This window comes from Tachypleus tridentatus, chromosome 6 (genome assembly GCF_004210375.1).
Source record: "Tachypleus tridentatus isolate NWPU-2018 chromosome 6, ASM421037v1, whole genome shotgun sequence".
NCBI lineage: Eukaryota > Metazoa > Arthropoda > Merostomata > Xiphosura > Limulidae > Tachypleus > Tachypleus tridentatus.
The window spans coordinates 150626670-150770848 of NC_134830.1; the positions used below are offsets into that span (position 1 = coordinate 150626670).

Consider the following 144179-nt stretch of genomic DNA (forward strand, 5'->3'; position numbering starts at 1 on the left):
AATGTTGTTGACATATTATCTTTTTGTTTCCGCTCAGAATTTTCGTATTTGTTCTCAGATGCCTCTGCACATAGCGACTCACCTCAGTAAATAAATTATGTTTCGAGTAAAACCGTGATAACCAACCATAATAATAACAATACCAACCAAGGAGAGGAGTCTATTTTAGTATGTGATGACTCGAACCTGGGGGGAATGGTATAGTGACTGGTACACAACAGTGCATTCTATGTTTGTTCTTCCTACTAATACACCAAATCTCATATTCAAACTGATACAGACTGGTCTAACAGTAGAGAGACTATGACACGTTATAAATGTAATGTTTTTGGTATATTCTTTTTTCATTCGATACAGAAGAACTAGCAATAATAACATGATTTCATTGAACTGGCTGTTCTGTTCCCAAATGGAACTGAGATAATTTGACAGACTTCTAACACTGACGTCCGGGATTCGATGCCTTGCGGTGGACACACAACAGAACCTATACCATTATTCTTTAAGTTTATTGTGTTATTTGGATAGAGCCTGCAGTTTGTTGTTAAGTACAAAACTACACAATGGGCTATCTGTGCTGTGCCCACTATGATTATCAAAACCCAGATTTTATCGTTAAAACCTTTAGACTTACCGTTGAGTCACAGGAAGACAGAGTTTGTTGTCAGCTAATATATTTCTTGTAAACGTGTTTTAGAGCCAGTTATATTTTTATTGAATAGCTAGAAGGTGCCAAATGAATGTTAACTACCTAATGTGACTCGTCTATTCGCGAAGTAAAAAAAACAACAACAAAGAAACGAAACAACATCTTCGCTTTTCAACTCCGAAACGTTCAGTCACCTTAAGTTGGATTGGCTACATTCAAGGACGATTTCGTCATGTTGTCACGTGTCTCTTTCTCCAAGTCTGGTGTACCTGCTTCAGTTAACTTTTCCAGTTATGGATCGTGAAGAAGAGGTTCCTACGGTCTTACCTTTGTCTTAATCTAGTTTTCAAATTTCTGTTTAACACAAGTAAATGGTATAGTATAAACCAACTTTTAGGTTACTTCAGTCTGTCTACACCTGGTAAACGTTTGTTATTTTACTTCTTGGATAATATACATTCTTTGGTACCTTTCTTTTGACTTCCCACTCAGGGGAAGAACATAGTCTGATTTTCATTACGTCCGATTGATAAACACGTTCCTTTGTATTTATTAATTTCACATTTAGTATGTTATAAATTATTCACGTTTTCCTGTGTTATGATTGTATATTCTCAATTTCTTACGTTATGTATAGAGTATTCTAACAATTAAACCGTGATGTACCTATTTCACGTCATAATAAGCCGTGATACGTCATGTTATATTTACAGCAGTCGAACAAATAGACAGTGTTGTTTGTAACTACTCCACGTTGTAACAAATCGTGGCGCCTTACGTTGATGTCCACTGACACATGTTAAGAAGAGAAAACATTGACTTTCATTAGAGTAAAATTCACATCACTGAATGTGAAGATCATCACGTATTACTTCAAGCCATTAAGAACTGTAACAGTTGTATGTGGAATGAAAATAAGAATAATCAGTGTTTATTGCTCTAAAAATATACTTTATTTGCTCTTATTAACCAATCAATGTATTCGTACAAACCTACTTTATTCACCTATATTATTTATTAGCCAATCATCACGTAATGAAATTAAAGTTTAAATTAACATCTTTATTTCTTTCTTAGTGTTACACATACTGTATTTTATGGTCAGCTGCTTCGTAAAGATACAAGATGATTGGTACCACGTCTACAATTCTGTACTTTATATTCCATCTGGAGTTGATAACAGCTGTAAATCTCGAACCAGATTTATCGGAATCTTCTGTTGTCCACACAACTCTTGGCATGGTTCGTGGATTAACCACACACACCGCAACAGGAAAGAATGTCGATGTGTTCTGGGGAATTCCTTATGCAGAGCCACCTACTGGTTACTTGAGGTTTCAACGCCCACAACCCAAAAAACCTTGGAAGGGAGTTCTAAATGCTACGACTAAACCAAACTCTTGTTTCCAGATCGTCCAATCCTCTTTAACAAATTTCTCTGAAGCTACTACTTGGATTGTAAAAACTCCCCTAAGTGAGGACTGTTTGTACCTCAATATCTGGGTTCCACATCCCCAGCCACAGAAGGCACCTGTCATGGTCTGGATTCACGGAGGAGGTTTCTACATTGGTTCGTCCACTCTGGATGTTTATGATGGTGGAATATTATCTTCTGAGGAGAATGTCATTGTTGTTACCATGAATTATCGTCTAGCAAGCTTGGGCTTCCTTTATTTCAACCGATCAGACGCGCCTGGTAATGTTGGACTTCTTGACCAAGTCATGGCTTTGGAATGGATAAATAAGAACATTGCACATTTTGGCGGTGACTCTGAGAAAGTGACAATTGTCGGAGAAAGTGCTGGAGCCAGTAGCGTGAGCTTACACCTTTTATCACCTTTAAGTAAAGGACTATTTAACAACGCAATAATGGAAAGTGGCTCAGTATTTAATTCTTGGAGTATTCACGATCACGAAACTGCCATCAGTCAAGGACTGATATTAGCAGAAGTTTTAAACTGTTCTCACGATTTTGGAGAATTGGATTCCACAATGGAATGTCTTAGAAACAAAGATCCATCTGATCTAGTAAACAATGACTGGATGGCAATAAAATTCCTTGATTTTCCTTTCACTCCTGTTGTTGATGGAATATTCCTCACGGACAGCCCTGAAACACTCCTGAAGGAAAACATTACATATAGACGAAATCTCTTAATTGGAAACAATCAATATGAAGGATATTTCTTATTGTTTTTTAATTTTCCCGAAATATATAATAAAGAAAAAGTTGGTGTCACTCGTGGTGAGTTTCGCAGATTAGTGGAAACAGTAGTGCCTAACGCAAATACTTTCCAAAGAAAGGCTGTTATTCATCAATACACGGACTGGTTAGAAGAGGAAAACAACCTTAGTAACAGAGACATGCTCATTGACTTAGTGGGAGACAAGTATATCACATGTGATTCTATTAAATTTGCCCATACTTACTCAGAACTAGGTAACGATGTCTTTATGTACTTATTTACTCACACACCTTCTGTTAGACCTTGGCCTCACTGGATGGGAGCAACACATGGTGACGAAGTATTCTTTGTGTTTGGAGCACTGTTGAACTCTCTTTTTGGCTATAGCAGCGAGGAAAAAGAATTTTCTAGAAGAATAATGAAACATTGGACAAACTTTGCTAGAACAGGGTGAGAACCGATTTTTGTTTATTTAGTATATATATCTAAGTAGAATTTGAACTCATTGGACCTTCCATTGGATGAGAAAATTAATTATAACTTCAATTAATCTAGTTTCCAAGTGGCTAAGTGCTAAACTTGAGAACTAGTAACGATAAAATAAAGGTTCGATCCTTGTGCAGTTTTGCTCTTAATGAAAATAAATAAGCAATTTATAATCCAATAAATGAAACAAAAAGAGGACTTTCAAATCAGATAAAAACTATTTTATAATTCTATGTATCCTTTAACCAAAACTTAATGTAATACTATTATTTAATAACAAAGATAGCATAGAATTAATATTTGACCAAAATAGACTTAATAAAATACTACCTTCATAATAAATTTATGTATGTAGTTACTTCTTGGTTTGTTATCTTCAGCGACCCTTCTATTGTGTCCGAAGATTTGAACAAGACAATTCTGTGGCCAAGATACACTACCAGAGGGCGTCACTACCTTACATTAGATATTAACATCACAACTGTCGGAAGAGGTCCTAGGGTCCAACAGTGCGCTTTTTGGACGTTATATTATCATTCACTTCTTGAAACGACTTGTGTGTAATGTTTGTTTCTTTTCTCATTTTAAATAGCAAAGATCTTTCCTAAAAAGTGTATTGATTTTTATAAAACGATAAATAAAAAGTGAGAATATCAGACCAAGTGTGTAAGTGATGTTGTTTTGTTTTTTAGTGTTTTATTAAGGAAGATTCAATTTACATTAAACATACCACAGTTGGTGGTTAGTTACAATGATGATTACTAGAAATTAATATTAATCAATATATCAGGGGTTTTGTTTTTTTGTTCACCCCTTCATCTTTCTTGCAAGAATCTCTGCTTACAAGATTAGATGAATTATTATTAGTAGACCAACGGTATCTAAATCACAAGTATAGCCTAGTGGTAAAAATGCTAGACTCTGAACACTAAAAACAAGGTACTGTTCGTTGTACACATGCAAGAGTTGGACAAAAATTAGAAACAAACACCCAGAGAAGAGGCTTCAGAAGGTGTGTTTCCATCTTTGGCTGTTAAAATTTCATCGGTTCCTGAAAAGTAAACTGAGTTGTAAGGTTTTATTCCTCTACGACAAAATTTGACGAAGAAGTCCAAGGTCTCGTTCACTCCTCGCAATCTTCCAACCAACGATAACAAGACACATGAGATTATCGCCAAGCTGTAATAACCTTTGACACTGTTCCTCTTATAAAGCCAAGTTGCGTAATGTGAGGTCCTACAGTAGATCAACTTTGGAATTCAGTTAAGTTATATTTCTTAAGTGTATGTAAATAATACCGATAATCTGTGTAAGGAATACTTGGAATAACATATTCGTAACAATAAAATTGAGATCACTAGGTAGCGATTACGTAATTATTACACAAGAAACATTTAAACATTGGTTTAATGTGTTTTTCTAGCTTTTAAATTAAATTGTAGTCGAAGTTGTAGAGCATAGTTAAAGAAAGAAATAAACGGCACATTAATTTCAGCCCGTTGGCACCAATTCCATGGGTGTTCGAACCCTCCAAAAATATTTTTGATTCAAATGCTTCTGAGTATCCTGAAGCCGCGCAAAAATTGCACCCTTCATCCCAAACTAATTGTTAAAGGTGGCGCTAGTGTTTACGACTGGTGATGGATCATTGTGCTTATTAGGTGATTTGTACCGGATCAGAAATTTGGGGGTTACGATTTTGTAGATCAAGGTAGATTTAGATTAGAGAGTATCATAAACTATAATTCTCATAACTTAACATAAACATTATTTCATCTAGAATTTGACTAAGTATACAAATAATTATAGTAATAATAGGTGGACAGATTTAAAGTAATACTAGTTCGACTGATTTAAGAAACAACTTTCCACTTCAAAATCGCTTTAAAATCATCCAATTAGTATCGCTTTAATTTTTTCTGTACTTTTTATTGCCGCATTTGTTTTCGATATTTATTATAACGAGTTCGAATACACGTCACACCAAACATGTTCACCCTTTCAGTCGTAAGGGCGTTATAATGTTGTGGTCAATCCCACTATTCGTTGGTAAAAGTGTAGCCAAAGATTTGGCGATGGGTGGTGATTACTGGCTGCCTTCTTTCTTGTCTTACATCGCTAAATTAGGAACGACTAGTGCAGATAGCTCTCGTGTGGCTTTATGCAAAATTCAAAACAAACCAAAAACAAACTTATAACAATTCTACAAATAACCAACTATCCCAACTTTCCGTCACAATATTATTTATTTGTTCAGTTTTTATACGTCCATGCAATGGACACAACACTCATAAACATTTGTTGTAACACACTTCAGCCGTTTACAGTGGAGAACCATAGACTTAGAACAACCCACACTTTCAACAACTTTGTGAACATATCCAAATAAACCCTTTCTAGCACCACACACATTTTGACCACCATTTGTTGTAACACACATCAGCCGTTTACAGTGGAGAACCATAGACTTAGAACAACCCACACTTTCAACAACTTTGTGAACATATCCAAATAAACCCTTTCTAGCACCACACACATTTTGATCACCATTTGTTGTAACACACATCAGCCGTTTACAGTGGAGAACCATAGACTTAGAACAACCCACACTTTCAACAACTTTGTGAACATATCCAAATAAACCCTTTCTAGCACCACACACATTTTGACCACCATTTGTTGTAACACACATCAGCCGTTTACAGTGGAGAACCATAGACTTAGAACAACCCACACTCTCAACAACTTTGTGAATATATCCAAATAAACCCTTTCTTGCACAACACAAATTTTTACTACCATCTGTTGTAACAGACTTAGAACAACCCACACTTTCAACAACTTTGTGAACATATCCAAATAAACCCTTTCTAGCACCACACACATTTTGACCACCATCTGTTGTAACACACTATAGCCGTTTCTATTCCAAGTTGTACTGACTTAGTGATTTTTCGACATATTTGAAAATGTCCCTACTTGTGGTTGTTCCATGCATATTGTGTACAGAAGCTAATTCTTCAGTCACTTCAAAATTAATATTGACTCCACGAAAAAACAACAGCATATGTGAAGTGTCGGACACATCTGTTGACTCGTGACGCGCGACGGAAAAGCACTCAAACTCTTTGACCTTGCATTTCAGCTGAGACAGAATATTGCTTCCAATATCCTCAACTCAATGTGCTAATGTATTCGTCGAAAAGCTGATAGTCATAAATAAGTCTTATTTTTTCTGGGGGCATTTCTTCGGTTGCTTCAATGGTACATAATTTAATTAGCTCACCATCGGTAAATGGTTTTCCTCGCTTGGCCATCAGATGTGACACTTGGAAACTTGTTCTTGTTGTAGCTTCATTCTTGGCTTTCTTCTTAAATACAAACTGAGGTACACCGGGCATGCGTGGAAAGAAACACGTTGCTTCAGGAACACTGGGATCGATAAGTTTGTTTTGAATTTCACGCAAAGCTACTCGAGGGCTATCTGCGCTAGCCGCCCCTAATTTAGAGGTGTAAGATTAGAGGGAAAGCAGCTAGTCATCACCACCCACCGCCAACTCTTGGGCTACTCTTTTGCCAATGAATAGTGGGATTTTTCGTGACCTTATAACGCCCCCACGGCTGAAAGGGCGAGCATGTTTGGTGTGACGAGGATTCGAACCTGCGATTCTCAGATTACATACAAGTCAAGTACTTTATCTACTTGACCACGCTGGGCGTACAACGTTAAGCAACTGAATAGTTTATATATATTGGTGTTTTCTTTCACATTTTTTATTAAATTAACGGATATATTTTTCATTACAGTTTTCTTGTATGTTGGTTTTATTCTTCTAAACTGGGCTTAATGACTAGCTACTTGTCGATGACCACACAAGTTCCTCTTCTGAGGTTGTATAAAGATTAATTAGTCACTTATATTCGTGACCTATTCAGACTGGTTTCCACTACTTCAGGACTATGTTTTTCGTTTTCTCGGTTATTTATCAGTTGTGAGACTGTACAGATAGTTATCTATTCATACTAGGGGGAAGGGACATTGTGCAAGTCTGAGTAAAACCACTTCTATTAAAGAATGTGGCAAAGTGCTTTATGTCATGTTTTGATGTAACATAAACCTGCGACGAATGAGTATTTAATATATGTCTGCTTGAAGACCATTTCTTTCCCGTCAATATTTAATGACCCTCACTTTTCAGGATGTTTATGAAGTTAAGTTAATTTACTCAATAACAACAACAAAAAACATTTCGTCTTTGAATGTTGACCTTAAAACAGTCGCCAAGGTCCTCAGTTTGCAGCTATGCAGTTTCTGGTACAAAGTATACAAACGTGTAGAGTCTGTTGCTTTTTATTTTCCATACTTTGGTTTTGATGAGAAACACAGTGTACTCTATATACTAGTAAAATATACCAACAATTTTCGCCACCCTTGACAAAAGTAGAACAGTAAAGCCTTTATTTATACTTATCATAACTTTAGTGACAGTTTATTTAACTTTTCTTCTAAGTTCGTTTCTGCTTACAATACAGGTAGAAACGTTAGGCTTAACAGGTATCATATAAATATTTATTACTTTTCAAGGTTTGAGGCAGAACTGTTCTTAGTCTCCTATTTTGTATATCTCGACTAACGAGTTGCTACTATTCTTTCTGGTAAACAAGTCTAATAAAGATCCCAGATGTTATGAGTTTTGTTCTTTTTTTGTTTTCGGTCTTACCTTTTTGGAAAAACATTTGAAGGTAGATACATTGTACATTACTGCGACGAGGCTTGTTTAAACGTACACTAATCTTTAATATGTGATTTTTGGGAGTTGGTGTGGGGTCATTTTGTTTCATTTTGATCTGTATAGGTCTGATGCTCTAGTTAAGAGTTTGGAAAAGAATTATTTTTTAAAACTTTTGAATTGGGAAATATTTATAGGGGAGGCGGAAGATGTTCTGTAGTCCTGTCATAATCATCCTAAATATTTTTTTATAGGTCAACCAAACTATTCTTGCAACGTACAAAGTATTTTCATATTACTTGTTACCCTGGAAGCAATATAGTCTCTCTAATACCGCAGTCAATTCTTTCTGTTATATCTATTTTAGAATAACTATTATTCATTACTTTTATATCTATATTTACTTATGTGCTAGATTATTTTTACACGCATTTTTATTTGTTTTGTGTATTTGAATGTTTAGACTAGTATCACCGTATTTTTTTTCTTATCTCATGCTTTAATATACATTTAATTTTCACCTTATAAGTAAACGTTTCATAAAAGATGTCACGTTTCTGTGACGAGGTTTCCTTCCTATTAACCTATATGGGCCCGACATGGCCAAGTGTGTTAAGGCGTGCGACTCGTAATCTGAGGGTCGCGGGTTCGCATCCCCGTCGCGCCAAACATGCTCGCCCTTTCAGCCGTGGGGGCGTTATAATTGTACGATCAATCCCACTATTCGTTGGTAAAAGAGTAGCGCAAGAGTTGGTGGTGGGTGGTGATGACTAGCTGCCTTCCCTCTAGTTTTACACTGCCAAATTAGGGACGGCTAGCACAGATAGCCCTCGAGTAGCTTTGTGCGAAATTCCATAAAACAAACATACACACAAACAATTAACCTATATTCGTTTTATGTAGATATTTTTCTTTATGGTTATTTTTAGATTCCAAACAGATAAGACGCGTCAAAATTTATTCCAGCTTGAAACTATAGTCCTTTTCTTTAAATAAATTAATATATACACATACAAATGTTGTATAAAATTATTACACTTAATTTTTAATTTCTCTAAGTAGCGTCTAAATTTTGCACACATAAAGTTTAGTATTTATTTCACCGACAATAACAAACTTAAGTTGGTTTGTTCGAATTTAAAACCTTATACAAATCTACAAACAGTTAAGAAATAATCAAACTGTTCTATGTTTTAGCTATTACAAGAAACAACTATTCCTCTTGGATAATATTAATAGTTTCCCTCAATCAACGTTAAGAAAAATGTCAGGAGACGAACCATGAAAACTAAATATTTTAATGTTAAATAAAACTAAAGTGTTTTGTCAGTTAGTTGGTTGATTAGTGGCATTCTGTAGAAAGATATTCTTATGATGATAAAACATGCCAGTACTTCAGTGAAGACATCTGGACATTTCTGTGATGTGGATACCAACAGAATAAACAGAACTGGTAACACACACACACACACACACTTCTTCAGATTGGTTTACTATCTGTGGTTTTTGTCACAGGAAGTCTAAATTGTAAACTGTGGTAACTTTTTTGTTTCAGTGTTTTATATCAGTTTCAGGTTTATTCGTAAAGGAGTGAGTTGAATATTTTACGTTCTCAACAAAAACACACTTAATGTTTTTAATATTCCGAACAACTGTTTATCAGAGTCAATTAAATGTTACGAGTCGAAACATTACATTAATAATATAACTTATGACGGTTTTGGTTAATAATACTCAATACATGGTAAATAATGAAGAGAAACCTTGTTGAAAAACATCTTTGTAAGACATATATAGGTTTGAACACATTTTTATGTATAACATTTGAAATTTTAACCAGAATATTACTTTTTGTTCACTCTTTCTCTTTATTTGAGCATGTGTTTCATGTTTATCTTTTTCACACTGAAAACAAATTGTAACTCTACACATTTAGCTTCACTGTTATAACATTTAATGTACCACACTTTTAACAGAACAGAAACAAATTGTTTTCACAATATACCATAAATCTTGACACATTTTTAAAACAAGATGATAATTCTACAACATTCTTGATAATGAAAAACATACTTGAAATAAAAATGTATCTCAGAACGACAGCTATGGGTATTAACACTTATTGATAAGCAGAGAACAACGTTTCGACCTTCCTAGGTCATCTTGAGGTTAACAAAAATAATTTTCAGATACAATTCTAAAAAATGTTCTCCCATAACGAAACTATACCTGGACATTTTTTTATTTTCTCTCTCATTCTCTTGTCCAGTCGCTTTTTCTGTTCCGAAGTCATGTGATCACGCCAATCACCAATTTTCCCTTTTCTAAAAAAATCGATTTTCTTGAAATTTTCCATATCGTTCTCCGACGTTGGTGCTGGAAATTTTCCTGGACCAGCTTTCTCTTGAACTTCTTGGGACAAAGGGTCGAAAAATGGAATTCTATTCTTCATGTAGTCAAAACTAGTGTGATTTAGTATTTTACTCAGAAGATCTTCGTCAGCCAGGATTTTCTTACCTATTCTTCTCCAAGAAAGTGTGCAATTTGAATCACTGCTTCTCTGTGATTATTTATCATATTCTCGTAAGTTAAAAAGAGGACATTGGGATCGTCTTTATGAATGAACCACGAGATCAAATGGTCAAAGTAGTCATTCCATGCCACTTGACCTCTGATGAAACATTCGAAGAAATCATCAAATGTTCCTTCTTCAAACTGGTTCGAAAACATCCTCTGTTTTGTGTGAAAGAAATACGACACACAGCAGTCCCAGGGGTTCCTGACAACAACAATATACTTACATTTCGAGCTATAAGGGGTGTAAGCGAATGGAAAATGAACTTTGAAGGCTCTAGGGGGTGGAATATGTTCTACAGCCTCAGTTCCTGTGAGCTCAAGGAAAGGAATTTCATTATCAAACATTTCATGAATTTGTGGAGGTGTCGCCCCTTCGTTAAGAATCTCCCATACTATATATTGAGTCCAGGTTGTACCACACTTTGGGTAAGTGACAATTATTACATCTCCTGGTTTGGGTTGGAATCTCATAGCAGCTCGGACTCTGTTCTCTTTGAACAAACCCTTGGGGATTAACAACCCGTCGATAAGTTGCGTTTGAGGTTTCATAAAATCTGTCATTTCGTCCTCCAAACGACCAGCTATATCTGTGATGTAAACACCATAAATTATATATCTATAGTATAATACAAGAGGAAGGTAAGAAAAATATGGTAGGTTCACGATAAACTTTTTATAAATATATATCTCAATTATCCAACTACATAATATTTAAGTTAATAAACATAGTAATATCTTTTGTAGTCGCCACGTGTAAAAAGTCATTTACATTAAAGAAAGAGACAACATTCTATATCCTTTTATCTAACATAAAAAATAAAACTTATTAAATTATGTTTACCAATTTCTACTTACAAGCTATTATAAACTGGAAATGAAGAAACTACAGTACGATCAAGTTATGGAACTATACAGCAACCGTTTTACGTACCAATCAGACAGATTGTACTTGAGTAAATAACCATTTATTACCAGCTGGACTTTCATCGCTGTTTCAGCTCAATGACGTCAATATAAACAAACCCAACAACGGTACAGGTAGTGTCTTTCATCTACGTTACAGGGGCCGCTGTATATGTGTTTACGAAAAGTAGGCTTAATATTACATAACTTCGTGCAGTATTAATAAAAACTTTGTATAATTTTTCTTGAAATGACAGCACATATTACATAATACACCAAAAAGTGTATTATATTATTTAACCATTTTATGAGATAATAACTTTCTTAGAAATAAATTTATTGAAGCTTCGCTAAATCAAATGAACAAAGAAAAAAAGGAAACCAGATTTGGTTAAAAAATTACCGTTAACAGTATTCTTTGATAGATTGTTTAGGCAGAGTATTCATGATGAAACTTTGTAGAATGGATGACAATTGCCTGTTGTGGAGACACACATGTAGAGGACGGTGTTTCAAGAGTCTTCCGCCTTTCGTCTTCAAGTCAATGTGTGTGCCAAATGTCATATTAACATGGTAGTAGTTTTGGTTTTTAAACCTCCAGCGAAAAAACCCAAAAGACAAACCAATGGCGCTCGGAAACTGTTGTTTCTCTTTAGTCCCACTCGCATTCCTAGGTTATTCATTTCACAGAAATGAAGGAGTCGATTTAATATGATTTTCTCCATCAGTTTGCCAAGACAACTTAACAAACTGATGGGTCGGAAGTTGTCAGGATTTGTCCTGTTTGTTTCTTTCTTTGGTATCGTAGTGATAATGGGTTTTTCCATGTGTTTGGGTAACAACCAGTTGTTAGTGAGATGTTCATGATATTTATGAGATGTTGTAAGAAGAGACTAGAACTGTTTTTGAGAATAATATTTGGTATTTGGTCATGTCCGGGTGAAGTATTTTTCAAGTTTCTAATGTTAATTATGAGTTCAGTGATGGTAATTTTTCAAAAGATTGAACTTGAATAACTTTCTAGTGTCTTACCAGGGAATTGGGGTGTGAAAGATTGATTTGTATGGATGTAGTTATTAACATGTTATTGGTGTTGTGTGTCAATGTTGGCAGAGTTTAGGTCACTGAAGGAGGATTCGTGATAGTCGACTGGTAGGTCGGCTTTCTCCGAGTCCGTCCTTCCGATTATGTTGTTGTGTGTGATATGTTGTAATAAGTAATTTGTGTTTTTGTCGGAAGAAATGTTCTTAAATTTACCAAATTGTGTTGGTCTGTTCTTGGTTTTTTCTAAGTTTTTCAAAAATTGTGCCAACTTATTTCTTTTGGTATTTTAAGTTGTTGTTTAATTTTTACATTTGTTCTGTTGATCTGTGTTTTGATGGTCGGGTTGCATGTTATAAAATGTGTTCGCCTTAACTGTCTACGTTTGATTATTAGTGCGTGAATTTCCTGTGTTAAGGTCCATTGATTATATGAGTGTTTTTTCTTTGTTTTAGGAATTGTGTTTTTAATGGCTTTGTGTATGGCTTAAGTAACTTGCTTGACATAGTTGTATTGTTAGCATGTTCAATTGAGTGTGGCAGATAGGAATCTAGTGAAGCGCTGAAAATGAGCCAATCTGTTTTAGTGTATGTGTACTCTGAGGGAGTCAGGTACCTCGCAACGGCGTAGGGCGAGTGGTGCAGGAAGTGGGGAAGTGGTCACTTGTGGCTTCATTATGTACACTAAAGTTATAGATCCTGTTTACAACAGAAAAGTGTGTAGGTGTATGGTTGATTATTAGGTGCATGCTGTTATAGAAAGAAATGTTTTTTAATAATTCACCCTCTATGCGTGTTTCTGTTTCCTCTTAGCTCTGTGTGTGGGGAATTAAAGTCCCCATGATAATTGGTCTTGGATTATGATTAACACATTTTTGTTAGAAGTTGGTGTTGATATCTTTTGAAGGAGAACAATATATGGCTAAGATAGGGATTGTTAGACGTTTGTTAAGGAGTATGTTGCAAAAAATCGTTTATATTTCATTTAAAAGAATCTTCTATCGAGATGAGGTGTGATATTTCTATATTAAAATAATCTATAATGTATCTACTATTTCCAAAGTAAGGTACACTGTATGTAATAAATCCAGGGATTGTGGTGTTTTGTTTCTCTGTGTTTCCGAAATTATGATGATGTTGGTGTTTATATGTTTGTTTATGTTGTAATTTTTATTATTTTATCTTTGAGGTTTCCTTGTCAGTTGATGTGTAGAATTTTAATGTGTTGGATCATTGTGTTGTGCTCCTTCTCTTGTATAAATTTTAAGTGATAAATGATGTGGTTTGAGATTGGGAAGATGAAAGTAATGTCTGGTAAGGCTACAGAGAGTCTTGAGTGACTCGTGTCTTGATTCAAAAATGGGGAATTCACTTAATTCATTTAACATAGCTGATAAGTTTGTAGTGAATTCCGTGGGGTTGAAGGTGTATGTTGTCTTAGTGCGTGTGGCTTCGGCGTATGTATGTGTTGTTTGTGGTTGTGTTAGTGATAAGTGAAGCTGTTGGAGTTTCTAGTAGTGTTTGTATCGTGGTGGGAGTTGTTGAGAGGCTGTGTGTTAGTGTTTATGGTTTTGAATATGATTCTGTTACGTATCTGTGTGTACTTAGGGCAGCCTTTGTAACTGGCTGCACGTGGACCTTGACAGTTTGCTCATGTAACTTGGTTTCATTCGTTAGGGCAATGAGCAACCTCGTGAGGTCCACTACATCTCACACATCTGTCTTTAGCCATGCAATTAATTTTAGTGTGTCCGAACCTTTGGCATTTATAGCATTGTAAAATAGGTTTCTGATGTGGTTTCTCCGGTTCGGTCGTGTGTTTCTTGAAAAATAAGAAGAAACCGTCTTTGAGTAGTTTATTTTGATCGTTTTTAGTGTTCACGGTTAACTTGGCAAGTGGAATTTTTTGTTTCGTTCTAAATGATTATGTAAGTTCTGTTTTTATTATGTCATGACCTTTTGTTTTGAGTTCCTCAGTGATTTTATTATCTTTGATGTCAGAATCGACACCTTTGATAACTACTGTTGATTGAGTATTGTTATTTTGGAGTGTGTGAATCGTGGCTTTGACTCCAAAGGCATCCTTGGGCCAGTGGGCCAAAATGTGTGCAAAGTCGTGAGGTTCTGTACAATTAAACATGATTCTTTCGTAGAATGTGTGTTCAGGTAGGAGCTGACGGTTTTTATAGTGTCAGGGTGGAATATGGAGAGCGTGTTGTAATTGGTTTGATATCACTGTTTCTAATTGAAGGAGAGATTTTACCGTTAACAGTTTTTATACCAAGTCTATACTATTTGAAGGCATGATTACTGTTTATTGTTTAGTTGATTCTGTTAGGATCAATATTTTCCCATCGATGAAACTAAAAACTGATAAACGGTTATTCTTGAAAGCCATCTAGGCCTAGCATATCCTTTGCAGTTGAACGATTTTTCGACAACAGGCCGTTGTATTGTCTTCACGCCACCAAATCAGTTTTTCAGTTTCTGTTGTCGGAAAGGGTACTTAGGTTACGGTTTCAACCCTAGAAACTGTTAATCCATCGTCTCAGTCTCGAAGATAAGAAAACGTAGACATTTTGTGCTCATCCTTCTGATTAGATGGATCCATTGGATTGAACCAAAGGGTAGGAAAATGGCCAGACAAGTTACCAATTGTTTTATCTTGGAAGTTAACTTATGAAATTCTCAGTCAGTATTGAAGTGGCAGATAAGTTGGTTAAAAGTCTTTGAAAGTGTATATGAACCGTCAATAAAAAGACCAGAACAAAAGATATTGAATTAGTTTCATCATTTTAAAATACACTTTATTAGCAATGAAAAACAATGGCGCGAGGTAACTTTAAGTCTTTTGAAAGTGGCCATCATCCAGTTTTTTTAACGGTAGTATGTGGCAGGACCACATCAAGACAAATCTAGTTTAACTTTGAACTATATTAACACTGTCATTCACATCAAGAGACTTGGTTCATTATCAAGAAAGGATGAGGAACTTCCTTTACTTTGTTGTGTGCTTTTTATTCATCATGCTTGAATTAGGAAAATAATAATAAAAATATTTATTAAATCTACTGTCCACATACCGAAGATGACCATCTGAACTAATACCGATTATGTTCAACTAATCAAAGACTTGAATAAGTGTGGGTTCACATCATGGTACCTATCAATTAGCATTCAATGTCTGACAACACACAGGAAAACCACTCAAGTTTTAAAATTCACCTGGAGAAACCAAGTTTTTCGTTGAACAGACTCAGGAAAGTCTAGTGCTTTCTAATTGTTATTATTTTTCAAAAGTATAAGGGGTAAAAATATAAAAGTTCAAACGAAAAACTTCTTATAACAATAAAATAAAAAAACGTTAGTTAACATTTACACCAGGTAGCGCCGGATTAAATATTTACGAGATCCTGGGCTAAAATTTAAACACATTCACAAAAGTATTCTCACCCTATAAATAATAAAAAATATTGTTTCATAAAACTTTTGTTTTCTAGCACAGTTAAATACTTGATTGAAAAAAAAAATCGAACATAATTAAATAAACGAAACAAAAAATATATTGATTTTTTTATCTTTAAACACAATCATATAAACAAATGAAACAGTACAGATCTTGATTAATAAATAAACCAAACACGACAAGTAAAATATTTACTATTCTATCTCTTATCAGAGAAAATAATTCAGGAACAATTGAAAATTCAATTGTTTACATTTCATTTTCAATTGACATCAGCGATTAATGATTCAATCTATCACGTTCAGTTGATATAAGCGACATATTTCTTGCGTTATTCTTGGTCGCCTTTTATTTTTAATAATCTTCTGTGTTAAAAACGATCTTTCGCCTGAGGAATTTCTTTCCCTGAAGATTAAATGAATTCTCAGTACAATTTCATAATTTTTAAAAATTGAGATTATAGCATACTTTAAAATAAAGGTGTAAAAAGAAGGTTAATTATTTCTAGCATGGTGGACATCCACTGGATCTTGGTGATATAAGTGTGTTGCAGGACAAAAGAAAAGATTAAACCACCTGCTGTTCCTAAAGCGATACCTTTAATGTAATTTATCTTATTTTAGCTCTGTCATAATGTAAAACACTGTTTAGTGTAGGTATTATTAATTAGCTTACTTTGTGAATGAATATTTTAAAATTGTTTTATTTGTATTACTAAAAGAGAGATAAAAGCAAGTAATTACTGGAAGTTGTGTTTGTAATTCATTGTTGTAGAGAATATAGCGAACAGACGATTAAGTAATAAACATATAAATAAAGTAAGATGAGCGGGAAAAAGTAAAAATCTGTCGACGTGCTGACTTTGCATCTCTCTGCTTTTTCCACTGCAGACGCCAAGTTATTTTCAAGAAAGTGTAAGGAAAAGTACTCGTCTTTCGCTTCATACGCATCCTGGCTCGCCAATGCTCCTCAAAAGAGATAATAAATCTGTCAAGTTCACAAGGTCATTTGAGACCACACCCGAGCTTAGTGAATAAGGGTTACTCTAATTCAGTTAACAAGTTTCAAAATTATGTGTTAAAGTTACTCTAGCCGTGTGTGGGGTGAAGAGAAACAATAGTTTCTGATCGCCCCGGGTTTCGCCTCCCTTAGGAGAACGAAATAATATTTTAACCCAAATACCTACCAAGAAATACACGAACAAGTAAAAATATTAAGTCACAGCAAAAGATTTTGTTTTTTTGGAATTTCGCACAAAGCTACTCGAGGGCTATCTGTGCTAGCCGTCCCTAATTTAGTAGTGTAAGACTAGAGGGAAGGCAGCTAGTCATCACCACCCACCGCCAACTCTTGGGCTACTCTTTTACCAACGAATAGTGGGATTGACCGTAACTATATAACGTCCCCACGGCTGGGAGGGCGAGCATGTTTGGCGCGAACCCGCGACCATCAGATTACGAAGCGCAAGCCATAACATGCCAGGCCCCACAGCAAAAGAAAAGTTTTATGTGAAGATAACTCTGGAAGAAGTGATAGGCCTAACGTTTAATATGTTAGAGAAAGACTAACATTAGGAAAGGAGATAAGAATAATTTATTCTGTCAAAGCGTGGTTCTAAAGTAATTAAACCAACTGAATGTACTTTGACAAAAGGAACAGAGGATATGTTGAAGGAAGAAGACCAAACAATTACAAGCAAGTAGACTGGGTGTTGTTCTACTTCAGACGAATTGTAAGCCTATCAACAACACGGTCTATATTTATATTATTTAGAAGTGTAAGTGAAAGCCTTAAATTCAAAACAAACGAATCTAATATAACATTTTATTGATCGTAAACTTACATAACTTCTGATGAAGGGGCGGGTACTCCAGCTAGTTGTTAATATATTGACATATGCGTAAAATAAGTAACCGGACAATTTGACATCTGATAATTTTAGAGAAGTGTTAAAAACTTCACAACATACGTAAAGTACATATACTGGAGTAAATAAAACTGATAAGTTTGGAGGCTTAAATATACACAGTCCTTTCATACGCTTACATAGTGTTGTACCTGGGACATGTCTGTTGTCATTATTGGTTTATATATAAAAAATAATGTGTAAATGGTAATATGTTTTGGTATGTCTACTTATGATGTCTCAGAAAGGAACACCATCAATTATTAATAACTTCTAATCAAAGAATTCCAAATATATTCATCACACACCTCTATCTATATATAAGTTTAGAACTAATAATTAACACTAAATACACTAAAATTTTTTTACAAACATTTGAAACTACCTGAGTGATTTCTTGCAATAATATTATATCAGAAACTGCTAAAATATATTAAAACAATACATACACAACAACAGAGAAATGTGAAAGATGGAACACAACTGGTGTTCTTTTCATTGCTTAAGGACATATTATTGAAAATAGTTTCTCTAAATGTTATAAACAATTTGAATGTTCATAGTTTTTATAGTTAAGGTTAGTTTGAAATTACCATCACCTGAATTTCGTGATCTACTCAACAGACAAGATGTCTGGGGTCTCTAATGTCCCGAGTTGTTTTAGGGAAAAAACCTGATCCTTTGTAAGAATATTTTTAAATAATGTTTATTACATATAAATTTAAAATTTATTAATATATGAACTAAACATTAATCTTATCAAATCCTTCTATTAATCATGATTTTTCTCTAAGTGTAGGTTAAATCATGTGTTATAAAAGTGTGTCACTTCTATTCCACCAGCACACAGCTGAACAGATGTAAGAGGTTGATATATTGCATTTAAAAAGAAGTGAAAATGTTGGAGCCAAGGACAAAGTTGGTTGGGTCCAAGGATAGGAATAAAAATCAATAACATAAAACTAACAAGGCAGGCTATTGGTGGAGAATTGTTACATGTTTATTAATACCTTACAGGACAGCTACATCACATGAAGTTAGGTGAGAACCTCAGGGGAAATGGTGAGAGAAAATATAACATGCAGAAAGCAGCACAAATCAAGAAAAGCCACCATGTGACAGGAAGTAAGGCATATCACAATAAAGCACTGTAACAGTCACATTTAATATCACTGATAGCACTTTGTAACAGGAAGTAAGACATATCACAATAAAGCACTGTAACAGTCACATTTAATATCACTGATAGCACTTTGTAACAGGAAGTAAGACATATCACAATAAAGCACTGTAACAGTCACATTTAATATCACTGATAGCACTTTGTAACAGGAAGTAAGACATATCACAATAAAGCACTGTAACAGTCACATTTAATATCACTGATAGCACTTTGTAACAGGAAGTAAGACATATCACAATAAAGCACTGTAACAGTCACATTTAATATCACTGATAGCACTTTGTAACAGGAAGTAAGACATATCACAATAAAGCACTGTAACAGTCACATTTAATATCACTGATAGCACTTTGTAACAGGAAGTAAGACATATCACAATAAAGCACTGTAACAGTCACATTTAATATCACTGATAGCACTTTGTAACAGGAAGTAAGACATATCACAATAAAGCACTGTAACAGTCACATTTAATATCACTGATAGCACTTTGTAACAGGAAGTAAGACATATCACAATAAAGCACTGTAACAGTCACATTTAATATCACTGATAGCACTTTGTAACAGGAAGTAAGACATATCACAATAAAGCACTGTAACAGTCACATTTAATATCACTGATAGCACTTTGTAACAGGAAGTAAGACATATCACAATAAAGCACTGTAACAGTCACATTTAATATCACTGATAGCACTTTGTAACAGGAAGTAAGACATATCACAATAAAGCACTGTAACAGTCACATTTAATATCACTGATAGCACTTTGTAACAGGAAGTAAGACATATCACAATAAAGCACTGTAACAGTCACATTTAATATCACTGATAGCACTTTGTCAAATTTTTACATTTTCTTTACTCTATACATTATTTAACTTATTTTCTACCAGAAATCACTCAAAGTTATTTCATTATAAACATTTAGATTACTTGACACAGAACTATCATTAAATATCACAATATTATTGAAATAAATTTACACTAAGTATCCTAACACAAACATTTTAAGTAAGTTATAATACAAGTTATTTGTTTCTTTGTTTCTGAATTTTGCTCAAAGCTACACAAGGGCTATCTAAGCTAGCCATCCCTAATATAGTAATGTAAGACTAGAGTGAAAGCAACCAGTCATCACTACCCACCACCAACTCTTGGGCTGTTCTTTTAACAATGAATAGTGGGATTGACTATCACATTATAAAGCCCCATGTCTGAAAGGGCTAGCACGTTTGGTGTGATGGGAATTCGAACCTGCAAATCTCAGATTATGAATCAAGTGCTCTAACCACATGGCCATGCCAGGTCCAAGTTATTCATAATATATGTTTATCATTTCAATATTTTGTACTCTGAACTCATAAATCTTACATTCAACTTATGGTTTCTCATGCTGTATTTTGAACACCAAGTTCACATAAATTTGGGATAAACTAAACATTAATTTTGTTATTGTTTATGGTTTAGAGCTTTCATAGACTCATACAACCTAAACAAAAAATTATGACTGCACTAAATCTATAATCAATTATTTTTATTTTTTAATTTAACATGTAATGCAAACCTCAGGGGGGCAAAATTTTCCTGATATACTGCTGATTTCTGTGGAACATTAACTGTGGAATTTGAACACTAAGACAGAACAGTGAAAATATTTTCAAGTGTTTTTTAAACAGAAACACTTTAAATCTTATTGTTTTAAAATTGCAATTTCAGCTATGCCCTCCCAGAAAAGTTCACTGTTTTTCTCTATCTTCTTGTTACTTTCAGTTTTCCCTCTTTCTTTCATGAGAATAAATGACAATTCTTTTACAGTTTTGTTGCTTTATGGGGCCGAATACTTATGTTGACCTTCAGTTAAGTACAGACTTTATAGTGAAACATCTTTGGATTCTTTTTCTTCTGTTTCATTTTGCACATTTTTTTATCTTCTTCACATCAGGGAACTCTTGAATGGGGTTTGCTTCCTTTATCATCTCATTATCTTCTTGTAGAATATAAGTAAAATTTCAGTAAGTTCAGAAAGACCCTGTATTTAGCTCCATCACATTACGAGAGAATCAGTGCAAAAAGAACATGTCTCCAATTATTTTTATTTTGACACTTAAATAGCCCCATTGGACTGAGAACAAATTTGAAATGTGTATTAAAAACAAATGAACAATTTTAACATGTTAGATGAATATTAGAATTATGTTTTACTAGCTACTGCATGTTATATTACAACTCATTATATTGTATAGCTGGATGTCACTATTTTAATCATAGTAATGTCTGTTAATACTGTTAGCTACTTATTTACCAGTTTTCATATTTAAAGGCCCATATTTATTGAAGCTTTAATTTATCATTTTTTTAACTTAGTTACAAGATTAAAATTTGTTTATTTTATTACTTTACACATACACAGGGGCGTAGATCCTGGAGGGGATGGGTGGGATACACCCCCCTTCATTTTAGGTGGGGGGTATGGTGCATACAATCATACCCCCCTATAGTTTGGCCTACAGTTTGGTCTGTTGAATTGTTTTATTGCATCACTGGCCTACATAATTAGGCCTAGATGTAGGCTTTTTCAGTAGCCAAAATGTACATCTTTAATATAGGCGTGCTCCTAAGCTTTTGATCTAAGCAATAGTTTCTAAGTATCAGTCAGTAGGCCTAAGTATACATGCAAGTATCGTGGCAACAAGATTACTCTGTGACTGCATGTTTACAGCTTTCAGGTTCACGTAATCAGAGATTACCAATTTGCAAATTGAACAGTCCACATAAGTGGTTGCAAAAATCATCCTCCCCCATTGGTTGTAAAAAATCTACACCCCTGCACATACATATATACAAATAAATAATTAAAGTGTTTTGCTCCTGATTTTCGTTTGTATTCAATGTCTGTTGCATCACATTGTAGTGTCCAATAGTAGTCGGCAAGCGTTGATGGATTCCAGTTGCCTTGATATTGTTTCTCCATTGTAACAATGTCCTTATGAAACCTTTCACTGTGTTTGTGACTGACTGACCGCACCGAGATTTGTGGGGAAGAAGTCCAAGTGTGAGTGGAGGATATGAATCTTGAGTGACATATTGCACTTCATTGTTTTGTATGCTTTGAGAAGTTTGTCTACCAACTGAATGTAATTTGGGGCTCTGTAATAGCCAAGAAGATTGTTAACAATGAATTTTGAAGGCTTTCCTGGCAATCTTTTTCCCCCAAACATCAGATCTTTGAAGTGCTTGTCACTCATAACATGTCTGATCTGAGGGCCAACAAAAATGCCCTCTTTAATCATGGCCTCAGTTATTCTTGGGAACATCTGTCATAAATAACGAAAACCTTCACCTTCTTTGTTGATTGCTTTCACGAAATTCTTCATAAGTCCCAATTTTATGTGAAGAGGAGGCAAAAAATCTTTGCCGGGTAAACAAGCAGTTCATGTACCACATTTTTCTGTTCTGAATCTAACTTTTTATGGAGTGGCCAGCTCTGTCTAGAATAATGTGACTCTTTGGCACTACTGTCCCATTCACAGATGAAACAATAGTACTTTGTATAGCCAAGCTGCTGTTCCAGTAACAGAGCAACAACTTTCAGGTCTCCACAGATATTCCAGTTGTACTTGCTATACTAGATGTCCTTCAGCAACATTTCCATGTTCTTGTAGGTTTTTTTCATGTGTGCTGTTTAGCCAACAGGTATTGAAGGGTGAATGTTTTCATTGTGTAACAGAACAGCTTTGAGGCTTAACAGTGATGAATCAATAAAGAGTCATGGTCACAACCCAAAGCAGAGAACACTCCTTCGATGTCAACACAGAAACAGAGACTGTCAACTTGTACAAAAAATCTGGTTATATCATCTTGGCGGCTTCAAAACACAGAAATTTTCGTACCTGGTGACAGCAAACACCATTCCTGCAGTCTCAAACCCAGCATTTCGGCTTTTGCTTTTGATAGACCCAAATCTCTCACCAGATCGTTTAATTCTGATTGTGTTATGAGATGTGGATCACCTGAGGAGCACGATTCAAAATCCGGATGAATGTTACTGCCAGTTCCCTGCATTGCAATTTCTTCATCTGGTTCATCTAAGGTCCATTCCTCTGGTGGTTTCAGAATTGGGAAACTGTTGTCATGTGGCATGGGTCTCATTTACTTCTTGTTTTTGGCACAAAAACCAGACATATTAGTCAAACAGAAGAAACAGTCTGTCACATGGTCTTTCTTTTCGCCATATCATCCGACAGCATGGATGACAGCCTCTGAGCCAAGCTCTCAGACAGACAGCACGTCGCACAACAAATGTGAGGCATTTTAGTCAAACAGACATATTAGTCAAACAGAAGAAACAGTCCGTCACATGGTCTTTCTTTTCTTGCCATATCATCCGGACAGCAAATGGATGACAGCCTCTGAGCCAAGCTCTCAGAGAGACAGCACGTCGCACAACAAATGTGAGGCACCCATTCCTGGTTTTGATTACCAATTTTACAGTCAAAGTACATATGATATGCTTTCATCACAAGACCAGTCATTGAATGTCTCTGATGAACAAGCGTATACTCGCGCAATAAATATAGCAAAATGTATCGAGGCTGTTACGACATTGACGAGACATATTGACAGACACCAATTGTCCCATAAAACGTCCATAATATCTGACTTACTTGTTACAGTGCTACTGGGGCAATGCTATATTCTGAAACAATATGTACACACTATAAAGTCTATAATAAATCCTATGAGCAGCATCTGTGTATGCAAGCCACTTTTATAGCCTGCTGAGACAGTGTCAAACTGACTCTGGCCTGCCCAGGCATGTCTGGACTGTATACTTCTACAGAACATCTTCCAACCTGGCCTGATTTCATGCCTGGACATGCCCAGACAGCACAAAACATTGATCGTACATTTCTTACAAAACGAAAATTTTGGAGCACAAATATAAGAAAAACATGACAAAAGTGAAGATTTCGATGAAACGGTATGTGATGGGCACTGTTGGATGTGATTTTCATGATCAGCAGCCAAAAATCTACAAGGAACACCCAACAGTGTTCGAGAAGCAAACACTTTGTTGTGCAGTGTTATGTGAGCACTAAGTAACATACATTTTGAAATCATTTACTAGAAAGAAATCAGTCGGTTAACAATGTTCACTGTTTAACCAACCAAGTGGATTTGACTGTTGCTTGTAAAATGGAATCTGGATGAATAATGTAATATATTTAATGACAACATTATGAGAAGTCTGACTCACAGTCTGGTATATCTGGGTCCAATCAGAAAGGAAGCTTAACGTGAAGAATTAAGACATGAACAACAAAGAAAAAGGCTTGTAATGTAAAGTGGATAGAGCATCACATGCCTGTCAACATTAAGTTAAAATAAATAGTATTCTGAACTGGGATAAGGGGAAAACCTTAATGAAAATGGTGTCATTACTAATTATGTTTTATTTAACAATTATTAATTACAATGTCCTGTTGATTAAGAGACCAGTAAGTAACTCTCTTGGCTTTCTTTAAGAAATTTTCTGTTCTTGGTTTCGTTTTATCTCCATTTTCCTTGTCATCACCAATCCAAGATGGAGTTTGATGTTAACAAAGTTGCATGAAACAAAGTTTGCTTTCACATTGATTTTTTTTCATATTTTCATTACATTTGACTGGAAAATATTGATTGAAAGGTCTTTACTACTCAATTAACCTCTGCAAGTATTTTACAAGAGACAGCCAGTGTGTGCACACATACTTCAAGATAGTTTTGGTCTCCACCTTACAGAGATTCTGGAAGTTCTTGTTTCTTGTACAAATGATAACAAATGTCAACAAGAATTTCATCAAACTGATATTAAAACTTCTTTCCAGACGACAACCTCCAAAATCCTTTTCCTTCCTATCATCACATTTGTGTTGCCAACAGTTAAAGATACACAGTTTTCCCACTTTAAAGACTTTGAAAGGAGTCCTGCAGTCTTCTCATCAGTTGATTTTCTAATTAAATTAGGATTAAAAAGTAATGGATTTATTATGTTTTCTTTGTTGTTGTTGAATTATGTCATTGGCAGTGGGGTACAGTTTACTGTGAACATTATCAGTGGACAAGTTAGAAGCCCTAGTTTTATTGTCACTCACAATTCACTCTGTTAAACTGTTGGCCATTTAGCAATTTCTGAATCCAGAATCAATCTAGTAAAACTTTTTGAAGCACAGGTCAAAACTGTCAAAGGAAGATTGACTTCCACAATGAAGATGAATGAACCTTCCACTCTCAAATCAAAGGAAGATTGACTTCCACAATGAAGGTGAATGAACCTTCCACTCTCATTAACCTTTTGTTTATCTGAAGATGACCTAAGAAGGTCGAAATGTTATTCTCAGCTTTGTTAGTAAATGTTTTAATACCCATACCAGCCTTCCTGGTATACAAACATTCAAGTCTGTTCACCCCATTTTCTGATTTGGTATCAGGTTTTATACAAAAATAAATCCACTTCACTAACTCCAGGTGTCCTTAGTTCTTACTACCTACATGTTTTTAACAGACTATTTCTAGTGTTTGTTAGATCAAGACATAAAGCAGTGAATTACTTCCAGATAATATTAATAGAAAAAACACTGGTGAAATAAATGAGGAATCTCACACAAAGTCATGAAATGACACAATCTGTACAAGTGTAAAGAAAAACATGCAAGAGATGATAGGGCTACAACAAGAAAAAAAGCTTATAGAGTTAATGGTCATAGTCAAGAAGTAAGGAATCTTATACAGGAAGGAAAACCGAGTCAGTGGAATACATGCTAGTAGTGTAAACCAGGTACAGAAGATAACACAAAAGGAAGATCAGAGTGACAACAGAATTTATCTTGCTTACTTATTTTATTAAATTTCATGCAAAGCCACATAACAAGCTATCTGTGCTCTGTCTGTTACGGGTATCAAAATCCAGAATTTAATGCAAGTCTGCAGACATATTGCTGTGCCACTAGGGAGCACACTAATTATTTTAACTAGAATAGTTACTGATTTAAACTCAAATAGCATAGCACATCCAAATGTAGCAAATTATAAAATATACAATTATATAAAAATATTTTGAAACTCACCACATAATTTCTTCTGTTACAGTAAATATACAAAACGTATGTATTGAGAAACTGAAAAACCTAAGTTAAAAATATTAAACTTAAAAAGCACAAAATATTTTAAAATCTCATGTAAACAACTTATCACATTTATAATATTTATAGTTTCTCTATGTAATCATACCAGAGTTTTATAAATAAAACAGCACTATTCTAGGCTATTTTAATGTATGTAAAACAAGTAGTTCAAGAATATTAATAACCAAAGTGTCTAATCTTTAATTTCCCAAGGTCCAAATATTCATTTCCCAAACCATTAAGTGTCTACACACACTTCTCAAATTCAAACTTATTTTCTACAGTTTCAAGGTTTTACTTGAGTTGTGTACCTTCAGTCAAATATCTGTATTTTTATATCACACAATTATGACACGTATTTTCTGTCACATTACTAAAGATTTTTATTATAACTTCACTGCAGGAACTTCACTCTGAATAAAATGAGACTATTTCAAACAATTACTATTAATTTTGGATATCAATCGATCAATTTCGCTTTTTTTTTTTTTTTTGTTATTTCAGCTTTGTTGTCCGAGATCCATTAAAGGTCTCTTTGACCAACTGATGGCCATACATTTATGCATTCAAGGCATAACTGACATGCAAGAAGCCTTGAAAAAAATGATATGACCAACTCGGTTACTACATTTTAAAATACACTTTAATAACAATGAAAAGAAATGGTGTCTTCTTAAAGAGGCCATCATCCTGTCTTTTTAACAGTAGTATGTGGCAGGATTACATTAAGACAAATATAGTTTTACTTTGAACTATATTAAGACTGTCACTGACATCAATAGACTGGATTTATTATCAAGAAAGGATGAGGAACTTTGTTGTATGTTTATGTTCATCATGCTAGAATTAGGAAAATAATAATTAAAATATTTATTAAATCTACTGTCCACGTACCGAAGATGACCATCTGAACTAATACCGATTATGTACAATTAATCAAAGACTTGAATAAGTGTGGGTTCACATCATGGTACCTATCAACTGACATTCAATGTCTGACAACACACAGGAAAACCACTAAAGTTTTAAAATTCACCTGGAGAAACCAAGTTTTTCGTTGAACAGACTCAGGAAAGTCTAGTGCTTTCTAATTGTTATTATTTTTCAAAAGTATAAGGGGTTAAAATCTTAAAGTTCAAACGAAAAACTTCTTTAAAAAGCATGTTTTACTTTTAAGGATCCAGAAAAAATAAAGAAATTAGATAATTTGTGTGAAATTAAGTACAAAACTGCACGGTTTCTGGTGCTATAATCTAGCAGATTTATCGCTGTGATCCTGGGAAAAAATGGATTAACCCTCAAAAGTTTCTCTACTGGCTTGGTGAAGCGGAGAATAGTCCGCAAGGTCCATGTTTCCAGTCCAATTTATGTACAGTTCTAATAACCTTGCAGTTCTTTCAGTTCAAATTGAACTATAAAAGCTGTGACCATTCAAACTGCGTAAACATTTCTTCAGTCTGTCTCATTTTGATCTAAGTGGTCCTGATGTTTTAGTTAAGAGTTTGGAAGTGTGGTATTTTTCAAAACGTTTGAATTAGGAAACATTTATAAGAGAGGTGGAAGATGTTCTTTTGACCTGTGATAATCATCTTAAGGATTTTGTTATAAGTCACTTAATCAACCAAACTATTCTTAAAATGTACAAACTAGAAGATCTGTGTGAGAAATAAAGAAGTACAACAATCAAGTAATATATAACTTATGTAACTTGTGTATATAACTTATATAACTTGTATTGGATTTGTTCCACTATTAATCCTATTGCTTTTTCATTACAAAGTAAAGTTTGGCCAATTGACTTAAAAATAAATGAGTCTTTAGGTTTTATAGAGACTCGTATGTACAGACTTCGTGTAAAAGCTGTTAACAGTATTTTTAACCAGTTCTGATTTCCTGTTTTTTATCTTTGTTCCTCTGATTTAGCGTAGCTTCAATAAATTTATTTTTAAGAAAGCTATTAACTGATAAAATGGTTAAATAATATATTACACTTTTTGGTGTATTATGTAATATGTGATGTCAAAAAAATTATACAAAGTTTTTATTAATACTGCACGAAGTTATGTAATATTAAGCCTACTTTTGTAAACACATTCCAATCTACAGCGGCCCCTGTAACGTAGATGAAAGACACTACCTGTACCGTTGTTGGGTTTGTTTATATTGTGGTCATTGAGCTAAAACAGCGACAAAAAGTCCAGCTGGTAATAAATGGTTATTTACTCAAGTACAATCTATCTGATTGGTACGTAAAACGGTTGCTGTATAGTTCCATCACTTGATCGTACTGTAGTTTCTTCATTTCCAGTTTATAGTAGCTTGTAAGTAGAAATTGATAAACATAATTTAATAAGTTTTTATTTTATATGTTAGATAAAAGGATATAGAATGTTGTCTCTTTCTTTAATGTAAATGACTTTTTACACGTGGCGACTACAAAAAGATATTACTATGTTTATTAACTTAAATATTATGTAGTTGGATAATCGAAATATATATTTATAAAAAGTTTATCGTGAATCTACCATATTTTTCTTACCTTCTTCTTGTATTATACTATAGATATATAATTTATGATGTTTACATCACAGATATAGCTGGTCGTTTGGAGGACGAAATTACAGATTTTATGAAACCTCAAACACAACTTATCGACGGGTTATTTATCCCCAAGGGTTTGTTCAAAGAGGACAGAGTCCGAGCTGCTATGAGATTCCAACCCAAACCAGGAGATGTCATAATTGTCACTTACCCAAAGTGTGGTACAACCTGGACTCAATATATAGTATGGGAGATTCTTAATGAAGGGGCGACACCTCCACAAGTTCATGAAATGTTTAATAATGAAATTCCTTTCCTTGAGCTTACAGGAACTGAGGCTGTAGAACATATTCCACCCCCTAGAGCCTTCAAAGTTCATTTTCCATTCGCTTACACCCCTTATAGCTCGAAATGTAAGTATATTGTTGTTGTCAGGAACCCCTGGGACTGCTGTGTGTTGTATTTCTTTCACACTAAACAGTTGGTGTTTGCGAACCAGTTTGAAGAAGGAACATTTGATGATTTCTTCGAATGATTCATCAGAGGTCAAATGGTCAAAATTGACACAGAAACAGTAGTAGTACAACTTTGAATACAATCAGTTAACACTTCAGCAAAATTATCATAAGCAACATTAACATCAGAACAATTCATAACACAGGACCAATCTGAAAAATTCAAACAAGAACTCAAATCATTAAACTTAATCTTTTGAACATTTGAGACATGTTCTAGATCCGATAAAATGTCTATACATAAAACAATTGGAAAATGATCGGTCCAAAAACTCTCAACAATATAAGAATAACAATTTTTAACAGTATTTCCACTAATTAAAAAATGATCAATACAAGAATTAGTAACATTGGTTATCCGTGTAGGAGAAGAAATAATAATACGAAGATTGTTCTCAGACAAAAACTTAAAATATGCATTTTTATAACAAACATCATCAAATGTCAAAACATCTATATTAAAATCACCAACAAGTATATTAATATCATATTTGTATAAATTCAATTCTAATGAAAGCTCATCAATAAATTTCAATACAGGCAATCTAGGAGATCGATAAACAACAAAGAGATTAAATTTCTTATTTTGAATCATACAAAATAAAATTAAAGCATCAGACTTAATGTACTGTACTTCGTTTATCATAGTCAGTATCTCAAATCTAACAAAAATTGCCACTCCACTAGCCTTATTTAGACCAGAAGATGAAGAATAAAAGGAGTAACCTGGAATCGAAAAGGAAACAAATCCATCCTCAACAAACCAAGTTTCAGAAAAAGCTATTATATGAAATTTAACAACGCTTGATTGTAAAAAAACAAGAAATTGGTCAAAATTTTGAGTAAGACTTCGAATGTTAACATGTATTAAATTTAAATGACCAACAGAAAAAACATTTGGTAAATCAGAAAGAGAAGACAAAGTTGGTGTAACACCAACAATATCATCAAAATCATCAGCCATTGCAGTATTTATAAATGATTAAGATCAATCAAGCAGCGTAAAACAATGGGCTGAGTAGTTTCTGATTTCCTAATAAGAATATTACCATTTGATACCCAAAGAAATTTATAGCCAAGATCTTTCTGTTTTCGTTTTGCTTGCATGAAAATATCACGATAATATGGGGAGAGATGTTCGTTAACATAAACTGGATAAGATTCATTACAGACCTTAATATCATTAGTATTAAGAGAGCGAAATTTAGTTTTCTTAAGTTTAAGCAGATCAAATTTAATTTGCTTACGACAAAACTTAACAACAATCTGTCTCGGACTCTTATTTTCAGTTGTTTTCTTTCCTATACGATGAACAGTGTCAATATCTGTAGGAGCACAGTCAACCCCAAAAGTAGTTGTAATCTTCTCAACAACTTCTTGCAAATTCTCATTAGGCTTCTCTGGAATACCTCCAATCAAAACATTATAGTTATAAGAATATTGTTCCGCGTCACACATCTTCCTCCGAAAACTTGCCATCTCCTTCCACAATTCTTCATTTTCATGCTTTAATGTTTTATTTTCCTGTTTACACTCCTTAACTTCAGCTCTCAAAGTAGTGATATCCTCACTCATAGTTTCTACCTTCTCTGAATAAAATTGAAAGAAAGTCACTAATTCTTCGACCTTTACTTTAATTAAGTGAAAGTCGTCAAGTCTTGACAAAATTTCAGTAACTTTTGTCTTAAGCCACTTCATATCTGCCTCCCCCATATTTAAATCAAGCTCACTATTCTCAACAAGATTCACTGTCTCCCCCTCTAACGAAATGGACACAGTCCTTCTTAATGGAGATTCACTATTTAGGCTTAACTTTCTTTTTCTCATACAAAAATCACATTCATAACTTTTCCCAATTTCATTAAAATATTCCAAATCCTGTTCAGTAAAGTTCTTACATCTTAAATGATACCATTTTTGACACTCACCAGAGCAATGAAGGGCTTTATCACCAACTTTAATATAAACTTTACATTGAGCACAAAATCTACGTGGCATGCTAGTCAGCCATTTGTAAAAAAAAAAAAAAAACTACATGAAGAATAGAATTCCATTTTTCGAGCCTCTGTCCCAATAAGTACAGGAGAAAGCTGGTCCAGGGAATCTTCCAACACCAACGTCGAAGAACGATATGGAAAATTTCAAGAAAATCGATTTTTTTAGAAAAGGGAAAATTCGGAACAGAAAGAGCGACTGGACAAGAGAATGAGAGAGAAAATAAAAAAATGTCCAGGTATAGTTTCCTTATGGAAGGACATGATTTAGAATTGTATCTCAAAATTCTTTTTGTTAACCTCAAGATGACCTAGGAAGGTCAAAACGTTGTTTTCTGCTTATCAATAAGTGTTAATACCCATAGCTGTCGTTCTGAGATACATTTTTATTTCAAGTATGTTTTTCATTATCAAGAATGTTTTACAATTATCATCTTGTTTTAAAAATGTGTCAAGATTTATGGTTTTTTGTGAAAACAATTTGTTTCTGTTCTGTTAAAAGCATGGTAGATTAAATGGTATAACAGTGAAGCTAAATGTGTAGAGTTACATTTTGTTTTCAGTGTGACAAAGATGAACATGAAACACATGCTCAAATAAAGAGAAAGGGTGAACCTAAAGTGATATTCTGGTTAAAATTTCAAATGTTATACATAAAAATGTGTTCAAACCTATATATGTCTTACAAAGATGTTTTTAAACAAGGTTTCTCTTCATTATTTACCATGTATTGAGTATTATTAACCAAAACCGTCATAAGTTATATTATTAATGTAATGTTTCGACTCGTAACATTTAATTGACTCTGATAAACAGTTGTTCGGAATATTAAAAACATTAAGTGTTTTTGTTGAGAACGTAAAATATTCAACTGACTCTTTTACGAATAAACCTGAAACTGATGTAAAACACTGAAACAAAAAGTTACCACAGTTTACAATATAGACCTCCTGTGACAAAAACCACAGATAGTAAACCAATCTGAAGAAGTGTGTGTGTTTGTGTTGCCAGTTCTGTTTATTCTGTTGGTATCCACATCACAGAAATGTCCTCACTGAAGTACGAGCATGTTTTACCATGATTAGAATATATTTTCTCAGTTTCAAATTATTACTCGTGGCCCACTAAACTTTAACTGTGGGTAAGATACAGATGAAAGAAAGGCTTAATGACTTCTACTGTTAGTAAAGATAATACTGCCTTCGAAGTGCAAGATTTTCCTCATAGTTTGAAATTTCATCATACTAAAAGAGGCATCTCCATAGTAGTGAACATGTCGACAATGATGTATGCCTCGTAAAACAACCAGCATGATAAGTAACTGATGCAACGACTGTATTAAAGTTCTCTCTGGACCAAAAGAGATATAGGTAGAGCTTGTGTATACCGAGTGATAAACACAAAAAGACAAGCCAAGTTAGACGAAACCGTAAAATAGTTGATGACAGATGACAAGAACAGTGGTGTGAGGGGAGAATATATTAGAAAAAAATGAAATTAATCTAAATTTTTAATAAAACTCTCATTAAACAGACCAAATAAAATGTAATAGTGTTTATAGAAATTTTATTTTGTTAATAAATGATATAGAAGGAGTTTATTATATACAGTATAACCTCACCTGTTCGCGGTTCCCCATTCGCGGCCCCGCATATTCGCTGGTTAGGCTTTTAACCCTATCGCATCGTATGCCGGTATACCAGGCTAGCGTCATGACGTCATAAAAACGAATGCTCGGTAAACCAGGTTTTTGTAGGTCATAGAGACTAAAAGCGCTTTTCGAGGGTATGTCTGTATTTACTCTCTCAAGCAGTTTTATCGATTGACGTCTTTATCGAACAATGGGCTGAGCTGCTATTGGCTGACTGCCTCAGCTTCCCCCACGACGCAAACGGCAAAGCACAGCCGGTAACGCACTACACACGCACACACACAGCGCTCGGTCCCGAGGAGGCTAAGAAATAGGTTTGAATTTAGCCGATGGCTGACAGCTTTAGTTTCTCCTTCTTGCTGATTGGCTGCATACGCGTGCTGCTGATCAGCTGTTTCTCTCTTTCATTCGCGCGTAAGTTTTCAACGTGGTTGTTTGGACTGTAAATTCAAGTGTTTATTTTTACAATATTATTTACACCCTACAATGCCATTCAAACGCCCTACACCTCCAGCTTCTGGCAAGGAACCTAAGCGCCAGAAAAATGTTATGACCCTGCATGAGAAGGTACAACTGCTTGATATGATAAAGGAAGGAAAAGGTTATGCTGCTGTAGGACGCCATTACGGAGTGAATGAGAGCACCGTGCGTTACATAAAGAAAATGAACAAGCAATCAGAGCTAGTGTAGATACGAATTTTTGTGGAAGTGCTAAGATGGTGAATGTTGTAAGAAACAAGGCAATCGTGAGGATGGAATCTGCCTTAACATTGTGGATACAAGACTTGCGAAAGAAAAATATCCCTTTGGACACCAAGATCATTCAAAAGAAGGCATTGAAATTATATTCTCAATTCACTGAAGGACAACCAGGACCATCAACAGCAGCTGATGCCGAAGAATTTCATGCCAGCAAGGGTTGGTTCGATCGTTTCCTGAAACGTTACCAACTACGATTTGGAAAATCCCACGGAGAAGCTGCATCTGCAGACACAGAAGCTGCAGCAAAGTATCCTCAGGCCTTTAAGAAACTCATTGAGGAGAAGGGATACAAGCCAGAGCAGGTCTTCAACATGGACGAGACTGGGTTGTTCTGGAAAAAAATGCCTTCCAGAACTTTTATCATGAAGGACGAACTGAAAGCCCCAGGATTCAAAGCACAAAAGGACAGAGTGACACTTATTATGTGTGGCAATGCTGCTGGCTGGATGATGAAACCCGGCCTCATTTATAAATCTGCAAAGCCCAGGTCTCTGAAGAACAAAAATAAAAACACTTTGCCTGTCTTATGGATGCATAATTTCAAGGCCTGGATTACGAAGCTCCTGGCATCCAACTGGTTTCTTCAGTGTTTCATCCCTCAAGTGGTAGAATACCTTCGCAAAAAAGAACTTGAATTTCGAGTGTTGCTGATCATGGATAATGCTGGCGGTCACCCTGTGGATTTGTATCATTTAGGGAGTCCAGATCGAGTTCCTCCCTCCCAACACAACATCCCTCCTCCAGCCTATGGATCAAGGAGTGATTCGTGCCTTTAAGGCACTTTACACTGGCAACTGTCTTCAACAATTAGTTGATGAAATAGACGAGAATGAGGACTTCCAGTTGAAAGTGTACTGGCGCAATTTCACAATTGCATCGTGCCTGACAGTCATACACAAGGCACTTCGAGACATGAAAAAAGAAACATTTAATGCATGTTGGAAAAATCTGTGGCCAGAATGTGTTCATGATTACAAAGGGTTCTCACCGGATGAAATTCAACATGATGCTGTTAACAAGTCAGTTAAACTAGCAAAGTTAATCGGTGGTGAAGGCTTTGATGACATAACTTATGAAGAGTTCAATGACCTGATTAACTTTATATGCAAAAACGGCTCATTTGGGCTGAGAAAACACTTTACATAGAAGAGCGAACAACGTTTCGACCTTCTTCGGTCATCGTCAGGTTCACAAAGAAAGAGGTAACTGACCGGAAGCTGACCACATGTTTGAAAGGGGTTGTGTAACTGTGTGTCGAAATGTAGAGGGCGGTATTAGATGTTTGAATATATAATTTTATTTATTATATTAATATAGGTATAAAGGGGTTCCTTTATATTGGTTTATTTTGGGTTTAAGTTGTTGTATAAGTAAGGCTTCTTTAATTTTACGTTTGTTTATGTTTGTTTCTTTATTTAGTATTTGAGTGTTTTCTATGGTTATGTTGTGTTTATTTGACTTGCAGTGTTCGAAAACGTGTGAAGGTGACTTTTTATGTTCTTTGAATCTGGTTTCCATCTTAAACATCTTAAACGATTTTTTCAAAGAATTTTCCCACAAAACCATCAACATAATTTCACAAAACAGAAAACTGAAAAACAACCTTACAAAAAGAGACATTAATTGCATAAAAAACCTAAAACAAGACAAAACATAAAAATTCTAAAAGCAGATAAAGGTAACGCTATAGTCATATTGAACACGAATGAATACATCCAAAAAATGAATAACATCCTATCAGACACGAACAAATTTAAACCAATACACACAAATCCAACAAAGACACACGAGACGCAACTGAACAAATTACTACTACAAATGAAAAAAGCCAACACAATTTCACAAACACTTTATTCCTACCTACGTAAAACCGACTCACGCACACCGCAAATATACGGCATCCCCAAACCTCATAAACCAGATTGTCCATTACGACCAATAATGTCAACATATGAATCGTTTAATTACAACCTTGGTAAATACATAGCATGGGCATTCTCCAAATATGTAACATCAGCCAGCTCATTTATCAAAAACTCTTTTAATTTCAAGTCTAATCTAAATCAACTTAATCATAAAGCCTTAATGGCCAGTTTCGATGTTATATCCCTCTTTACAGAAGTTCCAACCACTGAAGCCTGCAAGATAGCCTTAGAACTCTATATCCGAGACCCTAACCCAACTATAGAAATTCCCAGTAACCAGTTAGCAACCCTCATAGAATTCACCACGATAAAGACAAACTTCATGTTCAACAACCAAAACTATATACAAACAAACGGCCTAAGCATGGGCAACCCAGTATCACCAGTTCTAGCCAATATTTTATGACACAAGTTGAAACACAAGCAATTAACACAGCATTACATCCACCACTATACTGGTATAGATATGTAGATGACACGGTTGTGGATTCAAATCTACAGAACACATACTTAATTTTTTCAATCACATTAACTCTATACATCCCAACATCAAACCATGTGAACAGGAAGAAAGTAATCAAATATCATTTCTTAACCTCAAAAACAAGAACTGATACACAATCAAACAGAAATCCACCGAAAATCACCCATAGACTATACAGACTCAAAGAAACAAAACAAAATCTAAGAAACCACACCATAAAACTATGCTCACCAGATAAAATTAACGAGAATTAGACAAATTAAAACAATACTTCACCAAAATCCACAAACCGTAGAAAACATTATACGCACACACCTAGACAGAAAGCAAAATCAACCAACTAAAGTAAATACAGCTCACGAATCAAAAAAACCACGAAACCATATACTGCTGTATACCATATATTCCCGACATCAGCAAACAAATAACCAACATTTGGCAAAAAATTAGTAACAAAATATGACATTCCAATTAATACCAAATTTATTCAAAACCCGGCACAAAACTGAGGTCTATACTATGTAAAACTACACTGACAAACACCACACCAACATTATTTATAAAATACAATGTGATAACTGCCACGACTTCTATATTGAGAAACAAGTAGAAAATGGAAACCAGATTCAAAGAACATAAAAGTCACCTTCACACGTTTTCGAACACTACAAGTCAAATAAACACAACATAACCATAGAAAACACTCAAATACTAAATAAAGAAACAAACATAAACAAACGCAAAATTAAAGAAGCCTTACTATACAACAACTTAAACCCAAAATAAACCAATATAAAGGAACGCCTTTATACCTATATTAATATAATAAATAAAATTATATATTCAAACATCTAATACCGCCCTCTACATTTCGACACACAGTTACACAACCCCTTTCAAACATGTGGTCAGTTACCTCTTTCTTTGTGAACCTGACGATGACCGAAGAAGGTCGAAACGTTGTTCGCTCTTCTATGTAAAGTGTTTTCTCAGCCCAAACGAGCCGTTTTTGCATATAAATTTCTCAACAAGTGGGTTTCTCGTCATCACTGACCTGATTAACGTCCACTCTCAGCCTCTAACGGACGAAGATTTGGCAGAGTTGACGAAATCTGCCAGTGAAGAAGAAACAGAGGGCCAGGAAGAACCATCACAAGAGGACGAGGGTCTAACTCTAGAACGGTTGGCTGAACTCATGTCAAAAGCAAAGGATTTGCAAGAGACTGCCAAGTCATGGGACCCTTACATGGTTCGTTCGCTGCAATTCTCAAATGCAATTAACTCTACCATGTCGACCTACAAAACTCTATTCATCACTATGAAAAACAACGGAACCAGCTGCCAATAACCATGTTCCTAAAGAAGGTACCCAAAACGTCAAACCAAGCCACACCCGAAGAAAGTACGACACCTCCTCCTGACTCTCCTAAAGAAACAACACAACCTCTTGACTCTCCTGAAGAAATGGAGCTTTCTCCTTAAGTGCCTGAAGAGGAGGAGTAATTACCTAAAGTGCTGTAAAGCAGCAGCTAAGCTGTGCCATACTGTACATTAGTGTTATCATCATCATCGTATGGCACAGCAAATTTCATCATCATTTTATCATCATTCATTATTGGTGAGTGCACAAACAATATTAAATTTTTTTTCAATTATTATTGCAATACAGTACGTATTTTTTTATAAATGCATACACTGTATGTACAGTGCATATTTTTGTGACCGTGTATTAATAATGTTTTTAATTGCATATTATTACTGAATTGTACTGTACTGTATTATTATTACCTGAACTGTGCGTACTGTATTTATCTGTCTAAGTTTGCCTTTAAATTTGTTTCACTTTCTGTCAATTCTAATACATGTGTTGTACGCATAGAAAATGACTTTACGGTACAGTAATACAGTATGGGTAACTATACTATGCGGTGTTACTGTCCTCCTGTACTTACGTTTATTTTTGATTAAAATATTGTTGCAGTACAAAATTAAAATGTGTTCAGATTATCATTACTACATTAGTGAAATACATGACTGCATGCAATATTACTACATTATTACTGTATTAATGAGTAAGAGTGTCTTTAGAAAGTGTCTGGGAAGTATTTAGTACCGTATATAATCTCATACATAGAAGTTTTAAAACTGCATCCAATATTCGCGGTTTTTCGCTATTCGCGGGGAGTAAACAACGTAACCCCCGCGAATAGCGAGGGAATACTGTATTTATGTTTGGGAAGGAGGGATATCCATGCTAAAGGGAAACTTCTGACACTGTTAACCATTCTTTCACAGCTTCCTTTTTGACATTATACAACATAAAGCTTTTTTGGGTAAAAATAATTATAAGTTCTACCTCTGAAATGCATTTAAAATACAAATAAGTGAATTCTTGACTCACAGATACAAGCTTTTGAAAATAATACATGGTAGAACACCATTAAAAAGATTAGCTACTAATAATATGTCAGTTCTTACAAGTTTTGTTTAAAAGTAACCATAACAATCAAGGTTATAGATAATCAGTCATAGCTAGTTTTCATGAAATTGAAATACATTATAACTGACCTAACTTTAACTCAAACTAAATAACAGCCAGACTTGGAACACTACAAACATTCCTGTCAAATGTGGAAAGTCATTCTTTAACATAGTTTTAGAAATTCACTGATTGATATAGACCGTAAAATTACTACTAAAAATATGACAAACTTCCTAAAAAAAGCCACAAATATTTTTCTAGAGAGCAGTTTTTTGTTGCTTTTTTATCTTGTATAAAGTAATAATGTTCTGACAAATATTTACTCTAACATACAATAACTTGAAACTATCATCCACCACAATGAAGCACATAAAATTAACCCTAAAGCGTGTGCCATTTATGTTACCAACTGTTTGAACGTTAGCTTTCTGAAGCAATAATTTAATGCTGCAATTAGACATGTACAGTATTTTATGTACATGAACTAGCAAAAAAATGGAAAATACAGATATTTTCTTGGAATGTGCTGGTGAACATGGAGAAAAACATAAGTATTGTAACTTTATATGTCGAAACACCTGTTTTTGTGGTTATAGGTATTAGAGCCCCAGTTGACCTAAACATCATCAAACATACCACCTGGTGGATGCCCCACTCTACTGTACATTTGTTTGTCAAAATCCTTACCAAACCCATACCCTCGAGATTCTGACATATCTATCTTTAAAGGATCTAAACCAAAACTGGAATAGCTTTCTGTGAAGTTGTCCACTACACGACCACCACGTTCTTCTGTGTAGTCCACCGGCTCAACGTCTCGTAGCAGTTCAGCTCTGGCACTCTCGTCTGATCCTGACCGCATCATCCCACGCCTACCTACATGGTTATTAATATAAACAGATGATAAATGAAGGTATTAATTATGCATCATTTTGTGAAATATGTAGTTCAAATGTATTTCACACTATCAATGCTAAACCAAATATCTCACCTAAGATCCTGTCTGTCTACGTAATGGCTTGTATGATATTTTAATATTTGAACTTGTATGAATTTGTTTGTTATTTTTAAACATACTGAATGGTATAACCAACATACTTCTACATTTATGTGTTTTAATCAAAAGAAAATTTTAACAAGGATAGATTTTACTTCCTAACAGAAACAAATTTAAATATTTTATATTGAATAGAACTTTTATCATAGGTAGCTGCAAGAAAAAAGATGTTAAACATAGGTTCTTATTAATAAGTATGGAGAGAAACAACATTAAATAACACAGTTCTAGTTGGTTGGTTAATTTGGTGTTTTATGGCACAAAGCAGCTAGTCTCTCTGTGCCAAACATCCGGTAAAAAGTTAAAATTAAATTTAGTAAAATTCATAAAAGGAAATTTAGGTAAAACAAAACATAAATAGCATTAAACCAATGTTTACATATAGTTTACAGTGTTAAGAGAAAAACTACAGCAACACAAGTTGTAAAGGACTTTCTGTAGCATAACTGTAATTATCATAACTCACCAGGAACACTAACAGTTAAGTACAAAAACCACCGTCAGTCACCTGAAGTTGACCTCAATATATTGAACTAATCAATATAATAATATTCTCACATTTGAGAAAAATGTTCGGAATTCCTAAACCTCTCTTTCCTAAAGGAATCAGTGGGCTGAGCAGATAGCCCGATGTGGCTTTGCTATACGAAACACACACACACAGCAGATAGCCCGATGTGGCTTTGCTATAAGAAACACACACAGCAGATAGCCCGATGTGGCTTTGCTATAAGAAACACACACACACCTAAAGGAAAGTTTAAAAAGAAAATTTACTACTTATTTTCCATCCCACACAAAGGAAAAAAACAAAATCTTCTGTATCAGAAAAACTTTCTTACTATTAGGCGGGCAAGTAATACGAATACTTTGTACACTGTAAGACGGCCGGCATGCTAGGTGGTTAAGCCACTCGACTCAAAACCTGATGGTCGTAGGTTCGAATCCACGTCACACCAAACATGCTCGCCCTTTCAGCCATGGAAGCGTTATAATGTGACGGTCAATTCCCCTATTTGTTAGTAAAAGAGTAGCCCAAGAGTTGGCGGTGGTTGATGATAACTAGCTGCCTTCCCTCTAGTTTTACAATGCTAAATTAGGGACGGCTAGCGCAGATAGCCCTCGAGTAGCTTTGTGCGAAATTAAAAACAAACAAACAAACAGTGTAAGAATGGTTTTAAGTGGATTTTAAAAGATGTTAAGACAAAAGAGAGAACATGGCGGCCTTTCAGAAATTCCAAAATGCGTGCACTGTGAGTGTATTAGTAATTAGGAGTCCGGACTGGGAATCTGAGGGTTCATGGTTTGCATCCACTTATAAAAACAGGATGTTAAATCGCATTCAATACCCCCTCCCTGCAAAAGAAAAAAGAATCATAACTTCAATAGATTGGTGTGTCTTCATCATGGAGCAAAGAAAAGCCTTTTTCCCAGATGAAGGAAGACAACTTGTCGAAAGCGCTAGGGTATTTTTGTGTGGAGTTAGGGTTAAATCACCTAATGTTGTGAAGATTTTAATCATGTATAGATGGTAACCTACTGAACAAAGTTACATGATCTCGACAAAATGGAAAATAAGCCAATCAAGCCAGTGGTAGAGCCAATAGAATATTAACATTGACATATTGACTGTTTATTTTGTTGCATTTCTTACAAAGTTTTTCGCTAGCTGGTCCCATCTTTTGGCGTAATCTAGTCGAATAGAATGATGTTAAAGCTCTTACAGTTGAAATGGCGAGCATGTTCGGTGATGGTATTCGACCTCGTTATCCACATATTGCTCTAACTATTATGTTAATTACAAGTAAAAATAGGTAATTATCTGTTACATAAGTCTAACTGAGACACTTATTTGGAATACTTTGTATAGTTCTGGTCTCCTGATTTAAGACATTTATTGAAAAGGGTTCACGAAGATGGTTACGAGGATGATTCAGGAGATAGAACAATAGATCAAGATCTCTTAACTTACTTTGAATTGAGAAAAGAAGGGTAAAGGGTGATCGAGAGTACAAAGGCTTCTGATTTCTTTGTTATATTTTAAAAATAATAAGATGTGAGAACACAAATGTAGGTTTGGAAAAAGACAATATCAGTACTAACGGAGACAGTTTTATTTCTATAACAGGATGAGTTACTTATGGAATAAATTATTGTTAGTAGTAATTATAGCAAAGACACATTGGAGTATCTGCTGAGTCCACCGAGGGAAATCGAACACATGATTATAGCGTTGTAAATCAGTGGACTTACCGCCGTACTAGCGTGGGGACGCACTTCATCTAGGAAAATCAAGGATGGGTGTGCAAAGACAGCCTTGATTGGTCAGATGGATCCTCGTTGTCTATGTTCTATCTAAATTTAATTGGTGTACCTTTCTTAGAAATGGGGCGTAGCTGACAATAACAATCGGAGCATGCCCGAACGTTCCCTCTTTTATGAAAACGTTCAAACCTGTTATTCATGCTCGTAACATCTGGAATAATCATTGTAAGCACCATTCATGATAACAGGACATATAAAACTGATTAATAAAGTTCTGTTCACAATAATACAAATATTAGGTGATATTTTGACCTTCACAATATTGGTTGGTAATTGATCTACGTGGTAAACATTTGAGCTCATTGCTCGGCTCAGACAGAATTGAATCCATGGTAAATTGCCAATGTCGTACACCAAACGTCTGCTTTCTGTTAACGTCGTGAACTAAATTCACGACAAATAACTGTACATCTCACGGGCAAACGGATTTCCGGATAAACAACTAGAGAAGTTTGAGGAAACTCGATCTTACTTCGTCTGCTGTTCCCGTCGACTATCCTAGTAAATGTATATACACAAAATTGAATTAGAGCAATAATATATTAAAGTGTTTCTTTTAAAAGTGCTGAACATTAGTAGTTGACATATCTCATTCCTTGACGAATACGGATCAAAAACAAACAAATCAATCAAACGTGATGAGCCGATGTTCTGGATACTCGCAATTACTCGTGGTGTGCACATTTGTAATGACCTTGATAGAGAGAAGTAGCTGTGGTAAGTTTGTTGTTTAAAAAAACATGTACTTTATCTCGCAAAAAATAACATACTGTAAGCCGATAATTGTTAATAACTAGTAGTGAGAAATGTTGATATAAACAAGTTTCACGGTTATGATAAATTTCTACATGCTATGGATATTGATATTTAATATTATATTTGACTCTGGGACAGGGACTTGAACCTTGGACTTCTAACTAAGAGAAAATAACACTATCACGGTTTGGTTTGTTTTGAATTTCGCGCAACGCCGTCCGTAATTTAGCAATGTAAAACTAGAGGGAAGGCACCTAGTAATCACCACCCACCGCCAACTCTTGGGATACTCCTTTACCAACGAATAGTGGGATTGACAGTCATGTTATAACACCCCCACTGTGAAAGGGCGAGTATGTTTGGTGTGATGGGGATTCCAACCCGCGACCCTCAGATTACGAGTCGAGTGCTTTAACCACCTGGCCATGCTGGGCCAATAGAAACTGTTCCCCTCAAGTTTTACTTATAAAGTTTAGTTACTACATGTATAAACACTATGGTATGTTACGTTCGAAAATAAAATTATAAGACATTCATCGCACACCAACAATAATTTTTAAATTTCAAAAAGAAACAAAGAAAGGACAATAATTAATATTAAATTTTAATGACTAGCGACAGGGACTTGAAAAAGAGATCTAGTGCGCTACCATTAAGTATATTTCTAAACGTATAATAAACATGATGTTATTTGTCACACCACTGGTGTATAGGTGTGAATGTGTTTTCTTATAGCAAAGCCACATCAGGCTATTTGCTGAGTCCACAGAGGGGAATCGATCCCCTAATTTTAACGTTCAAATCTATTGTTCATCGTGACACTAACATTATTGGCCTGATGAATATATATATATAGGGCTCGGCATATATAAGGCACTCGACTCGTAATCCGAGGGTCGCGGTTTCGAATTCCCGTCACATCAAACATGTTCGCCCTTTCAGCCGTGAGAGCGCTCTAATGTTACGGTCAGTTTCACTATTCGTTGAGGGTGGGTGGTGATGACTAGCTGCCTTCCCTCTAGTCTTACACTGCTAAATTAGGGACGGCTAGCACAAATAGCCCTCGTGTAGCTTTGCGCAAAATTCAAAACAAACATTTAGCCACGCCTTACTGTCATTTTGAAATTCTTAATTTGTCTAATGCACAAAATAAGTCCGAACGAATCCGAGTAATAAACGACAAAACATCGTGATTTGTTTGAGGAATTATAATAAACTTTTAAGTTTTTGGAAGACAAATGCACCTGAATTTTGTCGATCCAATAATACACAGAGTTGAGCACATTATATTAAAATATTTTAAATATGCAAATCAGATAGTCACGTAAAAACCACAGCTGATATACAGTCCCGGTTGAACGGAATGATTCAGAACTACATTTTCACATTGTTTGGTGTTACGTAGGTAGTATTTTACTACCAAATTTGGTCATTTGTGAGAATGGGTATGTAACAATTCTTGTCAACGGAAATAAAAAAATATTTTCAAAACGGGGATACTCCTTGTGCTTAATGGCATTGGAAAACAGGGAATATGGATCAACTTGGGACACCAGGATCACCTAGAAATAGACCTACAAAATGTCATGTCCCAGACTTAGTAAGCAAAGTGCTTCGTCGTGCAGTAACAAGTAAGAATTCATGAACACAAAGATTATCCACATGTCTCACGTGACAGTATACCACATTATGAAGAAGGATCTCTGTCTAGAAACGAGGTCAAGAGAGTATAAGTTCACCAACATAAAGGTTCGAGTCATACCTCCACTAAACCTCCCCGCTAGTACAGCGGGAGGTATACAGATTTACAATGCTAAAATCAGGGGTTCGATTCCTCTCGGTGGGTTCAGCAGATAGCCAGATGTGGCTTTGCTATAAGAAAACACACACCTCCACTAAACCGTCGCATATCTCAAGAAACTGGAGAATGACTTGGATGTTAATATTATTCACTCAAAGTTATGCCGATAAGTGAGCTGGACACAGTGTTTATGGATTTCTATAGAAACAGACCGTTGAAAGGAATGCTAGAAAATCACCATAAGTAAAGCACTTCGAACAACATCATTACTGAGCAGCATTTTACAACTGCTGGGCTGTTGTTAAGATGCACAAGGTTTCTTGTTACATGATCGTGGTGACGTGTACTGTAATGACGTGGTGAGACTCTAAAATCGTTTTAATATATGTATGTATATAAAGTACCCAACCATGTGTATTCTTATGTAAAATTCAATGTAGACGTGCTAACAACAAAAACAATTTGAAAATATAATTAATTTTTATTAACTTTGTCATATATATATATATATATATATACATGTACGAAATTAATTTGTTTCTGTTATTATTCTTACGTATTATATTCAAATGTTGTAACTTTTATGTTTTAGCTAAAGTTTGTACTCCACTTCCTACAATTGAAAATGGGAACGTCCATAATGTTGATTATTACAGTCCAGTAGGTACAGAAGTCCAATACAGCTGTCATAAAGGTTATTATCTCGAGGGAAAACAGACTCGCAGGTGTCTTGAATCTCAGGTCTGGTCGGACAAAGAACCAAAGTGTTTAAGTAAGTATTTCTTCACACTCAGTAGAAGTCTGCTGGATCCGATAAAACGTTTTTTTTTTTTTTGGGGGAGAGTTTACTGTAAACATTTTGCTTCATTCTAGTTGTAGAGAAATGTTTTCTTTAGTTTTTATATGCTTTACAATGAGATCGAAATATTCCAAAATAGATAACAAACAGTCGAAGAAATAAGTATTGTTTCGATATTTTGTACAGACATTTCTTCAGGAGCGTCACCTCACAAAAGGCTTGGACATGACGTAAAGAAATTCATCTCACGTGGGCCTCCTAGTTTCATCTGATCGCTCTATGCCCTGACTAGAAATGTCCCACAGTTTGAGATCACCCCTAATGTTGTTAATTAAAACAAGTTTTGAAATACGAATGTTACTAGGGTAAGGAGAATGATTGAAACAAACAACATTTGTTAACTTGTATGTTACAAAATGAGTTAATTACACAAAACTGATTTTAATAACTTCAAACTTTCCATCTGGTTGTAGTTATTGACTGTGGCTTCGTGATATACAATAATCCGAACGGAAAAGTTGTACATGTGAATGGAACAACTACATTTGGCAGCGTACTTCAACTACGCTGTAATGAAGGTTACAAGGTCGTTGGTGGTCAGAATATCATGGTCTGTCAGAACAACAGTCGTTGGAGTAACATCAATCTACACTGTGCAGGTAGGATTGTCATAAAAAATACTGAATACTTTTTAAGGCAAAGCTATTGAGAGAATTGTTCGTTTGTTAATAAACACAAAACTACACATTGGGCCATCTGTGCTGCGTCCACTGTGAGCGACGAAACCCGTGTTGTTTTTTTTTAAAAGCATAATGCATATATATATAAGCCTGCAGACTACACAATGAAACTACATAGGGGACTACTTGAGAGACAGTGAAACTATAAATTTTGGCCATGTTATACTTGGTTCACGGAGCGCTAATATTTTATCAGAGAATACAAAATGAAAGGCCTAATGATTAGCATGTTTCTGAGGGTCTCGGGTTCGAATCTTGTCACCAGACACGCCCTTTCAGACGTTGGAGCGTCAGTCCAACTTTTCGTTGTTAAAGAATAGCCTAAGAGTTAGCTGTTGGTGATGTTAACAAAACGTCTACCGTTTGGACTATCACTTCTAAATTAGGGACGGCTGGCGCAGCTATCCCTCAAGTGTAGTTGCGCGAAATTCAACAAATATAAAATAAAAAATTGATTTTTTTTTAATTTCACGCAACACTTCAGGAGGGTTATCTGCGCTAGCTGTTCCTAACTGTATTTATTAATTTGTTGTCGTGTAAAACGTATTATCATACAATAAGGTTTGTTTGTTTTTGGATTTTTGCGAAAAGCTGTGTGTGTGTGTGTTTTCTTACAGCAAAGTCACATCAAGCTGTCTGATGAGTCCACCGAGGGGAATCGAGCTCCTAATTTTAGCGTTGTAAATCTCTAGACTTACCGCTATACCAGCGGAGGACCGCGCAAAGCTACACGAGAGTTATCTCTGCCAGCCGTCCCTAATTTAGCAGTGTGAGACTAAAGAGAAGGCAGTTAGTCATCATCAACTCTTGGGCTACTCTTTTACCAACGAATAGTACGATTAATAGAAACATTATAACACCCCCACGGCTGAAAGGGCGAGTATGTTTGATGTGATGGGGATTCGAACCTGCGACCCTAAGATAACGAGTTGATTGCCTTAATCACTTGACCATACTGGGCCAGTTTTTTTCTACAATAATGTTATGTAATACAAAGGAATATATATATGTATGTAGATCGTAGAACGATATTATCTGGTGGTATCTTACCTACCCACTATCTTCATCCATAACCCTAATGTAGAGATAAGCTGTGGTCTTGCCCAAACCCCTGACAATGGTGTCTGGATCCCCACAAACAAGAGTAAGACGACTGCAGTAGGAACAGTTATGAAACTTTCTTGTAAACGTGGGAGAGCTATTCCACCTCAACATGCCACAATTCGTTGCCAACCCAATGGGACATGGACCCCAGTCATGGCCGTTTGTGCAGGTGAGTAACATTGCAAGTAAGGTTCATTTTGACTTATTTCCTTAAAACTTAATAAGCTTAATAAGAGAAACATACACAAATACGACGTATAGAAAATCTCTGTAGATAAATGCATATACATAGAACTAAATGAACTTATGAAAGGGTTAGAGTAGACAGGAATTACGAAACTCTGTGACAAACATGATAAAACATTCGAAATAATTTTATAAAACAGGATATGATAACATAAATATTGATAATCAAATAGCCATAATACATAATTAAACTAAACTTTATTACTTTGATGACCTGGTGGTTAGGATATTCGATTTACAACCTGTGTTTCGCGGGATCGAAACCTTGCATCGAACCTGCTCGTCCTTTCAGCCGCGGGGGCGTTATAATGCTGTATTTAATTCCACTATTCGTTGGTTAAAGAGCAATCCAAAACTGTGGCGATGAATACTGTTGGTCGTTTATCTTCTTTCTGGTTGATAGTTCAAAATTAAGAGCGCCAAGTTTTAATGAAACAAAAACACGAACAAAGTTAGTTATTCATGTACCTTATTGATACATTCATACTGCTAATAAGACGTAATATACAAAGAGCTTAACGTGGCTCAGTTATTGATATGTCTCACTCGATATCTGAAACGTGGTTCAACTAAACACCTTTCACACTTGCAGCTGTGGTTGTGCTATAATAGTTAACCTGTCTCGTTATTTGGTTAAAATTAGCTGCTTCAGGTAGCCAGAAGCTGCCCCTCCCTCCTGTTAATTAATTATTTCATTCTTTGTGACTTTCCTAGTATAACTTGATTTCTCCACATTTTAGTGATTAGGCCTAAAAAACTTTACAAACTGGTAAATATACGTCAATGAATTTTAGATGAAACAAAGTGTTATGAACCAACGAATATCACCGTGTTTCATATCTTTTACTACGTTTCTTCATTAACCAATTTTGTTGACTGATATCCTTTCGGACTATATACTGCATGAAACATTTTTTGCACAATGTCCTTAACACGTCCATTATATTATATCGACATTTGATAGTGTAACTCTCCCATGACATATAATAGTTTTAATATACAATGTAAACTTAAGACACGAGTATCATGATATGCAGCTATGACTTATAAGGATATCTAGTTACTTAAATTATTACTTCATTTTAGGAAATGGAAGATCCACAATGTCGTCGACCAAATTAATTGGTGAGTCCTTTATTTTCTATCTTTTTTTAATGAAATATTATAACTGTAATTTATTTCTCTATAACTGTATTTCATTAAAGTGCAATAGTATTAAGTATCATTTAAACAGACAAGTATTCAAAAACCAATGGAGTATATTTCTTTATTGAACCAAAGTAGTTGAGTTTGAATTTTTGCTTTTCTTGTTCCTGGGCAGAAAGTGTTATTTCCCAATTGCTTATGTCTAAAATAAGTGGAAAAGACCCATTTTTCTCTTCAAACTTTGCTTGTGTGACCTGGGTAATAAAATTTTCAAATTTACCCACCTTCCAGAATATTCCAGGTATATTCATTGTTGAGTAGCTGATAGAGAATTTTCTCGAACTTACAAGAATTTTCTAGAACTTCCCATAGTAATACATATAGAGGGACTCACCACTTCAGTTTAGTTCTAGCTGCCTAAGTAAACACATAGACCTATTTGATTTTATCAGAGATTACATCAAGAAGCTGCAAGCATTCTCCAGATGCATTCTGCTTTGTATGTGACAAATTTATCAAGAGCAAAAACGTTCTCTGTGACAGCATCTGTTAAAATGTGTGAAGCCTACAAGGTATATTTCGGCATACTTGTCGTGGATCAAGACAAACCCTGGGTATTTTACCTGCAAGCACTACAGAAAACTGTGGAAAGTAAGATGGACAATTTTTGCTTGATTGAATAGTAAGATATTATACAAATTTTAGACCTTTTAAAATTTAACTATCTTTCAGTGCACCTCAAAGACGAATACAACAGACCTTGCTAGAAGCCTTGAAGTATGATGAATATGGCTGGGAGGTTATCGGAGACTTCAGAATGGTGACATTCCTGATGGATCTCCAAGGAGGCTTCACCAAGTTTCCCTGTTATCTTTGCCTTTGGAACAGTAGGGACACTGCAGCACACTACAACAGAAAGCACTGGCCAAAACAATCGAGTTCTCTGTGGAGAGACACAATGTCAAGTGTGAGCCACTAGTAGACCTCCAGAAGGTGTTGTTCCCACCATTGCACATAATATTGGGTCTTATGAAACAGTTTGTCAAACTCCTGATAAGGAGTCTGCAGCCTTCAAGTGCCTTTGAGACTTCTTCCCTAAGTTGTCTGAGGCAAAGGTCAAAGCTGGTGTCTTTGTTGGACCACAAACAATGAAGATCCTGGAGTGCACAGAATTCCCCAAGAAGCTCAGTAGGAAGGAAAAAAGCTTGGGGCAGCTTTGTCGCAGTGGTTCGGGGCTTCTTGGGCAATTACATGGCCAAACATTATGTGAAACTGGTTGAGGCTCTAGTGAAGAACTACAACAAAATAGGCTGCAGGACGTCCCTGAAAGTTCATATCCTTGAAGCTCATCTTAATAAATTCAAGGAGAACATGAGAGCATACTCAGAGGAGCAAGGTAAGCATTTCAACCAAGATATACTGGACTCTGAACACCACTAACAAGGAGCATAATGAAAACGTGATGGGAGACTATATTTGGGATCTGATACGTGAAAGTGATTTACATTACAATCATAATTCAGGAAAAACTACTCACTTCTAAACATTTTTGTACAACTTTAGTATAAATATATGAAAATCCTGATTCATATGTTGTTTTATTCAAACCTTATGTAGATGAAAATGTGCAAATTTGCCCGTTTTTACATAGAAAATAAGTTAATTTCTAAATTTCATTATCCAGGTCACAAAAGCAAAGTTTTAAGGGAATATTGACCACTTTCTGTACTTTTACAACACAAGTAAGAAATGACACATACTATCCAGGAACAAAATTTGGGTTACACAGAGCAATCCTATCGAACATACAAGTTTTGTGTTAAAAACAGCACCTTCTCGGTCACACGTCTTGTGGTATGTTGTTTTGTACTTAATGTTACAATTACAAAGAAACAGTAATAATAAAATTTCCTTATACCATGAAGTATTCCAGCACATGGATACACACGTCTATGGAGTGATGTGAAGTATACCAGTTCCAAACATGACTTCACAAAACAACAAATATAATGTACACATTTCTATCCTCTTATTTCAGCTACTGTTATCGGCCTCTTTCTTCTTGCTGTTCTCATGGTAACCGTTGTTGTGATGTTGAAGAAAAGGTACGTCAAATCATTTTTAAGGAGATGTACAATAAATGGAAGAAAAAATAAAAGGTATAACGGTGGAAAATAATGTTAAATTGTGACAATACACAACAATGAAGAAATTATAGTAAAGAATAATGAGTTATATTTATTTATTTTATTATTTTATCTTCTCAATATAAATATTTGAAAATTAACTTGTTTTTTGATACTATAAATATATCTAAGACCCATTCTTTGATCACGTGCACATCAGAAACTTGAGAGTTTTAGTTAAAATATTTTCTTTATATACCATGACCAAGAGTCACTGAGGGGCAACAGACTACAGATGGTCCCTAAGGAACAGGCAGATAATTATTAATGTGATTCAAACCTTTTTCAGAAAACTTTCTACCTATTCGACTAAACCAACAAAATAGTTGACCATTTTTCATGGGAACCAGAAACTGAAATTCATTTTTTCCCTATATTGGTTTTGATTTATTATTTGACATTAAAAATATCTGTTTGCTTGTCCCAAGGACTTTGAAACAAATTTAGTTGTCCTGATTGAATTATAATATAGTGTTATTTAGTAATTTCTGGGAAGTCAAATCCACATATCCTTTACCTTTAAGACACTGGTGTGTTTTGAGCATAGTATAAACTAGCATTTCAACCTATGTTTGACCTTGCATTAAAGAAATTAACATGCGATTTTATAAACTGAATCTATTATTGACAAACATTAAGGAAATAAAAAAATAAAACACTACTTGTTTTTTTATTTTGTTATAGACAGCATATTTTATAAATTATTATTATACTTGCTACATACAAATGGCCCCCTTTTTGTCCATTAAATAAAACAGCCCTAGGCTGCAAATATGGGTTACTAAAAAAGACTAAATGTTTTAGGCTACACATGTTGTTCACTGAAAGAAATTGTGAGGCTGAAGATAAGGGTTACTTAAAAATAGAAGATTTATAGAACTACAGGTGCAGGTCACTGAAGGACAGACAGACATTATACAAGGTCACACATAAGAGGTACTACTGTAAAAAGATAAAGGTTACTTAAAGACAGAAGATATATAGAACTACAGGTACAGGTCACTGAAGGACAGACAGACATTATACAAGGTCACACATAAGAGGTACTACTGTAAAAGATAAGGGTTACTTAAAGATAGAAGATATATAGAACTACGGGTACAGGTCACTGAAGGACAGACAGACATTATACAAGGTCACACATAAGAGGTACTACTGTAAAAGATAAAGGTTACTTAAAGACAGAAGATATATAGAACTACAGGTACAGGTCACTGAAGGACAGACAGACATTATACAAGGTCACACATAAGAGGTACTACTGTAAAAGATAAGGGTTACTTAAAGATAGAAGATATATAGAACTACGGGTACAGGTCACTGAAGGACAGACAGACATTATACAAGGTCACGCATAAGAGGTACTACTGTAAAAGATAAAGGTTACTTAAAGACAGAAGATATATGGAACTACAGGTACAGGTCACTGAAGGACAGACAGACATTATACAAGGTCACACATAAAAAGTACTACTATAAAAGATAAAGGTTACTTAAAGACAGAAGATATATAGAAATACCGGTACAGGTCACTGAAGGACAGACAGACATTATACAAGGTCACACATAAGAGGTACTACTGTAAAATATAAAGGTTACTTAAAGACAGAATATATATAGAACTACAGGTACAGGTCACTGAAGGACAGACAGACATTATACAAGGTCACACATAAGAGGTACTACTGTAAAAGATAAAGGTTACTTAAAGACAGAAGATATATAGAACTACAGGTACAGGTCACTGAAGGACAGACAGACATTATACAAGGTCACACATAAGAGGTACTACTGTAAAAGATAAAGGTTACTTAAAGACAGAAGATATATAGAACTACAGGTACAGGTCACTGAAGGACAGACAGACATTATACAAGGTCACACATAAGAGGTACTACTGTAAAAGATAAAGGTTACTCAAAGACAGAAGATATATAGAACTACAGGTACAGGTCACTGAAGGACAGACAGACATTATACAAGGTCACACATAAGAGGTATTACTGTAAAAGATAAGGGTTACTTAAAGATAGAAGATATATAGAACTACAGGCACAGGTCACTGAAGGACAGACAGACATTATACAAGGTCACACATAAGAGGTACTACTGTAAAAGATAAAGGTTACTTAACGACAGAAGATATATAGAACTACAGGCACAGGTCACTGAAGGACAGACAGACATTATACAAGGTCACACATAAGAGGTACTACTGTAAAAGATAAAGGTTACTTAACGACAGAAGATATATAGAACTACAGGCACAGGTCACTGAAGGACAGACAGACATTACACAAGGTCACACATAAGAGGTACTACTGTAAAAGATAAAGGTTACTTAAAGACAGAAGATATATAGAACTACCGGTACAGGTCACTAAAGGACAGACAGACATTACACAAGGTCACACATAAGAGGTACTACTGTAAAAAGATAAAGGTTACTTAAAGACAGAAGATATATTGAACTACAGGTACAGGTCACTGAAGGACAGACAGACATTATACAAGGTCACACATAAGAGGTACTACTGTAAAAGATAAGGGTTACTTAAAGATAGAAGATATATAGAACTACGGGTACAGGTCACTGAAGGACAGACAGACATTATACAAAGTCACACATAAGAGGTACTACTGTAAAAGATAAAGGTTACTTAAAGACAGAAGATATATAGAACTACAGGTACAGGTCACTGAAGGACAGACAGACATTATACAAGGTCACACATAAGAGGTACTACTGTAAAAGATAAGGGTTACTTAAAGATAGAAGATATATAGAACTACGGGTACAGGTCACTGAAGGACAGACAGACATTATACAAGGTCACACATAAGAGGTACTACTGTAAAAGATAAAGGTTACTTAAAGACAGAAGATATATGGAACTACAGGTACAGGTCACTGAAGGACAGACAGACATTATACAAGGTCACACATAAGAGGTACTACTGTAAAAGATAAAGGTTACTTAAAGACAGAAGATATATAGAAATACCGGTACAGGTCACTGAAGGACAGACAGACATTATACAAGGTCACACATAAGAGGTACTACTGTAAAATATAAAGGTTACTTAAAGACAGAAGATATATAGAACTACAGGTACAGGTCACTGAAGGACAGACAGACATTATACAAGGTCACACATAAGAGGTACTACTGTAAAAGATAAAGGTTACTTAAAGACAGAAGATGTATAGAACTACAGGTACAGGTCACTGAAGGACAGACAGACATTATACAAGGTCACACATAAGAGGTACTACTGTAAAAGATAAAAGTTACTTAAAGACAGAAGATATATAGAACTACAGGTACAGGTCACTGAAGGACAGACAGACATTATACAAGGTCACACATAAGAGGTACTACTGTAAAAGATAAAGGTTACTTAAAGACAGAAGATATATAGAACTACAGGTACAGGTCACTGAAGGACAGACAGACATTATACAAGGTCACACATAAGAGGTACTACTGTAAAAGATAAAAGTTATTTAAAGACAGAAGATATATAGAACTACAGGTGCAGGTCACTGAAGGACAGACAGACATTATACAAGGTCACACATAAGAGGTACTACTGTAAAAGATAAAGGTCACACACAAGAGGTACTACTGTAAAAGATAAAGGTCACACACAAGAGGTACTACTGTAAAAGATAAAGGTCACACATAAGAGGTACTACTGTAAAAGATCTGCAGTTACTTTTGTTTTTTAATCTTACTTTACAGAAAGCAACAACTGAAGTACGCTGCACACACCAATAGGACAAGGACATTTTTGTATCGACCATCAAAGGAAATTGGAGCTTTTCTCTATATTAAATCATCTGGAAGTGGTCAGTATTTAAATCTTTTAGAAGAAGATATAGAAGAAGAAAATGCAGAAGATTCCATGACCAGAAGACCACTACCACCAGATTCTATAAGTGACCAGCATTCCTCTGTAGAAGTATTAGAACAACACAACCAGTATAAAATACCAACTTAGTTGTAATCTATTTTGTATTCTATCATGACTGATGTCATTATAAACACTAAAACACAAACATCCAATAATAAAATCATGTGTTAATAACCATGAGTTGACTTTATTCCCAAGACGGGTATAATTTAATCTAACAGTGTCAGTAACAAAGTTACCATCACCAGGACTTAAATACCTAAAAACTGTAATATAAACACTGTGTAAGTTAGTGTCACCAGGACTTAAATACCTAACAACTGTAATATAAACACTGTGCAAGTTAGTGTCACCAGGACTTAAATACCTAACAACTGTAATATAAACACTGTGTAAGTTAGTGTCACCAGGACTTAAATACCTAACAACTGTAATATAAACACTGTGTCAGTTACTGTCACCATGACTTAAGTACCTAACAATTGTTATATAAACACTATCAGTTACTATCACCAGGACTTAAGTACCTAATAACTGTTATATAAACTATGTAAAACAATGACTCTGCTTTTTTTTTACTCTTAATATGATGACAAAGTGTGAGTAAAAGTATGCACTTAAACCAGCTTTAAAAGTAAAAAGTGGTAACAATCCTGTTTGTGTTATTTAGATGTAAGGCAAGAAGATTGCAGAAATAAAGTCCACTGAATTATTGGAACATAAAATGTGTTATTTTTAAGACCCTTCCAACACTATCCTCTAGCAAGGTTAATATCAGTAACTATTGCAACCTAGGTATGTGGCTGTTTTTACTAGTACAAGAGTAATGTGTCAAGTTGCACAACCGACCCTGTGAACATTGCTAACAGCTGACCTTTATACCATTTATAAACACTATATCTGTTTTTTTGGATCACAATAACTTTCATTTCATGGATCTGTATCCAGAAACGTCAGCATTGCATAACAAGTTCTAAAGGCCTGTTAGGGCTAGGAGGTAAGGGTGCTCGACTTGTAATCTGAGGGTTGGGGGTTCAAATCTCCCTCTCATCAGAAAGACTTGCCCTTTCAGCCACAGGGGCCATTACAAGGCAATGATTGGCAGTGGTGGTTAGCTGTATTCTTTTTACTCTTTTACTACTAAATTATGAACAACTAGCATAGATAGCTCTCGTGTAGCTCTGTGTGAAATTTTAACCAAGGTTTTAGCAGTTTCTTATTATAAATTTATATTTGTTTAAAATGTGTCACAGATACATAAATTTAAAAATTTTTTTACACCTGTTTATACAAGTACATTTTATGACACAAGAACTTTGTTATAATTGAATGCTCAAACTTACTTAATGAAACTTAAAGTTGCTGTAAGCTTACATGTGCCCCAGTAATTTTCATTTGAAACATCTCAAATTAACTGTTCATTTTTGTGAGAAGATGTGATTAGATATAGTTAACCCACGAACACAATTACATAAAATCATCTACCAAGAAATGCCACATTTAAAATTCTCTAAACATAAAATTCCTAAAATGAAAATCACTTTGTTATCCTAGTTGTACATGAAATTTGATGAGAGCCAGTCCTTGCATCCATGTAGAAATGACATTTCATGGCTTTTCAATGAATATTTTTAGAGACTCAAGGATCATTTCAGATGTATTACTCAAGAAACTGCAGTCAGACTTGCATATTTGTTTTACACCCCACTAATGAACAAGTTGGCTTAGGCCTAATGTTAGCAAATCAGGTCCTTAGGGCTAAACGTTACTTACTCCCACATCTATCTGTGCAAACTTAATTAAGTGACAAAAATTGTACTGATTTAACAATTCTCATTGTGTTATAATGTATATCCAGACCTAGAAGTCAGCATTAATTAACAAATTAGGCCTAGGTACTAACATTTGACATATTAGTAACATGTATTCAGGCCTAATCTAACTGTCAAATTCTAATGTTAATGTTAGTGACTGATTCGTAGGAATAATTTCAGATCTATACTACTCATAGGCACCTAAAACTTAGAAGTCATATACAGTATTTTATACTATGCCCAAATATAACCTGTTAATACAAACATTAGTATTTTTATTATGTTCAAACTTGCAACATTTGACAAAGTATTTGAAAAAATAAAGTAGACACTAAGCTGGTTAAACCTCAGTATCAACAGATCCATTAAAACATGGTGATAATGTTATAATTTTATTTGTCGTAGATATTAGTATTATAGCTATTGCATTTTTAAATACCACATTCTTAATCTAATTCCTCAGGGATAATGGAAACATAGAAGAATGAGTAACAACAATAATATATTCCAACCACAGTATATTTATCATATCCTTAGGTTAAAAATGTAGTGTTTAAAAACATAATAGGCCCAATATTAATGTCTTATGACAAATATACAATGATAATCATTCTTTGGCAGCTTGAAAAAGGCATAGAAATCATAACTGTGGAGACCATGTTCTTAAGCCTGCACACATTAAAACAGCCTGTTTGATTACTAAATTATGTGTTCTTTAAACTTCACTGATATTATAGGGTTAACTCATTGTCTAAATTTTAAAACCTTTCTAATTTCCAGCCGAAGAATGCGGGAACTGTGGACGGTTGATGCTATCAGGTTGTACGAACAATCGATGTAATGAACATCTTCATGTTTATCAGAAACTTGTACAGTTACCTACCATGGAAATCTATCATGCACCATTATTCTTTTTCCAACGTAATGGATAAAAAACACTGTTTTACATACTGGTATTAACATCTCAAAGCCAGATAACTATTTCAATATAATGGTTTGTTTTGAATTTCTCATAAAGCTACACGAGAGCTATCTGCACCAGCTGTCCCTAATTTAAATTCTAACATTAATGTTAGTAACTGATTTGTGGGAATAATTTCAGATCCTGACTACTCATAGGCACCTAAATCCTAGGCTACTCTTTTATCAATGAAAAATGGGATTGACCATCACATTATAATATCCCCACAACAGAAGGGGGACGAATGTTCAGTGTGATGGGAGTTGAACCCATGACCCTCAGATTACTAGTTGAACACCATAACCACCTAAGCCAAGCCAGTGGGCCCAATATACTGGTATTAACAGTTCAAAGCTAAACAACTGTTTTATATATTGGTATTAACAGTTCAAAGCTAGACACCTGTTTTATATATTGGTATTAACAGTTCAAAGCTAGACAACTGTTTTATATATTAGTATTAACAGTTCAAAGCCAGACAACTGTTTTATATATTGGTATTAACAGTTTAAAGCAAGAGGACTGTTTTATATACTGGTATTAACAGTACAAAGCTATATGACTGTTTTATATATTGGTATTAACAGTTCAAAGCTAGACAACTGTTTTATATAATGGTATTAACAGTTCAAAGCTAGACAACTGTTTTATATATTGTTATTAACATTTCAAAGCTAGACAACTGTTTTATATATTGGTATTAACAGTTCAAAGCCAGACAACTGTTTTATATATTGGTATTAACAGTTCAAAGCTAGACAACTGTTTTATATATTGGTATTAACAGTTCAAAGCTAGACAACTGTTTTATATGTTGGTATTAACAATTCAAAGCTAGACAACTGTTTTATATGTTGGTATCAACAATTCAAAGCTAGACAACTGTTTTATATAATGGTATTAACAGTTCAAAGCTAGACGACTGAGTATTAACAGTTTAAACAATATATTGGTATTAACAGTTCAAAGCTAGACGACGACTCAAAGCTAAACGACTGTTTTATATACTGGTATTAACAGTTCAAAGCTAAACGACTGTTTTATATACTGGTATTAACAGTTCAAAGCCAGACAACTGTTTTATATATTGGTATTAACATTTCAAAGCTAAACGACTGTTTTATATACTGGTATTAACATTTCAAAGCTAGACAACTGTTTTATATAATGGTATTAACAGTTCAAAGCTAGACAACTGTTTTACATAATGGTATTAACAGTTCAAAGCTAGACAACTGTTTTATATAATGTTATTAACAGTTCAAAGCTAGACAACTGTTTTATATAATGTTATTAACAGTTCAAAGCTAGACAACTGTTTTATATATTGGTATTAATATTTCAAAGCTAGACAACTGTTTTATATGTTGGTATTAACAGTTCAAAGCTAGACAACTGTTTTATATAATGGTATTAACAGTTCAAAGCTAGACAACTGTTTTATATATTGGTATTAACAGTTCAAAGCTAAACGACTGTTTTATATACTGGTATTAACAGTTCAAAGCTAAACGACTGTTTTATATACTGGTATTAACAGTTCAAAGCTAAACGACTGTTTTATATATTGGTATTAACAGTTCAAAGCCAGACAACTGTTTTATATATTGGTATTAACATTTCAAAGCTAAACGACTGTTTTATATACTGGTATTAACATTTCAAAGCTAGACAACTGTTTTATATAATGGTATTAACAGTTCAAAGCTAGACAACTGTTTTACATAATGGTATTAACAGTTCAAAGCTAGACAACTGTTTTATATAATGTTATTAACAGTTCAAAGCTAGACAACTGTTTTATATATTGGTATTAACATTTCAAAGCTAGACAACTGTTTTATATGTTGGTATTAACAGTTCAAAGCTAGACAACTGTTTTATATAATGGTATTAACAGTTCAAAGCTGGACAACTGTTTTATATATTGGTATTAACAGTTCAAAACCAAATAATTCTATTTTTATGTTATGGTTACTAAAGCTGGCAAAGGAATGAATCCAAACAAACATAAGTATCTACCTATTTGTTAAAACACGTTTCTTAGGTTTAGCATAAGGAATCTGAAATCACATAAAATATCATTTCATATCTGTCTTTTGTCTATCACAATGTACAGACATTGTTTACTGGGCTGTCCATCTGAAGAGCTAACTTTCAGTTTTTGAACTTTTTATAAGAAATAAGACAAAATTCAAAATATTCATCAACAACTTTATTGAAGCTGCTTCATCACATTCTTAACACTTGTTTTAAAGCTTGATATACATCTCTTCTCAGTTTTTAAACCCAAAAAGAACCTTGTAAGTACAATGAATACGTTTTCCACAAATTTTTGTTATTAACACTAGAATTCCATCATTATCATCCACAGTGAAGAAATGAATAATGTAAACTTACTTCCAGTTACAGTTATTTTGGTGTTAAACATTTTTTTATACAAACTGATCAGTTCTTTTAATAACAATTTAAAACACTTCTGATTCACACATACAGCACCATTAATTCAATAAGAACTACATGTGTTCATGTTTTCTAAAGTGTTGATAATGAACATAAAACTAAATGAACGCTACATAAGCTGTTATCTGTACCAGCTTTAGTATTCACGACAGTACAAATAAACACACGTTTTAACACTTTATAACCCTAAACTCTCAAGATATCTACCTGGTTTAAGATACCTTCAAATGAAATTTTTCTTTAGCTGAAATAAGCAGGAAATTTCATGTTAAATGCTTTAAAAAGAACACTAGTTTGGTAATTATCACGTGTTAAAAACATAAGATAAACAGCTTCAGTTTATTTCTAGCCTATATTACATGCAGAGTGGACTTTTTGTTTCTTTTCTTTTTGATGTCAGTTATTAGAAGGTTGAACTCGAATCTGTAAAGAAAACAGACTCACTATAAAAAATAGCTTCTTTTGGTGTGGTGAAAGAAATATTTACATAATTAGGCACAAGTAGTTTCATATTTTACAAATAGATAAGATATAAGAAAAAATAGTTCAGACAGTAGTTATGGATTGCCTATCATACATTTTATTTTTGTGAGAAACACAAGTACTGAAAACACTTTGGATTTAAATGTTGGTTTAAACTCACTGCAGTGAAGACCCAAACAGTTGTTTATTTTGCTGGTGTTTAAGGCTATTACTAATAGAGTTAACTAACACTGTAACATGTTAAATAAGACAAAGTTTAGAAGAAAAGTTAGATATTTTATGGCTAAAAAGAAAGCACAAGATTAATTGTCAAACATTCACTAACATTATTTTTTCTTGATTACATTAGAAAACGTAAAGCACACAAATTACAGTCCAGTTGGTTCAAAAACTGGACAGATAAATTTCTTTTAGCTTTGTTGTATTTATTACACATAATTTATTTGTATATTAAAACTTGATTATATTAAAATAAACTGTTGATTTTTCAAAACTTATTTAAAAATAATAATTCATCTTTACCACAGCGCCATCTAATACGTGGTCGTTCTGCTTAGTGGCATTAATATAGCCTTCTCTTTTGGCAAAGTTAACAAACCCATAACCACGGGACATTCCTGTTTCTTTGTTCTGAGAAAGATTTCAAAGAAAAAAGGAAAAACTTTGTTACTGTTCAAAAATTACACAAGCTTTCAGGATGCTGAATTTTAATATCTTTCACACAGTAATTATTATGGTCATATAGTAAACAACAAAGTTTATCTAGTGAAAATCAAAGTTCACTAAGACAACAAACACATCTATCAGTTGATTTAAACTATAATATATCAGCAGGTAGAGTACAAAAAGTATTGTTCGAGGTAACTGTCAGTTTTAGAACACTTTAAAAAAGTTTTAATTTATTTAAGTTCAGACAATAATAAAGAAAACTAGTTTCACTATAATGTGAAAGCAGGAGCATATACCACAAAATACTAAGAAAGTAGCGCCATCTAATGAATAACACCATAAACAAAAATCCACATATAATTTCACACTTTGGGTAGTCAGTATTCATAAAGTTAGAAAAATACAGTATGTGCAAGAAACAAGTTTTGTTTTTTAATCACAGAACATAATTTTAATTAACACTTGCAACAAGAACAGGTTTTCACTGGCAAAACGAACAAAACCAGAATTCCCATTTAAAATGTTACTCTATTATAAGATAGTTATAAAAATAGTTTTGTTTGTTTGTTTTGAAATTCGCACAAAGCTACTCGAGGGATATCTGTGCTAGTCGTCCCTAATTTAGTAGTGTAAGACTAGAGGGAAGGCAGCTAGTCATCACCACCCACCGCCAACTTTGGGCTACTCTTTTACCAACAAAAAGTGGGATTGACTGTCACATTATAACGCCCCCACGGCGACTCGGATGCGAACCCGCGACCCTCATATAAAAGTAGTATTCTTAAGTTAACTAAAAGAAAGTTATAATGATGAAATCTGAGATTCCAATGGAAAACGTGTTAATAATGTAGAGACTTTATTCTCCATGTCCACTTTCATCACTATCTTTCTTGCTTCTATTTTTATCAAGTTCAGGAGACAGCCCTAAATAGTTGTTGTTTTTATTTAGTAATAAATTTTTCCAGTACTTATCAATTTTCACTTACAATCAAATTAAAGAAGTGAATTGTATTATCTTATTCAAGTCATTTATAAACCAGATTTTTAGGGTAAAAATTAATAACTATTATTCATATAACACATACACAAATAAATTATAAACTTATAATGTTATATTATCTCAGGCAGATGTCTGCTTCTGATGGCAAAGTTCATGTAATATGTTCATCCACATATTACTACTGTCCTCACTCTTCTATTCATCTTTTGATCTTTTTTCACAATTTAACTGAGTTTCAATGAGAAAACAGATTCTGTAATCTAACGAAGTAGCTCTCATTTATAGCTGTCCATTTGAAAGAAAAATGCCATCATAACAGCCACTCTCTTGATCAAGGATTTCACATATTGCTTTCCAAAGATGGGTACACACTATAGACAAGGTTTTAAAGTTCGTGAACCACCCTGAACAGACAGTATGTAGTGATATAATTCATAATACAAATAGAAGATAATTTCCTATTCCTAGATATGCTGTCATCAAAACACATTAATGAAAAACACAGATACTGCTAAACAGGTCCACAATAAGTAAAACCACCCTGACACTAAAGACAGATATTTTAGAATGTATAGTCTCCAGTGTAAAGATGATTTGTAATATAGAAGATGCTAAAACAAATGAAAAAAACACAACACTAACACTTTCTTTAACAGCAGATATCCTGAACAACTGATACAAAGGAAATAAAAACACAAATACCAAAAGTAAGAGTGAAAAACTTACACACACAAACAACCATATTCTGCTCATAGATTCATGTATGGTGTTGTAACAAAATGAAAACAAACTTTACTTACAAAAACAACAAGAGCTGAAGTAACATATCCAAACTGAGAAAAGTATTCTCTAAGTTCACCTGTGAGGAAATAAGATAAAGTATTATAGACAATGAATAACTATTTGTAACTTTGTCAAATCTGTCAGTTACTCAAGTCGACAATTGGACAATTAATTCAACTACTTGGTTGTCCGTAAGATCAACTGCATTGACAAAGTGTCTTATAAAGTATTTGATTAATTAAAATCAATGTTTCCACTTCTTGCAGTTTATTTTAACTGTTTAAGTAATCTGTCATTATGGTCTTTCATTATTATTTTTTATTAATTCAGAATTGTTCTGTTTGACTGCTTAGTCTTGTGATTCAAGAATATTATCAATTAATATAAATTATTTCTATTTAAGTCACACAAACCTCATGTGAAACAAATTGTTTAATTGAATATAATTGATTGATAAATCAAACAATAAACTGATCACAAATCATCTAGCTCCAAAAACCCAAAAAATATTTTTACAAGTATAACAGATAAAAAGTGTTTTTGAATGGCAAAGTTTTGAAATGTTCTCTGTATGAAGACGATATATGGACATTATTAAACATTTTGTGGAAATTAGAGTTAGTATATTAAAAAAAAATCTCAATAAGTCACTAGCACGTGTTTCTCATGTAATCAAACTTAAATATACTCAGCAAACAAGAAACTGTCAATCCACCTGTTTTTCTGGTATTATGATTTTTAACCCTACATGACTTTACAGCACCTAAAATGTATGTGATAACAAGGGCAGACTTGTTACTCCTTGCTTATTATTTATCTATTTACATCCTTAGGGTGCTTGGCATATACCAAAGCACAAGCTCTTCCCCATCAAACTGCAGAGTATCACCCCAGTATGTTAGTCAGAGGCTAGGTAGCATTGCACCATCCCTAATTCCAAACCAATGATCACAGGGAGGTAACTTGGTGATCACAGGGGGATAACTAGCTAGCAGCAATTAAGTTTATACTCTATTATTTCTGACTAATCTTTAGAAAACATTTGTGTAAGTTATATTAAAATATGTTCATGTATTGAATTTTCAGTTACAAGGGTTTATTTTTCACACACATCTAGCAACAAGCAAAAATTGGTGACATCTGATTATAATTTAATACGCCCCCCCTCATGAGACAGTGGGAGATGTTTGTTAAAAAACCAAAAAATACACCATCCAAATTAGTTTTTCTTAATTTGAACTGAAAAAATTTTGGACATGTTTATTGGTTTTAAAGAATGCATTTCCTACAATATTTTAGCATAAAGGCTGCAAAAAGTGATTTGAAGTGGTGGCTGAAATCCATTAGTGCTTCATGAGCTTAATGGCTAAGCATCAGAAACATGGAAGTCTCCAAATGGCAGAAAAAGGCACTTAGAACCATGTTGGTAGATATTATGCAGCAAGCCAAGTACAATAGCATGTCTGTTGCTACTTTCAAAGTGTTCCTGTCAAATTCTCCCACTACTGACTACTGTGGTGCTTCTACCTTCTCTACCAAATCACAGGTGAAATCATTTGTATCCAAGTTGAAAGATAAACATAAAAAGTGGTAGAAGAACCAAAAAAAATTCACAAATGATAAGTAATGATTTGATGATGCTGAGAATGTGGATTTATTGATATATATTGAATTTACACCCAGTGGATAGACCTTAGTCATAACTAGTATGGAGTCTTGAGGATACTGTATTTCACTTAAATATTTATCAATTAACAAATGAAAACATGTATTGAAGCTGTTTCGAAAGATACGTCCAAAACAACCCCATTGGGGAGTTTCTCAATTCAATTTACTTTTAATATTCAACAAATTGTAGAGTAAAGACACCCCTTGGCTTCTGAGGGTCACATGAGAAAAACATTTCAAAACATTAGATAACTTTTAACTTCTTATATTAAAATATTAGAATTAAATTATGTGCTGAACTTTTACCTTTTAGAACTAAGCTGAACCTCAACACACTATGTGTATTACTAACCTAATGTGAAATCAGTAATGATATGAAACTTTACATGAATTATTTCCATTTTAACACACAGTTATCAACTTTTGTTCCAATAATGTTTAAACTTTCAGTGCATAATTCCTGCACGGGTGATTGGACTATTCTACGTTGACACACATACTGTTGATGTAAATCTGGTGTGTAAGAGTTGACACTAATGTTACAGTTATTTAGGGAGTATTGGAAATTTTAACACTCACTCAGTGTAGTGTCACATTTACACTGATAGCACTACTGGTAACAGTATAGTCTTGTAATTTGTTTCTGTTTGATCTGTTATCATGTAACCAACAATGGTCAAAGGTAAACACGTTTTATTTGTCAATTATCAACAAAGATGTCTATAAAATTATAAAGCATGACCCAGCTGATGGTACGTATTATTTTGTACATGAAACATTAGTTTCTGTTTATTAATATACGACAGATATCTTGTAAAAATTAGCCCAACATTTTACTAGATAACTTGTGAAAGTTGTTGAATATAGTACTGATAAATGTAAATAAAAGAGTATAAACTATCTACATACGTCTGCTGACTGTCCAAGGAAGGTTCCCAACAAATATTCGTTGAATGGAGCGTGAAGCCATATCCTTTAATTAAAATCAATAATATTTGCACAGAATATAATTAAAATAGAACTACCTGGATAAAATAAATACTAATTGCAGTTTATACCACGAATTCCGGTTATATAATTAATGTCGAAAAACCTCGTAGCAACACGCGCCACCTAACAAATCTGTTTCGAAATATTATTTTTGATTAATTTCATAGATATATATTAAGTTTTCTTTCATTGTACATTCATTATATTTTCCAAATTAAAAATACTATCAAATACATCAGAGGTAAGGAAGGATCGCCATTTTTAACAAAGGAGTTTTAAAATCTTGGCGAAATGTTTTTAAAACGAATTGAATAAACATATTATAATTGATTATTTCGTATACCTAGAAGCAAAGTGAATATTATAACCGAGTCTTCCAACTTAAAACGATTCTTGGAGATATTAACATAGTTCTGAGTTTAAAAAAACAACAACAGCAAAACGGTCTGTTCATTAGCTTAAGGCTTCTAGCATCACAATGTAAATAAAAAGTGTAGATATTACAATCACCAATATTTATGGTATAAATATTTACAAATGTAGTAATATATTACTCTACAGTACCAAAAAAGCAATAATTTTTTACGGGAATTATTCAATATATTTTTAATTATGTAATAAAATTATATCTTATAGAATAACTATTGTTTTCATAAGTTTCTTTTCTTTATTTGTTTTTGAATTTCACGCAAAGCTACTCGAGGACTATCTGCCCTAGCCGTCCCTAATTTAGCAGCGTAAGACTAGAGGGAAGGCAGCTAGTCATCACTACCCACCGCCAACTCTTGGGCTACTCTTTTACTAATCCGAATAGTGGGATTAACCGTAACATTTTAACGTCCCCACGGGCGAGCATGTTTGGTGCGACCGGGATTTGAACCCGCGACCCTCAGGTTACGAGTCGAACGCCTTAACCCCTCTGGCCGTGATGGGCATTTTCATAAGCAATGGCATACAACAAGCTATTTGCACTCCGTCCACCGTGAGAAATCAAATCCTGAAGTTTTATAACCGTGTGTTTTTTTTAAATGCAAATAGATTATTAAATATACATATATATATTATTTCAAGTGCATACTTCCTTGCGAACATGCTTCTCACGTTATTACTTTCTTGAAAATATTTTAAACTTGATCACAATTCGCAAACAACAGATTTAGCTATTATTATTAACTACAGATACCTAACTAACGAATAGTTGTTGTCAGTACAGTTTTTGTACTTCTTCGTCTTTAAGGACATTGAAAGGTCTTTTAACCAAATCAGGTGTCGTCCTTAAATTGTGGGTTATTACCCACTTTTATAAAATGAATTACTTATGCAACGTGTGCATGTATTCCTAATCCAGTTTAATCAAAGTTATCAGTAAACGATATAAGAGGTAAAGTTTGGAGCAGTATAAACGTTTTCAATGCTTAGCAGCCATATTCGGTTTTATTAGAGATGGTTATAAGTTTAGTACTCAGGTGGTATTTCGTTTGTTGATAAGCGCAAAATTACATTGTTGGCTATTCCTACTGTGTCCATTGTGGTTTGTTTTGTTTTTGTTTTGAATTTTGCGCAAAGCTACAGGACTCTCTGCGCTAGCCATCCTTAATTTTAGGCTACTCTTTTACTAACGAACAGGGGAATTGATCGTAACATTATCACGCCCCCACGGCTGAAAGGGCGAGCTTGTTTGGTGTGACGGGGATTCGAAACCGCGACCCTCAGATTACGAGTCGAGTGCCTTAACCACCTACCCGTGCCAGGCCTGTCCATTGCGGATATCGCAAGCCAGTTTCTAGCCTGATAACTTCTTAGATCACCAAGAAGTCACCGAGGGGCTTCAAAAAGTAAAATATTACCATTTGCAGACGAATAATTTTGGCTTATTTACTGTTTTTTCAGCATATTAATAATATAATAAAAAGTATGTATTATATTTAAAATTTATATCAAATCTGTTTTTGCATCAAATGGCTTTTAAAAATCGTGTTTTGACTTCTGTTGTGTGTGTTGTTTATTTGCCAGCCTGAAAAGTGGTTTGTTTTAAATTTCGCGCAAAACTAGATAAGTTTAGCAGAATGAGACTAGAAGAAAGGCGGCTAGTCATCACCACCCACTGCCAACTCGTGGGCTACTCTCTTACCATCGAAAAGTGGGATTGACTAGTATATTATGACGCCCTCACGAGTGAAAGGATGAACCTGTGTGGTGTGACGGGAATTCGAACCCGTGCACCTCGGATAAGAAGTCGAGTGCTTTAATCACCTGGCCATGCTGGGCCACCAGCCTGAAGCGCTCTGGATTGAGTTAAACGCGTCGTTGGCATTGAACATGACAAATATAATGTGGCTGTATTACTATTATTATACACTCTTCTAAATATTAAAAATCCCAAATGGACTAAAATTATGAATACAGTGTTTGAAAATGTAGTAGGTCTAATATTAATGTATTGTAAAACTGTAGATCAAAAATTTGCTTAATTTCTGATGACTGTACAATTTGCTAAAATGTTTTATTTTACGTAATTGTTTTTCTAGAAGAAAATGTATTATGTTCAAGAAATTAGTGAGTGGCTTCTGAATTTTAATCTTCAAAGATGTTTTCTAATACTGATTTGAGTCACTATATACTTTTTTGTGAACATATGTTTGTTTGTTTTATGAATTTCGCACAAAGCTACTCAATGGCTATCTGTGCTAGCCGTCCCTAATTTAGCAGTGTAAGACTAGAGGGAAGGCAGCTAGTCATCACCACCCACCGCCAACTCTTGGGCTACTCTTTTACCAACGAATAGTGGGATTGACCGTCAATTATAACGCCCCCACGGCTGAAAGGGCGAGCATGTTTGACGCGACGGGGATGTGAATCCGCGACTCTCAGATTACGAGTCGCACGCCTTAACATGCTTGGCCATGCCGGGCCCTATGTGAACATTATGTTTAAATCGGATAACTTTATAAAATATTTATGTGATTGTGTCATTTACTTCTTGGATTAGTAGTTATACCGCAGTTATCCATCGTGTGAATATTAACCAGCATTAATAGAGTAGTTTAACAAAATAAAATAAATGCTTGTTGTTCTCAATAGATCAGTTTACATATTTCGAGAGTTTATATGAGAAGACTCTCGGTAGAACAGAGGTAAATTTTCTGATTTACAATGGTAAAATCAGGCGTTTGATTGCCCTGAGTGAATACAGGAGATGACCTGACTGTTTTCTACAATAAAAACACATGTGTTTAGAAATGTTTGATATGCATTTCATATCCAAAGTTATTGTGCGTCTTTTCCTTTTCATTTGGAATGGTGGTAAGTCTAAGTGCTTATAATGGTAAAAATCAGGTTTCTATGTAAAGAAATTTAAAATATTTATAAACATTTGTTACTTTAATTGATATATTCGTTTTTGTTTGATTTTTCGTATTTAAACAGTTATATAAGCAATTCAAGTTTCATCAAGTTTTATTTTTCGCATAAAAATATTATTATTATATCCATTAATTGAAATATCGTAATTAATACTTTCGTGTTATCCATCAAGCTCAAAACTCAATTAAAAACTGATATTTTAGTGATCATATCTAGTTACATAATTTCACAATTCGTCATAAAAGAAACGTGGGTCCTGAGTTTTTGCTATAAGAATAACAGTATTAAAAATTATTTATTTTTAACGGTAATTTTGGATTGGTTCCGTAAACATGATTTATTTTTAAAAATGGCGGATAAAGTTAAATCGGAAGCGCTTGATTGGAATATTGACACAGAAGTTCAGCTTTTTCATGCAATGCGAGGCCATAAGCCTGTTGGTTAGAATAAATTAAATTTACTCTTCAATTTAGTGCACTGTTTAATATTACATTTTTGATAAGTTCCAAGTTCATTATCCGTACTTAATACCGGCTTGGTCTATTAGGTTACTCTGTAAATTATACTATTTACAATGTTGTCAGTTATCTGTACAGTACGAAATTGCTATAGATTAACGTTTTAGCTATACCGTAATTAATAATTGCACTAGTATTACAGTAGTCTGTTATTCTTATTACTGTATTCTAAGGATTATAGAGGGATTAGTAACAGTAGTATGGCAGTCTTGCTTGAATTATACCGTTGACTTAATGTCCTCAGATTCGAAAATTTTAAAGTATTAAGTTATGAAACTTAAATATAAAAACGTATTTAGTTTTAATGTTCGACATTTCTTCTGACTGAATAACTATACAAAAATGAGTTGAACGCCCTTCACGGCTCTGGTAGATAATATGTATTAGTTAATAAGTAATATTAATTGATTGTTGTAATACATTAATATTTATTCACCCTTATATTTAAAAGTGTTCTCTCCAACATATCATCAGTGACACTAAATTGGAATTTCAAACACTCAGCCATAGGTTTATTTATTTTTTCATTACACTGTTGAAGTTTTTGAATTTAAATATCACTTGAAAATAGTATAGTATTGTGTAGGTGATTTGCTAATGTAAAAAGATAGGCAAATTGTTTGTCAGAGAAACTGTCAAGTGGAAGACTTCACACATTTGTTTAGACTGTATAGCAGGTACATTATAATTAATCAAATAATGGATATTAGTGTTTTTAGTTTTAGGTTTGAAATAGGTAAACTCTGCATCAGTGGTTCATATCTTTTTTAAAATAATTTCGAAAAAGATGATAAATCCCAGTTAACACATCTCCAGTATTAAATAAATGTGATCAAATAACTGGGTGCATATTTACATTGGAGATTCTAATGATTCATAAGGCATTATAGAACAAAAATGTTTCAAGTACATTTAACATTCTACTTGTGCTATAACTTCAGTTGCTTTGACTTGTCAGAGTGAAGTTGTTGATAAATTGAAATGGAATTCATCATAACAATAATTTCAATTTTTAGGTGTTAATAGGTTTTTCCAGATGATGTGTATTCTTGAGAAGTTTAGCAATTCTGTGAATAAGGAAATATCCTCTCAACAGATATGGGATCACCTGGATACAATGTACGACATGGCAGCTCTGGTAAGGTCAGCTGCATGATATGACCTTTCTCAATGTTCTGTATGTGAACATTTACATGCTAACTAACACAGATAATCTTCATATATATATATTCAATTTGTTGACAGATTAAAATAATACTTGGAAAAATTCTTAACTTTATTTTTTCATATTAGATTAAGTATGATATTTCTCCAGTAATGAAATCATTTCCAAGTATAAACAGAGAACAAAGTAAATTGAATATTATGTGTAAGATTAAAAGTGAATCTAAGAGGAACTTTTCCAGCTACCACTGTGAGCTGTCAACTTTTATAGAGTTTACTGATGACGCACAGTAAAAAGCTTATGAAAGTGTTTTCTGAAATCTGCCAATAACGACACAAAGATTAAAAGTACATAAGAATGATATTATTCTTGTCCACTGGGCTTCGTTATTCAAAATAACATTTTATTTTTTTATCAAAAAAGCAACAAGTAACCTGTGGTTTAAAACATCTCACCTAATAAAAGTGTGCATTTCAAAAGTATGTGACAAAATGTATGGAAAAGAAATTCCTCAAGTGATTGATTGGATTTGAAAATTAAATACAGAATAGGTGTTTTACTAGTAATGAATATAACTGTTGTTTTTGTGTTTGTTCTGAATATGTCAGTAATGACAAAAAGTATCAAATGTAGACTATATGTATAAAGCATATAATCAAAGAAGAAACGAGAGAAATCTCATAAGTACCACTAGTGGACACTCCTCCTGTCTGATCTAAATTCATTCAGTACTGGTACTGTAAATTCTATCCATTTTAAAACAAAAATAACTTCCTAACACATCCTAAATCATTTTTAATTCATTAAACCACAAGTACAAAACCTTAGGAGGAGTTAAAGGACAAATTATAGTAGGATTGACATACAGAACGGTCAACAAAAATAGTAAGTTTACTATAACGGAGGACATAATTTTATTTTCTTACAGTGGTACTTATGTGAAAATTAAAATTCAAGTTATTAACTTTATCTAATCTTTGTAGGTTTTATCTGTGCTTATTTTATTCAAGACATTTTATGAAGTTTATGGTATGAATCCACACCAAACTTGTTTAGATAAATGTGATGTTTTTTTTTAAAGAAAAAAAAATTATTTTATTTTATTAAAAGAAAAATCCACACATTGAAAAAATAATCAAATCATTGTTTTCACCTCATCATTCTTGACTGCTACATATCTTTTGTAAGTGTATCCAATCCATCTATTGTAAGTGTATCCAATCCAAGACATCTTTTTTAATTGTAACCAATCCATCTGTTGTACTCCCTGGTGTGGATTCCTGTATGTGGTGAGGGGACCTTCCAGGAAAGGTTCTGTTCTTTCAGTTTATCTCTTCTGGGATCTAAACATACATCCATGTATTTGCTGTGCGTAACAGCCTGTGAAGGGGAGGAGAGGATCCTGGTGGTTGAGGGGTCCAACCGTAATACACCATTTTAGCCTTGAATTCCTGTAGATGGGTGGCCTTGGTATGGCTCCCTTGGGTCAATCAGCTGGTCCACTTGGGCTAGGGTCAACCAAGTACCAGTGTTGGATGTTCTCAACAGATGTTGTGGACATTGTATCTGATGCTGGTGTTTGGGTATAGTGCTCACGAAACCCTGGTATTGCTGCAGTGTCCTTGTTTGACATTGTAGTGCGTCCACTCATAGGGCTCCTTGGTGGGTGAGGACAGTGGGCACTGAAATTTCACCTTCTTTATTATGGATACTCCAATTAAAAATCTTAATAAAATAGTGAAAAAACAGTCTATAGGTAAATGACCACGTCTTGAAGATTCTGAGCAGCAATCCTTACATCTGTAATACCTGTTGTACCTCATTTTCTTATATTGCATTCATTTTCAGACAAACCTTTAGGGCATATGTCTCCCTTTTTCATTCAGAATGGACTAGAGGGACTTGCTGGCTCTCCAAAGTCAGTAAAAAAGCTTTGACCTGGTGACATCTTGGTGGATACATCCACATCTCAACACAGTGAACTCCTGTTGCATTCAAAGACAATTGGGGATATACCTATAGAGCTTACACCTCATGCTACTTTGAATTCATCAAGGAGAGTTATTGTTGAGAGGGATTTGAAGAACATCCCTGAGTCAGAGATTCTTGTTGGTTTCTCCACCCTAGGAGTTTCTGCAGTGAGGCGTATCTCCACTCGCAAAGATGGAATTATTGTGCCGACCAATGTCCTCATTCTGACATTTATGTCACCACATCTGCCTGCCATCATCAAGGCAGTTTATCTTATTTGCATAGTGCGGCCATACATTTCAAACCCTTTGATATTTCCAGTGTTAGCAGTTCTGTCACTTGAAGACATCATGTCATGGTTCCTGATGTGTGCTTGTTGTGGTGGCAGGGACCATGATGCCTGTGAGTGTGAAATGGAACCTCATTGTATTGCAATGACTCTCACTCATGCTACTCTTGTTCTTGCCCTAAATGGTTAGAAGAAAAAGAGGTGCAGTGTTTCAAAACGATTCATAACATTACATATCCTGAGGCTCGAAAGTTGCTGTCCACCACCTTATCTCAGACATATGCTGCTGCACTTCATTCCACTACTACAGTGCAGACAGATATCTCTGTGTCTCCAAAAGAAACGTTCTCCAAACAAATGAAAAGTGTTTTGACCTCCGTGGTTAAAAAAGTTGATGAATCAACTTCAACATCCATCTTTTCCCTCACATACATTCCAACAAACCCCAAGATCATACAACATTCTTTGGTTATGGGTACAGGCATTTCCTGGGATACATCTTCTTCTCCCACCCCAAGATGCAAAACAACTATTCGTTCACACCCTCAGTTACTGGAATCCCTTCCAACAGCAAAGACCTGCCCAATTGATCCAGGGCAGGATCCATGGAGGTTGATAGACCTTCCTTGAATAAGAACAGTAAGGAAGAAAGATGTGGTCATAAACTGAAGGGTTCTCCACCCAATTCGCCTATAATTAAATAAAAATGGGTCACAGTGATACAGTAGAACTGTCAAGATTTACGTTCTAATCTGGATGATATCAAAACACTGATTGCTTCCTACTATCCTGTATGTCTTTCCTTACAGGAAACATTTCTGAAACCTGCTAATACAGTCACCTTTTCGGCAGTTTCCTTTGTACAGAAATGACAGGCTGTGTGATGGACAAGTGCATAGAGAGGTGGCACTCTTGATTGATCAGCATGTGACCACCCTGTCTTTGCCACTTGACACACCCTTGGAGGCTGTAGCCATTTGTGTTTCCTTGGGTCATACCATCACTGTTTGTTCTCTCTATCTGTCACCTGGAGAGACACATGATCAGTCAGAACTTTGTTCTCATTGAACAGTTGACATCTCCATTTTTCATCCTGGGGGACTTAAATGGACATCATCCCCTCTAGGGAAGTGCTGGTATTGATAGGAGGGGTTGCTCTGTAGAGCGTATGCTCTCTGATCACAACCTTTCTCTTTTCAATACTGGTTCTTCTACTTATTTCCATGTGCCTAGTCAGTCCTTTACTGCTATTGATCTCTCAGTTTGCTCCCTTTCATTATTCTCCCATTTTTCATGTACAGTTGACAATAATCCACTAGGCAGTGATAATTTTCCTACAATCTTGAGAGAGACTGGCCATGGTCGATGCCACCTGACCTGCGTGCCCAGGTGGAAGCTGGATCAGGCAAACTGGTCCTCTTTCACTGCTCTTGCAGAACTTGATCCTGCCATTGTCTGTAAGTCATCAATAGACAACTGTGTGGCAGCAGTAACTGACTGTATTATAGAAGCAGCTGCTCAATGTATTCCTAAAACCTCGACACGTTTTCCACTATATCCTTGTCCATGGTGGAATCCTGCCTGCCACATGGCACGGAAGGCTCAAAAATGAGCCTGGGATACTTTCTGTAGATATCCCACACTCTCGAACTGCATCACTTTCCAGCAGGCCCGTGCATATGCTCGATGGGTAAGACGTTGAAGCCAGAAGGAATCTTTGATTAAGTTCACAACCAGCATATCCTCTACCACCAGTTCCAAAGTCATTTGGGACAAGATTCAAAAGGTCAGTGAGCAATATCACTCTGTCCCCTTCTCGATCTTACTCTCTGATGGTCAGGAAGTAACTGATACCCAGAGCATCACCGATACTCGAGGTGAAAGCTTTTGCCAGGTATCTGACACTTTAACCTCTTTTTCCACCTTGGCCAACAAGATTTGGGTACAGCAATCACCTCTTTCCTTTTGAGCTGATTGTCACTTTGACTATAATCATCCCTTTACACTGGTGGAATTCAAACTGGCCCTTCATCAGTCTGGCAGTACATTGCTTGGGCCTGATGATATATACCATGAGATGCTGTGCCATCTATCTCCTGCTTCTCTTGCCATCCTTTTGGTTGTTTTTAACTGGATCTGGCAGGAGAATGTTTTTTCTGATGCCTGGTGCCAGGCTATTGTTCTGCCCTTCTCCAAGCCTGGGAAGGATCCCAAGATTCCTTCAAATTACCATCCAGTTGCTTTGATGAGCTGTCTCTGTAAGACCTCAGAGAGATGGTTAATACTCATCTTGTTTGGTTCCTCAAATCAAACAACCTCCTCTAGCCCACCCAGTGTGGGCTCTGATGAGAGTGCTCCACCATGGACCACCTGATTCGACTTGAAACGTCAATCAGAGAAGCCTTTCTCAAACGACAACATCTTGTGTCAATATTCTTTGACATTGAGAAGGCTTGTGATACAACATGGAGGTATGGCATTTTGCAAGACCTCCATATATATGGTTACATGGCTATTTGCACATTTTTATTTAAAAGTTTTAATGGACAGGAAATTCCAAGTTTGTTTGGGTTCGACACTTTCCCGTTCTTTTCTACAGGAACTTGGAGTCCCTCAGGGTTGTGTTTTGAGTTTCACACTTTTCAGTATAAACATTAATGCCATCACTGAAGAACTCCCTCTCATTGTTGCAAACGGACTACATGTTGACGACTTTCACATCTCATGTCAGTCGTCAAACATGAGGTATATTAAGCAGCAGCTACAGAACGCCCTCAATTGTTTACTGAAATGGACCACAGCAAACTGCTTTACCTTCTCTCTCTCTAAAACCGTTTGCATCTACTTTTGCTGCCAATGGGGTATTCACCCTGATCCTGAACTCCGTATTGGTGAAGTTGTGCTGCCTGTGGACTCAGACTAAGTTCTTGGGGCTTATCTTTGACCATAAGCTATCCTTTATACCACACATCAAGCAGCTACAGGTCAAATGTACAAGAGCACTGAACATCCTCTATGTCCTCTCTATCACCATTTGGGGAGTGGATCGATGTTCTATGCTAAAGATATATTGTGTTTTTATTCAATTGAAACTCGACTATGGGTCACTGGTCTATGGCTCTGCCAGACCATCAGCCTTAAGGATGCTGGACCCCATTCGTCATCTAGGACTTTGGCTCTGCACTGGAGCTTTCCACACTTCCCCAGTTCAGAGCTTATACATAGAGTCTCATGAACCTTCTTTGTACCTTTGCCATTTGCAACTGTTTTTACTGTATGCTTCAAAACTTCATTCCTTACCAAAGTGTCCCAACTGGAGTTGTGTTTTCCTTCCTCATTGGGCCATGCGTTTTCACATCAGACGGTCTGCCATTGCTCCTTTTGGCCTTCGTATCCAGGTGCAGTTAGATGAATTGGGTTTGTCCTTGGATAACATTGCTGTATCCACTGGTCAGTCCATCCCACCATGGCTTCTTACAGTCCCCAATTGTGACCTATCTTTATGTCATCTGAGAAAAGTACACATCCATGTTTGGAAATACTGTCTGCTATTTGCTTAACATCTTTTGAACTATCTTTCCATTCTTGTTTGTACAGATGGTTCGAAATCAGGTAACTGTGTGGGCTCTGCGATGGTTTGTTGTAGTTCGGTGGTTGCGAGCAGAATCCCCTCTACAGCTTCTGTGTTCACTGCTGAACTGTACGCCATTTCTCTTGCCCTGGATCACATGGAAGCTAAGCAGTACTCAAACTGCACTATTTATACTGACTCGCTTAGTTCTCTACTGGCCCTGGAATCGCTTCACGTTTTCTTTTATCTGTAACTGATGCACCAGTGTGTAGTTTATGTAACACTCAGATCACAATAAGTCACATTTTAATTTCTTGTCATCATTATGATTCACAACGATGGCACCATTTTAAGCATGTTCTGTCCCAAGGTTTATTTGTCCATAATGTTAAACAGTGTTGTTGGTGATGGTGACACTTGTCCACCTTAGTAATGTTTTTAGTTTTTTAAAGGCTATTAATCTTTTTAATTCTATTTAAGTTTTTTAATTTCTACATTACACCTTTTTTAATGTGGCTCCCTTTTAAAAAATCACTGTTCATCTAGTTCGATTTGAAATTAGAAATTAGCTGCTTCTGGTGTCTAACGCTAATGTCTGAACTACCTGTTAGTCATCCTGGCAAGCTGTTTATAATAATTTTGCTACACGTCTTTTAAAACGTTTTTTATTACTTTCCTTTTTGAAAATGGCTATAAAGTCAAATAACTTGGAACCAGGACTAGAAAGGCCAACTTCAGGTGACTGAAGGTGGTTTTTGTACATACGTGTTAGTCTTCCTGGTGAGTTATAATACATTACAGTTACGCTACAGAAAGTCCTTTAGAACTTGAATTGTTGTAGTTTTTCTCATGATGTTGTAGACTAGATGTAAACTTTGGTTTTATGTAAACTTTGTTTTTAATGTAAACTTTATTTTGTTTTACCTTAATTTCCTTTAATGAATTTTAACAAATTTACTTTTAACTTTTTACTGGATGTTTGTTGCAGATTGCCCAGCTGCTTTGTGCCATAAAACACTAAATCGACCAACCAACCATCTATTATAAGTGTACCCAATCCAAGACTTCTACTTTAATTGTAACCAATCCATCTATTGTCCGTGTATCCAATCCAAGACATCTACTTTAATTGTAACCAGTTCAAGACATTTACTTTAATTGTAACCAATCCAATCCATCTATTTTAAGTGCACCCAATCCAAGACATCTACTTTAATTGTAATCAATCCAAGACATCTATTTTAATTGTAACCGATCCATCTATTGTAAGTGTACCCAATCCAAGACTTCTTCCTTAATTGTAACCTATCCATCTATTGTAAGTGTATCCAATCCAAGACTTCTACTTTAATTGTAACCAATCCATCTATTGTAAGTGTACCCAGTCCATTTAAATTTTTTTTTAATAAGTTCATGCCACACATTGTTCATCTTTAATTTATGATACTTGTATATAATTTGTCTTTCACTTATGCTGAATGAAAAAGCTGCTGTGAAATTTAACTTTGAGTAATATTACTGTGTGTGAATATTTATTTGTAATGATATCCTGTTTCAGCACGAATCTGAAATTCTTCCCTTTCCCAATGATGAAATTGAATTTTCTCTTCCTGAATCTGACTTTGGAGAGTTGCTCATGGACAAAGAAGATGACACAAGCTCTTCATCTGGTTCTACCACACCTTCTTTGAAAGAATCAAAGGGAGATACTAGCATTTCAAGAAATGAAGGTAAGACTGGTAAAGATACACCTACATCATCTAAAGGGGGTAAGACTGACCTATCGTCCAGTTCTAAGGGAAATCGAGGAGATTTCACTAAAGGAGATTCTGGAGCTAAACCAGGTAAAGGGGAATCAACTGGAACCTCTCACAAGGGAAATAAACTTGAAAGCTCCAAGACTGAAAGCAGTGCAAAAAGTGGGAAAAGTTCTAAGAATGATTTGAGTGGAAATCCAAAAGGCTCCAAAGGAGATTCTGTGAAGGGAAGGAAAAGTGACGGATCGGGGATGGGGAGCGCTAAAAAAAAGAGAAGGGAGTCGGAAGAAAGCTGCTCCAAAAGTGTAACTCCTGGTGGTGCTAAGGGAACTAAATCTGATAGTGTAAACAGTTCTTCCAAGACTACTGGCACTGCTAAAAGTAGCAAAAGTGATAGTCACAGATTAGGGAAAGGAAGTGGTAAAGGTGACGTGTCTTCATCAGAAGAGAGTGTAGGAGGTAATTATTTAGTGTTTTTTTGTTGTAATAAAACAAGTTAAAAAAGATATATTTTTTTTGACATCTGGAAGTATAACTAAAGTGCAAGATAATGCCCAATTTTACCAGAGCTGTTTTGTTATAAACATGTTTCAAGATAGTTTAATATTTGACTTGCACATTGTGCTTTGTCATATGAAGAACTGTTGGTCATTAACTTGTATATGATACGGAAGTGCCAAATTTTGGATATAACCTTGGTGACCATTAACCTTCTAATCTAACACTTTGGTTAACAACTGTTACTTTTGACTTTTAAACATATCACTTCTTTGTAACCTGACAAACTATTTGTAATTAACTCATGCCTCAATATAATGTGCTTTCTGTTGGTTAAGTTACAAACAGTTTTATAGTTGTATGTGAAGTGTTATCATTTGATTGAGTACAATGCAAGAAGTGATACTACAAGTAAGTATAAAGAATGATGAAACAAATAGTTTATAAATAAACAAGTGCAGTGTGTAAATATTAAATAGATAAAGGTTGTTATGGCATAAAGAAGGCATATCCTAACTAATCTTGAATTTTTACATAAATTATAAAGATCAGATTACCATTGTTACTAAACAATGTAAACAAAACAAACTTGGGTTGTTTATATATTTTGTAAATATATCTTTATGAATCTTTACTATAGGAAGACTTGTAACATTATTATTTCTATTGTCACGCTGCTACATAGTTATAGCCTAATTATGTGACACAAACAGCAGTTTGTCTGCTTTAAAACTAAAACATTTATTCTTTCAGCCACACCCAAATCTAGCAAACATCATACATCTAAGGAAGATATATCTGAAACGCCAAAAAAGAAACGTTTGTCTTCTAACACTCCACAGTCAAATAAAAAAAGAAGAACATGACTAGAAGAAGAAGATATTGTTTTGTTTTTTTACATGCTGTTCAGATGGAAAAATGTTTCCAGAACTGCAGTGATGGAGGTTCCAGTCTTCTGCAGATTTCAATTATTTTATTGACGTCATAAATTCGTACATTTTCATTCAAAAGACTTCTGTGAAAAATTACTGTTTCTGCTTATTGTTTGTTTATATGGAAGCTACTAAGAGTTGAAATTGAATGACTAACAGAATAAAAAATCTGTGAAGTTAATGAACTGGAAACAAACGTTACCGCTCATCAAGATGAGTTTTATATTTTTATGTACGTATAATGTTACTTTATAATAATAATAAACCATTAAATCTCAACCCAAGTCTTAGTGTTTATATTCACAAGATTTATTGTCCCCAAAGATTACAACTAATACGTGTACTCGATCAGACAATGCAAAAGTTTTTATTCCTTGTGGCACAGAATGATGCGCGCAATACTTTTGAATCTGTATTACCACAACACAAAAGGTCACTTGTTTCGTGAGATCTATTCCGTCCAACTAATAATTTTGTTAAAGACTTGTGTAATTTGATGCAATGTACCATTCAATTTCTGTTGATTAAAACAAACTGTACATGAGTATTTTACGATCACTTGTTTATTTTTATTTTGCTATTCTCACTGAACGAGAAGTGATGGCCTAATTATAAATTGCAACGTCATTGTTCACCTGGCGTTATTTATTCAAAAATTATGAAATTACTGAAGTTAATACTAGTTTGTTTTTGTTGTTAAGCCCAAAGATATACCACAGTACCACTGGAGGGTGTCAATACAGCAAAAATTTAAATATAATGAGATATTTATGTTTGCAACAGGAAAAGTTTCAACAAAAACTATGTTAACTGACGCTGTTTCACTATGAAGTAATGATTCAAAACGAAATGATCAAATTCGTTTATGTACACAAAGGTGGAAGTACGTCATGTTGGAAAACCATTGTAGTAAATTAATTGAAACATAAAAAAAAAACACACAAAACACCAGAAAACTGAGTCACATAATTAATCGCGGTGTAAACTTTATTTAGTAAAGAAAACGTACAATTTAATAAGACTGATCTGAAGGATCGAGGGCCTAGTGGTTAATTTGCACAGGTTGGTGAGTCCAAGAATCATGGTGCACTTCGTGTTGCTGAAAAAAAAAAACACGCTGTAAGAGTGATAATCAACTTTTGACAATGAGTGCCGTTAATTATCTATCTTCCTTCTAGTCCTTCAGTTTGAAATTAAGAACGGCTGTGTGCAAATATGTCTCGCGTAGCTTTGCTTGAAAATTATGAAGTAAATAACTTAACAGCCAAAAACATTTTGAATAACGTATCGGTTTGGGAGAGATGGGTTGTTCTAGGTGAAAAATAATAAATGCATTATTGTATTTTCAAAAATAAAGTATAGAAAATTCCGAAAACAAGTTTCATGACAACCGTGTATTTTGAAAACTTAATTATGACGTGAATAAAAATTACTGATATTTTCAAAAATATTTTTTTAAATTAATATCTGCGATTTGTTTATAGAGCTTATTTACGTAAATGTTCCTTTTTCTGGAGTAGCTGTGTGCAAAATTCAACAACCGAACAAACTCTGTGTGCCATTCACAAACCAACTATTTCTGGTTCTAGATAAAAGGAAACACTAAATGGTTGTTTTGAATTAAGCACAAAGCTACTCATTGGGCTATCTGTGCTCTGCCTACCACGGGTATCGAAACCCGGTTTTTAGCGTAAGTCCGCAGACATACCGCTGAGCCACTGGGGGTCGAAACACTAAATGAAAAGATAAAAACACTATTTATTCTCAACTTTGTGTGTTATTGTTTTTATTTGTTTAACGAGAGAGTGAGTATATTTGTATTTAATTTTGGAGCCTTAAGTCAATTAATGTTTATCATATTATACATTATTGTTGTGGCATTCCTCAGAGCCTGGAATATGCAATTTCAGAAAGTCCAATGATTTTGTTTTACGTAAGTATTGCTATTATTATTGTTCTTTTTTCTGACGTGTGTTTATTATGTATATATCAGCAAATGTTATATATACAAGTTTTACAAATAACTGACGCATGATGGCGTTAAAAGTATTATATTAGTTAAGCCGTGTGTTTATGAGCTGGTACTACTTTCTGGTGGAGAAACGAATGTTAATAGTAAATCCTATCTGTCTGATGTAAACTAATAAAGACGAAAAACTCGTAATTTTTGTTCGCTAAGTTTAGCCTACTTATTTTTATAAGAATTAAAATGGGTTCATCAGTTGCTCAGAAAACTTGGGAAATCACTAACAATGTAGAAACTATTCAAAATATAGATGAAATTTACAAATATAACAAAAAACAGCAACAAGATATTCTTACCGCTAAACCGTGGGAAAAAGAGTAAGTAGCCATAGGTTGTATAGCATAGTTTATGTTCGTAAGGCCTACGTGTGTATAATACAGCATATACACATATAATTATTTATAAATTTTCAAAGAAGTGGCTATCTCTATCAAGGTTTATAGTGTTATGTTTGAACCTTAAAAAAGTTATTGAAACGAGGGCCGAGTGCTTTAAATTAATTTTTTTACAAATCAATTATCAAATGCGTTTTCTTACCAATCTGTATGGATATGTGTATTTTAAAGCTATGAAATATAAATAATAGTAGCAATGCTTCGAAAGTAGATGGCAAATTTTATCTTTAACTTTCAAGTTCATATACCCAGTATGAGACTGCATTAAATGCCTGATAAACCCTTGAAACATATCGTTCAATAACTGTCACTCTTACGTTGTTAATAAAATATGTTATGATGATAATATTGAATATTTTGATGTTTTGTACATTTAATTTTAAAACATTTATTGAAATATTATGCTCACATATTGATAATTTATTTTCTGTTATGTGTTACACACTTTATTTGATTTCAAACACTATAAAATATTTCATAATCTAACTGATTTTCCTAGACTGTAACAGAAGGATGGCTACACGTTGTACTTGTATAGTTTGTGAAGTTAAAAATGACTTTAGATTGTAAGGTATGTTTAGTATTCCAAGGATAATCCAAAAACATTGTTACCTAATCTTTAGAACAGGAAGAGGTTTATGGACCTAATACATGAAAAGATGGTTGTAATGATTGTGGGGAAAGAAATGAGAGATGTGTCATTTAAATAAAAATAAACACGATACCTACTGCAGTTTGGCAACAGAAAATGACAAGTTATTATAGTGGGTTCATTGTGGTGAAGTTTATAATAAGTACAAGAAAAATTTAGTAACTACAGGTAATATAAAAACAAAATGAAGATAATTAGACTTATTACCTGGAAGAAAATGTTTGTGATAAGTCTTGACTCAAATCAGAAACACAGTTGGTCAAAAATCTGCTCTTACATTCTGTGTTCCCTCTCTAGCCTTCCAGTTATGGAATTGGATTGTAAGTAGCTAGAACTATTACTTGTGTTCATCACTGAGCATTTGTATGTACACAAGTAAAACATTCTGGTGGCTCAGTGGTAAGTTTGAGGATTTACCATGCTACAAATTGGGTGTTAGTACCCATGTGGGAACAACAGAGATATTGTGTGTCTTTGGGCCTTTCAACAATGAAACAAGATGCAAGACTCACTGCAGCTATCTTATGACACAGTAGATAACTTCAATGACAAGTAAACTAACTGAAAGTAGCACTTGAGGTTGATTTAACAGACAACTTTAATGAAATTTATCTTGTTCCAAGTTAAGAAGAAATTTTGTACAATTTTGGAAATATGAAATCTTGATACATGTAGTGCTTATGAACCATATATATGTTGTGGTATTAACAACTTATGGTTTAATGTTTAGATTACATATAATCATATACAACTATTAGCCCAAAATTTGAGCTTTGGACTCTGGCTTTTGTTAGTTATATTGTCTGTTAAATTGTGTAAAGATAAAAAATATGACTGGGATACTTAAACTGTGTTTGAGTTCACTTCCTTATTTAAGTAAGTATGACATAAACTTTTCTAGTCTAGTCACCAGTCACTAATATAAGGTGAACACTACAACAGGTATACTTCTGCTGTGATACTTCCATTTCAGTTTATATTGTAAATAAAATAAAGCTGAGATAAAGTTCATGGTTATTCTTACTCTGACAGCACTTTATATCATTGCTATTCTTACTAGTGTACTCTGACAGCACTTTATATCATTGCTATTCTTACTAGTGTACTCTGACAGCACTTTATATCATTGCTGTTCTTACTAGTGTACTCCAACAGTACTTTATATCATTGCTATTCTTACTAGTGTACTCCAACAGCACTTTATATTGTTGTCATTCCCACTAGTGTACTCCAGCAGTACTTTATATCATTGCTATTCTCCCTAGTGTACTCCAGCAGTACTTTATATCATTGCTATTCTCCCTAGTGTACTCCAGCAGTACTTTATATCATTGCTATTCTCCCTGGTGTACTCCAGTAGTACTTTATATCATTGCTATTCTCCCTAGTGTACTCCAGCAGTACTTTATATCATTGCTATTCTCCCTAGTGTACTCCAGCAGTACTTTATATCATTGCTATTCTCCCTAGTGTACTCCAGCAGTACTTTATATCATTGCTATTCTCCCTGGTGTACTCCAGTAGTACTTTATATCATTGCTATTCTCCCTGGTGTACTCCAGCAGTACTTTATATCATTGCTATTCTCCCTGGTGTACTCCATCAGTACTTTATATTGTTGTCATTCTCCCTGGTGTACTCCAAAAGCACTTTCTTTGTTATTCTCACTACTGTACTCCAACAGCATTTTGTCATTTTCACTACTATACTCTGATAGCACTTTGTCTTTGTCACTAGTGTACTCTAACAGCAGTTTATATCATTGCTATTCTTGCTAGTGTACTCTGACAGCACTTTATATCATTGGTATTCTTGCTCCAACAGTGTATCTTTATCTTTCTGACAGCACTTATATCTTTATCTTTTTACTATTCTCAACACTTTATAGTGTATCTCTGACAGTGTACTCAACAGCACATTATATCTTTATATATCTTTGCTATTCCTATTAGTGTACTCCAACAGCACATTATATCTTTATCTTTCTTACTAGTGTATTCCAACAGCACTTTATCTTTCTTACCAGTGTACTCCAACAGCACATTATATCTTTATCTTTCTTACTAGTGTATTCCAACAGCACTTTATATCTTTATCTTTCTTACCAGTGTACTCCAACAGCACTTTATATCTTTATCTTTCTTACCAGTGTACTCCAACAGCACTTTATATCTTTATCTTTCTTACCAGTGTACTCCAACAGCTTTATCTTTCTTACCAGTGTACTCCAACAGCATTATATCTTTGCTATTGCTTGGTTTTGTGCTGTACATGTGTATCATTGCTGAGATGGGTTTTTCATGTTGGTCTTTGAGGAGGGCATATCTACTGAATTTTAATATTCTGGCCAAATGGCAGAATCGTGTATTTCATAAGTTATTCCTAATATCATAGAACTTGTTTATTAGGAGAGAGACTTTGTTATTCAGTGTTTAATTTTGACATAAAGATTTATTATTAAATCTTTTTTGTTTCATTTGTCATCTCGTAATGTTACTGGTTTTGTTATGAATATACCAACCCTGATATATTTGTCATTTTACTGTAGAAACTCCATATGGTTTTGTTTCAGTTTGGTTATTCCATTATTTAAATTTTTTCATATTTCATTATAATTTTAAAAACCATACCATGTTTTTATCTTGATCAAGTGTAGCTTTTTTTTTGTTCATATTGTTTTTGTTTGTTTTTTTGCATGGTAAACACTAACTTGCTTATATCTATCATATATAACACCAAGTTATGATTTTCATTTGAAAACTTAAGAAGGTATAATGCATATCGAGTATACTCCAAAATATATTGGATTGGAAGAAATGTTTTCCCCTGAAAATTCAATAATGTACTTTAAAAACATGGACCAATAAAGAGAATGGTTTGACTTTAGAAAGTGTTGCAGATTATCGTTAGAAAATGATAAATACATGTACATATTTATCTTCTGTAGAAAGTAGTAACCATAGATATAGAAAGTATAAAAAAGACATTTAATAAGTTTGTAGCCAGTTATCTTAGTTTAAAAAGGACATTCAATAAATTTGTAGCCAGTTTTAGTTTAAAATGGACATTTAATAAGTTTGTAGCCAGTTGTCTTAGTTTAAAAAAGACATTTAATAAGTTTTAGCCAGTTATCTTAGTTTAAAAGGGACATTTAATAAGTTTGTAGCCAGTTATCTTAGTTTAAAAAGGACATTTAATAAGTTTGTAGCCAGTTGTCTCAGTTTATTGCCAACAGACAGAAAAGTTAAATATGGTTACATGATTCATTCTGACAAAAGGTAATGACCAACTTCCTTGTTCTCCAGCCATTAAAATTTATTTGAGAAACAAAAATATTCTTTGCTAGATGTAAGCAAAGAATATACTTTTAAAACATGCTGAATTTATATATTTACCAATAAAAGTTTAAAGAAGTGATGGATATGTTCTATATTTATCATGTGATCATAGTTCTTGTGTTTTCTTCTTCCCAATGTCAAATTCTGAATGTTTGTTTTGTTACTTACAGCCCTCACTACTTTAAGGACATTAAAATATCAGCTTTAGCTTTACTGAAGATGGTGATGCATGCCAGATCAGGTAGTAATTTGGAAGTGATGGGTTTATTACTGGGAAAAGTGGATGCCAATACCATGATTGTTATGGATTCATTTGCCCTGCCTGTTGAAGGGACGGAAACCAGAGTCAACGCCCAAGCTCAGGCATACGAATACATGGCAGCTTATACAGAAACTGCAAAACAAGTACATTTTAGAAATTTTATATTCAATTATATAACATGTCTAACTACAGGCTTTAAGTACTTGTAAACATGTTATGAAAAAAATAATAACTGAAAGTGTTTTTAATTTTGTGTTCTGATGCTGAAAAATGTTCCATATTCAGATGAACATCTTTAATTTAAGAAACTAGAAATGCCAAACATAGGTTGAAAATTACTGTTTGAAAGTATTATAATGTCACAGTTTGCCATCATTAATACGACAAGTGAAGGAAGAATATTCCTCTTCTCTTTATAAACATGAACCAGGGCCTAACATGTCCATATCTGTAGGGAATTGCAAAGACTTGTGTACAAATAGATAGCCTGTTCCTAAGCAGTACCTAAGTCCACACACACTTCTGTCTTACAGAACCTAATTTCATCCTAATTCTTTATAATTTAAAGCACTGTCATTCAAAGGGTATCTCTTTAGTTATATTATCTATAAAGATTTAATGAGATGAATTTTAAATTTTGTCATTGAGATGTTACTCAATGCTGTCAGTGCACTCAGTGTATTACAGCAGGAAATACCAAGATCCTTTTATATCAGTTCTTAGTGTCATGTTGTTGATACATAAATACATTTCTTTTGATGGTATCAATGAATGTACTAAATTAAATTATAGTAGTAGCCCGTGATGACCCCGTGACTATCATTAATGAGTGGAGATCCAATGCAAGAGGAGGTGCTACTAAACACGTTTCACAATTTTTACTTTGTTAAAAGTAACAGTCAATCCCATTATTCAGTTAAGGATGGTAGATTCATGTTGCCACTGGTGCTGATTGGTTATTCTTTAGTATCACCAGTTAGATATGAATGAATGTTCTGTTTGACTGTAGGGGTCTCTGTTCCACTTGTTTACCCCTATTGGGTGCATAGGATGTTGCTCAGCTAAACATGCAAGGACTCCAACATTGGTTTGTAGGAGACTGCTAATACTCCTGAAGAGAGATTAGAAATCTTTTTTTTTAATGACAAAAAAAAATTAGTTGCACATATATTAGTTGTGTGTGTAGCAGCAGATATTTATAAAAACAACTTTTGAAATAGTTCTTATAGATTTGAATCCTAATGGAAAATACCCTCATGTTGATTGTACTGAGTATTAACATATATATATGTTCTCTAGTTATATTAACCCTTTGGATGCTATAATAGGACATGTCTATCTTTACGTTTTTAGCCATTGGGTGTTAAAAACAAACTTTCCTTTGTCGTGTAACGGTCAAGATGTTTGTACATTATTGAATTTACTGTCTTAGTACTGTGTGTGCATACATCACCGAGCAGATGTGCAACTGATGGATTTGGATATGGAAAAAGTACTAAAAAAAACATCCATAAATGTAACAAGTTATTTTGTAGTTATATTATGAAATTTGTTTAAAGTAAGTCGCACTGCTTGAATATAAGTTTGAGAAATGTTTACAAAGGGTGTTGTGGATGTAGACATATTTTTTAGTAATATAAAAAATGGTTAAAGTTGGTGTTATATTATATATTTATTTATGGCTGTAGGTAGGCCGATTAGAGAATGCTATAGGTTGGTACCACAGCCACCCTGGTTATGGCTGCTGGTTGTCTGGTATTGATGTAAGTACACAGATGTTGAACCAACAGTTCCAAGAACCATTTGTTGCTATTGTGGTAAGTAATTAGTTTTGTTTTTTTATATGTTAGCAATCCTCAGGGATACAGAATGATTAATCTGATGGTTACATTGTGAGTAGATAGCAGTTCTTATGAATATAGATTCTGATATTATGTTAACACTTGGTGTTAAATCAGGTCTTCATTCACTGTTCTTATGGGTAACGTTACACAATTTCTACAGTCTTCCACTAGATGAGAAAATAACATGTTAAAATTTTTCTTTCACTGAAATTTAACAAGAGGACAAAAAATACTATGAAAATAACTTTTTATTATTTTACTTTAATTCAGAAATGGTGAACTTGTTAGGAAAAACCAAAAACTTTGTATTTATTGTGTAACAAGAGTTTCTCTGAGAAATGTTACATTTTAATTAAAATGAATAACAGGTAACTTTGTGAAAAGTCTGATGAATATGATGCAACATATCAAACAATGTAGTTCTTGTAAGGTTATATATACACAAGTGTTGATATAAATATAGACATACAAAAGGCCTCTTCCTGATGATGTATCACGTTTAATCATATCAAACTTATTTTTTCTATATTTTATTGAAGAAAGTGTAATAGTTATTTAAAATATATGTAAATTATAATCCATGTCAGGTAACAGTTTTAACCAATGTATGGTTTGTAAAGCATACACTGAATGGTTTCAGTTTTAAAATCATATGTTTTAATTCTTGTTACAGATTGATCCAGTAAGAACAATTTCTGCTGGAAAAGTAAACTTGGGAGCTTTTAGAACCTATCCTAAGGTAGGAAATAAGTCAAAGTATTACTTGCAGTAATGCCTTTCAGAAGTAACTATTATTGTTTATTGTAATTCTGAAATAAATGAACATGCAGATACTGTAACTTCAATTTGCCTGATGGGGTTGTTTATGAAACTAAGCAGAATTCAATCTTTTGTAGTTTAAAATTCTTAAACACTTACTCCAAAGAATCATAGGTGGAATTATCCCATTTGATTGTTTACCAAGTTTATCCTTTAGGATCATGTATCAGTTATAAGAGAAACTTGAGTTAATTAGCTGAAAATGTTGTTAATAACCATTGTGACGGTTTTCATTGGTGTTTGAAAGCCTTTAACCTTTATAGGGAATATTTTTTGATATGTGACTTAAATTCCATTTTCTTTAATATGGGTTACAATTGCATCTTTTAAGGACTGTGAAGTACCATGTATTAATAAAGACCAGTATAAAAACAGGTTAAAAACGGATGTTTTACAAGGATCTAGTTCTACAATAAATATGTACATGTTGAACATAAGTGCATTGTGGAATAGATAAGTGATTTTATTATACTATTCCATAAGGGGTATAAACCTCCTGATGAAGGTCCATCGGAATATCAGACTATTCCACTGAACAAAATTGAAGACTTTGGAGTCCATTGTAAACAGTACTACTCATTGGACGTCTCATATTTTAAATCCTCTCTTGATCGACGTTTGTTGGATTCTCTGTGGAATAAGTACTGGGTGAACACACTGAGCTCTTCGAGCCTTCTAACTGTAAGTACGAACAATGATTTATGCAGCATCACTAACTCTTCCATATGAAAGATAGAGCAAGTTACTTGGAATGAGTTGTCTACATGACACTGCATTTTCAACAACAGCTTATCTTAATGTGCCATAAGTGTTACTAAAGTCTCAGTTTTATCTAGCCAGGACAATATACAACAGATATTTTAAATTTGTTGCTTCAATTTCTAAAATAAAAACATATTTTTGGTATTTAACTGGCACGTGTGGAATTTTCATTACAGAATGCTGACTACACTACGGGACAAGTATTTGACCTCTCCGATAAACTCGAACAATCGGACACTCAGCTAGGAAGAGGTGGTTTTATGTTAGGGATTGATCCTCATGAGAAACGGACAGAGGACAAACTGACCAAAGCCACAAAGGACTGCTGTAAAACAACTATTGAAGTTATTCATGGGCTTATGTCTCAAGTAATTAAAGACAGACTATTTAACCAGGTAAAACCGTAACTGGATGTGGAATTCAATCTATTGAAAGAGACGGTTTAGGATTGTTCTGGCCGGGCTTGCCCTCTTCACTGTTAAAAAAAAAGCACTTTTCTCTAATGTCTACTACTGCTTTGTGAATTTTTCCTTTTTCCCATAAGAAAAATTTGATTTTTGTTGATAATAAACTGAGTCATATTTAACATTGATGTCTGTATACAATTACAGTTTTAATAATACTTAATAAAGAGATATTTGTATGGTATCCCCACCAACTTTAAATATAAAGAATCTAACACTATTAAAATACAATACTACACTGAGTAGAGCACTATAATTTATTTTAAACAATTAAAACAAAATTACATAATCTGTGCCTTCACTACCATAAACGTGGTAATATTTAAATGTAATGAAGCATCAGAGCAAAATTTCCTACAATAACTCCATGTGACAAGATTTCATATAACGTGCAATTTGAAAACAAAGAGATCTATCCTTGAATCACAGTTTGATATAAATTTTTAAACATTTTAGCTGCTATCTAAAGTTGAAAAAGTAACATTGCAAAGTTGCTCTGTTTCTTCAAATAATCACAACATGAACTGTATTTCACAAGCAGAACTCAAGGAAAGCTGAAGTCATGACGTGGGTGTTTTATTTTCTCCCATATCACTTCTACAGGTATAGTTACACTCTCTACACCTTACACCTCATTGTTGGTAGGTGGGGTGTATGGTGGGGGTGGTGGATGTCCATATGGGGACAAATAAAGAGGGGACTTCACCCCCATCTCAGAATCAGTAGGGAGTAACATCTGAAATTATAAACAGTGTAATTTAATATTCACTCTCCTGCTGGTCATCATTCACAGATAGTTTTGACAAAAATGACTCGTTTCTTTAAACTTACCGAGGCTGATGTGATTGAATACAAAGCATGAGACATGAAAGTTAAAGGTTATGGCCAAGAGGTGTGTATATAAACCTAATCACATTATATAAATAAAAGATTCAGTTGTTAAACTCTTACAGCTTATTCAACTACAAAGGATCTAATAAAGTACTGGACTGGTCCAAAGTGTTTATTTTATATTCTTGTGACAGGTGCAACTGCTTACCTCTTCCTCCAAATCCAGATAATTATCAACTATCTGTGTCATCTGCAAAAGCTTCAAGTACTTGTAACAAGACCACACCACTCCCATAAAGTAGGCCTACAAACAGATAACCATTACTTAATAGTTGTCTCTAAAATACAGAAAATTCAATGTGTCTAGTAACTGAAATATAAACACAATCTTCTTTCAGAGAAGGCCAGAAGTTTTCTTTTGTCAAGGTTGTAATAAGAATTAGATGGGGGATAATTAAAAGTGAACTAGCACATCAAGGTCCAATAAGGGAGAGTCAACCAAACATATACAAATATGAGAAGTAGACAATTTCAAGATATCAATATTTTTAATCCAAACATCCTGTCTATATTATACAGAGGTGAAATGTAATAAATAAATGAATTATTGTACAAAAAGTTAGGAACTCTTCTTCCATGATTTCAAGTATTGTCACTCCAATTTAGTAAGAAATAACATCTAACATTCATGTCAAAAAATAATGATGGTTTATAAGGTGCCCATATCTTATCAATGGTATATTTCTGAGGAGAGGGTTGTTTAGAAATGGAGGCTATAAAATGAAATAGTTTACTAGTTACCTTTACTTGGTTAAATCTCAACCATTTAAAATAAAACTACTGAAAATTGACTACTGTTATCTCAGCAAGGCTTCATAATAGTCATTAAGTGTTTTAAAATAGTGATGCTAAATTTGTACAACCATAAAGAAGACGTGGGTTATGTGTGGTGAAAGTCGAGACAATTACACCAAGTTAATATCTACACATACGCTCAAAAACTGGATCCTAGTCTAGAGAGGTTTAAATGTTTCTTGCATGATATAAATTTGATACATGTGCATAACTTAAGTACATTAACTCTTTCACAGCAGGCTTGGTATAATATACACAATTATACTGTAACTAGTCTGAGTTGGAAATGGTTAAAAATATTTATCACAAAAATCTAAGTACATTTCAAATAGATTTCTTTTCCTTAACTATGTACAAGATTAATCTATTTGATCAAACGTGGAAACAGCATAAACAAATAAATACACGTTAGACGTATTCTTTCTAAGACTACAAATTATGGCATGAAAACAAAGGTTTAGTCCAGATGAGTCTAAATGTATTACACTGACCTTTTCAGACATGCCTAGCTACCATAACACAAGTTGCACTGACACTTGTACGTGCACTCAATGTTACTGTATCCAAAAATATAACACTGGCTTTTATAAAATGACCTGTCCTGGCTGCATGTTAGTGGACTAGTGTTTGATAAAATAGTCACATTTCAGCAGTAATACAACATATACGTATGTACATTATTGCTATTTACAAATAAGTTAACTATTTTTCTTAAAAACATAGGAGTACAACAAAAACTATCTTTTTTATAGTTATGGTTACTGTTCACCCTAGCATGTTAAGCCTAAAAGAATGTTGCACGTGGAGGATATGATTTTTTTTTTCAGTTTTATATATGCACACATTTGAAATAACCAAAAAAATAAAGTACTATATCAGAACCATGACAATCCACTGCAACTTATCACTCGGTAACTAAGCTGTATGTGGGTTTAAAAAAAATTCAAATTTTCAGCAGACTAGTTTCAACCTACCTGCTTGGAATCAAGTTTTGAAAACAACGTGTTGAGCGTTTGATTGGTTATTCACACGTATATAAGGGAGCACTTTCAAAAATGAAAAGTGGTGAATGGAGACGCCGTTTGATTCAGTACATATCTCAGCAAATAGAAAAGACAGGAGGTTTTTATTTTATATTCTAGCTTGTCAACACAGGTTCTTTGAGTTCCTAATTTGTAAGAAACTATATACTTTGTATTTGAACATCACAAACACCTAATCTGAACCAATGATACATTCAACATACAAAAATTAATATTTAGGTGTTTTTTTTAAGTATTTAGTTCTAAATAAGAAACTACCTAATCAATAATACTAAAAGTTGAATTATGATCTTCAATTTGATACCAAAGTTACATAAATTCACCAAACAGTAGCTGAATAAAATTTTGAACACGAGTTGGTAAACATGACAAAATGACTTTTGACCATGAGTTGAATCATTAAGGGTATTGAAACAAAATTCAGAAGTAATTTATTCATGCCAACGACTAGACAAATATTTAAATACATTAAAAATACATTATTGCATCAGCATGTTTTCCTTGCTAACTTACAACACCACATGAGATGAACTATTATACTATAGTACCAACAACTATAAGATACAAGGAACAGTACCTTCACCAACATACAGACAATGAATGCTGCCATGACAATTGCACACAACCACTGGGCATCAAGTTGCATCAGCTCCTTCTGGAATGGAATGTCGTGAGAGTTCTGGATGATCTCTCGAGGGTTGGGCATGTAAGAAAAGTAACCAATCACAGACAATGCAGAGATCATGAAGTCAAAAACTTGGAGACAAAAGAACGGCATCAAACAACTAGGACAACCCTGCAGAATTAAAAATATGTTAATATATTCCTTAGTTACACAATAAACCCACAGATTCTTTCATATGACAATTTTGCTGTTGTTGCAGACAAAATTCATTAGTCTAAGAATTTATATTTTTCATACTTAAAATCAATTACTTTCCACATGCATTAGTCCAATGTCTATTAGAACTAGAAAAGGAATATTATTCTAAAGGTGGGTGTGGCAGACAGTAGACGTTTGTCATCATCAGATGTGTAGTACAGTTATTTATTTCTCTATCTCCAAATTGAGGAATTTTATTTCAACTTTTCCCATGCAGGTTAATGAAATATTTGATAGCATATATTCAATAACAGAAAGAAATAGTCGCATCACATCATAAATCTGGCACCAAAGATTCAAGTAACAGATTGGATCATTTTATTTCAGGGTGGAATTAGTTGTAATAATGCCGTGACCTCAACAAGTCATTTCAGTAGCAAGTTTCATTTTGTCCTTTTAATTGAATAGCTAGTCTGTTTTTTTCACCCCATAAGTGTTAGCTGGTGATAAGGTGATTACAAAGAACCATAAGATATCAATGACATCTTAATTAACATCAAATCACATTGATTAAGTCCAAAAACCACCAGATACATCTTGTACCTTCACTTCTCCATTCACAAACTGCACCTGATACTATAACTTTACCCAAGGAGATTTCAATAATTTCTAAAAGACATGATGGCATCTAAATACAAATAAATAACAGATAATATTGTACTCATTAATGTGGAATCTTGTAAAATGGTAAGCTATTGCAAATTAAGAGTGGAAGCAAACTTACTCTGACAGCCCCGTACACCATGAGAGAGGTGATGAGTCCTGTACAAAGGGTAACTGCCATGGCAACATGAACATCCTCTGAAAGTAAAACAAACTGTAGGAATAATAGTAAGGTTCAAAAATCTGTTATGATGAGCTATTTAAGAAAACAACAACCAGTGGGTTCTAGTGATTAACCAGACACAACAGAGGGATACTGTCATTTTGTTTTCACCAGCTGATATTTTATGAATGGTTCAAAATACTTGAGTCAGTTGTAAATAATGGTTAAGATTAGAAATAATAATAAAAAAGGCTTGAAGCAAGTAAAATATTATGGAGAAAACCATCACAGTGTGATATATGACTGATGAACCTTTTTCAGCAGTTTCTTGTACACTGTTCAACAGGGCTCCCCAGATATAAAATAGCAAGCAAGAGTTGTGTTTCTGAATACATATTTTTTAAATATACTGTCAGATGTTAGATCTAAGAGTATTCTATTTAATGTTAAATTTGTCATAATATATAATTATATATTCTAATACAAGATTAAAAACAATTATAGTAATAATACACCACTTTTGTTTGCTATTTTTGCCAGTTATTTTGAGAGTTACAAAATTTGAAGATAGAAAGGAAAACTCAAATTGTAATAGTTTTCCTTACTCTTCTCGCTATGATGGGATCTCTTGTGGATTTCATCATGTCTTCTAAACTCTCAAGGCACTTGTTAACTAACAGTAAGTCTTGCTTCTTAAATATCTTTAACTTGTATATATGCACAATATTAACACACACACCAAATGTTTTTATTATCCTGATTATAGCTGCTTATCCTCAACTTGTAACTGCTGATCAGAGAGAAAGCAACAAGCTGGACCCACCATCAACCATTTGCTACTAATAAACAAACAGTGGGACTGACCACCAATATAATGCCCTCATGGATAAAGAAGTGAAAATATTCAGGGCTGAGTTTCGACCTGCAGATCACAAGTGTCCTGGTAACCAGGCAACAGCTAGCTGGTCAGTGGTCAAGGATCATACAATTGTTATAACTTTATAGCAAAGACAAAGTACAATTTTTTACTTAAAAAGTGGTACAAACCTTAATGGCATTTATTTTACACTAATGTGTTTCTTATAAGAAAATATAATAATGTTTCTCATAATGAAAAGTGAACTGATTTTATCACTTTCCATTTGTGTGATAAACACCTCCTACACCTGTGTCAAATGTCTATAATATATATACAAAGTAAACATTAAAAATATTTTAGTAAATAATCCATTGTTACCCCTAGTTGTCACCTAAAAGGCTTAGCATATATTATCTGTCCCATCTATCAGACAAAATATAAACAGATGTTAAACGAGCTATCACGTAAAACATCAATTAAGGGTACAGAGTCGAGTGCTCGCACTCAACATAAACTCCCTTAAGGGTACAGAGTCGAGTGCTCACACTTAACATAAACTCCCTTAAGGGTACAGAGTCGAGTGCTCACACTCAACATAAACTCCCTTAAGGGTACAGAGTCGAGTGCTCACACTTAACATAAACTCCAGGGTACAGAGTCGAGTGCTCACACTCAACATAAACTCCCTTAAGGGTACAGAGTCGAGTGCTCGCACTCAACGTATCAACTCCCACTGCTTTTTACAATGTCTATCAAGTAAAAGTCTAATTCTACTTCAAGTTTAATGACCTGTGTTGTACAATATCTAAACAGCTAAACCATTTCTGAAATGATAAAAAAATACATACAACAGAAAAATACATAAAATTTGATGTTAAACCACTCTTAAAATACTTCCCACAAAGTATGAATCTTTCAAATACATCTCTACCTACACTCCCAATCTTCAACTTTGACTCATTACTTGTCTAATGAACATTTACCTCTGCTTGAAAGGTATTATAACACCAAACATGTTTTTACATTTTAAACTGTTAATTATTTACACTTATCTAGTGAGAAAGTAGATCAAGTTTTCATTTTCATGAAAACAAAAGTTCATCATTCCAAAATTGGATGAACATGGTACAAGATGGAGACTTGGAAATATTCCACATATCTTTGTTAAAGTCAAAATTTTTTCAGGCAAACAATGCATTTCCTTAATATTTTTTCCCACGTATTCATGCAAAACTGCAAGGGATATCTTAGCTAACTATCCTTAATTTTGAACTACCAGACTAAAGGGAAGACAACCAATCTCTAGAACCCTTGTTCTACTCCTAGTTCATTAAACAGTGGTATAAAAACCATCACTTCTTCAGTCCCAAAGCACAGAATAGTTTTTTCTTTATGCAGTAACAGGAAATGAAAAATGAATCCACAAATCCATGGTCCAGCAAACTAACTGGGTCAAACTCGGTTATTGTTTCTTTTGAAAGAGCTAACACCAAGGAAGTTTCTTTTCCAATTTAAACAAAACAAAACAAAATGAGAGTATATATTTAAGCTGTATTCATCCAGTCCTTGACACTATGGATTAAATACATCCACTGACCCAAACTACTTACTTAAGTCCCATTTCCATTCTCTCAAGAAAGCATAGTCCCCTGCTGGACCTGCACTAAGTTCAGGAAGTTCAGGGAACTGAGAGTTTGGGTTAGGTTTCAGTACTACTCCGTGGATTGAAGTCCCCAGCTCATTGGTGTGTATATCAGATGTCTTCCATTGAGCCAGCTTTTGGCACATCAGGTCAGGGTGAAAAACAATACTTGCCAGGATCCCCAAAGCAAATACATGCAAAACCTATGAAACAAAAACTACATTTAATTTTGAGAACTATTCATAAAAATAATAATATTTGCTCTTCTGAACAAATTTCGTCAAATGTGTCAATATTAATTTCTTTCTAAAGGTTCAGGGTATACAAATTATAAAACAAAACCTGAAGTAACTTACCAAGAGAATTCTTACAAAGACTTATTGCATCTTACATTAGAAAATATAATCCAGCTGGGAACAGATATGTTTTTGTAAAACTAAATGACCAACACAAACTGCATTACGGAATAACTGTTGTATAAGCACAGAGAAATGAATGCGTTTGTTGGTTGGTTTGGCATTTTATGGGGCAAAGCAACTAGGCTATCTGTGCCAAACATCCAGTAGAAAGTTAAAATTAAAATTATTAAAATTCTTAAAAGGAATCAAAGTCTAATTTTTTAATTAAAAACATAAATAACATTAAATCCAATTATCCAATTTTTATATATAGTTTACAGCAGTAAGAGAGAAACTACAGTAATACAAGTTGTAAAGGGCTTTCTGTAGCATAATTTAATTAGTATAACTTGCCAGGATGACTAATGGGTAAGTTCAAACATCAGAGTTAGTCACCTGAAGTTGGCCTTTCCAGTCCTGGTTTCAAGTTATTTAACTTTACGGCTGTTTTCTAATTTCAAATTGAACCAGCTGTACTTTAATTCTTAAAAATGAATCAGATTTAAAAAAAAAGTCTAATTTACAAATTAAAAAGGTTAATGAACTTTAAAAACCTAAAAACATTTGCAAGGTGGACAGTGTCACTATCACCAATAACACTAACATTATGGATAAACCTTAGGACAAAACATGTTTGAAATGGTGCCGTCATTGAAAGTTGTAACGACTGCAAGACAATAAAATATGGCTTATTGTGACCTGAGTGTTACACAGACAACACATTTGTGCATCAGACCCCTATAAAAGAAAATGGTGAGTTAAAAAACTGTGACTGACGCGTAGTCTAGTTAGGACAACTCCCTCTTTCCAATCCTTATGGAAGCAAGACGGCCAAAGTCCAATAGAGAGTATTATTTGGAGAAACTTGTTTTCACGTTGTTCACTCCAAGTCAACTGCCAACTGGCACAGAGCTGAGCCTTGAATACAGGGCCATAGTCTATGTATGGGACAGGCACAGCAGTGATAATGCCAGAGCAGACAGATTTAGCTGTGGTGTTGGTGAACCCATTCCCATGAATACCAACATAGCCTGGTATCTAGAAAAACTAGATAGAAGCAGATGTTAAAGAGAAATGGGCCACTTAGTTTTGAATATTAACAAAAACAGGGTGTAAACTAACGTGAAGAAATTCCAGGGCCAGTAGAGAACTAAGCGAGTCAGTATAAATAGTGCAGTTTGAGTACTTCTAAGCTTCAATGTGATCCAGGGCAAGAGAAATGACATACAGTTCAGCAATAAACAAAGAAACTTTAGAGGGGATTCTGAGCGCAACCACCAAACCACAACAAACCTTGGCAGAGCCTACACAGCCACCTGATTTCGAACCATCTGTATAAATAGGTATGGAAGGATGGTTCAAAAGATGTTCAGTAAATAACAGACAATATTTCCAATTGGGAGTGTCTGCTTTTCTCAGATGACTTTGAGATAGGTCACATTTGGGGACTGTAAAATGCCATTGTGGGATGAGCTGACCAGTGAATACAGCAATGTTATCCAAGGACATAACCAATTCATCCAACGTGCATGCACCTGAATACAAAGCCAAAAGAAACAATGGCACATCATCTGTTCTGAAAAAGCATGGTCCACCGAAGAAGAAAAACACAACCCCAGGTGGGATACTCTGCTAAGGAATAAAGTTTTGAAGCATATAATAAAGAGAGTTGCAAATGGCAGAAATGTGGAGGAGATTCATGAGACTATGTATAACCTCTAGATTGGGAAAGTGTGTAAAGCTCCTGTGCAAAACCGAAGTCCCTGATGATGTATGGGGTCCAGAATCTTCAAGTCCAAGGTCTTGGCAGAGCCATACACCAGTGACCCATCTTACTTTGATCAATTAAGAGCATGATATACCTTTAGCACAGAACATCAATCCACTCCCTAAGTGGTGAAAGAGGACACAGTGGGTGTTCAGTGCTCTTATATGTTTGACCCATAGCTGCTTGATGTGTGGTACAAAGGTCAGCTTACAGTCAAAGATAAGCCCTAAGAGCTTTGTCTTAGGGACCACAGGTAGCGTAACTTTACCGATATGAAGTTCAGGGTCAGAGTGAATACCCTGTTGACGACAAAAGTGCATGCAAATGGTTTTAGAGAGAGAAAAGTTAAAACCATTAACTGAGGTCCACTTCAGTAAACGAATAAGAGCAGTCTGTAGTTGCAACTCAATATACCTCATGTTCGATGACTGGCATGAGATGTGAAAGTCGTTGACATAGAGCTCGTTTGCAACAGCAAGAGGGAGTTGTTCAGTGATGGCATTAATCTTTATGATTAAAAGTGTGACACTCAAAACATAGTAGCCCTGAGGGACTCCAAGTTCCTGTAGAAAAGAACAGGAAAGTGTCGAATCTACACAAACTTGAAATCACCTGTCCATTAAAAAATAAAAATTGGAAAATGACAACGTATCCCATATAAATGCACACATTAGTCTACTGATGGCTTACAGATGATGGCATGATCAAGTTCTGAAAGAGCAGTGAAAGAGGGCCAGTTGGCTTGATCCAGCTTCCACCGGAACATGTGGGTTGGGTGGTATTGACCACAGCCAGTCTCTCAAAATCATTATTGTCAACCCTCCATGAAAAATGGGAGAATAGTGAAAAGGAGCAAACTGATAGATCAATAGCAGTAAAGGACTGACTAGGTGCATGAAAATAAAAAACAGTACTGAAAAGAGAAAGGTTGTGATCTGAGAGCATATGCTCTACAGAGTGACCTCTCCCATCAATATCAGAACCTCCCCAGAGGGGATTGTGTCCATCAAAGTCTCCCAGGAATAAAAAGGGAGATGGCAACTGTTCAACAAGAGCATCAAGGTCTGATTGATCATAGGTTTCATAAGAAGACAGGTAGAGAGAACAAACAGTGATGGTATGACCAAAGAAAACATGATTGGCTATGGCCTCCAAGGGTGTGTCAAGTGGCAAAGCAGGGTGGGCACATGCTGATCAATCAACAGTGTCACCCCTCCATGCACTCATCCATCATACAGCCCGTCATTTCTGTACAAAGAAAATCGACGAAAGGTGACTGTAGCGGCAGGCTTCAGAAATGTTTTCTTAAGAAAAGGCATACAGAATGGTAGGAAGCAATCAGTGTTTTGATGTCATCCAGATTAGAACATAAACCTCAGCAATTCCATTGTATCAAGGTGGCTATTTTTATTTATGTGTAGGCAAATTGGGTGGAGAGTCCTGTTTGACCACATCTTTTTCTTTATTTTCTTTATTTGAGGGAGGTCTGTCAACCTTCATGGATCGGTCCTGGGTCGATTTGGCAGGACTTTGCTGTTGAAAGAGAATTCCAGTGACTGAGGACGTGAATGAATGATCGTTTTGCATCTTGGGGTGTGAGAAAAAGATGTATCTGAGGAAATGCCTGTACTTGGAACCAAAGGAAGTTGATCTTGGGGTTTGCTGGAAGAAATGTTAGGGACAGAGATGGGTGTTGATGTTGATTCATCAACTTTTCAACCATGGAGGTAAAAAGACTTTTCACATGGTTTGAGAATGATTCTTTTGGAGGCAAAGAGAGATTCATCTGCATTCCCACTGCAGCAATGAAACAAAGTGCAGCAGCATATGTCCAAGATGAAATGGTGGACAGTAACTTTCAAGCCTCAGGGTAAGTAATGTTTTCAATCATTTTCAAATGCTGTACCTCTTTTCCTTCCAACCACTTTGGGCAAGAACAAAAGTAGGAAGGGTGAGAGCTGTTGCAACTGACACAATGAGTGTCCATTTCACACCCATAGGCATTGTGGTCTTTCCCACTGCAATGAGCACACGTCAAGGAACTATGACATGATGTCTTCGAGTGACCACAGTGCTGACACTGGAAACATCTGAGAGGGTTTGGGATGTATGGTTGTACCTTTCAATTAAGATAACCTGCCTTGATGGTAGCAGGTGGACATGATGATGTAAATGTTAAAATAAGGACACTGGTTGCCATCATAATTCCATCTATATGAGTGGAGATACACCTCATTGCAGAAACATCTCAGGTGGAGAAACCAGCATGAATCTCCAACTCAGGGATGTTCAAATTCTTCTTAACAATAACTCTTTGCGACAAATTCAAAGTAGCATGAGGTGTAACTTCAATGGGTATATCTGCAATTGCCTTAACGTAAGAGGAGTTCACTGTATTTAGATGTGGATGTTTCCATCAATATGTCACCAAAGCAAAGCTTTTCGACTGATGTTGGAGAACCAACAAGTCCCTCTAGTCCAGGGGTTCCCAACCGGTGGGTCGTGACCCCCAAGGGGTCTTGGCAGGGGAGTCGAGTAGCCTTGTTAGAAGTAGCTTGGGATAACATTAATTTTATTTCATCAATTACATTTTCAAGTTGCGAGTGCCAAAAGGTTGGGAACCCCTGCTCTAGTCCCTTCTCAATAAAAAAAAAAAAAGGGAGGTATTTGCCCTAAATATTTGTCTGAAAGAGAACGTAATACAAGAAAATGAGGCACAGGTGTTACAGATGTTGAAGACTGTTGCTCATAATCTTCAAGACATGGTCGTTTACATATGGACTGTTTTTTCACTATTTTATTTAGGTTTTCATTTGGAGGATCCATAATAAAAAAAAAAATGTTTTGGCACCCACTAATTGGTAGATAAGGAATTACACACACATGTGAAGGATTATGAAAATAGAAAACAGTCAAAAGCAAATAATGTTAAACACAAGAATACCAAGCAACCCTTTAATATAGGGCCAGGAATAGGCAAAAAAAAAAAAAAGATTTTTTATTTACAATTTGAGTAAACATAGCAAGTAATGATTCATGATGGGGAAACCAGTCTAATAATGAAGATGGTTCATAAGACAAAATGCTTAATCTACAAGGTTTGAACACTTTGAAATAACTTATTACATCTTCAATGGAATCTAAAAATCATGTTATAAACAAATAAAATTATAATACAACAACAATGATTAGTTTTCATAGTTACAAAAAGTAACAAATGGACAGATAAAACAATTATATATACATGGGTGCATGTATATTTTTATTTACTATAACCATAAATGTTTTTATAAACATTAATAGTTAATGGATCTAATAAAGAAATTTTTGCAAATTAAATTATTCTGTAATAAATACAAAAAGTAAAATTAGATAAATTTTACTGAAAATTACTAATACCACTATGTAACACAAATTTTGTTCCTGGATAGTATGTGTTATTTCTTAATTGCTTGTGTTGTAAAAGTACAGAAAATGGCCATTATTCCCTTGAAACTTTGCTTTTGTGACCTGGATAATGAAATTTAGAAATTAACCTGTTTTCTATGTAAAAACGGGCAAATTTGCACATATTCATTTACATAAGATCTGAACGAAACAACATATGAATCAAGATTTACATGTATTTATACTAAAGTTATACAAAAATGTTTAGAAGTGAGTAGTTTTTAGAGGTTTGTGACTGTAATGTAAATCACTTTCATGTATCAGCCCCCAAGTATAGTCTCTCATCATGTTTTCGTTATACACTCCTTGGTAGCAGCTTTCAGAGTCCAGTATATCTGGGTGGAAGTGCTCACCTTGCTCCTCTGAGTATGCTCCCATGTTCTCCTTGAATTTATTAAGATGAGTGTCAAGGATATGGACTTTCAGGGACATCCTGCAGCCCATTTTGCTGTAGTTCTTCACCAGAACCTCAACCAGTTCCACATAATTTTCGGTCTCGTGATTGCCCAAGAAACCCCGAACCACAGCAACAAAGCTGCCCCAAGCTTTTTTTTTCCTTCCTACGGAGCTTCTTGTGGAATTCTGTGCACTCCAGGATCTTCTTTATTTGTGGTCCAATGAAAACACCAGCTTTGACCTTTACCTCAGACAGCTCAGGGAAGGAGTCTCAAAGGCTGCAGACTCCTTATCAACAACTATGACAAGTTGTTTCATAAGACCCTATTTTATGTGCAATGGTGGGAACACCACCTTCTGGAGGTTTACTAGTGGTTTACACTTGACACTGTGCCTTCCCACAGGGAACTCAGTCCGTTGTGGCCAGTGCTTTCTGTTTGGTGTACTGCAGTGTCCCTGCTATCCCAAAGGCAAAGATAACAGAAAAACCTGGTAAAGCTTCCTTGGAAACTTATCAGGAATCCACCATTTTGAAGTCTCCAATAACCTCCCAGCCATACTCATCATACTTCAAGGCTTCTAGCAAGGTCTTGATGCTGTTGTATTCCTCTTTGCGGTCCAACAAATGATCCAGGGGAAGAGATGGATACTTATTCCTGTTATGGAGCAGAACAGCTTTGAGGCTTCTGGATGAGCTATCAATGAAGAGGTGCCACTTGTTCAGGTTACAGGCAATTGCAATTGCCTCGCACAGACTGGATACATTGTTGTAGAAGCAGAGCCCATCTTGATGTGTGAAGAGGCTTGAAAAATGTTGGTGACGCTTCCTCTGACTTGCAACTTGCACATTTTCATCTAGCAAATCCCACTCCTTGAGTCTAGTTGTCAAAAGCTCAGCATTCGACTTTGTTAGACCAACATCTCTGATCAAGTCATTGAGATCTCTTTAGTTGGGGTAGTATGTGTTTCTCTCACCAGCTACATCTCTGAAATTGTAATCTGGATCTTCAACATCTACCTCCTCTTCTGATTTTCTGCTCTCTTCTGAGGATGGCTGATTTCTCTCTGGCAGAGTGGGTACAGGGAGCTCAGGGCAGTGTGGCACTGCAGTGATGGATGATGGAAAATCTGGATACTTGATAGCAGATGCATTCTTGCGAGCCCGACATTTGGAAGGGTCCACCATGCAGAAGTAGCAGTTACTCAAGTGGTCAGTGGGTTCATGCCAAATTCTTGGAATTGCAGACTTCATGGTCCTCTTTTCCCCTCTGTACCATCCTGCAAAAGAGCAAAATAAAATTGTTATGAAAAATAAATGTGTAAGAAGTTCATGCAAAATACTTTACATGTAATATGTTTTTGACACTATTAGAAATAAAAGTTAAAATATATTTAAATTTTAAAAGGTATAAAATTTGTATAATATAAAATCTTACTATTCAAGCAAGCAAAAATTGTTCGTCTTACCTTCTAGAAGTTTTTTGCAGTGCTCGCAGGTAAAAGAAGGTGCCCAGGGTTTGTCTTGATCCCCGACAGGCATGCCAAAATATGCCTTGTAGGCTTCACACATTTTAGCAGATGCTTTCAGAGTATTTTTTCACTCTTGTCTTGATATATTGGCCAGATACATATCAGAATGCATCTGGTGAGTGCTTGCAGCTTCTTGATACCATCTCTGATAAAATCAGATAGGTCTATGTGTTCGCTTTAAGCAGCTAGAACTAAACTGAAGTGGTAAGTGGTGAGCCCCTGTATATATATTACTATGGAAAGTTCAAGAAAATTCTCAATCAGCTACTCAGCACTGAATCTACCTGGAATGTTCTGGAAAATGGGTAAGTTTGAAAATTTCATTACCCAGGTCACAAAAGCAAAGTTTGAAGAGGAAAATAGGTCTTTTTCTATTTACATTAGGCCTAAGCAATTGGGAAATAACACTTACTGCTCAGGAACAAGAAAAAGTAAACATTTTGTTCAGCTACATTCCTTAGTAATGAATGATCAATAATCCATGATTTTTGTTTCTTTCTATCCATTTGCTACTGTTATCATTCATGATTCATATAACTTATCCATCATAGTTGAGCATTTCATGCAGTTAGTTTAAGAAACAACCACATGGATTACTGATCTGTCTCAATACAATACAAACAAGCAAGAAAACAGGTAGAAACTGGATATTCTTCCAAATCAAATGCATTCCACTGACTTAAATACTTCACTTCCCCACCCAACTCCATCAGATTTCTGGAAACTTGTATAAATAATCCTAAAGAGTATGTCACGCCATCTAAGTGAATATTAAAAGATTCTAGGTATTTATGGAATGATACAGTAAGTGAACAGTTATAATAGCTCAAGATCTGATATGCATTTAGAAACACAGGAATAACATCAAAATATCATTCTATGCCATTAGACACAGTATAATACATTACTTAAATCAGTGAACATTACAGCCCTCATTACAAATTATCAAACAATTAAAAACCTAAACTTACCAAGTGCCAAATTCCAAGAATTATGGATCCAGTCCGAACATGACAACACAAACAACAACGAATTCTCCTTTCCCTTCAATATCCGATTTCTGCCTCATGATGATGGCTGGAAGACAAATGGAATAAAAGCCCAATCATGACATGGCATGCATTCCAACTGAATATAAATTACTAATTCTTTAGCTAAGACTAATGAGCCACTAACCTAAACTTTTATAATTTAGTGATTTTTAAAGAAAAACAACAACTTGGCCCCTACTTCCATACATCTGACTCTTTTACTAAAATAAAAGTTCAGGTATATCATTTAAAAGGAACTCACTTTATTAAAATCAAAAGATAAACAAAAATTCAATTGCAAGTCAGACCAATTACCTAATACAATTCCTTGTAACATGATAATGTTAACATCAAGGTACAACAATACAAAAGATGATGACTTTCTAGGGGAGGATCATCTGACCGGATAGAAAACTAATCCATGTGTCAGAAACACAAAAAGAAATGGATCATCTGTCCTTCAGGGTTGTCCTTGCATGGGAAGCAAGGAATCATCCTGTCCATCAATATTGTCCATATACAAAAAAAGCAAGGGACTGTCTGGCCCTTCAAGACTTTTCCTGGACACTTAATCTTAAAAAAAGTAAAAACTTGAAAAAATAACCTTTAGTTAGTCATCATTAGAATTTCTGTAAAGTGTGCTCCCATAAAAATCAATGCAGAAGTCAACACTTGAGTCTGCCCAGTCTTTCACAAATCTTAACCATGTGTCTTCTTGTCCTATCATCTACAGAATGCAGCATAAAGAAAAAGTTTTTATCCTATCAATCCCTGGATAATCTTATATAAACTTCCACAAGTTCACCCCTCACCATTTTTTCCTCAAGAGAAAATAAGTATAGCAATCTTACCATGTCTCTTCCATCCCAGTACCCTTCCCCTAACCTTTCCAATAAGTCAATATTCATTTTTAAATTAAAGAAACTGAAGTAATATATAGTATGCCAAGTGAGGCCTAATTAGTGCTTTGTTTTGAGGTAATTTCTTTTTTTGACTTTTAACATCTGTACACACTTTATGGGAAAGACCAACACTAATAAACAATGTTTGAACAAGATGTCCATGACTCATTTGTTTATTTTTCTTATTGTTATTCAACTTATATATCTCGTTTTTGGAAATAATAACTATTATCAATATTACTTTGAGAATTTTGGAAAAAAATTTTAAAAAATGAGAAACCTTTCATTTCAGATAACAATATTATAGATCTTTAGAACAGTTACTTCAGAAGGTAATCAGCTCACATTTCTAGTATATCTTTGTACACATAGTCCTGTTTACACAATATTACAATACCTGAATGAGAAAGTGCAACTGCTTTCATATTAAATTTTAGAAATACTGGCACTAAAGAATATCAAACCATAACCTATCCTAACATTGTGTTAGCATTACTACTAGCAATGCAGAACTCTTGATGGCTCAAGTGATTTATCTACCAAAAGCCTTTTCTTCAGTCATGCTACTCAGTGGGTTCCAATCAAATTTAAATTTCTGATAAAAATTACAATAAACTACATACATGAATTCTTCCAGTTAACCTAGTGATCCAATTAATACTATGATATCTCAGCACATTCATCAATACTGTTGGAAATCCACAAGAGTTTAATTTCATCAGGAAACTGTTCTAACTATAATTAAAGTGCATAAAAAGAAACAAAGACCCAAACTTTTACTCCTGAGACACTTCATTAGTAACAGGAGCCAAAGATACTGATTTTATGCCATAGTCTTTGACTTCAACAACGACCTTACCAACAGTTTCCTTCAAGGACCCAACCATTTATGCCATAGTCTTCAACAACAATCTTACCAACAGCTTCCTTTAAGGATACGATCTCTATTTTAACATGTTGCTTACCTTTAATACACACATAACTTGTAATGCTCCAAGTCTCCTATTTACAAACTATTTTGTACCAAATGCCAGCATAAAAGACAAAGTAGGTTGTCTAAAATAGCACTAATGTAGACACATGCATACAAATCTCACCACATCTATACAGACAATCAAATAATCTATGAACAAAATATATAAAATCACACAGTTCAGAGTACAAAAATCTAGCCAAGCTTAGCTAATTATACACAGTAGGTTAAATTCATTTTATGTATTAAAGGCAAGAAAAATGAGTACCATACAAATTCTCTATACCTAGAATAATATATTAAATTACATCAGTAACACTTGCATCTGCTATCTAGGCCTTACTTGAAATTAAGTGTATGAAATACTAAGTATAATATTTAAACTATAGAATTTAACAAATAAAAAGTGCAGCTTTTCTAGACCAGGCTCAAACAAAGCATAAACATCATGCCTGAAATTATTTTCATTGACATTTTTGTAGATGCTAGAAAGTATGTTAGCAGTGAAAATACCATAAAAATATAGTGGAATTTTTCCAGTAAAATAACACTGCCATTTAACTAGTAACATCTTATGCCTAGAACAGGACAGTTATTCTAATGTAAATATAAAAAATTGTAATGAATGACTTTTATATTATGTTTAAAAGTTAAACCTAGTAGAACTAACAATAACAGCTGTACTGTAGTTAAGACTTGACTAGCAGAGGAAAAATCTATACACTGAATCACTACTATCACTAGCAGTAACAGAGAATAATTACATTAGTATTATTATTATCACTAATAAAAATATAAGATCCAATGAATTTATTTTTCATTCATAATCTAGATGTTCACTGCCTGTGGCCAAATAGCGATATGCTACTGTAGATACTCGAACTGATTGCGGCTGGGTGTGTGACGAAATGCACAAGACAAAGTATATAATAAAACACACTGATGTAATGTTTCACTACAGCAGTAGTGAAACAATAGTCTAGTAATATTAACAGTAAAACTAGCAGTCTGTAACAGTTGACTCGCTCAGTTGTACAACTATGAACGTGATACAGCTTCTTAAACTTAAGAAGTTAAAAAGCTTAAAATAATGAATCAATCTAGGCCTATGCTATTAATATAATCATGCAAAAAATTAATATTAACATAAGCTAACACAAAATAACAACAACAAATATAACTAGAAATGTTTTGTTTTTTTTTACACTAACTTGGTTTTTCGTAAGGTAGTGAAGATATTCTGTACAATTGATAGCGGTTTCTCTCTCGGTAGTAACAACTCCCAACTTTAATTATGTCCGAGATTCCTGTTCCAAAATACGCATGCGCATTTTTTAATAATATTTCCACCTAGAGCGTAAAACATGTACTATTGACTGGGAAAAGAAAATTATTGTTATTATTTGTTGAGTATAACAGCAAATAATTATTTTAACCAAAAATGTAGTAAATATTCAAACATTTTGAATAACTTGATTATTGTATAAAATCACAAAACTTCTTCAAAAAATAGACTTTTCATTATTAAACGAAGAGGAAAACTTCTTAAAATTTAACTCTGATGTTATTTGATTCAGAGCAATGTCTCATTGAAATATATTTGTTAAAACGGCTCGTTTGGGTTGAGAAAATATTTTTCGTAGAGGAGCGAACAACGTTTCGACCTTCTTCGGTCATCGTCAGGTTCACAAAGAAAGAAAGAGGTAACTGACCGGAAGCTGACCACAAACTTTGAAAGGGGTTGTATAACTGCGTGTCGGAATGTAGAGGGCGGTGTTAGATGTTTGAATATATAATTTTATATTATTTATTTTTAATATAGATATAAAGGTGTTCCTTTGTATTGGTTTATTTTGGGTTTAAGTTGTTGTATAAGTAAGGCTTCTTTAATTTTGCGTTTGTTTATGTTTGTTTCTTTATTTAGTATTTGAGTGTTTTCTATGGTTATGTTGTGTTAATTTGACCTGTAGTGTTCGAAAATGTGTGAAGATGACTTTTTATAGGCCCGGCATGGCCTAGCGCGTAAGGCGTTCTGTAATCGAGGGTCGCGGGTTTCTAAACATGCTTTTCACGTGGGGGTGTATAATGTGACGGTCAATCCCATATTCGTTGGTAGAAAGTAGCCCAAGAGTTGGCGGTGGGTGGTGATGACTAGCTGCCTCCCTCTAGTCTTACACTGCTAAATTAGGGACGGCTAGCACAGATAGCCCTCGAGTAGCTTTGTGCGAAATTTCCAAACAAACAAACAAACAAACAAAAGACTTTTTATGTTCTTTGAATCTGGTTTCCATTTTCTACTTGTTTTTCCGATATAGAAGTCGTGGCAGTTATCACTTCTCTACGAAAAATATTTTCTTAACCCAAATTTTTTACATATATATTTCTCTACAAGTGGATTTTCTCGACATCACTAATGTCTCATTGAGCCATGTGTTGTGCCTACCGAAGAATTCAAACTTTAGATTTTAGAGTTGCAAGTAATTAAACTTACCACTGTCCCACTGGAGAACAAGTGTGATTATGTTATTATAGATTTCGATAATTTATTTCATCCGAGTGAAACAATTTTAACTTTTGGTATTGTCATTTGAATTGAGGAGCTCTTAAAAATAAACGATATAAATAAATATGATGAGTATGAAAGAAAAAATGTTTTGATGACCCACTAGGAAATAAAACAATAATATAAAGACAAATCAAATTATGCTAAAAAAGATGTCAAAATGAAGTAGATTCTGCTTAAGCAAGTTGAAAATACGTATAAATATTGAAAAAAATAAAACTTTAATAAGCGCACACGGTTTTAAATATTCAAAATATAACAATAATGTCACAAATCTTAAAATTCGATAAGAACATCTACTTACGTTTATTTCAGGTTTCTTAACTCTGGAATAATAGTGGAGCAAAACATATGATTTTGCTTAGGACGCCAAGCAGCTCGATTTAGAGGCACAGGAGAGAAAAACTGAGGTGGGTGCTGGAACAAGCCATTGTTCATCCACTTTTAAACAGAAGAATAAAAAGTTCTTTAACAAACATTTTGCGGCCCGCTATGGCCAAGTGTTTAAGGCACTTGACTCGTAATCTGAGAGTCGCGGGTTCAAATCCTCGTCGCACCAAACATGCTCCCCTTTCAGCCGTACGGTCGTTATAATGTAATAGTCAATCCACCTATTCGTTGATGAAAGAGCAGCCCAAGAGTTGGCGGTGGGTGGTGATGACTAGCTGCCTTCCCTCTAGTCTTACACTGCTAAATTAGGGAAGGCTAGTGCAGATAACCCTCATGTAGCTTTGCGCGAAATTCCAAAACAAACAAACGTTTCAACAACATATGCTTTAAAATGTTAGGTACTCTACTTTTTGCATCGTCTGTTGCCAATACGTCTCTACGCGGTCGAAAACGTTATTTATTTTGATAGGCTGAATAAAAATTCTAACAGAGGGCTAAAATTCGACAAGAAGGACTAACGTTTTCTATTTATTAAAATTAATTAACCCAAAACAATTGCTAATTAAATTAAATATAAAATTGAAAGTCTCAACATTTCAGAAAATTTGTGTGGATTCATCAACCATAGTGTTGATGTTATAATATTGTACATTGCGATTATGCAATGAACATTTGAGAATTATAGTTCAAATATTTACTGGGGTAAAAGTGACTACATTACAGTCGCTTAGAAATATTTTGGTAATCTTAGCTGGCCTATCGCTCTTGTAGTCTTTCCGACGAGGCTGTTCACTTTTTTTTTCTTTCCAGAACTTTGACTTTTTCAGTATTAGTTTTGTATTCACTTGATAGAAAGAAATCTAAAAACATCACTTCATAACGGATAGACGTTTAAAAAATTGATCTATTAACAGTTCCACGAAGATCTTGATTTCTTTCTGCAAGGCCCGGCATGGCCAAGCGTGTTAAGACATTCGATTTGTAATCCGAGGGTCGCGGGTTATAATCCTGGTCGCGCCAAACATGTTCACCTTTTCAGACGTGGGGGCGTTATAATGTGACGGTCAATCCCACTATTCGTTGGTAAAAGAGTAGCCCAAGAGTTGGCGGTGGGTGGTGATGAGTAGCTGCCTTCCTTCTAGTCTTACACTGCTAAATTAGGGACGGCTAGCGCAGATAGCCTCGAGTAGCTTTGCGCGAATTTCAAAACAAACAAACAAACAATCTTTCTGCAAAATACATAACTCTTGTAATGGTCCTATTACATGGACTCTTCAAATGCTGCGATTCAGTTTTGGTTAAAGTTTTGGACTTTTGAACAGGAATTATAATTTCTTGAATTTTATAAAACATTTCTCATATAAACTAATTTTCTTACAATATTCTGGTGTTCTTTCTTTCTTCTTGTTTATATCTTGTCACGAAAGAAAACATTTATTAGTTAAATACAAATTACAGGAAAAAAGTAAGCTGTGGTGAGTTTTAATTTGTTTGTTGTTGGGTTTCACTCACAGCACTAAAATGTATTGGTTTGATAAATCTCTATCTGGGTGTGAGACTTCAACTATTAGTACAACCAGAGCAGCTCTTGTAGCATCATTCAAGTTTTCTTGCAACCTGTTCAAAGTTAGGACTTTAAACCTTTTCACAAAATGTGTCTGTTAGGATGAAAAATCTCTACTCCCACATTATGTCTTATTATATCACTCGTAATCCCCTCTATGAAGTTATTCCCATGAAACTGGCACTCATTATCAATAAAAGCATCAAGTTTCTGGAGAGACCTCTTTCGAACCTTGAACTTGGCAAAAATGACAGCTTAGTTTTCCACTAGTTCAAAACATCCACGGGATTTAACTACAGCTTTATCTCAGTCATCCCTCTGTTGTCCCTTGTTAAAAACCTCAATAACTGGACAGTTCAGACTTGGGACTAGACATTGTACTATCTGTTCCCAAGTGCAGTAGTTCTAGGAAGTGACTCAATAAAATGCTTGAGGGAACAGTCTAACTCCTCATTTAACCATCAGGAGTGATATTTGTTCGAACTATATCGTAGCTACCAATGATTTTGGCATACACCGTTTGCTTATGGACTCTCAGCCAACATCTGATCAAGGCATCCTAAATATTGGTGGTGCATTAGAGTGATCTTGCATAGTGCCCATACTCCAAGGTGAACTTGTTGGTTTGCCAGTTCTTATGAATAATAAGAACCTTCCAATTGTTCAGTGATAAGTCTGCAAACTTATAATGTTAAACACAGAGTTCTGAAGACCCATGTGGGGAGGCCACAGATATTGCATTGTGTAGCATTATTCATAACAATAGCTGCCATTCAATTAACTATATGATGAGTAAAGTCAGTCAAGTAAAACTATGTATGTGTATGCAGCATTTCAACTGGTCCAATGAGCTTTGGTATTAGGCAAAAGGGCTCAACGACACTGGATCTAGCAGATATAGTGTGGTACACAAAATGTTGTACATTCACTTTCACTCTTAAGTTGTTAAAATAACATCCCTGCCTTTTACCCACATAGCTGTGAGTTACCAAACATAAGTTGTCTACCATCTCTGTGGGAACACCAGAATTTTTCATAACACATAGAAGTACAGTGTTGCCCCACAGATTATCACTTTCCACAATGCTCGCCAGATGTCTAATCTACTGGGGAAATAAGTCATTTGCTGATGTCTTCTATCATCTGTACTTTCAGTTTCTTTCTCAGCAAACAATAAGAGGCATAGACCATAATCAAGATTCTATTACTCTGGATGGCAGATGTCTCAAAGTCCAATAGAAACCAAGACTCAGTTTCAGACTTTCAGACCACTGTGATTATACTGATCAATCTGTACTTCTTGTGGATTGAAGTAAAACTTTAAGGAATAACTGAATCTGCCTTTCTTGCTGCACTAGGTTTCAGTATTTATCCCTCCATGGACTGCACCCACAACAAGAAAAACATTATAGGCATGTGGAGTATTGGAAAAAGTCTTTTATCTAAGAGAGGACTTATCATAGACAAAGAAACTCTATCTGGCAGTCATTATTCTCAGCACCTAACTCTTTCCCTTGATTATAAGCTCTTAAACTCCTGAAAAATTATATATCTTTGAATTCAAAGATTCAATACAAAACAAGAAGAAAAAATAAACCTCTGAAAATATACATGTGAAAAGAAGAACATAAAAATAAATCTTGCACCTAATTTTCTCCTGTTATGTTATATTCTTACACTACTATATATTTTCTTCTTCTTCCTGTTATGTTATATTCTTACACTACTATATATTTTCTTCTTCTTCCTGTTATGTTATATTCTTACACTACTATATATTTTGTTCTTCTTCCTGTTATGTTATATTCTTACACTACTATATATTTTCTTCTTCTTCCTGTTATGTTATATTCTTACACTACTATATATTTTCTTCTTCTTCCTGTTATGTTATATTCTTACACTACTATATATTTTCTTCTTCTTCCTGTTATGTTATATTCTTACACTACTATATATTTTGTTCTTCTTCCTGTTTGTTATATTCTTACTTACTATACATTTTCTTCTTCTTCCTGTTATGTTATATTCTTATATATTTTTTTCTTCTTCCTGTTATGTTTTGTTCTTCTTCCTGTTATGTTATATTCTTACACTACTATATATTTTGTTCTTCTTCCTGTTATGTTATATTCTTACACTACTATATATTTTGTTCTTCTTCCTGTTATGTTATATTCTTACACTACTATATATTTTGTTCTTCTACTGTTATGTTATATCCTGTTATGTTATATTCTTACACTACTATATATTTTGTTCTTCTTCCTGTTATGTTATATTCTTACACTACTATATATTTTTTCTTCTTCCTGTTATGTTATATTCCTGTTATGTTATATTCTTACACTACTATATATTTTGTTCTTCTTCCTGTTATGTTATATTCTTACACTACTATATATTTTTTTCTTCTTCCTGTTATGTTATATTCTTACACTACTATATATTTTGTTCTTCTTCCTTTATATGTTATATTCTTTCTTATTTTCTTTTCTTCTTCCTGTTATGTTATATTCTTACACAACTATATATTTTGTTCTTCTTCCTGTTATGTTATGTATATATTTTTTCTTTCTTCCTGTTATGTTATATTCTTACACTACTATATATTTTCTTCCTGTTATTATATTCTTACACTGTTATGTTATATTCTTACACTACTATATATTTTGTTCTTCTTCCTGTTATGTTATATTCTTACACTACTATATATTTTGTTCTTCTTCCTGTTATGTTATATTCTTACACTACTATATATTTTGTTCTTCTTCCTGTTATGTTATATTCTTACACTACTATATATTTTGTTCTTCTTCCTGTTATGTTATATTCTTACACTACTATATATTTTGTTCTTCTTCCTGTTATGTTATATTCTTACACTACTATATATTTTGTTCTTCTTCCTGTTATGTTATATTCTTACACTATATATTTTCTTCTTCTTCCTGTTATGTTATATTCTTACACTACTATATACTATATGTTCTTCTTACTACTTTATACTATTATTTTCTTCTTCTTCCTGTTATGTTATATTCTTACACTACTATATATTTTCCTGTTATGTTATATTCTTTATCCTATTCTTTTTCTTACACTTCCTGTTATGTTATATTCTTACACTACTATATATTTTGTTCTTCTTCCTGTTATGTTATATTCTTACACTACTATATATTTTCTTCTTCTTCCTGTTATGTTATATTCTTACACTACTATATATTTTGTTATATTCTTATACTACTGTATATTTTCTTCTTCTTCTGTTATGTTATATTCTTATGTTATATTCTTACACTACTATATATTTTGTCTACTACTATATATTTTCTTCTTCTTCTTCTTCCTGTTATGTTATATTCTTACACTACTATATATTTTGTTCTTCTTCCTGTTATGTTATATTCTTACACTACTATATATTTTGTTCTTCTTCCTGTTTGTTATGTTATTTATATATTTTTTTCTTCTTCCTGTTATGTTATATTCTTACACTACTATATATTTTGTTCTTCTTCCTGTTATGTTATATTCTTATATTACTGTATATTTTCTTCTTCTTCCTGTTATGTTATATTCTTACACTACTATATATTTTGTTCTTCTTCCTGTTATGTTATATTCTTACACTACTATATATTTTCTTCTTCTTCCTGTTATGTTATATTCTTACACTACTATATATTTTCTTCTTCTTCCTGTTATGTTATATTTTTACACTACTGTATATTTTCTTTTTCTTCCTGTTATGTTATATTCTTACACTACTATATATTTTCTTCTTCTTCCTGTTATGTTATATTCTTACACTACTATATATTGAAAAACGTTTTATTTTGTGATAGTTAAATACATGCATTTACATCCTACTGAGCCTTTAATAAATCAACGAATACTGGATTTTAATAAACGTGAACCACACGAAACTGTTTTCACTATAAGAACAGTGTTGAACAACCAGCACAAATATCTTTTTGTTTTTTCGTTTTTATTTGTCGAATTTTTCTCGTGATTATGGATCCCCCCAATTTTATTTATTTTTGCCCCTTAATAATTGAAGAACTACACTACATGGCCAAAAGTATGTGGACACGCGTTCTAACTGGTGGGTTTTGCTATTTCAGCCACACTCATTGCTAACAGGTGCATATAATCAAGTTTACAGCCATGCAATCTTCAGCCACACTCATTGCTAACAGGTGCATATAATCAAGTTTACAGCCATGCAATCTTCAGCCACACTCATTGCTAACAGGTGCATATAATCAAGTTTACAGCCATGCAATCTTCAGCCACACTCATTGCTAACAGGTGCATATAATCAAGTTTACAGCCATGTAATCTCCACAGATAAGCACTGACAGTAGAACGGGTCGTTACTAAGAGCTCAGCGACTTTCAACGTGGCACTGTCACAGGATTCCACTTTTCCAACAAGTCAGTTCGTCAATTTTCTACCCTGCTAGAACTGTCCCGATCAACTGTAAGTGTTGTTATTGTGAAGTGAGAACGTCTTTGAGCAACAACAGCTCAGCCACGAAGCGATAGGCCACACAAGCTCATAGAACGAGACCTCCGAGTGCTGAAACGTGCAACGCGTAAAACTCGTCTGTCCACAGTCACAACACTCACTACCGAGTTCCATACTGCCTCTGGAAACAACGTCAGCACAATACTGTTCGTCGGGAGCTTCATGAAATGGGTTTTCATGGCCAAGTACCGCACACAAGCCTAAGATCACCATGTACAATGCCAAGCATCGGCTGGAGTGGTGTAAAGCACACCGTCATTGGACTCTGGATCAGTGGAAACATGTTCTCTGGAGTGATGAATCACGCTTCACTATTTGGCAGTCTGACGGACGAATCTGGGTTTGGCAGATGCCAGGAGAACGCTTCCTGCCTAAATGCATAGTGTCAACTGTAAAGTTCTGAGGAGAAGGAATAATGGTCTGGGGCTGTTTTTCATGGTTTGGGCTAGGTTCTTTAGTTCCAGTGAAGAGAAATCTTAATGCTACAACATACAATGACATTCTAGAGAATTGTATGCTTCCTACTTCATGGCAACAGATTGGGGAAGGCTCTTTTTGTTTCAGCATGACAATCCCCCGTGCACAAAGCGAGGCCCATAAAGACATGTTTTGTCGAGATTGGTGTGGAGGAACGTGACTGACCTGCACAGAGCCCTGACCTCAATCCCATCGAACACTTTTGGGATGAATTGGAACGGCGACTGCGAGCCAAGCCTTTCGTCCGACATCAGTGTCCGATCTCACTAATGCTCTTGTGGCTGAATAGAAGCGAATCCCAACAGCCATGTTCTAAAATCTAGTGAACAGCCTGCCCAGAAGAGAGGAGGCTGTTATAGTAGCAAAGGGGGAACCAACTCCACTTTGATGCCCATGGTTTAGGAATTAGATGTTCAACAAGCGCATATGGGTGTCCACATACTTTAGTTCATGTAGTGTAGTTTCTCAACAGTTAATTACGAATCATTAATATTTATTTAATTGTTAACATCAAAAAGAGAATAATAAAACATGTCATGTTTCAGTTCTTGAAATTAACTACGGTTCTTATAAGCTTTACAGTTTGCCCATAATCATATAATTTGGTTTATTGCTTTTATTTAGTTCCAGATTAGACAATCAGCTTATATAGTTTTCAATAACTTACTAGGTTGCTTCAATCGCTCGCAGCCGTATCTGACCCACTAATGTACTACCAATAGTGTCCAAAAATCAAGATTTATATTAATAAAAACCTTCCATTTTAAAAAGTCATAAAGTATTAAATTATGGCTCTCTGGTGTTTACACACGTCATAAAGTATTAAACTGTGGCTCTCTGGTGTTTACACACGTCATAAAGTATAAAATTATGGCTCTCTGATGTTTACACACGTTATAAAGTATTAACTTGTGGCTCTCTGGTGTTTACACACGTCATAAAGTATTAAATTGTGGCTCTCTGGTGTTTACACACGTCATAAAGTATTAAATTGTGGCTCTCTGGTGTTTACACACGGCATAAAGTATTAAATTATGGCTCTCTGGTGTTAACACGTCATAAAAGTATTAAATTGGGGCTCTCTGGTGTTTACACACGTCATAAAGTATTAAATTGTGGCTCTCTGGTGTTTACACACGTCATAAAGTATTAAATTGTGGCTCTCTGATGTTTACACACGTCATAAAGAATTACATTGTGGCTCTCTGGTGTTTACACACGTCATAAAGAATTAAATTATAGCTCTCTGGTGTTTACACACGTCATAAAGTATTAAATTGTGGCTCTCTGGTGTTTACACACGTCATAAAGAATTAAATTATAGCTCTCTGGTGTTTACACACGTCATAAAGTATTAAATTGTGGTTTTCTGGCGTTTACACACGTCATAAAGTATTAAATTGTGGCTCTCTAGTGTTTACACACGTCATAAAGTATTAAATTGTGGCTCTCTGGTGTTTACACACGTCATAAAGTATTAAATTCTGGCTCTCTGGTGTTTACACACGTCATAAAGTATTAAATTGTGGCTCTCTGGTGTTTACACACGTCATAAAGTATTAAATTATGGCTCTCTGGTGTTTACACACGTCATAAAGTATTAAATTATGGCTCTCTGATGTTTACACACGTCATAAAGTATTAAATTGTGGCTCTCTGGTGTTTACACACGTCATAAAGTATTAAATTGTGGCTCTCTGGTGTTTACACACGTCATAAAGTATTAAATTGTGGCTCTCTGGTGTTTACACACGTCATAAAGTATTAAATAGTTACTCTCTGGTGTTTACACACGTCATAAAGTATTAAATTGTGGCTCTCTGGTGTTTACACACGGCATAAAGTATTAAATTATGGCTCTCTGGTGTTAACACGTCATAAAGTATTAAATTGTGGCTCTCTGGTGTTTACACACGTCATAAAGTATTAAATTGTGGCTCTCTGGTGTTTACACACGTCATAAAGTATTAAATTGTGGCTCTCTGATGTTTACACACGTCATAAAGTATTAAATTGTGGCTCTCTGATGTTTACACACGTCATAAAGTATTAAATTATGGCTCTCTGGTGTTTACACACGTCATAAAGTATTAAATTGTGGCTCTCTGGTGTTTACACACGTCATAAAGTATTAAATTGTGGCTCTCTGGTGTTTACACACGTCATAAAGTATTAAATTGTGGCTCTCTGGTGTTTACACACGTCATAAAGTATTAAATTATGGCTCTCTGGTGTTTACACACGTCATAAAGTATTAAATTGTGGCTCTCTGGTGTTTACACACGTCATAAAGTATTAAATTGTGGCTCTCTGGTGTTTACACACGTCATAAAGTATTAAATTATAGCTCTCTGGTGTATACACACGTCATAAAGTATTAAATTGTGGCTCTCTGGTGTTTCCACACGTCATAAAGTATTAAATTGTGGTTTTCTGGTATTTACACACGTCATAAAGTATTAAATTGTGGCTCTCTGGTGTTTACACACGTCATAAAGTATTAAATTGTGGCTCTCTATTGTTTACACACGTCATAAAGTATTAAATTATGGCTCTCTGGAGTTTACACACGTCATAAAGTATTAAATTGTGGCTCTCTGGAGTTTACACACGTCATAAAGTATTAAATTATAGTTCTCTGGTGTTTACACACGTCATAAAGTATTAAATTGTGGCTCTCTGGTGTTTACACACGTCATAAAGTATTAAATTGTGGCTCTCTGGTGTTTACACACGTCATAAAGTATTAAATTGTGGCTCTCTGGTGTTTACACACGTCATAAAGTATTAAATTATGGCTCTCTGATGTTTACACACGTTATAAAGTATAAAATTATGGCTCTCTGATGTTTACACACGTTATAAAGTATTAAATTGTGGCTCTCTGGTGTTTACACACGTCATAAAGTATTAAATTGTGGCTCTCTGGTGTTTACACACGTCATAAAGTATTAAATTGTGGCTCTCTGGTGTTTACACACGTCATAAAGTATTAAATTATGGCTCTCTGGTGTTTACACACGTCATAAAGTATTAAATTGTGGCTCTCTGGTGTTTACACACGTCATAAAGTATTAAATTGTGGCTCTCTGGTGTTTACACACGTCATAAAGTATTAAATAATGGCTCTCTGGTGTTTACACACGTCATAAAGTATTAAATTGTGGCTCTCTGGTGTTTACACACGTCATAAAGTATTAAATTGTGGCTCTCTGGTGTTTACACACGTCATAAAGTATTAAATTGTGGCTCTCTGGTGTTTACACACGTCATAAAGTATTAAATTGTGGCTCTCTGGTGTTTACACACGTCATAAAGTATTAAATTGTGGTTCTCTGGTGTTTACACACGTCATAAAGTATTAAATTGTGGCTCTCTGGTGTTTACACACGTCATAAAGTATTAAATTGTGGCTCTCTGGTGTTTACACACGTCATAAAGTATTAAATTGTGGCTCTCTGGTGTTTACACACGTCATAAAGTATTAAATTGTGGCTCTCTGGTGTTTACACACGTCATAAAGTATTAAATTGTGGCTCTCTGGTGTTTACACACGTCATAAAGTATTAAATTGTGGCTCTCTGGTGTTTACACACGTCATAAAGTATTAAATTGTGGCTCTCTGGTGTTTACACACGTCATAAAGTATTAAATTGTGGTTCTCTGGTGTTTACACACGTCATAAAGTATTAAATTGTGGCTCTCTGTGTTTACACACGTCATAAAGTATTAAATTGTGGCTCCCTGGTGTTTACACACGTCATAAAGTATTAAATTGTGGCTCTCTGGTGTTTACACACGTCATAAAGTATTAAATTGTGGCTCTCTGGTGTTTACACACGTCATAAAGTATTAAATTGTGGCTCTCTGGTGTTTACACACGTCATAAAGTATTAAATTGTGGCTCTCTGGTGTTTACACACGTCATAAAGTATTAAATTGTGGCTCTCTGGTGTTTACACACGTCATAAAGTATTAAATTGTGGCTCTCTGGTGTTTACACACGTCATAAAGTATTAAATTGTGGCTCTCTGGTGTTTACACACGTCATAAAGTATTAAATTGTGGCTCTCTGGTGTTTACACACGTCATAAAGTATTAAATTGTGGCTCTCTGGTGTTTACACACGTCATAAAGTATTAAATTGTGGCTCTCTGGTGTTTACACACGTCATAAAGTATTAAATTGTGGCTCTCTGGTGTTTACACACGTCATAAAGTATTAAATTGTGGCTCTCTGGTGTTTACACACGTCATAAAGTATTAAATTGTGGCTCTCTGGTGTTTACACACGTCATAAAGTATTAAATTGTGGCTCTCTGGTGTTTACACACGTCATAAAGTATTAAATTGTGGCTCTCTGGTGTTTACACACGTCATAAAGTATTAAATTGTGGCTCTCTGGTGTTTACACACGTCATAAAGTATTAAATTGTGGTTCTCTGGTGTTTACACACGTCATAAAGTATTAAATTGTGGCTCTCTGGTGTTTACACACGTCATAAAGTATTAAATTGTGGCTCTCTGTTTACACACGTCATAAAGTATTAAACACACGTCATAAAGTATTAAATTATGGCTCTCTGGTGTTTACACACGTCATAAAGTATTAAATTGTGGCTCTCTGGTGTTTACACACGTCATAAAGTATTAAATTGTGGTTTACACACGTCTCTGGTGTTTACACACGTCATAAAGTATTAAATTGTGGTTCTCTGGTGTTTACACACGTCATAAAGTATTAAATTGTGGCTCTCTGGTGTTTACACACGTCATAAAGTATTAAATTGTGGCTCTCTGGTGTTTACACACGTCATAAAGTATTAAATTGTGGCTCTCTGGTGTTTACACACGTCATAAAGTATTAAATTGTGGCTCTCTGGTGTTTACACACGTCATAAAGTATTAAATTGTGGTTCTCTGGTGTTTACACACGTCATAAAGTATTAAATTGTGGCTCTCTGGTGTTTACACACGTCATAAAGTATTAAATTGTGGCTCTCTGGTGTTTACACACGTCATAAAGTATTAAATTGTGGCTCTCTGGTGTTTACACACGTCATAAAGTATTAAATTGTGGCTCTCTGGTGTTTACACACGTCATAAAGTATTAAATTGTGGTTCTCTGGTGTTTACACACGTCATAAAGTATTAAATTGTGGCTCTCTGGTGTTTACACACGTCATAAAGTATTAAATTGTGGCTCTCTGGTGTTTACACACGTCATAAAGTATTAAATTGTGGCTCTCTGGTGTTTACACACGTCATAAAGTATTAAATTGTGGCTCTCTGGTGTTTACACACGTCATAAAGTATTAAATTGTGGCTCTCTGGTGTTTACACACGTCATAAAGTATTAAATTGTGGCTCTCTGGTGTTTACACACGTCATAAAGTATTAAATTGTGGCTCTCTGGTGTTTACACACGTCATAAAGTATTAAATTGTGGCTCTCTGGTGTTTACACACGTCATAAAGTATTAAATTGTGGCTCTCTGGTGTTTACACACGTCATAAAGTATTAAATTGTGGCTCTCTGGTGTTTACACACGTCATAAAGTATTAAATTGTGGCTCTCTGGTGTTTACACACGTCATAAAGTATTAAATTGTGGCTCTCTGGTGTTTACACACGTCATAAAGTATTAAATTGTGGCTCTCTGGTGTTTACACACGTCATAAAGTATTAAATTGTGGCTCTCTGGTGTTTACACACGTCATAAAGTATTAAATTGTGTCTCTCTGGTGTTTACACACGTCATAAAGTATTAAATTGTGGCTCTCTGGTGTTTACACACGTCATAAAGTATTAAATTGTGGCTCTCTGGTGTTTACACACGTCATAAAGTATTAAATTGTGGCTCTCTGGTGTTTACACACGTCATAAAGTATTAAATTGTGGCTCTCTGGTGTTTACACACGTCATAAAGTATTAAATTGTGGCTCTCTGGTGTTTACACACGTCATAAAGTATTAAATTGTGGCTCTCTGGTGTTTACACACGTCATAAAGTATTAAATTGTGGCTCTCTGGTGTTTACACACGTCATAAAGTATTAAATTGTGGCTCTCTGGTGTTTACACACGTCATAAAGTATTAAATTGTGGCTCTCTGGTGTTTACACACGTCATAAAGTATTAAATTGTGGCTCTCTGGTGTTTACACACGTCATAAAGTATTAAATTGTGGCTCTCTGGTGTTTACACACGTCATAAAGTATTAAATTGTGGTTCTCTGGTGTTTACACACGTCATAAAGTATTAAATTGTGGCTCTCTGGTGTTTACACACGTCATAAAGTATTAAATTGTGGCTCTCTGGTGTTTACACACGTCATAAAGTATTAAATTGTGGCTCTCTGGTGTTTACACACGTCATAAAGTATTAAATTGTGGCTCTCTGGTGTTTACACACGTCATAAAGTATTAAATTGTGGCTCTCTGGTGTTTACACACGTCATAAAGTATTAAATTGTGGCTCTCTGGTGTTTACACACGTCATAAAGTATTAAATTGTGGCTCTCTGGTGTTTACACACGTCATAAAGTATTAAATTGTGGCTCTCTGGTGTTTACACACGTCATAAAGTATTAAATTGTGGTTCTCTGGTGTTTACACACGTCATAAAGTATTAAATTGTGGTTCTCTGGTGTTTACACACGTCATAAAGTATTAAATTGTGGCTCTCTGGTGTTTACACACGTCATAAAGTATTAAATTGTGGCTCTCTGGTGTTTACACACGTCATAAAGTATTAAATTGTGGCTCTCTGGTGTTTACACACGTCATAAAGTATTAAATTATGGCTCTCTGGTGTTTACACACGTCATAAAGTATTAAATTGTGGCTCTCTGGTGTTTACACACGTCATAAAGTATTAAATTGTGGCTCTCTGGTGTTTACACACGTCATAAAGTATTAAATTGTGGCTCTCTGGTGTTTACACACGTCATAAAGTATTAAATTGTGGCTCTCTGGTGTTTACACACGTCATAAAGTATTAAATTGTGGCTCTCTGGTGTTTACACACGTCATAAAGTATTAAATTGTGGCTCTCTGGTGTTTACACACGTCATAAAGTATTAAATTGTGGCTCTCTGGTGTTTACACACGTCATAAAGTATTAAACTGTGGCTCTCTGGTGTTTACACACGTCATAAAGTATTAAATTGTGGCTCTCTGGTGTTTACACACGTCATAAAGTATTAAATTGTGGCTCTCTGGTGTTTACACACGTCATAAAGTATTAAATTGTGGCTCTCTGGTGTTTACACACGTCATAAAGTATTAAATTGTGGCTCTCTGGTGTTTACACACGTCATAAAGTATTAAATTGTGGCTCTCTGGTGTTTACACACGTCATAAAGTATTAAATTGTGGCTCTCTGGTGTTTACACACGTCATAAAGTATTAAATTGTGGCTCTCTGGTGTTTACACACGTCATAAAGTATTAAATTGTGGCTCTCTGGTGTTTACACACGTCATAAAGTATTAAATTGTGGCTCTCTGGTGTTTACACACGTCATAAAGTATTAAATTGTGGCTCTCTGGTGTTTACACACGTCATAAAGTATTAAATTGTGGCTCTCTGGTGTTTACACACGTCATAAAGTATTAAATTGTGGCTCTCTGGTGTTTACACACGTCATAAAGTATTAAATTGTGGCTCTCTGGTGTTTACACACGTCATAAAGTATTAAATTGTGGCTCTCTGGTGTTTACACACGTCATAAAGTATTAAATTGTGGCTCTCTGGTGTTTACACACGTCATAAAGTATTAAATTGTGGCTCTCTGGTGTTTACACACGTCATAAAGTATTAAATTGTGGCTCTCTGGTGTTTACACACGTCATAAAGTATTAAATTGTGGCTCTCTGGTGTTTACACACGTCATAAAGTATTAAATTGTGGCTCTCTGGTGTTTACACACGTCATAAAGTATTAAATTCTGTCTCTCTGGTGTTTACACACGTCATAAAGTATTAAATTGTGGCTCTCTGGTGTTTACACACGTCATAAAGTATTAAATTGTGGCTCTCTGGTGTTTACACACGTCATAAAGTATTAAATTGTGGCTCTCTGGTGTTTACACACGTCATAAAGTATTAAATTGTGGCTCTCTGGTGTTTACACACGTCATAAAGTATTAAATTGTGGCTCTCTGGTGTTTACACACGTCATAAAGTATTAAATTGTGGCTCTCTGGTGTTTACACACGTCATAAAGTATTAAATTGTGGCTCTCTGGTGTTTACACACGTCATAAAGTATTAAATTGTGGCTCTCTGGTGTTTACACACGTCATAAAGTATTAAATTGTGGCTCTCTGGTGTTTACACACGTCATAAAGTATTAAATTGTGGCTCTCTGGTGTTTACACACGTCATAAAGTATTAAATTGTGGCTCTCTGGTGTTTACACACGTCATAAAGTATTAAATTGTGGCTCTCTGGTGTTTACACACGTCATAAAGTATTAAATTGTGGCTCTCTGGTGTTTACACACGTCATAAAGTATTAAATTGTGGCTCTCTGGTGTTTACACACGTCATAAAGTATTAAATTGTGGCTCTCTGGTGTTTACACACGTCATAAAGTATTAAATTGTGGCTCTCTGGTGTTTACACACGTCATAAAGTATTAAATTGTGGCTCTCTGGTGTTTACACACGTCATAAAGTATTAAATTGTGGCTCTCTGGTGTTAACACGTCATAAAGTATTAAATTGTGGCTCTCTGGTGTTTACACACGTCATAAAGTATTAAATTGTGGCTCTCTGGTGTTTACACACGTCATAAAGTATTAAATTGTGGCTCTCTGGTGTTTACACACGTCATAAAGTATTAAATTGTGGCTCTCTGGTGTTTACACACGTCATAAAGTATTAAATTGTGGCTCTCTGGTGTTTACACACGTCATAAAGTATTAAATTGTGGCTCTCTGGTGTTTACACACGTCATAAAGTATTAAATTGTGGCTCTCTGGTGTTTACACACGTCATAAAGTATTAAATGTGGCTCTCTGGTGTTTACACACGTCATAAAGTATTAAATTGTGGCTCTCTGGTGTTTACACACGTCATAAAGTATTAAATTGTGGCTCTCTGGTGTTTACACACGTCATAAAGTATTAAATTGTGGCTCTCTGGTGTTTACACACGTCATAAAGTATTAAATTGTGGCTCTCTGGTGTTTACACACGTCATAAAGTATTAAATTGTGGCTCTCTGGTGTTTACACACGTCATAAAGTATTAAATTGTGGCTCTCTGGTGTTTACACACGTCATAAAGTATTAAATTGTGGCTCTCTGGTGTTTACACACGTCATAAAGTATTAAATTGTGGCTCTCTGGTGTTTACACACGTCATAAAGTATTAAATTGTGGCTCTCTGGTGTTTACACACGTCATAAAGTATTAAATTGTGGCTCTCTGGTGTTTACACACGTCATAAAGTATTAAATTGTGGCTCTCTGGTGTTTACACACGTCATAAAGTATTAAATTGTGGCTCTCTGGTGTTTACACACGTCATAAAGTATTAAATTGTGGCTCTCTGGTGTTTACACACGTCATAAAGTATTAAATTGTGGCTCTCTGGTGTTTACACACGTCATAAAGTATTAAATTGTGGCTCTCTGGTGTTTACACACGTCATAAAGTATTAAATTGTGGCTCTCTGGTGTTTACACACGTCATAAAGTATTAAATTGTGGCTCTCTGGTGTTTACACACGTCATAAAGTATTAAATTGTGGCTCTCTGGTGTTTACACACGTCATAAAGTATTAAATTGTGGCTCTCTGGTGTTTACACACGTCATAAAGTATTAAATTGTGGCTCTCTGGTGTTTTACACGTCATAAAGTATTAAATTGTGGCTCTCTGGTGTTTACACACGTCATAAAGTATTAAATTGTGGCTCTCTGGTGTTTACACACGTCATAAAGTATTAAATTGTGGCTCTCTGGTGTTTACACACGTCATAAAGTATTAAATTGTGGCTCTCTGGTGTTTACATTAAATTGTGGCTCTCTGGTGTTTACACGTCATAAAGTATTAAATTGTGGCTCTCTGGTGTTTACACACGTCATAAAGTATTAAATTGTGGCTCTCTGGTGTTTACACACGTCATAAAGTATTAAATTGTGGCTCTCTGGTGTTTACACACGTCATAAAGTATTAAATTGTGGCTCTCTGGTGTTTACACACGTCATAAAGTATTAAATTGTGGCTCTCTGGTGTTTACACACGTCATAAAGTATTAAATTGTGGCTCTCTGGTGTTTACACACGTCATAAAGTATTAAATTGTGGCTCTCTGGTGTTTACACACGTCATAAAGTATTAAATTGTGGCTCTCTGGTGTTTACACACGTCATAAAGTATTAAATTGTGGCTCTCTGGTGTTTACACACGTCATAAAGTATTAAATTGTGGCTCTCTGGTGTTTACACACGTCATAAAGTATTAAATTGTGGCTCTCTGGTGTTTACACACGTCATAAAGTATTAAATTGTGGCTCTCTGGTGTTTACACACGTCATAAAGTATTAAATTGTGGCTCTCTGGTGTTTACACACGTCATAAAGTATTAAATTGTGGCTCTCTGGTGTTTACACACGTCATAAAGTATTAAATTGTGGCTCTCTGGTGTTTACACACGTCATAAAGTATTAAATTGTGGCTCTCTGGTGTTTACACACGTCATAAAGTATTAAATTGTGGCTCTCTGGTGTTTACACACGTCATAAAGTATTAAATTGTGGCTCTCTGGTGTTTACACACGTCATAAAGTATTAAATTGTGGCTCTCTGGTGTTTACACACGTCATAAAGTATTAAATTGTGGCTCTCTGGTGTTTACACACGTCATAAAGTATTAAATTGTGGCTCTCTGGTGTTTACACACGTCATAAAGTATTAAATTGTGGCTCTCTGGTGTTTACACACGTCATAAAGTATTAAATTGTGGCTCTCTGGTGTTTACACACGTCATAAAGTATTAAATTGTGGCTCTCTGGTGTTTACACACGTCATAAAGTATTAAATTGTGGCTCTCTGGTGTTTACACACGTCATAAAGTATTAAATTGTGGCTCTCTGGTGTTTACACGTCATAAAGTATTAAATTGTGGCTCTCTGGTGTTTACACACGTCATAAAGTATTAAATTGTGGCTCTCTGGTGTTTACACACGTCATAAAGTATTAAATTGTGGCTCTCTGGTGTTTACACACGTCATAAAGTATTAAATTGTGGCTCTCTGGTGTTTACACACGTCATAAAGTATTAAATTGTGGCTCTCTGGTGTTTACACACGTCATAAAGTATTAAATTGTGGCTCTCTGGTGTTTACACACGTCATAAAGTATTAAATTGTGGCTCTCTGGTGTTTACACACGTCATAAAGTATTAAATTGTGGCTCTCTGGTGTTTACACACGTCATAAAGTATTAAATTGTGGCTCTCTGGTGTTTACACACGTCATAAAGTATTAAATTGTGGCTCTCTGGTGTTTACACACGTCATAAAGTATTAAATTGTGGCTCTCTGGTGTTTACACACGTCATAAAGTATTAAATTGTGGCTCTCTGGTGTTTACACACGTCATAAAGTATTAAATTGTGGCTCTCTGGTGTTTACACACGTCATAAAGTATTAAATTGTGGCTCTCTGGTGTTTACACACGTCATAAAGTATTAAATTGTGGCTCTCTGGTGTTTACACACGTCATAAAGTATTAAATTGTGGCTCTCTGGTGTTTACACACGTCATAAAGTATTAAATTGTGGCTCTCTGGTGTTTACACACGTCATAAAGTATTAAATTGTGGCTCTCTGGTGTTTACACACGTCATAAAGTATTAAATTGTGGCTCTCTGGTGTTTACACGTCATAAAGTATTAAATTGTGGCTCTCTGGTGTTTACACACGTCATAAAGTATTAAATTGTGGCTCTCTGGTGTTTACACACGTCATAAAGTATTAAATTGTGGCTCTCTGGTGTTTACACACGTCATAAAGTATTAAATTGTGGCTCTCTGGTGTTTACACACGTCATAAAGTATTAAATTGTGGCTCTCTGGTGTTTACACACGTCATAAAGTATTAAATTGTGGCTCTCTGGTGTTTACACACGTCATAAAGTATTAAATTGTGGCTCTCTGGTGTTTACACACGTCATAAAGTATTAAATTGTGGCTCTCTGGTGTTTACACACGTCATAAAGTATTAAATTGTGGCTCTCTGGTGTTTACACACGTCATAAAGTATTAAATTGTGGCTCTCTGGTGTTTACACACGTCATAAAGTATTAAATTGTGGCTCTCTGGTGTTTACACACGTCATAAAGTATTAAATTGTGGCTCTCTGGTGTTTACACACGTCATAAAGTATTAAATTGTGGCTCTCTGGTGTTTACACACGTCATAAAGTATTAAATTGTGGCTCTCTGGTGTTTACACACGTCATAAAGTATTAAATTGTGGCTCTCTGGTGTTTACACACGTCATAAAGTATTAAATTGTGGCTCTCTGGTGTTTACACACGTCATAAAGTATTAAATTGTGGCTCTCTGGTGTTTACACACGTCATAAAGTATTAAATTGTGGCTCTCTGGTGTTTACACACGTCATAAAGTATTAAATTGTGGCTCTCTGGTGTTTACACACGTCATAAAGTATTAAATTGTGGCTCTCTGGTGTTTACACACGTCATAAAGTATTAAATTGTGGCTCTCTGGTGTTTACACACGTCATAAAGTATTAAATTGTGGCTCTCTGGTGTTTACACACGTCATAAAGTATTAAATTGTGGCTCTCTGGTGTTTACACACGTCATAAAGTATTAAATTGTGGCTCTCTGGTGTTTACACACGTCATAAAGTATTAAATTGTGGCTCTCTGGTGTTTACACACGTCATAAAGTATTAAATTGTGGCTCTCTGGTGTTTACACACGTCATAAAGTATTAAATTGTGGCTCTCTGGTGTTTACACACGTCATAAAGTATTAAATTGTGGCTCTCTGGTGTTTACACACGTCATAAAGTATTAAATTGTGGCTCTCTGGTGTTTACACACGTCATAAAGTATTAAATTGTGGCTCTCTGGTGTTTACACACGTCATAAAGTATTAAATTGTGGCTCTCTGGTGTTTACACACGTCATAAAGTATTAAATTGTGGCTCTCTGGTGTTTACACACGTCATAAAGTATTAAATTGTGGCTCTCTGGTGTTTACACACGTCATAAAGTATTAAATTGTGGCTCTCTGGTGTTTACACACGTCATAAAGTATTAAATTGTGGCTCTCTGGTGTTTACACACGTCATAAAGTATTAAATTGTGGCTCTCTGGTGTTTACACACGTCATAAAGTATTAAATTGTGGCTCTCTGGTGTTTACACGTCATAAAGTATTAAATTGTGGCTCTCTGGTGTTTACACACGTCATAAAGTATTAAATTGTGGCTCTCTGGTGTTTACACACGTCATAAAGTATTAAATTGTGGCTCTCTGGTGTTTACACGTCATAAAGTATTAAATTGTGGCTCTCTGGTGTTTACACACGTCATAAAGTATTAAATTGTGGCTCTCTGGTGTTTACACACGTCATAAAGTATTAAATTGTGGCTCTCTGGTGTTTACACACGTCATAAAGTATTAAATTGTGGCTCTCTGGTGTTTACACACGTCATAAAGTATTAAATTGTGGCTCTCTGGTGTTTACACGTCATAAAGTATTAAATTGTGGCTCTCTGGTGTTTACACACGTCATAAAGTATTAAATTGTGGCTCTCTGGTGTTTACACACGTCATAAAGTATTAAATTGTGGCTCTCTGGTGTTTACACACGTCATAAAGTATTAAATTGTGGCTCTCTGGTGTTTACACACGTCATAAAGTATTAAATTGTGGCTCTCTGGTGTTTACACACGTCATAAAGTATTAAATTGTGGCTCTCTGGTGTTTACACACGTCATAAAGTATTAAATTGTGGCTCTCTGGTGTTTACACACGTCATAAAGTATTAAATTGTGGCTCTCTGGTGTTTACACACGTCATAAAGTATTAAATTGTGGCTCTCTGGTGTTTACACACGTCATAAAGTATTAAATTGTGGCTCTCTGGTGTTTACACACGTCATAAAGTATTAAATTGTGGCTCTCTGGTGTTTACACACGCCATAAAGTAAAAGTATTAAATTGTGGCTCTCTGGTGTTTACACACGCCATAAAGTATTAAATTGTGGCTCTCTGGTGTTTACATACGTCATAAAGTATTAAATTGTGGCTCTCTGGTGTTTACACACGTCATAAAGTATTAAATTGTGGCTCTCTGGTGTTTACACACGTCATAAAGTATTAAATTGTGGCTCTCTGGTGTTTACACACGTCATAAAGTATTAAATTGCTCTCTGGTGCTACACGTCATAAAGTATTAAATTGTGGCTCTCTGGTTACACACGTCATAAAGTATTAAATTGTGGCTCTCTGGTGTTTACACACGTCATAAAGTATTAAATTGTGGCTCTCTGGTGTTTACACACGTCATAAAGTATTAAATTGTGGCTCTCTGGTGTTTACACACGTCATAAAGTATTAAATTGTGGCTCTCTGGTGTTTACACACGTCATAAAGTATTAAATTGTGGCTCTCTGGTGTTTACACACGTCATAAAGTATTAAATTGTGGCTCTCTGGTGTTTACACGTCATAAAGTATTAAATTGTGGCTCTCTGGTGTTTACACACGTCATAAAGTATTAAATTGTGGCTCTCTGGTGTTTACACACGTCATAAAGTATTAAATTGTGGCTCTCTGGTGTTTACACACGTCATAAAGTATTAAATTGTGGCTCTCTGGTGTTTACACACGTCATAAAGTATTAAATTGTGGCTCTCTGGTGTTTACACACGTCATAAAGTATTAAATTGTGGCTCTCTGGTGTTTACACGTCATAAAGTATTAAATTGTGGCTCTCTGGTGTTTACACACGTCATAAAGTATTAAATTGTGGCTCTCTGGTGTTTACACACGTCATAAAGTATTAAATTGTGGCTCTCTGGTGTTTACACACGTCATAAAGTATTAAATTGTGGCTCTCTGGTGTTTACACACGTCATAAAGTATTAAATTGTGGCTCTCTGGTGTTTACACGTCATAAAGTATTAAATTGTGGCTCTCTGGTGTTTACACACGTCATAAAGTATTAAATTGTGGCTCTCTGGTGTTTACACACGTCATAAAGTATTAAATTGTGGCTCTCTGGTGTTTTACACGTCATAAAGTATTAAATTGTGGCTCTCTGGTGTTTACACACGTCATAAAGTATTAAATTGTGGCTCTCTGGTGTTTACGTCATAAAGTATTATTACATTGTGGCTCTCTGGTGTTTACACACGTCATAAAGTATTAAATTGTGGCTCTCTGGTGTTTACACACGTCATAAAGTATTAAATTGTGGCTCTCTGGTGTTTACACACGTCATAAAGTATTAAATTGTGGCTCTCTGGTGTACACACGTCATAAAGTATTAAATTGTGGCTCTCTGGTGTTTACACACGTCATAAAGTATTAAATTGTGGCTCTCTGGTGTTTACACGTCATAAAGTATTAAATTGTGGCTCTCTGGTGTTTACACACGTCATAAAGTATTAAATTGTGGCTCTCTGGTGTTTACACACGTCATAAAGTATTAAATTATGGCTCTCTGGTGTTAACACGTCATAAAGTATTAAATTGTGGCTCTCTGGTGTTTACACACGTCATAAAGTATTAAATTGTGGCTCTCTGGTGTTTACACACGTCATAAAGTATTAAATTGTGGCTCTCTGGTGTTTACACACGTCATAAAGTATTAAATTGTGGCTCTCTGGTGTTTACACGTCATAAAGTATTAAATTGTGGCTCTCTGGTGTTTACACGTCATAAAGTATTAAATTGTGGCTCTCTGGTGTTTACACGTCATAAAGTATTAAATTGTGGCTCTCTGGTGTTTACACACGTCATAAAGTATTAAATTGTGGCTCTCTGGTGTTTACACACGTCATAAAGTATTAAATTGTGGCTCTCTGGTGTTTACACACGTCATAAAGTATTAAATTGTGGCTCTCTGGTGTTTACACACGTCATAAAGTATTAAATTGTGGCTCTCTGGTGTTTACACACGTCAGTATTAAAGTGTTTAAATTGTGGCTCTCTGGTGTTTACACACGTCATAAAGTATTAAATTGTGGCTCTCTGGTGTTTACACACGTCATAAAGTATTAAATTGTGGCTCTCTGGTGTTTACACACGTCATAAAGTATTAAATTGTGGCTCTCTGGTGTTTACACACGTCATAAAGTATTAAATTGTGGCTCTCTGGTGTTTACACACGTCATAAAGTATTAAATTGTGGCTCTCTGGTGTTTACACACGTCATAAAGTATTAAATTGTGGCTCTCTGGTGTTTACACACGTCATAAAGTATTAAATTGTGGCTCTCTGGTGTTTACACACGTCATAAAGTATTAAATTGTGGCTCTCTGGTGTTTACACACGTCATAAAGTATTAAATTGTGGCTCTCTGGTGTTTACACACGTCATAAAGTATTAAATTGTGGCTCTCTGGTGTTTACACGTCATAAAGTATTAAATTGTGGCTCTCTGGTGTTTACACACGTCATAAAGTATTAAATTGTGGCTCTCTGGTGTTTACACACGTCATAAAGTATTAAATTGTGGCTCTCTGGTGTTTACACACGTCATAAAGTATTAAATTGTGGCTCTCTGGTGTTTACACGTCATAAAGTATTAAATTGTGGCTCTCTGGTGTTTACACACGTCATAAAGTATTAAATTGTGGCTCTCTGGTGTTTACACGTCATAAAGTATTAAATTGTGGCTCTCTGGTGTTTACACACGTCATAAAGTATTAAATTGTGGCTCTCTGGTGTTTACACACGTCATAAAGTATTAAATTGTGGCTCTCTGGTGTTTACACACGTCATAAAGTATTAAATTGTGGCTCTCTGGTGTTTACACGTCATAAAGTATTAAATTGTGGCTCTCTGGTGTTTACACACGTCATAAAGTATTAAATTGTGGCTCTCTGGTGTTTACATAAAGTATTAAACTCTGGTGTTTACACACGTCATAAAGTATTAAATTGTGGCTCTCTGGTGTTTACACACGTCATAAAGTATTAAATTGTGGCTCTCTGGTGTTTACACACGTCATAAAGTATTAAATTGTGGCTCTCTGGTGTTTACACGTCATAAAGTATTAAATTGTGGCTCTCTGGTGTTTACACGTCATAAAGTATTAAATTGTGGCTCTCTGGTGTTTACACACGTCATAAAGTATTAAATTGTGGCTCTCTGGTGTTTACACACGTCATAAAGTATTAAATTGTGGCTCTCTGGTGTTTACACACGTCATAAAGTATTAAATTGTGGCTCTCTGGTGTTTACACGTCATAAAGTATTAAATTGTGGCTCTCTGGTGTTTACACGTCATAAAGTATTAAATTGTGGCTCTCTGGTGTTTACACGTCATAAAGTATTAAATTGTGGCTCTCTGGTGTTTACACACGTCATAAAGTATTAAATTGTGGCTCTCTGGTGTTTACACACGTCATAAAGTATTAAATTGTGGCTCTCTGGTGTTTACACACGTCATAAAGTATTAAATTGTGGCTCTCTGGTGTTTACACGTCATAAAGTATTAAATTGTGGCTCTCTGGTGTTTACACACGTCATAAAGTATTAAATTGTGGCTCTCTGGTGTTTACACACGTCATAAAGTATTAAATTGTGGCTCTCTGGTGTTTACACACGTCATAAAGTATTAAATTGTGGCTCTCTGGTGTTTACACGTCATAAAGTATTAAATTGTGGCTCTCTGGTGTTTACACACGTCATAAAGTATTAAATTGTGGCTCTCTGGTGTTTACACACGTCATAAAGTATTAAATTGTGGCTCTCTGGTGTTTACACACGTCATAAAGTATTAAATTGTGGCTCTCTGGTGTTTACACACGTCATAAAGTATTAAATTGTGGCTCTCTGGTGTTTACACACGTCATAAAGTATTAAATTGTGGCTCTCTGGTGTTTACACACGTCATAAAGTATTAAATTGTGGCTCTCTGGTGTTTACACACGTCATAAAGTATTAAATTGTGGCTCTCTGGTGTTTACACGTCATAAAGTATTAAATTGTGGCTCTCTGGTGTTTACACACGTCATAAAGTATTAAATTGTGGCTCTCTGGTGTTTACACACGTCATAAAGTATTAAATTGTGGCTCTCTGGTGTTTACACACGTCATAAAGTATTAAATTGTGGCTCTCTGGTGTTTACACACGTCATAAAGTATTAAATTGTGGCTCTCTGGTGTTTACACACGTCATAAAGTATTAAATTGTGGCTCTCTGGTGTTTACACACGTCATAAAGTATTAAATTGTGGCTCTCTGGTGTTTACACACGTCATAAAGTATTAAATTGTGGCTCTCTGGTGTTTACACGTCATAAAGTATTAAATTGTGGCTCTCTGGTGTTTACACACGTCATAAAGTATTAAATTGTGGCTCTCTGGTGTTTACACGTCATAAAGTATTAAATTGTGGCTCTCTGGTGTTTTACACGTCATAAAGTATTAAATTGTGGCTCTCTGGTGTTTACACACGTCATAAAGTATTAAATTGTGGCTCTCTGGTGTTTACACGTCATAAAGTATTAAATTGTGGCTCTCTGGTGTTTACACGTCATAAAGTATTAAATTGTGGCTCTCTGGTGTTTAAATTGTGGCTCTCTGGTGTTTACACGTCATAAAGTATTAAATTGTGGCTCTCTGGTGTTTACACGTCATAAAGTATTAAATTGTGGCTCTCTGGTGTTTACACACGTCATAAAGTATTAAATTGTGGCTCTCTGGTGTTTACACGTCATAAAGTATTAAATTGTGGCTCTCTGGTGTTTACACGTCATAAAGTATTAAATTGTGGCTCTCTGGTGTTTACACGTCATAAAGTATTAAATTGTGGCTCTCTGGTGTTTACACGTCATAAAGTATTAAATTGTGGCTCTCTGGTGTTTACACGTCATAAAGTATTAAATTGTGGCTCTCTGGTGTTTACACGTCATAAAGTATTAAATTGTGGCTCTCTGGTGTTTACACACGTCATAAAGTATTAAATTGTGGCTCTCTGGTGTTTACACACGTCATAAAGTATTAAATTGTGGCTCTCTGGTGTTTACACACGTCATAAAGTATTAAATTGTGGCTCTCTGGTGTTTACACACGTCATAAAGTATTAAATTGTGGCTCTCTGGTGTTTACACACGTCATAAAGTATTAAATTGTGGCTCTCTGGTGTTTACACACGTCATAAAGTATTAAATTGTGGCTCTCTGGTGTTTACACACGTCATAAAGTATTAAATTGTGGCTCTCTGGTGTTTACACACGTCATAAAGTATTAAATTGTGGCTCTCTGGTGTTTACACACGTCATAAAGTATTAAATTGTGGCTCTCTGGTGTTTACACACGTCATAAAGTATTAAATTGTGGCTCTCTGGTGTTTACACACGTCATAAAGTATTAAATTGTGGCTCTCTGGTGTTTACACACGTCATAAAGTATTAAATTGTGGCTCTCTGGTGTTTACACACGTCATAAAGTATTAAATTGTGGCTCTCTGGTGTTTACACGTCATAAAGTATTAAATTGTGGCTCTCTGGTGTTTACACACGTCATAAAGTATTAAATTGTGGCTCTCTGGTGTTTACACACGTCATAAAGTATTAAATTGTGGCTCTCTGGTGTTTACACGTCATAAAGTATTAAATTGTGGCTCTCTGGTGTTTACACGTCATAAAGTATTAAATTGTGGCTCTCTGGTGTTTACACGTCATAAAGTATTAAATTGTGGCTCTCTGGTGTTTACACGTCATAAAGTATTAAATTGTGGCTCTCTGGTGTTTACACACGTCATAAAGTATTAAATTGTGGCTCTCTGGTGTTTACACACGTCATAAAGTATTAAATTGTGGCTCTCTGGTGTTTACACACGTCATAAAGTATTAAATTGTGGCTCTCTGGTGTTTACACACGTCATAAAGTATTAAATTGTGGCTCTCTGGTGTTTACACACGTCATAAAGTATTAAATTGTGGCTCTCTGGTGTTTACACACGTCATAAAGTATTAAATTGTGGCTCTCTGGTGTTTACACACGTCATAAAGTATTAAATTGTGGCTCTCTGGTGTTTACACGTCATAAAGTATTAAATTGTGGCTCTCTGGTGTTTACACACGTCATAAAGTATTAAATTGTGGCTCTCTGGTGTTTACACACGTCATAAAGTATTAAATTGTGGCTCTCTGGTGTTTACACACGTCATAAAGTATTAAATTGTGGCTCTCTGGTGTTTACACACGTCATAAAGTATTAAATTGTGGCTCTCTGGTGTTTACACACGTCATAAAGTATTAAATTGTGGCTCTCTGGTGTTTACACACGTCATAAAGTATTAAATTGTGGCTCTCTGGTGTTTACACGTCATAAAGTATTAAATTGTGGCTCTCTGGTGTTTACACACGTCATAAAGTATTAAATTGTGGCTCTCTGGTGTTTACACACGTCATAAAGTATTAAATTGTGGCTCTCTGGTGTTTACACACGTCATAAAGTATTAAATTGTGGCTCTCTGGTGTTTACACACGTCATAAAGTATTAAATTGTGGCTCTCTGGTGTTTACACACGTCATAAAGTATTAAATTGTGGCTCTCTGGTGTTTACACACGTCATAAAGTATTAAATTGTGGCTCTCTGGTGTTTACACGTCATAAAGTATTAAATTGTGGCTCTCTGGTGTTTACACACGTCATAAAGTATTAAATTGTGGCTCTCTGGTGTTTACACACGTCATAAAGTATTAAATTGTGGCTCTCTGGTGTTTACACGTCATAAAGTATTAAATTGTGGCTCTCTGGTGTTTACACGTCATAAAGTATTAAATTGTGGCTCTCTGGTGTTTACACACGTCATAAAGTATTAAATTGTGGCTCTCTGGTGTTTACACGTCATAAAGTATTAAATTGTGGCTCTCTGGTGTTTACACGTCATAAAGTATTAAATTGTGGCTCTCTGGTGTTTACACACGTCATAAAGTATTAAATTGTGGCTCTCTGGTGTTTACACACGTCATAAAGTATTAAATTGTGGCTCTCTGGTGTTTACACGTCATAAAGTATTAAATTGTGGCTCTCTGGTGTTTACACACGTCATAAAGTATTAAATTGTGGCTCTCTGGTGTTTACACACGTCATAAAGTATTAAATTGTGGCTCTCTGGTGTTTACACACGTCATAAAGTATTAAATTGTGGCTCTCTGGTGTTTACACACGTCATAAAGTATTAAATTGTGGCTCTCTGGTGTTTACACACGTCATAAAGTATTAAATTGTGGCTCTCTGGTGTTTACACACGTCATAAAGTATTAAATTGTGGCTCTCTGGTGTTTACACATAAAGTATTAAAGTTTACGTCATAAGTATTGTGGCTCTCTGGTGTTTACACACGTCATAAAGTCATAAAGTATTAAATTGTGGCTCTCTGGTGTTTACACGTCATAAAGTATTAAATTGTGGCTCTCTGGTGTTTACACGTCATAAAGTATTAAATTGTGGCTCTCTGGTGTTTACACACGTCATAAAGTATTAAATTGTGGCTCTCTGGTGTTTACACACGTCATAAAGTATTAAATTGTGGCTCTCTGGTGTTTACACACGTCATAAAGTATTAAATTGTGGCTCTCTGGTGTTTACACACGTCATAAAGTATTAAATTGTGGCTCTCTGGTGTTTACACACGTCATAAAGTATTAAATTGTGGCTCTCTGGTGTTTACACACGTCATAAAGTATTAAATTGTGGCTCTCTGGTGTTTACACACGTCATAAAGTATTAAATTGTGGCTCTCACACGTCATAAAGTATTAAATTGTGGCTCTCTGGTGTTTACACACGTCATAAAGTATTAAATTGTGGCTCTCTGGTGTTTACACACGTCATAAAGTATTAAATTGTGGCTCTCTGGTGTTTACACGTCATAAAGTATTAAATTGTGGCTCTCACACGTCATAAAGTATTAAATTGTGGCTCTCTGGTGGTCATGTATTAAATTAAATTGTGGCTCTCTGGTGTTTACACGTCATAAAGTATTAAATTGTGGCTCTCTGGTGTTTACACGTCATAAAGTATTAAATTGTGGCTCTCTGGTGTTTACACACGTCATAAAGTATTAAATTGTGGCTCTCTGGTGTTTACACGTCATAAAGTATTAAATTGTGGCTCTCTGGTGTTTACACACGTCATAAAGTATTAAATTGTGGCTCTCTGGTGTTTACACACGTCATAAAGTATTAAATTGTGGCTCTCTGGTGTTTACACGTCATAAAGTATTAAATTGTGGCTCTCTGGTGTTTACACGTCATAAAGTATTAAATTGTGGCTCTCTGGTGTTTACACACGTCATAAAGTATTAAATTGTGGCTCTCTGGTGTTTACACACGTCATAAAGTATTAAATTGTGGCTCTCTGGTGTTTACACACGTCATAAAGTATTAAATTGTGGCTCTCTGGTGTTTACACACGTCATAAAGTATTAAATTGTGGCTCTCTGGTGTTTACACGTCATAAAGTATTAAATTGTGGCTCTCTGGTGTTTACACACGTCATAAAGTATTAAATTGTGGCTCTCTGGTGTTTACACACGTCATAAAGTATTAAATTGTGGCTCTCTGGTGTTTACACGTCATAAAGTATTAAATTGTGGCTCTCTGGTGTTTACACACGTCATAAAGTATTAAATTGTGGCTCTCTGGTGTTTACACGTCATAAAGTATTAAATTGTGGCTCTCTGGTGTTTACACGTCATAAAGTATTAAATTGTGGCTCTCTGGTGTTTACACACGTCATAAAGTATTAAATTGTGGCTCTCTGGTGTTTACACACGTCATAAAGTATTAAATTGTGGCTCTCTGGTGTTTACACGTCATAAAGTATTAAATTGTGGCTCTCTGGTGTTTACACACGTCATAAAGTATTAAATTGTGGCTCTCTGGTGTTTACACACGTCATAAAGTATTAAATTGTGGCTCTCTGGTGTTTACACGTCATAAAGTATTAAATTGTGGCTCTCTGGTGTTTACACACGTCATAAAGTATTAAATTGTGGCTCTCTGGTGTTTACACACGTCATAAAGTATTAAATTGTGGCTCTCTGGTGTTTACACACGTCATAAAGTATTAAATTGTGGCTCTCTGGTGTTTACACGTCATAAAGTATTAAATTGTGGCTCTCTGGTGTTTACACGTCATAAAGTATTAAATTGTGGCTCTCTGGTGTTTACACACGTCATAAAGTATTAAATTGTGGCTCTCTGGTGTTTACACACGTCATAAAGTATTAAATTGTGGCTCTCTGGTGTTTACACACGTCATAAAGTATTAAATTGTGGCTCTCTGGTGTTTACACGTCATAAAGTATTAAATTGTGGCTCTCTGGTGTTTACACACGTCATAAAGTATTAAATTGTGGCTCTCTGGTGTTTACACACGTCATAAAGTATTAAATTGTGGCTCTCTGGTGTTTACACGTCATAAAGTATTAAATTGTGGCTCTCTGGTGTTTACACACGTCATAAAGTATTAAATTGTGGCTCTCTGGTGTTTACACGTCATAAAGTATTAAATTGTGGCTCTCTGGTGTTTACACGTCATAAAGTATTAAATTGTGGCTCTCTGGTGTTTACACACGTCATAAAGTATTAAATTGTGGCTCTCTGGTGTTTACACACGTCATAAAGTATTAAATTGTGGCTCTCTGGTGTTTACACACGTCATAAAGTATTAAATTGTGGCTCTCTGGTGTTTACACACGTCATAAAGTATTAAATTGTGGCTCTCTGGTGTTTACACGTCATAAAGTATTAAATTGTGGCTCTCTGGTGTTTACACACGTCATAAAGTATTAAATTGTGGCTCTCTGGTGTTTACACGTCATAAAGTATTAAATTGTGGCTCTCTGGTGTTTACACACGCCATAAAGTATTAAATTGTGGCTCTCTGGTGTTTACATACACGCCATAAAAAGTATTAAATTGTGGCTCTCTGGTGTTTACACACGTCATAAAGTATTAAATTGTGGCTCTCTGGTGTTTACACACGTCATAAAGTATTAAATTGTGGCTCTCTGGTGTTTACACACGTCATAAAGTATTAAATTGTGGCTCTCTGGTGTTTACACGTCATAAAGTATTAAATTGTGGCTCTCTGGTGTTTACACGTCATAAAGTATTAAATTGTGGCTCTCTGGTGTTTACACACGTCATAAAGTATTAAATTGTGGCTCTCTGGTGTTTACACGTCATAAAGTATTAAATTGTGGCTCTCTGGTGTTTACACACGTCATAAAGTATTAAATTGTGGCTCTCTGGTGTTTACACACGTCATAAAGTATTAAATTGTGGCTCTCTGGTGTTTACACGTCATAAAGTATTAAATTGTGGCTCTCTGGTGTTTACACACGTCATAAAGTATTAAATTGTGGCTCTCTGGTGTTTACACACGTCATAAAGTATTAAATTGTGGCTCTCTGGTGTTTACACGTCATAAAGTATTAAATTGTGGCTCTCTGGTGGTCTCTCTGGTGTTTACACGTCATAAAGTATTAAATTGTGGCTCTCTGGTGTTTACACACGTCATAAAGTATTAAATTGTGGCTCTCTGGTGTTTACACACGTCATAAAGTATTAAATTGTGGCTCTCTGGTGTTTACACGTCATAAAGTATTAAATTGTGGCTCTCTGGTGTTTACACGTCATAAAGTATTAAATTGTGGCTCTCTGGTGTTTACACGTCATAAAGTATTAAATTGTGGCTCTCTGGTGTTTACACACGTCATAAAGTATTAAATTGTGGCTCTCTGGTGTTTACACACGTCATAAAGTATTAAATTGTGGCTCTCTGGTGTTTACACGTCATAAAGTATTAAATTGTGGCTCTCTGGTGTTTACACACGTCATAAAGTATTAAATTGTGGCTCTCTGGTGTTTACACGTCATAAAGTATTAAATTGTGGCTCTCTGGTGTTTACACACGTCATAAAGTATTAAATTGTGGCTCTCTGGTGTTTACACGTCATAAAGTATTAAATTGTGGCTCTCTGGTGTTTACACGTCATAAAGTATTAAATTGTGGCTCTCTGGTGTTTACACGTCATAAAGTATTAAATTGTGGCTCTCTGGTGTTTACACACGTCATAAAGTATTAAATTGTGGCTCTCTGGTGTTTACACACGTCATAAAGTATTAAATTGTGGCTCTCTGGTGTTTACACGTCATAAAGTATTAAATTGTGGCTCTCTGGTGTTTACACACGTCATAAAGTATTAAATTGTGGCTCTCTGGTGTTTACACGTCATAAAGTATTAAATTGTGGCTCTCTGGTGTTTACACGTCATAAAGTATTAAATTGTGGCTCTCTGGTGTTTACACGTCATAAAGTATTAAATTGTGGCTCTCTGGTGTTTACACACGTCATAAAGTATTAAATTGTGGCTCTCTGGTGTTTACACGTCATAAAGTATTAAATTGTGGCTCTCTGGTGTTTACACACGTCATAAAGTATTAAATTGTGGCTCTCTGGTGTTTACACACGTCATAAAGTATTAAATTGTGGCTCTCTGGTGTTTACACACGTCATAAAGTATTAAATTGTGGCTCTCTGGTGTTTACACACGTCATAAAGTATTAAATTGTGGCTCTCTGGTGTTTACACACGTCATAAAGTATTAAATTGTGGCTCTCTGGTGTTTACACACGTCATAAAGTATTAAATTGTGGCTCTCTGGTGTTTACACACGTCATAAAGTATTAAATTGTGGCTCTCTGGTGTTTACACGTCATAAAGTATTAAATTGTGGCTCTCTGGTGTTTACACACGTCATAAAGTATTAAATTGTGGCTCTCTGGTGTTTACACACGTCATAAAGTATTAAATTGTGGCTCTCTGGTGTTTACACACGTCATAAAGTATTAAATTGTGGCTCTCTGGTGTTTACACGTCATAAAGTATTAAATTGTGGCTCTCTGGTGTTTACACGTCATAAAGTATTAAATTGTGGCTCTCTGGTGTTTACACACGTCATAAAGTATTAAATTGTGGCTCTCTGGTGTTTACACGTCATAAAGTATTAAATTGTGGCTCTCTGGTGTTTACACACGTCATAAAGTATTAAATTGTGGCTCTCTGGTGTTTACACACGTCATAAAGTATTAAATTGTGGCTCTCTGGTGTTTACACACGTCATAAAGTATTAAATTGTGGCTCTCTGGTGTTTACACGTCATAAAGTATTAAATTGTGGCTCTCTGGTGTTTACACGTCATAAAGTATTAAATTGTGGCTCTCTGGTGTTTACACGTCATAAATAAAGTATTAAATTGTGGCTCTCTGGTGTTTACACACGTCATAAAGTATTAAATTGTGGCTCTCTGGTGTTTACACGTCATAAAGTATTAAATTGTGGCTCTCTGGTGTTTACACACGTCATAAAGTATTAAATTGTGGCTCTCTGGTGTTTACACACGTCATAAAGTATTAAATTGTGGCTCTCTGGTGTTTACACACGTCATAAAGTATTAAATTGTGGCTCTCTGGTGTTTACACACGTCATAAAGTATTAAATTGTGGCTCTCTGGTGTTTACACACGTCATAAAGTATTAAATTGTGGCTCTCTGGTGTTTAACACGTCATAAAGTATTAAATTGTGGCTCTCTGGTGTTTACACGTCATAAAGTATTAAATTGTGGCTCTCTGGTGTTTACACACGTCATAAAGTATTAAATTGTGGCTCTCTGGTGTTTACACACGTCATAAAGTATTAAATTGTGGCTCTCTGGTGTTTACACACGTCATAAAGTATTAAATTGTGGCTCTCTGGTGTTTACACACGTCATAAAGTATTAAATTGTGGCTCTCTGGTGTTTACACACGTCATAAAGTATTAAATTGTGGCTCTCTGGTGTTTACACGTCATAAAGTATTAAATTGTGGCTCTCTGGTGTTTACACGTCATAAAGTATTAAATTGTGGCTCTCTGGTG

The 144179-nt window shown here is 34.8% G+C and overlaps 8 protein-coding genes, 2 long non-coding RNA genes and 1 pseudogene across 16 annotated transcripts; 6 read left to right on the forward strand and 5 right to left on the reverse strand.

The window, feature by feature from the left end:
* The first annotated feature begins 916 nt into the window (after positions 1-916).
* LOC143254033 (acetylcholinesterase-like) lies at positions 917-3979 on the forward strand. The gene is made up of 3 exons (XM_076508765.1): positions 917-1070; positions 1727-3285; positions 3702-3979. The coding sequence occupies exons 2-3, from the start codon at positions 1775-1777 to the stop codon at positions 3883-3885; spliced, it is 1695 nt and encodes a 564-aa protein (XP_076364880.1). The 5' UTR covers positions 917-1070; positions 1727-1774; the 3' UTR covers positions 3886-3979.
* Positions 3980-9070: 5091 nt separating this feature from the next.
* LOC143254045 (sulfotransferase 1C4-like) lies at positions 9071-11854 on the reverse strand (annotated as a pseudogene). The gene is made up of 2 exons (XR_013029936.1): positions 11560-11854; positions 9071-11215 (listed from the first exon to the last, which is right to left on the reverse strand). The product of XR_013029936.1 is annotated as a sulfotransferase 1C4-like (transcript).
* Positions 11855-18974: 7120 nt separating this feature from the next.
* On the forward strand, positions 18975-29369 carry LOC143251781 (sulfotransferase 1C4-like). Its single transcript, XM_076503025.1, has 2 exons — positions 18975-19068; positions 28885-29369. Exons 1-2 carry the CDS (start codon positions 18975-18977, stop codon positions 29367-29369), a joined length of 579 nt encoding a protein of 192 aa, XP_076359140.1.
* On the reverse strand, positions 25974-31347 carry LOC143254043 (uncharacterized). The gene is made up of 2 exons (XM_076508784.1): positions 30597-31347; positions 25974-29502 (listed from the first exon to the last, which is right to left on the reverse strand). The coding sequence occupies exons 1-2, from the start codon at positions 31345-31347 to the stop codon at positions 29381-29383; spliced, it is 873 nt and encodes a 290-aa protein (XP_076364899.1). The 3' UTR covers positions 25974-29380.
* Positions 31348-37016: 5669 nt separating this feature from the next.
* On the reverse strand, positions 37017-42486 carry LOC143254044 (uncharacterized). The gene is made up of 2 exons (XR_013029935.1): positions 41958-42486; positions 37017-39523 (listed from the first exon to the last, which is right to left on the reverse strand). It is a non-coding gene; the product is annotated as an uncharacterized LOC143254044 (long non-coding RNA).
* Positions 42487-42504: 18 nt separating this feature from the next.
* On the forward strand, positions 42505-55450 carry LOC143254041 (sushi domain-containing protein 4-like). Of its 3 annotated transcripts, XM_076508776.1 has the most exons (7): positions 42507-42746; positions 45179-45358; positions 45859-46044; positions 47210-47398; positions 48562-48600; positions 50660-50726; positions 54554-55450. In XM_076508776.1, the coding sequence occupies exons 1-7, from the start codon at positions 42668-42670 to the stop codon at positions 54810-54812; spliced, it is 999 nt and encodes a 332-aa protein (XP_076364891.1). In that variant the 5' UTR covers positions 42507-42667; the 3' UTR covers positions 54813-55450. The 3 variants fall into 3 exon arrangements, with proteins under 3 accessions (XP_076364893.1, XP_076364891.1, XP_076364892.1); XM_076508778.1 differs by lacking the exon at positions 47210-47398 and having other exon boundaries at positions 42505-42746; XM_076508777.1 differs by lacking the exon at positions 45179-45358 and having other exon boundaries at positions 42513-42746.
* On the forward strand, positions 50737-54517 carry LOC143254046 (uncharacterized). Of its 2 annotated transcripts, XR_013029938.1 has the most exons (5): positions 51755-51805; positions 51912-52790; positions 53109-53335; positions 53442-53502; positions 53609-54517. It is a non-coding gene; the product is annotated as an uncharacterized LOC143254046 (long non-coding RNA). The 2 variants fall into 2 exon arrangements; XR_013029937.1 differs by having other exon boundaries at positions 50737-52790.
* A 4250-nt stretch (positions 55451-59700) lies between the features above and the next one.
* On the reverse strand, positions 59701-65685 carry LOC143254034 (SRA stem-loop-interacting RNA-binding protein, mitochondrial-like). The gene is made up of 4 exons (XM_076508766.1): positions 65476-65685; positions 62916-62974; positions 60969-61076; positions 59701-60386 (listed from the first exon to the last, which is right to left on the reverse strand). The coding sequence occupies exons 1-4, from the start codon at positions 65534-65536 to the stop codon at positions 60360-60362; spliced, it is 255 nt and encodes an 84-aa protein (XP_076364881.1). The 5' UTR covers positions 65537-65685; the 3' UTR covers positions 59701-60359.
* A 3520-nt stretch (positions 65686-69205) lies between these two features.
* LOC143254036 (uncharacterized) lies at positions 69206-80167 on the forward strand. Of its 2 annotated transcripts, none has more exons than XM_076508768.1 (4): positions 69206-69359; positions 70454-70575; positions 77992-78649; positions 79442-80167. In XM_076508768.1, the coding sequence occupies exons 1-4, from the start codon at positions 69269-69271 to the stop codon at positions 79552-79554; spliced, it is 984 nt and encodes a 327-aa protein (XP_076364883.1). In that variant the 5' UTR covers positions 69206-69268; the 3' UTR covers positions 79555-80167. The 2 variants fall into 2 exon arrangements, with proteins under 2 accessions (XP_076364883.1, XP_076364884.1); XM_076508769.1 differs by having other exon boundaries at positions 69251-70114.
* A 1505-nt stretch (positions 80168-81672) lies between these two features.
* Positions 81673-90366, forward strand: CSN5 (COP9 signalosome subunit 5). Its single transcript, XM_076508767.1, has 6 exons — positions 81673-81963; positions 86202-86436; positions 87982-88110; positions 88811-88876; positions 89440-89637; positions 89895-90366. The coding sequence occupies exons 1-6, from the start codon at positions 81830-81832 to the stop codon at positions 90123-90125; spliced, it is 993 nt and encodes a 330-aa protein (XP_076364882.1). The 5' UTR covers positions 81673-81829; the 3' UTR covers positions 90126-90366.
* A 59-nt stretch (positions 90367-90425) lies between these two features.
* Positions 90426-108861, reverse strand: LOC143254037 (lysosomal-associated transmembrane protein 4A-like). 2 transcript variants are annotated; one of them, XM_076508770.1, is made up of 7 exons: positions 108718-108861; positions 105572-105677; positions 97030-97264; positions 94519-94595; positions 93489-93707; positions 91222-91317; positions 90426-90918 (listed from the first exon to the last, which is right to left on the reverse strand). In XM_076508770.1, the coding sequence occupies exons 3-7, from the start codon at positions 97205-97207 to the stop codon at positions 90808-90810; spliced, it is 681 nt and encodes a 226-aa protein (XP_076364885.1). In that variant the 5' UTR covers positions 97208-97264; positions 105572-105677; positions 108718-108861; the 3' UTR covers positions 90426-90807. The 2 variants fall into 2 exon arrangements, with proteins under 2 accessions (XP_076364885.1, XP_076364886.1); XM_076508771.1 differs by lacking the exon at positions 91222-91317.
* Between the last annotated feature and the right edge of the window lie 35318 nt (positions 108862-144179).

Excerpts from the sequence above, each read along its gene's own strand:
- LOC143251781 (XM_076503025.1), top strand. The coding sequence starts at position 18,975 with ATGAAGTTAGGTGAGAACCTCAGGGGAAATGGTGAGAGAAAATATAAC. Across the intron at positions 19,069-28,884 it reads AAGCCACCATGTGACAGGAA|ATATAGCTGGTCGTTTGGAG; the intron begins GTAAGGCATATC and ends TTTACATCACAG.
- LOC143254033 (XM_076508765.1), top strand. The coding sequence starts at position 1,775 with ATGATTGGTACCACGTCTACAATTCTGTACTTTATATTCCATCTGGAG. Across the intron at positions 3,286-3,701 it reads ACAAACTTTGCTAGAACAGG|CGACCCTTCTATTGTGTCCG; the intron begins GTGAGAACCGAT and ends TGTTATCTTCAG.
- LOC143254043 (XM_076508784.1), bottom strand. The coding sequence starts at position 31,347 with ATGCCACGTAGATTTTGTGCTCAATGTAAAGTTTATATTAAAGTTGGT. Across the intron at positions 29,503-30,596 it reads GATTGTTGTTAAGTTTTGTC|ATTGGTCCTGTGTTATGAAT; the intron begins GTAAGCAAATTA and ends TGAATTTTTCAG.
- LOC143254034 (XM_076508766.1), bottom strand. The coding sequence starts at position 65,536 with ATGGCTTCACGCTCCATTCAACGAATATTTGTTGGGAACCTTCCTTGG. Across the intron at positions 62,975-65,475 it reads TCCTTGGACAGTCAGCAGAC|GTGAACTTAGAGAATACTTT; the intron begins GTATGTAGATAG and ends ATTTCCTCACAG. Across the intron at positions 60,387-60,968 it reads ACGTATTAGATGGCGCTGTG|ATTCGAGTTCAACCTTCTAA; the intron begins GTAAAGATGAAT and ends TTTTCTTTACAG.
- CSN5 (XM_076508767.1), top strand. The coding sequence starts at position 81,830 with ATGGGTTCATCAGTTGCTCAGAAAACTTGGGAAATCACTAACAATGTA. Across the intron at positions 86,437-87,981 it reads ATACAGAAACTGCAAAACAA|GTAGGCCGATTAGAGAATGC; the intron begins GTACATTTTAGA and ends TTATGGCTGTAG. Across the intron at positions 88,877-89,439 it reads CTTTTAGAACCTATCCTAAG|GGGTATAAACCTCCTGATGA; the intron begins GTAGGAAATAAG and ends CTATTCCATAAG.
- LOC143254036 (XM_076508768.1), top strand. The coding sequence starts at position 69,269 with ATGGCGGATAAAGTTAAATCGGAAGCGCTTGATTGGAATATTGACACA. Across the intron at positions 70,576-77,991 it reads TGTACGACATGGCAGCTCTG|CACGAATCTGAAATTCTTCC; the intron begins GTAAGGTCAGCT and ends ATCCTGTTTCAG. Across the intron at positions 78,650-79,441 it reads ATCAGAAGAGAGTGTAGGAG|CCACACCCAAATCTAGCAAA; the intron begins GTAATTATTTAG and ends TTATTCTTTCAG.
- LOC143254037 (XM_076508770.1), bottom strand. The coding sequence starts at position 97,207 with ATGTGCCAAAAGCTGGCTCAATGGAAGACATCTGATATACACACCAAT. Across the intron at positions 94,596-97,029 it reads AGAATGGAAATGGGACTTAA|AGGATGTTCATGTTGCCATG; the intron begins GTAAGTAGTTTG and ends TTTTACTTTCAG. Across the intron at positions 93,708-94,518 it reads TGGTGTACGGGGCTGTCAGA|GGTTGTCCTAGTTGTTTGAT; the intron begins GTAAGTTTGCTT and ends TTAATTCTGCAG.
- LOC143254041 (XM_076508776.1), top strand. The coding sequence starts at position 42,668 with ATGAGCCGATGTTCTGGATACTCGCAATTACTCGTGGTGTGCACATTT. Across the intron at positions 46,045-47,209 it reads CATCAATCTACACTGTGCAG|AGATAAGCTGTGGTCTTGCC; the intron begins GTAGGATTGTCA and ends ACCCTAATGTAG. Across the intron at positions 47,399-48,561 it reads AGTCATGGCCGTTTGTGCAG|GAAATGGAAGATCCACAATG; the intron begins GTGAGTAACATT and ends ACTTCATTTTAG.